This window comes from Magallana gigas, chromosome 1, assembly GCF_963853765.1.
Source record: "Magallana gigas chromosome 1, xbMagGiga1.1, whole genome shotgun sequence".
NCBI lineage: Eukaryota > Metazoa > Mollusca > Bivalvia > Ostreida > Ostreidae > Magallana > Magallana gigas.
Genome location: NC_088853.1, coordinates 2842431 through 2986609, shown reverse-complemented (window position 1 = coordinate 2986609; position 144179 = coordinate 2842431). Strand labels below are relative to the sequence as shown.

The following is a 144179-nucleotide window of genomic DNA, read 5'->3' as shown; positions in this document are numbered from 1 at the left end:
TTTGAAATTTCTCTTGGAAATTATATATTTCAAACCATTTTGGTTTTTTTTTTGCATTGTATTGAATGAAAACTTAATGCATTAGTTTAATATATGATTTCAAGGGACCTCCTAATAAAATGAAAATGGATTAGTTCAAATTTTCCAGTCAATTCAAATTTTCATTTCTGTCATACTAGTATTCTTGCGTAAATAATTGATATAATGATATTTTCTACCACATTTTACATGGAAATATAATAAATACACATGCAAAGTCATTTTATTTGACACGGCACATAGAAATTCAAATATATCATTTATATAAAATTGAATGACTTTCAGGTCTTTAGTATTTCATGTCTTTAGTATGTACCATATACCATTTTGAAAAGAATGAAGAACTCCGAAATTTTCCGAATAGATTATAGTCTCGATAAAAAGGCGCCAAATACGTCAATCTACTAAGTATGACCTACTTTTCTTTTACGAGTAAAACAAAAAATATGTGATATTTTCTAATAGGCATAAAACATATTTCTACATGCAAATTTACTTTTAATTCATAAAAATAAGCATAGTATTAATTCTACTAAAAAAGAACTATCCCGCAGAAACGCAGTAACAATATTTAAATGTGTATCAAATAACGGACCGCCTTCCGGCGGCCCGTAATGACCGAAATTGTCCGCCATATTAACGATGACCCAGTTACAAATACAGCTGATTGAAATGACAAAATATACAGAATGTTTACAAACTACACACAGCGTACATAATATTTAAAGAGTACTCAATCATTTATTACACAAAAAGAAGACATGGCAACAGAACTTCCTCCATGAGGGGACAAAACACGCCAACTGTAAAAATCACGTTGTGCAGATAGACTTGGTGGAAACAAACAAAAAAACAAAAATTAAAACCGGGGAGGGATATTTCCGAACACTACACCCTCCCCCCCCCCCCCCCCCTCTGATTTCTACTAGAAATCACTACTTTTTAAAACAAATTAACTGTTTGTAATAATGCACTCTTATCAAGAAAATAACTTACAGATATAAGTGTCCAGTAATGTCGCTACACTTCCAAAAGCGTGACAAGTTCTGAAATCGGTCTCACATATGTAATGCGTACACCGTCCTTCACAACGCATATCTCGACTTTCCGGACGCGACCATCATCACTTTGGAATGTTCTTTTCACAATGCCCATAGGCCAGTCATTACGCGCATTTCCACTGTTCTTCATTAGGATGAAATCCCCAGTTTTCAAGTTTGGACGGTCTTCCTACCTAGATGGTATGTAAATATTCGTTTCTCCATCTTTTCCAAAACTCCTCTGCTAGTATTTGTACTCGCTTCCAGTGTGCACGTATGTCCTTTGGTCCAAATTCTGGAAATGGTCCAATGTCAGCCGAGGTCTTCCACTGCTCTTCCAATAGGGGTGTTGTTAACTGATACTGCTATCTGCTTGTGACCAAAAAAATATTCTTTTTAACCAACATTATCATTATGAAGTCCATTAAACACTACCCCCCCCCCCCCCTTTCGAGATATTTCTACCACATCATGTAGATGTAATTACTGAGTACAACTGATAATTTCCTGGGTGATGTACAGTTTCCACTACCTTTTACTAATTAGTAATGTATACTGTCAATCTTGTTCAAGTTTTTTTTTACATGACTATATCACAGTGTTATTTTAATGAACTTGCTGTCTGTGAGGAAGATTTATGGAGTATCTTTCGTGGTAAAAAAAGCACTCTGTGAATCTTTGGGGACACCCTTTGTCTCTTAACAACCTTCTTACTGGAACCTGGAGTTGATATTTTCTGACTCGAACCTGGAGTTGAAATTTCTGACTTGGGTTCCTGGGACCCACACTTTCCGCAGTCTCTCCTCAACATCTGCATATGCTTGTTTCTTCTCGGGAAGTGATGACAACAAATTCGTGCATTGATAACATAGAAAAGTATTTCTTCCCGGGGTCACAGCTATGTTGAAGTGGTCTTGCAAGACACCAGCCACACTATTAAATTAAAATTTATTATTCATTCAACTGATTTTAACAAAAAATAATCCACATAATGAACAAAAGATGACTTGCTGAAAATTTACACGGTGAGGCCTAATATACATGATATAACCTTATTTGGTTTTAGTCCATGTAAATAACTAAAATATAGATGTATACATACACATGTATATACACTCCCATGCTAAAAGTATGTCAATTGTATCTTTTTGTCGGTATGTATTTCAAAGAAAACAAGACATTTTTTAAAAGGTTTTATGTTTATTTTTTGTCGCATTTTGAAGAAACTTATAGTGATAAAGTAGATTCAATTTGCACTTTCTGACATACATTTAAATAGCTTTTTTGCAACTCATTTGTTTAAGGAAAAGGTCAGGCAAAAGTAAATAAGAGTTGAAATATTTATATTTACCATAAAAATAATGTCAACCACAAAATTCTTCTTAACATGATCATAATTCAGCAACAATCACTGATTGAATATCAAAGTTTGACAAAGTCATGGGAGCTGCCATTTTGATGCTCTCCACTGTTGAGAGTTAAAAATGTTGTGGCTTATCATCGGGTTTTATCGCAGCATCCCGATAACTTCCAAATGTTCTGTGATGTCAGCATACCCCATTCACAGTTCTTATCAGTTCACATGTGTGGTCGGTGTCTAGGGAAGTTACACATCCTTGTTGTTTCTTAAACATCATAAATTGAATAATAGTAATGGAAAGAACATCTGGATTAAGAATTAGAAGATCAAATTGGTCATGGTCAGTTATACAACCTATCTCTCCCATATTTTCTATTGTATAATCGCAATGTTTACAACACATGCATTCCTCGGCAGTGGGCATGACCTCAAACTGTCTACAGGAACACCATTCCTCTAATGTTGGAATAATTGGACTTAATGATTTATTATTGGCAGGCAGATTTTCAACTTCTTCAGTATATTCAGATTTAAATGCATAAGGTACTCTCCCAAATGTATTTTCTTGCGCCATTCTTGCAGAGTTATGTTATACAATAAGTGGGTCAGTTTATCGAAGTGGTATGCTGACGTCACAGAGATGCTATCATGACAGCCTCCATGCGCTTGCAGGAAATTTAACACTGACCAGATAATTAAACCAAGTTTGATGGCTTAAGATGAGATCATGAGATAAAGTATATGGTGGATGTTTTAAACAAACTTTTGTTTATCTATTTCACTAGAGATGTGTTATACCTGACCTTTCCCTTTAAATTTGATATTTCATACACAATACGAAGATGTTTTGTAAGAACTCTTAAACAGCTGTTAAAAAATCTTCGTGTTGTGGTTGTCCTTTTTATGATATAGCACTTAAGAACTCTTCAAATTCTATATTAATTCTTTTGATTATAAACAATCAACATTATACAACGTCGAAGTTATCTGTTAGCCTTCATTTCAACAGCTTATACAAAATGACTGAGGATTTATCTTACGCTTTGACATAATGCTGAAAATATATTGAATATCTTCTATTTATCAAACCCTGTTACCGTACCTAACACTCTTTTTTGTTTTAGCGTGAATAGAAGTTCGTTGGAACCCTTTAGCCTTCCTCAAAAACTCCCCTCCACAACATCCACATGTCGCATCCATCGTTTATTGCGCCCTCATTTTTAACCGGGTTTTCCAACGGAAAAATCCGGTTATTAAAATGGTGAAAATGGCGGGCGGGAGGCTGCCAAAAGGGTACCCTCATTGTACGGATAACTCCTCCTACAGTTTTCAATATAGGAAGTTGTTCTTTTGCAGATCAATTGCCCTTATAAAAGAGGTGTGCATATTGCTAGGATTTTGATTTCTGATATTTTATCGAAAAAATACCAGCTTTTGAACTTAGTCATTTTTTGGCAAAATGTTGCATATAGGGTACTCCATTTCACTGGATACGGGTAGACATGGATTATGGATACAGTTCACTTAAAAGAAAACCCGGTTTGCTGTTACATTGACAGCTTTTCACTTGTTTTATTGTTTAGTTGTGAGTTAAATATTTGATACGATTCGCAAGTATTTAAAATCGAGCCGCGAATGCTGCCTCCAGTTGGATGCGGCGAGATTTCCAGTTTTCGTAATGGCGCCGGTTTTGACGGGTTCCTGACAGTTAAATATCAAAATCGTTAAAATAAGCCAGAAAAAGGTCATATATTTCGGAGAAGCTCGTGAGCTGCACTCCAACCTTTGTTTTTAGACAGCCGAGTAGCAGGGCCTCGCTGAGGTTCTAGTCTCCGGTCTGATGGATTCCTTTATTGGTTGCTACAGTTTTCACATCACTTGATCTGATCTTACAAGCAAGGGCCTGTTGTTCACAGTCCTTGCCGCTTAGAAACGGCCAAATTTATTTTAATGGCTACTACAGTGATGGTTTACTGCTGTCTCTTGCAGTAGCGTAGTCAGGGATGGTACATTTACAATAATGTTCTCTCCATTGGACTCATCCTTATTTGAACTTTGGACTGTTGTAGGCTTAATAGGACGAAGTCAGGATGGTAGAACCATTCCAGACTGATCTCATGAAGAGGTCATAGATGAGATGGTACTTCGGTACTCATCCATTTCTGTCAAAGCGGTAACTGTCATCAGCACCTCCCATGTTATCTTTATGGCAGTCGTCAACAGGTACTACTCTTGAAGAAAAAGATGACCCTTTTAGAAATACCATTTGCGCACTTCCATGGTTTATTCTTTAATTGCTTCTCTTGTAGCGTGGGGCATATTTCAATGCTGCCACTGTTCTACTATACGCTTGTTTATTAATACTCTCAAAGTGGAAACGCCCAGAAATTGTGCTTCTTTGTTGGGCCATGTAGCAAATATGACCTTAACAACTGAAATTTGTAACAATAAACATTCTTACTTCCTAATATAATTTCAAAAGAATTAGCAATAAACACCTAGACAGTCCTAAATTAAGTTACCAAGTGTCATATATCAGTGTGTCGTAGAAGTCAGACTTACTGGTTCTCAGCTGGTCAAAAAGCTGTATAAATGTTGGTCGTGACGTCTGCCCTCCAAATCATTTCGAAAGAAATTAAGGATAAGGCTTAAATGTTTTAGGTTACAATCCAATAAATATGTAGGCGCGTTTGCAGATTTCAATGTTATCAAATTTTGACAGTTTCGACGGTATTTTGGTTAAGGCCGCCTTAGTCGATTTGAATTTATGATCTCCTACATCTATTTTAACGGTTTCTTTTTGCAATCTTTCGAAGCTATTATTCTTCTTTCTTAAATCGATCGTCCCCTTCATCAATAGAAACTTCATCAAAGGAGATCTTGATTTGATTTTTAAAGATGACGGCATCGGTCTTGGACTACAAAGTCTGGTAACTTGCACCGGAATATTTCTTATACCGCTTCTTCATTTCTTCTCTTGCTAACTTTCCTGATGAACGATTGTTAACATTGACCACCAGGTTGGGAAATCCTTTTCGACATTTTTCGTGTTCTTGATCTTACCTCGCTAAAATTGTTCCACAGTCGTGAATTTAAACCTAAATCCACTTTGCTGGTCTTGCACATGTCTGTTTACTGCATACAGGCTTCCTCGCTTAAACTGTTCACAAATAGTTTGCCACCTACAAATACAACTTGCAATTTTTACACGTATTATTTTTAACAAACAAACACCCTATCATTAGTATAATATTGATTAGAAATGTTTATTCAAATGGTCCAATCCAATGATGTGGCAGTTCAGGAGACAATCCTTCCTTTCACGTTGGATTATGTATCAGCACAGCATCACCCATGTGATATTCATGAAAATTAATATTTTTGTCATATCTCCTTTTCATTGTTTCTGCAGTAATTTTCAGATTTGGTCTAGCGTATTCGTGCACATTTCTAATTTGCCTTGCCAATTGCGTTTGATTCTGATGTTGAACTTTCCCAAATATTAAATCTAGAGACAGATATTTGTTTTCAAAGCATGAAGGTGATACTTCTGTTGCCTCATGTACAGAAGATCTGTACATAAGACAACATCACAACCGATAAACAAGTGTCCCAATCTCGTTGCATGACAAAATGACAAAATCAAACCGAAAACTATCTCAAAAATCACTATAACGAAATATAAAAATATGATCTGATATGTTTTGAACTGTTTGATTGGCTCGATCTACCATCCGATTTAGGTTTTAATGGTGTTGTTCGGGTTTTTTCCATATTCAGCAATTCTAAAATGTCCATAAACAGTCCCGATTTGAAATTTGTTATTTGATCAGAATGAGTTTCTTTAGGGAAAGAAACACACTGATGAGTCGGACAAAAACCTTATGACGTCCCTTGTCCTGGTGTTGAGTTATTCTTGCCATCTATTGTTCCAAATATCCGTGAGAGAAAAATAACTCATTTTCGACAGAAAGAAATTGATTGACACAAAGGCTTTGCAGTACAATGGCTATAACGTAATTAAGAAAACAGGATTCCTTCGACAGATGAATCTTAATAACTTAGTTTGATAACTTAAAATGGCACTAATTAATTTAACAACATTTTACCAGAAATACTGGCAATTGGCTTAAGGCTTTTTTCTGCAAATATGCATAAAATAGATCCAATTATTGAAAAAAGGGATATGGTCATCTTTCCCTTCTTCTTGGTTGCAGATTTCTGAGAGTGTTTTTTGGTGTTTTTTTGGTTACAGCAGCAGTTACAAAAGTTAATATTGTTGGACAGAGCCTCTTACCTTATAATTATGTACCAGCTGAAGTTTAGAACAGATGACAAGTTTTTCTTTCATTGTCCATGAACTTTGAAAAAGATGAAATCTCATGTATTATAATGTCACACATCACATGTACTGATGATGATTTTGTAACTCTTCTAGCTTTAAACAGCTTCCGAAAACCACTTCGGTATTTGGACAGCCTAAATAATTGCACTCCTTTTCCGGCAGCAGTTTCATTGACATGCAATGTTATCTAAAATGTTAATTTGCTTATGATATAACAGCATTATATATATTGAAATAACAATTACAAATTGAAATTTATTATCAATATTATATCACATCTGATAATTTTATGTCATGTGATCCAATCATGCAGTTTTTTCCCTTAAATATACATATAAATTATCTTTTCCTTATAAAGTGCCTTTGGGCTGGTACGTTTTACATGAGTGGAGACAACTTTGTTTTTTTGGGCGTCCATTGGTGACTGGAGGAAGCCAAAACTTTTGTAGAAATATAACTAGCAGGCTGTTTCATTTTTTTTGTAAACTTAACCTCCACCTCTTCCAATTTATTTTTCTTTGTATCTAAAGACGTTACAGTTAGACTGCATTCATTACATATGTAAATTTGCTAGATGTTCATTTCTCTAAAGTTTCTGCAGCACTTTGCCCACCTTTAAACTTTGTAAAAAGGCCCACTCTTTTAAAGCCCCACTTTTTTTCAAAAGGTGCATTGCAGCAACAGCAGGCATCTATTTTTATCAATTTATTTCCAAAAATAGATTACAGTCCGCCAAAAAGAAAAGCAAAACAAGGAGTAGAAAAAAAATTATCTTTTAATAATGTCATATTTCTATTTAAATATAAATGAAAGTGTTGTAGAATGTCATAGAAAACAATAGGAAAGTTTTAATAGTTTTTATTTATAAAAAAGTGCAACAGTCGAAAATGGCTCCAATGCCCATACGGCAGCATCACCAGTTTCAGTCGTGAAATCTTCACATGTGTGTTGATCACGTGATCGTTTGACCCCTATTAGAATTTTGTGTATTTATATACTGACGTCATGCGAGATGCGACCTAGTTTGAACTGTGTCAGATGTCAGTGTTAGAGCCGTTTAATAGGCGAATGCATCGTATTACGAATGAATCATATATAGGAGAACCATTTCTTAACCGACCGCTTGCGTCTCAGAAGTTAGATCTGCGAAATAAAGTTGCAAAAGGTAGGCAAAGTCCCGACATCATCCGGTGTCGCTGAGTTCCCACTTTTTAATATGGCCTCCGCTCTGACTCTCCCCCGCACGTCACAATATAAAAGCTGGGGTTAGTCGGAGGAATCTCGGATTACACTTTGTTAGTTAATCAGCATTTCTTCTATATTCCAATAAAAATGTTGATAACTTTGTGATTGATTCAATATCCTCCATGTTTTTTTTTACTCCTTTCGATGTTTTCTGCAATAATTTCATTTTGGAGGGAACTTTATCGGGACCGAGGCAATTCAAAAGGAAACTCGTTATATAAACCACTATTGTACAACAGTCATAAAATTAAATAGTTATATCGTGTATTATTAAACAAACTATTAAAAAATTGGGTAAAGAAAATATTTCTATGCAAAAGTTAAAAAAATTCAGAGTAAATAATCATGACCGAGGTAAATAACATAAACTTCTATTGAACTTCTTTTACAAGTTCCCAGACTTGGTGTCTGATTTATTGATATTTGGCGGGAGGGACTCCGCACACACTATGTGCAGCTAAAACAAACATAAGGGTGATTGATAATAAAGTTGACCTCAATGAAGTAAAATTAGTTGAAGACATTCCCTGTGAACTAAATTTGATTTTGTAACACAACTGAAAATATTTTAATGTGAGAATGTTTTAAGCAATCAAAATTAAAACAATAAATTTACACTTCCTTCGGGCACATTAAAAAAACATTTATGGAGGCATATAAATAATCACTTTGAACTTGATTATTCTTCACTCCTAAAGGTGGCCCATCTAGGTCACATTTTCTGGATTTGGAAACCAACCTCTGACACATTTTAAAACACAATTTGGCATGATGTCTCTACGATGATATACGAAGTTTCTATATCTAGGGTCTCTCTGAAGTACACTCATTTTTTTCTGAATGTAATTAGGATGGTTCCAAACATTCCGATGGTACATCATAGTCCAAAATCTTTTGTACGACGTGCATGACCTGGATGGGGTTCATTTTCCCACCAAAGTTGTTTGTTTACTACATCAGTAATGCATGGTTTGCAAAAGCAGTGCGGACACTCATCAAAGTTCTCGTCTTGTTGAATTCTAAAAGGTTCATAATCTTCATGGTTTTCCTCAGTGTTATGATATCAGATACTTAATCAGGTTTAGATATTGCTGTTGTTTGTGTTTCAGCATCCACAGATGAACTGTTTTCATTAACAACCACACTATCAAAAACCCAACCAGAATGATTTGTAAAGTTATTTCTTTTGACTGTGTCATTTTCTTATTTCCACTGCATGCTTATGTCAATTTCAAGAGTTGTGATAGGACACTTGTTAAACCAGTGTGATTTAATGCCCATTAGCAGCTTCTGCTGGTGCAGATGCCTTACTCAGATTTAGGTTTATACTCATACACATTGTAATACCAACAAAAATCAAGAGAAAATACAATTACATTTATTTTATTTCACAATAGGTAAAGGCCCTGTCACATCAAGCTGTGTCCACACGGCGTGTTCACGTTGTAAAATTAATGGAATCGCCGTAGGATCGCAAGGAAAATTAAGAAAAAGTGTACAGTTTTATTTGAAAATTTTACAAGTGGCGTCCTGACGACGACCTAGGCGTTCTTACAGAGCTCCCACGGCGTGTAACTGCGTTTCCACAGAGTTCTACTTGGCGATTAACTGCGCTCTCGCCGAGTCTCCGCCGCGCGCTCACATGGCGTGCTAGGAGATTTTACCGCGCGTCCACGGCGTGCTCTGTGCACTAACTGCGTGCACAAGACGTTCTTTACTTCTTGGTAGGTTAATATTAATTGGTACAATTGTATGGGAAACAAACAAGAATTTACAACTAGTAAATAAATGATTAAAAATGTTTTGATTTTATGAAAAGGTGCTTTGTTATTGTCTTGGAATATTAGCAAATGCTACTTTTTACATAGTCATCTACATCTTGTTTAATAATTATTACATCGCTTGCTATTGTACAACAGCCATTTTTCGAGTTTTCATTGTCTTGATGACAACGCACTAGAAACGCCGTGGGAGCGCGGTATAAACGCAGAAGAAACGTCACGAGAGCGCGATGAACGCAGCAACAGCTCTTTGGGGTCGTTGTGTGAACGCAGCCAAATGAAAAACAACTTGTTCAAACGCTGTGGATGCGCAGTGAGAACGCAATAGAGACGCAGTGAGATCCCAAAGCACTCCGTGAGGTATCCGTGCAAGCGCTATTGACTTATCACTGCGATTAGCTGCGTTCCTTGAGCGCGCCGACGGAGCTCTTGTGGCGCTGTCGGCGATTTACGGCGCTGTCACGGCGATCTCACTACGCTCCTACGGCGTGTTTATCAGAACGCCGAGCCACGGCGCGTACTTTGTGCATGTTCAAAGTGAACGCCGTCGCATGGCGTTCTTCAATGTTCAAGGCGATTCCACAGCGACGGACGAAGATGCCGTTGCGTTCCTACGGCGTTGTATGAGACTCTACTGCGTTTACACTGGCGTTTTACATTATTTAAGGGCGCAGCGGGATCGCCGTGAGGACGCAGCTCCGATGTGACAGGGATTTTAATATTTTGATCTATATTTTTTTTCAAATGAAGATTTATCAATTTGATGCATAATTTTCAAAATGGTTCATTAAACCTTTATGTCCCTCAAATGTCAGAGGAGCGCAACAAGGTTTGTGACTTGGCACAGTTATCTCACTTTTCAAATAAATGGAATCAAAATCTACACTTTGACATTGATCAGAAATATTGAAAAATATTCTAAATATTAAGAGATACCTGCTGAGAAATAGACTTATCCGTTGAAATTTAAGTACCCCTGTCTGGACATCATCAGTTCCTGAGAGAGATTCCCCGCATTGATGTCAGTTTTGGGCTATTTCGTTATATGATCCAGGGACATTTACATGTATCAGTTTGAAAAACCAATGCTTATTTCTGTTTTCCTACTGAAAAAAATTGAAGGGAAATACTTATCTGATATTCAACGAATTAATTGTTTGCCTTGGACAACACTAAAAAGATTCCACAAAAAATATAAGTTTATAATCTGACCCCTAGTGCCGTTGAATTGGAACATTCAATAATGATCCCCAAAAACAACGTTACATGAATTATTTTCTCTCTGTAAAGTTCTGAGCATGGAAGCTACTACGAAAAAACGACCACCATCATTTTAAAAATATCCATTCCAGGAGATGAAGAAAGGAAAACTTTGACGCTTGGACTACTCAAAGATGTTCGAGAGGTATTAGTCAGGCAATTACATGTAGATCATTCTGTGAATAATGCGGATATTATTGAAAAATCATTGAAACTATTTTTGGAGAAGTTTGAAATAAGAAATGAAGCACACCACGAACCACTGGATTTTAACACCTACATCCAAGTTCCAGAAAAGGAGACTGAACAGAAAATATTTTTGACAGCTGGAACGTCACCTAAACGTTTAGTCAAAGTTGTGGAAAATCACGCCAAAGAATATAAGGAAAGCAGTGACCTGGCTCTGTGGGGAGAAGTTGGATGTCAAGGTGAGGACGAGGATGGAATCACCATAATGACCGATGCCTGACATGGATGGCGTAAAAACGCTAAAAATTCAAGTGTGGTTGCAAATGGTGAAAAGACACACAGAGTCATCAAGTGTGAAAATGTGACCAAACAAGATGACATCATCTCACAGAGACATGAACAAATTGGAACAGAGAGAATTTATAAATATCTAGAGGATGAAGGAATAGCCATTAACGTCCACATTCGTGACAGAAACCTATCCATTAACAAATTTGTCAAAGATTTGCGAGGCCCGGTTAATCAAAACGATTCTTGGAATGGAGTGAAGCCCATCAAAGAAAAAATGAAAAAAAATTCAAGTAGACCAGCGTATTTAAAAGGTAAAAATTGGAACCTGTTGCGACCCACTGCCACTGGGCACTAAGAAAATGTGAGCAAAATCCAGAAAAATTGAAAAAGCTCTTACTGAACATAGTTGAACACTACAAAAATAACCATTCTGAGTGTCATCATTCTTCGAGATGTAAGGACAAAAATTAGGAACCATCAAGACTGGTCATTGCAGACAAATTCTCAGAAAATTTACTGCTATGTGTCACAACAGGTTACAACCTCTACAAATATACAGAGGATTATGTTTTAGCTAAGGACACATACTATGTGGAAAGCATTAATATTACTATGAATAAAAAGATAGCATTCGGTGACCAAGCCTACAGAACAAGATCATTTCTGGCTGTTTGTCACTGGAATGAAAATGTGGACAGAGCCTTTACTTCCGTTTTCGAATCCAGTGAGACCAAATGTACCACGCAGTAAAAAGGGGAAAAGGTTTATAAGGCCCCAACATATCATTATAGAGAAGGGATATGGAAGAGACAAATGGCTGTTCTATGTTAAAATTTGTGTCTTGATCTCTGTGAATTGAATACTTAAAATACTATAAAAGTCTTTGGGTTTTTTTATTATGTATGATTGTAGAGTGTATTAAACAATCACTGCAGTGAAATCTTATCAGTTTCGTCTGCTACAAAGGAGCACTTGTAGGATACAAGCAATGCTGATAACAAGTTCTAAATTTAAACTGCTTCTGAGTAAGCCCTGCTCCTCTTGCCATATCGGCTTAATTGCTGTAGGGGTGTAAATTTTCTAGGTCACTCTCCGCCTTTAAAATCTACAGACATCATAAAGATACCGTGATAAAGTTGTAAAGATTTTCTAGAGAATCGAATACTGTGTTTTCTGTGATTTTGATGAAAAAGATGTTCAGTTGTGATGGGTTAAATATAGTTCTATCGCACTACGTCATAATATGGATGTTACAATATTGGTTCCACTTAAACATATCGTTTAAGACATCCAGCGTTGATTTGCTCTACATTCACGTTGTAAACTATGGTAATTATAAGCAATTAGAACGGTAATGTATTATTTACGAAAGATAAATATGTTTACTGTTGAGAAAATCGCTTTGTTTAAGTAAAATGAATAACGAAATTTCTAGGATATCGTGTATGCTTATATCTTCTTTGATTTGATGGGCCCCGCCCCGGCTTTTCCATTTACTAAAACCGAAAATATTTCGTATGATATTAATCATTCATTAATTAACGTTTTAATAATATCTAACATTGTTGACATACCCAAGTAGAACACTTTAGCAAAATGTAATTTTGACAGAATATTTCATCAGGGTCTACTTGGTTTGGAGCTTATAGCATGAAACGCTATCTGTCAACATAGGATTTATTTTATGAAATCTTTTTATAAGATGTCATTATATAATAAATCCTCTGAGTTTAGATTTGAATACATAAAGTAGTAATAAATAACCAAACACAATGCATGCATTGCATTCTTTTGTATTCTATTCTGATATACCAGGCTTGTAAAGCATACTTGCATGCAACAATTTGCGCAGATATATTGATGCGATATGGTTAAAATATATTTTTACACTCTTTTTTTGTATATCAAGCGCTATTTTCCACAAAATTGTGAATTAATTTTTGGAAATTTGACGTCTGGCAAATTTCATTATTATTAATAATTTTTGCTTGTGGGGTACATCTGTCTGAGAGGTGATAACAAAAAACTAGCATGTAAACATATTTTTTTAGGTATATATATTGCTAGAATGTATATCTATTATTTAAAGCTTTTTAGCTCACTTGAGCTGAAAGCTCAAGTGAGCTATTCTGATCACATTTTGTCTGTCGTCCGTCTGTCCGTAAACTTTTCACATTTTCACCATCTTCCCAAGAACTACTTGGCCAATTTCAACCAAACTTGGCACAAATCATCCTTAGGCAAAGGGGATTCAAAGTTGTGAAAATTATGGGCCACGCCCTTTTTCAAGGGGAGATAATTAGAAATTATTAAAAAATTTGAGAAATTTTCAAAAATCTTCTTCTCATGAACCATAAAGCCAGGAAAGCTGAAACTTGTGTGGAAGCATCCTCAGGTAGTGTAGATTCAAAGTTGTGTAATTCATGGCCCCCGGGGGTTGGATGGGGCCACAATGGGGGGGTCGAAGTTTTACATAGGAATATATAGAGTAAATCTTTAAAAATCTTCTTCTCAGAAACTAATCAGCCAGGAAAGCTGAATCTTGTGTGGAATTCACCTCAAGAAGTGTAGATTCAAAGTTGTGAAATTCATGATCCCTGGGGGTGGGTGGGGCCACAATGGGGGCTCGAGGTTTTACATAGTAATATATAGAGTAAATCTTTAAAAATCTTCTTCTCAGAAACTAATCAACCAGGAAAGCTGAAACTTGTGTGGAAGTATCCCCAGGTAGTGTAGATTCAAAGTTGGGAAATTTATGATCCCTGGGGGTGGGTGGGGCCACAATGGGGGTCGAAGTTTTACATAGGAATATATAGAGTAAATCTTTAAAAATCTTCTCAGAAACTAATCAGCCTGGAAAGCTAAAACTTGTGTGGAAGCATCCTCAGGTAGTGTAGATTCAAAGTTGTGTAATTCATGGCCCCCGGGGGTTGGGTGGGGCCACAATGGGGGGGGGGGTCGAAGTTTTACATAGGAATTTATAGAGTAAATCTTTAAAAATCTTCTTCTCAGAAACTAATCAGCCAGGAAAGCTGAAACTTGTGTGGAAGCATCCTCAGGTAGTGTAGATTCAAAATTGTGAAAATCATGATCCCTGGGGGTAAGGTGGGGCCACAATGGGGGACACAATTTTACATAGGAATATATAAGGTAAATATTTAAAAATCTTCTTCTCAGAGACACTAATCAGCCAGGAAAGCTGAAACTTGTGTGGAAGTATCCCCAGGTAGTGTAGATTCAAAGTTGTGAAAATCATGAACCCCAGGGTTAGGGTGGGGCCATAATGGGGGGTCGAAGTTTTACATAGGAATTCATAGAGTAAATCTTTAAAAATCTTCTTCTCAGAAACTAATCAGCCAGGAAAGCTGAAACTTGTGTGGAAGCATCCTCAGGTGGTGTAGATTCAAAGTTGTGAAAATCGTGATCCCTGGGGGTGGGTGGGCCACATGGGGGGGGGGGGGGGGGGGGTCGAACTTTAACATAAGAATATCTAGTTTAAATCTTTAAAAATCTTCGTCCCCAAAAACTAATCAGCTAGGAAAGCTGAAACTTGTGTGGAAGCATCCTGAGGTAGTGTAGATTCAAAGTTGTGAAAATCATGATCCCTGTGTGTAGGGTGGGGCACAATGGAGGGTCGAAATTTTACATAGGAATATATAGAGTAAATATTTAAAAATCTTCTTCTCAGAAACTAAGCAGCCAGGAAAGCTGAAACTTGTGTGGAAGTATCCTCAGGTAGTGTAGATTCAAAGTTGTTAAAATCATGATCCCTGGGGATAGGGTGGAGCCACATGGAAGGGGGGGGGTTAAAGTTTTACATAGGAATATATAGAGTAAAACTTTTAAAATCTTCGCGGGGGTGTTAAGGAAGCATATGGAATCTGAGTTACATGTAATTCCGTGAAATCACAAATCTTAATTATTATGTACATATTCGAATATGTAAGCAACTAAACGTAGATCAAAAACAAATAAAAAATACTGAAGACAATTTTTTTCCAGAAATTAGTTTGTATTACGTAGATTTACACATTGATGACGTCATGACTAAAAGTTTAATGTCGTGTGAATTTGATCGGAAAGCATTGTAAACATATTCAAAATATAACTAATCTAAGAACTCTAATAAAGTATTGTGGTGTGATTTATTGAGAATTGAACATAAGAATACTGGGGGAGATGTTAGTTTTATCAATCATTCGCTAAAAGGTATGTAAATTTGCTTTTATTTCTCGGCCAGGCTTTCCTCTGTCGTTGTTTACAATATAAAAATCCGACTAGAACAACACTACCCCGTATATATTGAACTTGAAATTGTATACGTATCGTTAGTTTGATCAATGCTTAAATTGAAAAGTGCTGCTAGAATCCCATGCTGTGTGTTGTTTTGATGCAATTTGCCGTTTTCCGTGCAAACTATATAAAAGTTAGGACGGTTTTACGAGAACCGGATAAATAACTTTTTAATAAGGAAAAACATAGGATTCTAGCAGCGGTTTTGATTAAACTGAGAAGTTTTGCTTTCACTTGATATGTTTATTTTATTTTTGAAACCGCGGGGTAGTGTTGTTCTACCTCATTTTATGTTAAGGAATATACGTAAGCTATTTATAGTTGTCACGTGATAATGCACCAATGTGGCAGTTATGTACTACCTGATTTTATTGCACTGGCATCTATTTTAAAGGATAATACTAAGTTTTTTATCTTATTCAAAATAATTATTTAATTTCACGATTTTGAATATAACAGTCAAAATAAGACGCTAAATTGCCCATATGCTTCCTTAACACCCCCGCGTTCTCAGAAACTAATCAGCCAGATGATTCTTTATAACTGTTAAGACTTTGGCTCCAGGACAATTCTTCGGCCTCACAAGAAGGTTCAAAGTTTGATGTAGCTTTTTATCCCATAGATAAACAATTATTAAGGATCTTTTTGAGAACTGCAATACTCATCATGTGATATGACTATAAAACAATCCTGTTAGAAAAGGGACTAATGATTATAAACATAAAAAATATCCAGGGGGGAAAATGGATTTTATTTATACAGGATCTACATGTATTGTACATTGTCCAGATTGTTTGTATTATGACTCCATTAAGCTGATTTTATCATACCTATTGTTCCTCAGGTGAGCGATGTGGCCCATGGGCCTCTTGTTTGAATGATTAAGCTTATTTAGTGCCGAGTAAAGGACTACCTTAAATAGGAAAACGAGAATAGGGCGAGTTATCTCGCTTGCAACCTGGTGTGCATTCTACTTCAATACTAGGATCTTGCATCAAATGATAAAAAAAACCAGCTATCAATATATATTTTGCTTCATCTTGTTGAAATGTATGTAGGCTTTAAGGCTTCGGTCAACAATTTAAATCAGATGATACGTTAAATAGCATTACGAGCAAATCATTTAACACCACCAGGACACCTGTTAAAATAGAAATGGGCTATACAATTGTTCTTTAAATACGTCGGATGTACAATAGAGACGCCATGACCTGAATGTAAAATACAGTCCACAGAACTGTTTAAGTAAATTGGGGGAACATGGCTCAATAAATGTTTATGCTACACAAATGCCAAGAAAAACCTTAAAATGAATGCATGTTTTTATGGTGAACAAATTAGAGTAACCTTAGTTTCCCTTTTATTTTGTAAGCACATTTCTATCTCTCGGGTGATATTTAGGTAATTTAAATACCAACCGGCATTTATTCCTTCCTCGACAACAATTACTCTAGCGTGAATTCTACAAAAAATGAACCCCTAACGCTGTTGTTACCCCTTCCCTTTATATAATCTATAGAAGAAATGGATATAGCCACGGGAACAGATTAAAAGATACGATTCATGATGAAACAGTCAAGCGTGTGTGCATTGTTGCTACATGTATTTGGTTGAAGCATTTTAATGAAATGCAGCGGAAATACATGGTTTATAAATTTGAGGTATTTTGTATGCATTTATATGTATGGGACACTTGATACGTGCCATCTCCCCGATAAAGTTTATTATTGCGTGTGATCAACAAAAAATATAAACTCCTAGTCCAGCTGAAATTCCTTCTTTACTTCATTTATTAACGAGAGAGAGAGAGAGAGATATTTAACATTTGAAACATTCTTTGCTAAGATATTTATTTTGTATCCTTTCTTTCTCTCAAATTTTATTTAAAACATTTGGAAATATGATTGTACTTGGTAATCATTTTACAAATTAGTTTGGCATATAAAGCAATTTCCGTGTTTACATATATGATTTCATCAGACCATGCAAGTGTTATCCCAGTTCTGTGTAAAAAAAAATATAATCTACTTTGTAGACACCTGACACGCATCAATTGTGTAAAGAAATGAATACCTGGTGACTTTAAGTGTTATCTTTTGATCTCGATACTTTTTTAAAAATTCCACGTGAATCATTACAACGTAATGCAAAATTTGTAAAACCATGCGTAGTCATTAGATCGTATCAAAGTTGAAACAATTCGGCAGTTATTCATTTGTGCAAACAATTATTTACTGTTCAGACTCACAGTTGTGTATAAAATTATGATTGCTTATTTTTTTAGGACTTCCAATATTAAGAGAATGTGAAAATAAGATTTCAAAAATTGACGATTCTTTCTTTTGTAATCAATGATTGCTTCTGTTGTTAACACAAAAATGGGTATTTAATAATGTCTCATAAAACCAGAGAGGGAAAGAGAGTGTGCTCCTCATTCTCAACCGCTTCACATATTTGTGATAAATTTATATCATCAATTTCGTTAGAGAATTCTAAAAAGTCAGGCACATTAATCTCCATTTCGGCCATTTCGTGTCGGCGGCAAAAACTTACTGCGCACTTTCACAAACCATGTGTTATACAAGGATGGACTTTATGACGTCATAGCGCGTGCGATTATGCAAATTAACCATGACACAAAACATTTACTGATACATTTGTTTCGTTTGTAAAGTATTTATGGATAAAGAGAGGCGGAAAATCCTCGTCGCTCAGCGACTCGGCTGTCCCGCCTCTCTGTACTATAAATACCTTACAAACGCAAAAATGTATTGTAAATATAACTTATGACATCAACTTTGCATACTTTTAGAGTAAATCAAGTTTTATTAAAGTACCTTTCGTCATCAGATTGTTGCTAATGTAAGGGTTTCGTGATAAAAGTTCGACATTTACAGAGTTTGGTTTCATGTCTAGAATTTTATAACACTTTGCTGTTAATTTTTCAGATGTGCGAAATAAATTAAGGAAAAATATTAAATACTATCCCGAGTGATATTGTGTTAAGTTGAACATTTGTAGTTGGTTTTTGATGCAACTGAACACGCACGATTTTTAATTTGATCTCCATGGTCACAGGACAATTCGGTGTGTCTAAGTTTAATATAACATGCCGATTTACAATGTTGTTATGGCTGTAACGGTTAAGGTAGAGTTAGGCTTGCATGAATAAATGTAGATTTAAATATTTTATAATGACTTACAATAAAATGTATTCCCTCACAACTTTCATGATATAACTCGCGGTGGACCAAATCTGTAAGTCTTTCGTTTAAACATTCACGAGATACACATACGCCATTCTTTTTGTTCACTGAAATGTAACTTAGTTATGATATAAAGCTGTCATGAATTTATAATAGTATTTGGTCGCCATAATAGTTTCAATCGCATCATCAATTGCCACTGGGCTATACATACCGGTCTAGAAAGTTACGGTCGTTTGCTTTTGAGGCATTCAAGTGACACGGACATCTAAACAGCCAATAAATAGCTAGATAAATTCTAGATGGTGGTACATTTTGCATTCTTAGGCAGAGGTTACTAATATATATTTTATAATGGGATAAATATATAACGTCAGGTACATGTCTTAACATGTATGTTATCTAAGGTTAACATTGTTTCATAATCGAGACTTAAACTTTTACCTGTGAAAAATCCAACCCATCATAATATTACTTTACAATTAACTAGAATATTGCCATCGACCGTATTAACATTTTAGCTCATACCCGCACGGACGCATTGCATATAACAGTCTATTTTGATTGGTTGTTTAACAATTCATTAAAATCAAAGTACTGAAAGTACTGACACGAGTTGATGCTACAGGAATCAGGCATTTATTGCCCCTTTTCTGCTCTCAACAACCAGAATTTGAAATAAATCATTAATAAAGTATACAGGAATCTTATTATCATAGGCCATAACATATCAAAGATGGAAAATAATGAATCGTGAAATATCATAGAGGGATGTTCGGCCATCTTGTACATTTGAGGGTCAAAAACTGACTAAAACAGTTTTCATGAAAAAAAGGCAATAAATATAAGTTCGCATTCAAAAACAGAACAACACCTTTTTAAAAGCTGCATGGTCCGATTTTATATCAAATGTGTACGCTTTTGAAAGGATGGTTATGCTAAGTATGTGTATAATAACAGACATTGCTGTAGTTTTCCTTGTCAATTAAGCCATATTTCAATGAAAAAGATGATGACTTTTTTTTAACAAAACAAACGTCATAAAAAAAGTATCGCGTTATTTCGCCTCATATTAAAATTCGCCCTGAAGTCGAGGAGGGGATGATTGTATTACGACTTTGACATCAAGTGTAAATGTGAGTAATGTTCTGGCAAAACAAAAATAAACCTGCGTACAGTTTGTTCACTATTATTTCTGAAGTTTGTTTTGTTTACAATCGATGCATTTTGTTTTGTTTTGTCAATTTGTTTTTTGATATTTTTTGAATGCTCATAAAAAATCATTTTTATTTACTTTGAATATTTCTAGCTTTGAAGGAGACCGATTTTGCTGGTGTAAATACTAAATAGGTGCGGGTTTATAACTCTCTAAGATATTTGGTTTGTATGGAAAATTATTTGATTCTGTAGTAGCCAAAATATTAGACCATGCAGCTTTGAACAGGTGCATGACAGTTTGTATTGTTATGACGATCGACACAACTAATGATAAGTTCATTCAATCGGCAACATTTAACTCACGTTATATATCTTTCTCATAATTAAAAATATATACCCTCTATACCGGTACCTTATTATTACGTAGAGGGTATACTATTTTTTATTATGAAAAAAAATGTATAACGTCTCTGCCCATGATGAATCTGTATCTACTTCACTAGGAGCAAATCGTCAATATGATGAAATGATGTTCTCTTCTTCTGTCATTTCTCAAGTTATTATACTTCCTTTCAGAACCTTGTTCCATTTAAATATTTTCATTAAATTTCAAATCGTTTTTACAAAACTATACAGGCACAATATTTTAAAGGGTTTTATAAATCACATGCACGTGACATTTTAAACTTTTCTCTTTAGAATTCTTGTACCATATATTATAGTACAAGGATTTTTTTTCATTTAAAGAGAAGTTTATAAAAACGTCAGGTTCCTGTGTTATATTTAAACAATAAAATGCATTCTTTGGTGATTCATGGGGGATATGAAGGTGGCGACATTGCAGAAAAAATACATAATCCGCGTTAGCGGGCTATATAATTTTTTTCTGCAATGATCGTTACTTTCATAACCCGCATGAATCATCAAAGAAGCATTTTATTGTTTATATAAAATATCTTAAATGATTAGGGTCAATTTGTAATATTTACATTTTAGTGTCTTTAATATGTCTGTGTAAATTTACATCTTTCTTTTAACAAATTAATAAATTGATTGTAAAAAGTAAGTAAAATTCACTAAATTACTGTTAATGTACATTAGTACGTTAGCTAAAAGAAACAGCCAAATCGTCTCCAATGGGAATTTGAGTCTGTCATCATCATGAAATCTTATATTCCGCGCAGTCCGTGATCTTTTTTTTTAAGTCGCTGTATAAAGTTTCGACCAATCGAGAAACGGGGCGTGTTGATTTCAGTTATGGCTGTTTTAAAGTTAGTCTACACTGACATATAAATATAATACTTAGTATAAAATTCAAATCATTGCATCAGGTATCAAAAAACAAAATGACAAGATTCAACTCATGTCCAAAATGCACACCATTAACAACAAGCTGCTATTCTATAGATAAAGTAAAATAGATTGCCTCTGTTTATCAAATCAATTTGTAAAAAAAAAAATAATGTTTTAGATACTATTTCTTAATCAACGCTGCTCAAAACTATAAATCGCCACACAATATAAACTACCACGCTAGTCTATTTTTAATCTATGACGTACATAAACAGGCGTGCAGTTTTCCCGATGTGCATGTTGCAGGGCCACACTGACCTTCAACTCAACGAAAGATCAAATCACATAGACACCACCACCCCCCCCCCCCCCCCCCTCCCCCGCTCTTGATTATTTTCAACTCTTTTGCTTCACCTCTTTGTTTTGTCACACTAAAATGATTTCACGTTTGATAAAGTGTAAGTAATGAAAAGCATTCATGTTCCTGAATTTCAACTCTTGTGTGGGAAAACGTTAAACATTCACCACTGAGCTGAGCTAATTTGCATAAAGGCGATTACAGCGCGGATATCACTGAAGTTTCATTTCCATGCATATACGTCAAATTTAGTTATAGCGATATTTTCATCAGTCAATAAAAATGTTATTGGTTATGAAGAAACATACTTGGTATCTTTTATACAATTTATTGATGGCAACAATAATGTATCCTTAGTATATGAAATGTGTCAGAAGATTTATTTTGAACCTACATTCTTGTGCGGATTGATATCAATTAACAAAAAGAAAATCATGATTTCCTGTTGATTAAAATACGTTGAAAACAAATTTTACTTCCGATAAACGAAGTCATTCTTTCATCATTCATATCATTACATTTTGATAATTGATGTATTAGTTTGGCCATCAATACGAAAATGTGATTTAACCCAGTGATGGGAAACCCCTTTGCAGTGACTATACTGAGTTGATATACATCAACTCATAAAAAGGGCGTATACAAACCACAGAGATAACCTTTTATTATTGACGCCGCGTACTCGGATAAAGTCATGCAGGTAAGTTCGGCATTCAAGAGTAAATGCCTAACTTGATGGAGAAAATAGTTGCACAGCAGAACTAACAGTTTGGAAAAGTAATATTCTTTTTTGTTTAAACACACATGTAATCGGAAATAATGTAAGTACTTGGTGATTGTTGCAACAGTTTTACGGTGATATTCAAAGCTTTATGTAGATACCGGTAATATCGTTTTTTGCATTTGTTAAACTAAAACCGTAACAAAAATGTGAACACTTTTGAATATAAAACGGTATTGTATATGTGTTTTGTTTGTCTGTTTTTATGCTGATTATTTTTTACATTGCTAGAGATGAATACGCGTTTGTTGTTATCTAAGTTCCTCTTGCACTGTCATGATCAATACACGTTATTTGTGAGTTTTCTAAAAACAAAGGTTGTCTCATATTGTGGGAACACAAATTGATGTAGTGGCACACCTTAAAGCTTCAAGTGTTAAAATCCAGAGTCCTATAAAGAACAACGGACGTTATTAGCCGTAATTGGCTGCAAAACTTATCATATTATCAGTTACCAATTTAAAGCTTGACGATTTATTACATGCAAAATAGAATACAGAGCGCTAAGTCAATTATAAGTAAATGAATGCAATGAACAGAGAACATAATATGTATGAAACGTAGTTAAACATCAAGTCTCAGATGTGTTTAATAGGATTAAATTACATGTAAATACGAACTGTCTTTACCATGGATCGTACCAAGTTAGCTGAAAAACTACAACTTTTGAAGAAAACGACCTTTTTTTAAAAACCTATTTAACTGTTTAAAAGTACTTTTTGTTATGTACACTGTTAAACAATAATATTGAAGCACCATGAATTGACATCATATTGAATATTGAATTGGTTCCTACTAGCGTTTATTGCCAAGCTCTCAAGACTCCCTCTAATTAAAATAAACTCCGTAATTTTGTTTTAGCATTTGTTGTCTGCCGTCCATAGGTCTGACTGCCCCACTGAGCTTAAAATTTATTAATATAAATAGTTTTCAAATAGAGATAAGTATTTAAAGTTTGTTTGTATTTTTCAAAAACTTTCTCGAAAACCATTTGGCCAGAAGTTTTAACTATGGGAGCATCATCAGGTGGTGTAGATTTAACTTTGTTCAACTGGTGATTCCCAAGGGTAAGGTGGGGTCACAATAAGCGGAAGGGTGCAATTTCTTCAAAGACATATTTAGTGAACGTATTAAAACATCTTCTCAAAGCAATTTAACCAGATAAGCTGAAATGTATTTTGAAGCATCCTCAGGTAGTGTAAATTCACATGTATTCAAATCATTGCGGGTAAGACGGGGCCACAATTTTTCATTGGAATATATAGAGAAAAATCTTTAATCATCTTGTTTTTACAAAAACCCATTTAACCAGAAAAGCTGAAATTTAGGCGAAAGAATCTTCATGTAGTATAAATTCAAGTTTGTTTGAATTCATGATCTCCGGGGTAGGGCTACAATGCAGGGAGGGGGGGGGATCATATATATACATAGTTATATAAAGGGGAAAATTAATTTATTTTTAATTGGCAAGATAATGTGTCACTTGTTTGGATGCACCCTCAAGGAAGTGAAGATTCAAGCTTGTTAAGTCGCCTGAGTAAACTCAGGTGACCTATTGCTATCCGTTTTCGTCTATCGTCGTGCATCGTGCAACATGCGTTAACAATTTACTTTTTTAACATCTTCTTAAAAACTACAAGTCTAATTGTTAATTATTGAATCTAAATTGTGATACCCATGGCTCTACCTCCCCCGGGGCTCCACATGTGGGGCCAAATATGCAAAAAAAAAAATCTTCTCAACTCCCATACATGTGAGGAAAGAACTGGTTGCATAATTATGATGTCCATGAAGCCTCTACCAAAATTGTGAAATTCATGGCCACTGGGTCAGGGGTTCTGGCTCTAGGGTGGGGCCTTTATGGCCATATAGTAAAAATTTATTAAATCTTAGAAAAGCTTCTCGTCTTCCATATATATTTGATAACCATGAGGTCGTCTACCAAAATTGTGAAATTCATGGCCCCTGGGTCAGGGGTTCAGACTCTAGGGTGGGGCCAATATGGCCATATAGTAAAAATGTATTAAATCATAGAGTATCTACTTTTCTACTACCATATATATTTGTAAAAAAACAACTAAATGCATGATTATGATGTCCATGAGGCCCTCTACTAATATTGTGAAATTCATGACCCCTGGGTCAGGGGTTCAGGCTCTAGGGGGGGGGGGGGAATATGCCTATATAGTAAAAATGTATTTAATCTTAGAAAATCTTCTTCTCGTCTCCAATATATATTTTGAATACATGGTTATTATGTCCACTAACTTCTCTACCTAAATTGTGAAATCCATGGCCCCTGGGTCAGGGGTTTAGGACATGGGGGGGGGGCAATATGACAATATAGTGTTTATGCATATGATGTTTAAAAATGTTCTTCTCTATTCTCACACATCTGATTAAAAAATTGACTTATATTTATGTTTACCAGGAAGTCCTCTACTGAAATTTGAATTTTCATGTACCTTGGATTATGAGTTTTGACTCTAGGGCAGAACCAAAATGGATGTATAGATGGTAATGCATATAATTATAAATAATTATCTTCTTTACCCCTACACACCTGAAAGGAAAACTGAATTCATGATTTTGTAGACCAGATCTTAAAGTTTTTCGCCAAAATTATAGGTTTCACAGTTCTTTTTGAAAGATTTCAGGCAGAGACGTGGTCGTAATTACAAATTTATAATTTTTCTACTCCAGAATAAAATCTAATTAATTAAATGCATATATGAGACTCCTCCACAAGTTTGTGTATGGGTAATTTACTACTCAGGTGTCCGTTAAGGCCAATTGGCCTCTTGTTTGATTTGTGATTCCCTGGGTTAAGGAGAAAGGGTAGGAGTAACAAAGAAATATTTATAAAAAAATCTTGTAATATCATCTTACAAAACAAGAAAGAAAAAGCTTAAACTTGTCTGGAAGCATTGTCAGGTAGTGTTTGAAAATGAACTGAAGTTAGTTTAAATAATTACCCGTTGTGGGGGGAGGCAAAATGTAGGGTTCAAACAATTTCCTAAGACAAGTATAGATAATACAAAATTTTCGGGACAACCAGTCCCTTCTTCAGGACCAAAAAATAAATTACATGAGTACAAAACAAAGAAAACAAAATCTAAAGCTACTACTAAAATACTTAAGAAACTATAAAAAAGAAAAGCTACATTATAAACATTTGTTCACATTCTTAAAGAAAGTGTTGCTACTGTCGCCGATCGCTCTAAAGTAATCAATCGACTGCCAACTTCACGCCTGATTAAGTTAATTAGCTAATTAAAATTGGCGTCCGAGTTATCTAATGAAAATTTGAACCCCCGTTGTTAACTCGTACGGCACTTATGCTATAGACTCGAATTTTGATTATGTAGTTTATAATGTAGCTTTTCTTTTTATTGTTTTCTTTGTTTTGTACTCATGTAATTTATTTTTTGGTCCTGAAGAAGGGACTGGTTGTCCCGAAAATTTGACAATTTCTATTGTTCGTGTCGTTAGCCATTTTTAGTGCTTTATATATATATATATATATATATATATATATATATATATATATATATATATATATATATATATATAAATTTGTTTTTAGAATTCCTTGGATTGTTCCTTATAAGGACGAAACATGTCTAATTCAAAGTTCAAACTAACCGGAGAGAACACTAATCTGGCTCGTTTGGCACAGATGATACTGGGTTCATGCACTAACGTACTACGTGATGTTCTTGGGAAGGAAATCTCCCCGCCCGATCTGGAGAAAAAAGTCAGATGTTATATTGTTAATACAAAGAAACCTGTGATCAACAAACACCAGAAGGCACTTGTATACGGTCACGATTACTCCAAATTTGATGTTACATTGCTGTACTTCCTATTACGGAATATGTGTTCGATTCAACCGCATTCAAACAAATGGGGAAACAACCCACATCCCGGAGATAGAGGTGTGTCAGCAAACATTGAACGGATTCGACTGATAAGAAATGAATATGGACATAATTCGGAAACATCTATCTCCGACACAGACTTTAAACAAAAATACCAAGATATTAAAGACATTGTTCAAGAGTTGGAAAAAAAAACTTGGGAAGTTCTAAATACCAGAAAGAAGTAAAGGACCTTGAAACTTGTCCAATGGATCCAACTCAAAGCGAGAAAAATATAATGGAGTTACTTGACCTCCATGAAAAAATCAAAGATATTGCAGGTATTTTTCTTTTCACTGGTAAAAAAGCAAAGATGTTTGTCGAGATATTAAACAACACTAATCCTCAATACATAATTTTATTTTTACAGCAGATGTCAAAGAAATGAAGAACACAGTTGTCCCTTGGAATATAAAGGGTAAGGCTGTCTCTATAATGAACATTATGAAATTGAATTTATTATTTATCTTGATATTGACCACGTCAACTTCCAGTGAACGTTTTTCACAATTTTACTCGTTGTGTCAATTAGTGGTATAACATGAGTTCTCTCGATCTTTTTTCATCTGTAACAATTGACATGAGTATATATATATATATATATATATATATATATATATATATATATATATATACACCCTTTCGGCTAGGACTGACAGTTTCGGTTAGTCATGACCACCTGTGCTGATCATGAGTGTAGATTTAGTAATTAAATTCGAAAGCAGTATATTAGTATCAAAGACAGTATCAAAACTGCCAAACTGTTCATCACAACGTTGAGGGATACGGCTTACAGTCCCCCGCATCACCACATAGCATGAGTAAAAACAAAAGCATAGGTTAAAGGTTGTCCGAAAACATGTAGTTTGTGACTAGCATGCAATTACAAAGCTACAGTACCCGCAACGTTATTTTTTACAATCCTATCTTATCGTATCGTGCGTGTATACTGTTCTATCGTGCGTTAATTCTATCCTATCGTGCGTGTATACTGTTCTATCGTTCGTTAATCCTATCCTATCGTGCGTTAATCCTATCAGGTTTATCGTTTAATTTTAACAATTCTTCCGTTTATCCTTTCGTGTTAATCGTTTCGTGCCTTTTCATATGCAAGTAAATTTATTACTAAGTTGCAACTCGTTCGGTGCGCCGTATACGCATATCTATTGAACAAGAATTGTAAATTTGTTGAAAATAGCTCGTTTGATGCGTAAAATTGATATTATATTGTGGAATAAACTTAAATGTCTCGAAGTATAAGCTATATTTGGGCTCAGGTCGAAAACAAACGTGAAGAGGGTTCAGCAAGTCTAGCCCTCCGGCACGTTTTCTTAACCCGCCTAAATATAGCGTTATTCATATATTTCAAGACAGTAAGCATATATTTTATATTAATGACCCTTTATATGTGATGTTATATATTTATTTATTACTTAAATATGTCTGAATGTTTTAATAATACTATAAAGATCACTATTTTCGCCTTTGTCAAATAAAAAATAGCCATAATCTGACAAATCTGGGAAATTGCGCATACAAAAAAAAACTTTGATAAGACCCCTGGAACAAACCAAGTGGTAAAAAGGTTTTTTTGTTTGACCATTTGATGCTTTTTAGCAATAACTTTAATATGTAGAACAGAACAAGAAATCCTTAGGGCAGAAGTATATAAAAAAATGTAAAAAATGTGCAAAATTGATACATTTCAAGCAAAATCCCATAGGGTCCTATGTTAAAAATTAGCAAACTTTGAGATGACCCTTTAAACAAACGGTGTGGTAAATGTCTTATTTGTTTTTATCTTAAAATAATAACTATATCAGTAGAAATTCATGTAAAAAATTTCATTCAAAAATCTAGGGCAGAACAAATTAGACCCGGCCGCGTTAAACCCGCTATTTTCCGAGTGATTAAATCTCGGGCTGAAATATTCGCGGCGATCGGCTAGGGTGTTCGGTAATGAAAACAATTTTAACAAAACAGAAAATTTATTGATCATTAAAGCTCATAATTTTAGTTTTAAAAAAATTAACTGGTCATTTTTTATACATTCTATAAATAATGCAGCGATGATTAACAACTCGGCAATTGTTACTAATTCCATGTAAATCTCTATTTGTATGTGTTTTCTCTCAAATTCTGCCATTATCAGTTTGTTCGTAAATATCGTTTAAAGCGATCATACGTTTATCATGAACATCGTATATCCTTTCCTATCGTGTATCAATCCTATCATATCGTGCGTGTATACTGTTCTATCGTGCGTTAATCCTATCCTTTCGTGCGTGTATACTGTTCTATCGTGCGTTAATTCTATCCTATCGTGCGTGAATCCTATCCTATCGTTTATCTTGTAAATATTTAAGTTGCGGGTACTGTATATAGAGTCTACAATTATGATAAGTATAGTTCTCTTGGTAGATCGTACTACTGCGCATTTGAATTAAAACTGTACTTTCCAAAAGAGTGATTAACATATTAATAATTGCGCAGCTTGTACACAATTGTTTACTTCTTCATTTAATAGTACCAATCAAAGTCTCTTGTACAGTATTTGTATATCGCAGATGCTTAAAATTTAAACACACTATTTGTGAAGGCGTGTCATATCGTGGGGTATATTTATGTACCAATTGGACGTCAACTTCTTTTTAAATGGCGACTATGTTTATTTTTTAACATATTGTGGGATATATATTTGTACCAATCAGACGTCAACTTCCTGTAAAATGACGACTTTGTTTATTTTTAGCCAAACTTTTCAAACAAAATTTCGTCAAAGATTTCTCGGCAACAATTTATTGCAGAGGCTTGATATTATAACTCACTATTTGTTTAGGCATGCCATGTTGTGGGATATATATTTGTATAAATCAGTTGCCAACTTTCTGTCCAATGTCCACTTTGCTTATTTTGCATATTCACATCAGAGCGGGGGTATCACTAGTGAGCATTGGCTCAGATATCTTGTTGTTTATCTTTTTCAGCTATGTATGAAATAGACATTTCTAAATGGAAAGTGGATGACACGTTCTTTGTGGAAACTCATAGCTTTTGGGCAATGCTAGATACAATTAGGAAACAGTCGTATGTAACGTTTGTTGGAGGAAAGACAATTACTGCCCGTCACATTGCCCTAACACTGCAGGAGGAGGAAGGGTATGAGATCTTGCCGATAAAAGACATAAAGGACATAGAGACGTTCTGTGATCCACACAATCCACAGCTGTTTATTGTTGATGATGCTGTAGGTGTGTTTGGGTTTGACATGGGCGAATTAGAAAAATTAGATAGGTATAAAGATAGACTCATTAAACCTACAATAGAAAAAACAAAGATTCTTATGACATGTCGGGAAACAGTTTTTAGAAATGATGCTTTGTCAGATATTTTTTTGTCGAAAAAGGAAAACGTAATAATGTTACATAGTGATGAATACGCTTTTAACGATGAAGACAAATACAAATTACTTTCTAAATACAGTTTGGATAAGGATTTGTTACCTCAGTATCATTTATCTCACACGTCTAGCATGTTTCCATACATATGTAAAATGGTTTCGAAAAAAGAAGAATGGAGACGTTATGGACTAAAGTTCTTCATAACACCTGTCCCGTGCATATTGGAGATACTAAACGATATGAGAGCAAGAAACAGAATTCAATACTCTGTTTTAGTTTTACTGATGATCAATGAAAATAAATTGTCAGAAAAAGATTTCGACAACGAAGACAGACATTTCAATGAAAAGAAGCGTGAAGTTCTTAAGATGTGTAAAGTAAGTACTACACCAAACTGTTTTGAATTTACTAGTGCTTTGAATGAAATGGAAGGCACCTTCACACAGAAATGCGCTGATAAGTTTACATTTGTTCACGACTCCATGTTTGAAATAGTTGCACATCATTTTGGGAGTCAATTTCCACAGCTTATTTTACAACACCTGAGTAGTGCTTACATTGCTAATTATATAAAACTGGATGACCGCAACAGGAAAAGGAGAAGAGAAAGTGAAAGCCAGGTTCAAGAGACAGATAATGACATTGCTAATAGCAATACAATTGTTGGAGAAGATGGTAATTTTGATTTATTTATAAGATTACAGGAGTGGCATTATCCATATTTTGCTGAAAGATTGTTTCAAGATGTAGAGAATGGAGATTTGCTCAGTGTGTTTATGAACGAAGATTTAAAACGCCCCCTCGTGCTTCAAAGTTTTTTAGCCGTGATGAAGAGCAAATCTTATGATGATTTGAAATCCGTATTTCTTTTAAAGAAAAAAAATAAAGAAAAAATTCCCTATGACTTTGATTTCAAGAATTGTTTTGGAATTTTTCTATTTGATGTTGGAGGTCTTTTAATTGAAAATATATGTCAAAAATGTAACCACTCTTTAGTAAGAGGTATTTCCTTTGTTATCTTGAATGGACACAGCGAAATCTTGCAGTTCGTAATAAAACAGATTATCGAAAATAAAGGAAATATCGATGATCTTTTTCATCCAGAAGTTCACGAGGACAAAGATAGCATAGATTATGCATTATTGAATGCTTATTGTGATAATGTTACAGAATTCTTTTTCGATGGTAAAAAGATGAAGAGACACAATGTGTTAAATAATGAAACGGACACCGAGTCAGTGATACTCGAACAACTTCGCTTAATTCTTCTTGGTTGCTGCTCTAATGATAGGTTAACTATCAAAACATTACTCGAGTACGTTGACAAAAATATTCTTGACACGTCAAATGAATTTAGAGAAAAACAACCTTATAATTTTAAAAAAACGCCAATAGTCCTTGCTTGTGAAAATGGACTTTTGGTGATCGCAGAAGAATTACTGAATGCAGGCTCTTCTGTAAACATGGACGATAAATTCGGCACTCCACTGACCGTTGCGTGCAATTATAAGTATTTAGATATTGTGAAGCTTTTAATAGAACGTGGAGCTGATGTGAACCAAATATGTGGTTCCGATTCACCATTGATGGCTGCATGCAGATATATGAACAGAAATAATAGTGAACGATTGGAATTAATTGAATATTTAATAAAACATGGAGCTGATGTTAATGAAAGAATTGGATGTAAATATCCCGACACGCCACTAGACACCACTGAATTTGATGTCGCCATGTTGCTGTTGTGCAACGGTGGAAGCATTGTGTTCGATATCGAAAAGGAATTGATAATTGCATGTCGGAATGGGTGGACTGATGATGTGGTGGAATTAATAAACGAAAACGCGGATGTGAATGCAAAGGAATTCGGTGATCGATACAGAAAAAAATTTGAATGCTTTAGACATGGATACATATTTTCAAGACCTGTAATTGAGGCATGTAAAGAGGGACATCTGAAAATAGTTAAATTGTTGCTTAGATATGGGGCTGATGTTAATCTTGAAGATATTACACCTGATTGTGGCTATAAATCACCACTGCATGCTGCATGTGAAGGTGGCCATTTAGATATCATTCGTGAGTTAATACAAACTATTGTCATTAAATATGAGGACTTGGAAGATTTCTTTACTATTGCGTGTAACAAAGGTCATGAAAGTGTTGTTTTTGCGCTGTTAGAAGAAATAAAAAAATATGTTGCAGTTAATGCTAATATTAATTACAGTCTGGACTTGTTAGAACATGCAATTCGTCGTTTGAATGTTGTGGAAGAATTGTTAAAATTGGACATAGTATTTCAAGAACCTAAAGCATTTGTTTATATTGAACATGCTTTCCGTTTTAATGAATTAAGCGTTGTGAAAAAGATCATTGAAAAGACAACACATTGCATATGCAACGTAAATAGCACACCACTTTTAACTGCATGTGAAAATGGAAATACGAGTGAAGTGTCACATTTACTGGAAGCGACTTCTAATGTCAATGAAAAAGGTGTCTTTGAAACTCCATTAACGGCGGCTTGTAGACATGGACACGCTGCAATAGTTGAGATGTTGTTAAAAATAAATGCTGATGTCAATCTCTCTGATTGCTTCGGTACACCTCTCACAGCTGCCTGTAGACATGGTCATTTAATTGTTGTTGAGTTGTTAATAAAAGCTGGTGCTGATGTAGATAAGTTTAACAAGTATGACAGCCCACTTACTGCAGCGTGTAGACAAAACCATTTAAGGATAGTGAAAACGCTGCTAAAGGCTGGAGCTAAAATAGATCAACGCGACTATTATTGTACACCGCTTGCAGCTGCAATTGAATGTGGAAATGGTAATGTCGTTGAAGAATTGATACTAATGGGTGCTGACATAAACTTAAAAATCAACAATAAAACTCCACTCACTGCTGCATGCGAATATGGATTTGCAGATGTAGTCAAAAATATCATAAAGGGCAGAGGTGGACTGACTGTAAGAGAACCAAATCAAGATTTGCTTTTTTATGATTATCAATTTAAAACTAGATGCAAAAACGGGCATTCAAATTTTCTTGGTGAGATGATGAATATGGTTAATTATAATATAGATTGTGCGGGATGCCAGTTTACAATAGCGTGTAGAAAAGGACATTTGAGTGTCGTCAAAACGTTGATACAGTCAGGAGCCGATGTCAATGCAGCAGATATAATGTTTCATTCTCCATTAGCAGCTGCTTGTCAAAATGGACACTTGCGTGTTGTCCAAGAGTTGATAAAAGCTGGCAATTATGTCGATAATCCAAAAGAGTTGTGTCTGCCATTGAATGTTGCATGTAAACATGGACATCTGGATGTTGTTGTGGAATTGATTAAGGCCAAACCTGAAATAAATATGCAATCTGAGAAATCTACACCACTTATCGAGGCATGTGCGAATGGTCATTTAAATGTAGTAGTAGAATTATTAAAGGTGGGTGCTGCTGTTAATCAAGACTGTGGAGCTAAAACACCACTTATTGCCGCATGTAAAAATGGATGCACCGATTTAGTTAGAGAATTGCTGAATGCAGGTGCTAAGGTTGATACGCAGATTGAAAATACAACACCATTTTTGACTGCATGTGCATTTGGATCGACGCGAGTTGTAAGGGAGTTGATAAACGCGGGAGCGAATGTTAAACAACGTATTGGAAACAGAACACCTTTAAAAAATGCATTTCGTGATAACAACAATAACCGCATATGTAAAGAGTTGTTAAACGCGATGCTGTGTCGGTCTAGAAGAACATAGGTGAAACAATAACAGTTCATGATGGCAATGCATCTATGATAAAACACTGGATGAATCATTAATGGTGTTTAATAAAACACTGGTAACAAAATGGCACATTGATCAAAGTTCTGTGTTTTTATTTTTTTTATAAATAATTTTAAAAGATAACTGATACCATTAAATCGAATATCATCTTGTTTAAAATTCCGAATTTTTTTAACGATTTGCTTAGACGAAATATAAAACCATACCAAAGTGTTCATGGCTCTAAGTATATGCACATCAAGTACCTACGTTTTATATTACATTAAATTTGAGATGTTTTTGCTCCTGGGGTATGGTTTAGACTGAAAAAATAAAGCTTACTTTGGTGTGCCTTTATGAGATCCCCGTACTTGCAGATCTAGGTATGGGCTGTGATAATTATGTAGTGAACAGTTCAGATATACATTATAATTTTGTGGGTTTTTTTATGATTCAAATATACAAAGAATCAATATATGTATAGTAGTATTGTTTTATTAATGCTTTTTGTATGTATTGTATTGTATTATGTAAGAGGAAAATATTTTAATTATGGTTTTTCACATGCAATAATTTTGAGAGTTTCATCGAAGATATATAATATTGTTCATTCGATTAGATTTTTCTGCTCGCATGAAATTCAAATTATTTTGCCTGGCTTGTTTATTATACATATACGACTTCATAATTGCAAACCGCAATTTTTATGTCGATGTCAACAATTTCGTCAAAATATGTTCCTCAAATATGCTGCTATTTTTAAAAAAAAATCTTCCTATGATTGCTTAAAAAATAATTACTGTTTCAATTGTTTTACTACTTGTTTTCATTGATCTTTTACGGATTTAAATCATACAAGACAATATTTTGGAATTCACCCATTTGAAGAAAACCCCTTTTTTATTAAATCATTTAATTTTAACTTTCTTTATTTCTAGTGTATTCTGGTGTTTCTGGATAGATTATTGAAAGAGCTAATAAAAAATAATAATTGGATAACTGTGTCCTGTTTGGATTGTTTATTTCCTTGGTTAATTACAAAACTGCCAATAATGATAACTGAACACAATTTTTATATGTAGCAGAGATTTTGGCGTTATATTTAAAATATTGACCACTGTTTCCTCAGAATGAAAATGCATACCATACCACTTTTGACATTAAAACATGTTTATTTCAGTTCCTTTCTTATTGATTTTCTCACATTTAATCCATTTTATTATAAGTACGAGTACTGGGAAAGTTTTACGTTGAAAAATGAATTTTGTTTTTTAAAACACATTATCTCAATTTATCTTATGATAAAAAATTCCTTATACGTTTCCATATTCGATCAATTTTTCCCCAGTGTCTAAAAAGTGAAAGTGTAATCAATTCAACAAGTGATCTAGTTGGAAAATTACACGTAAAAATATATTTGCTGGTCGATTGTAAAAGTAAAATTTACAAGTACATTGGTATTATAAAACGCATTTAAACTTACTTTTAGTATTGATCTTGTAAGAAAGGTTGCGCATCCAGTAAAAAGATTTCTCCGGTTATCCAGAATTCCATGTTCTGATTTTGCAACTTTTAAAGCTGCTGCCGGTATATGTTAGCGGTCCAGGATAGCATTTGTACCATGTTGACTATGTCCGGGAAATGAACATTGCTTTTAAAATGGCATAATTAAAAATACCGGTTTTACGGACACTTGTAGCACCAGCAAAACATTTTGTACGCTAGGCATTCTCAGTAGTGTCACTGAAGAAAATTTTAAAGCGCATTCTACATATACTAATGTAGTTCCAAACCGGGGATATCACGTGAAAAACGTAAGCACTGCTTCGGTTTAAAAAGAATATAACTCAAATTTGAACATTGACAATGAGGTATTCAAAAGTTTGATATAAGGACTACTTACCAATATTTTATTTTCAAATGTGAGCATAGAAATGAAATATCAGACATAATTTTAACATTTATTTCATAAATTCTGAAAAATAATCGAAAATGAGTTTCCAGAGGACAATTCAAAATGTTATATATTTTCAAAACGTATACAATAAAACTCGTACTAGCCCACGATGCCATGCAACTCATTCATCTGATTGGTCTGCCGATAAAAGTAAACAGATATGCAAATGTATGCCGACGTCACAAAATCTAGTGCTCTCGACCTGTTTACGACTACTCGGTCTATTACTCAGTCAAAACAATTTTCTGATTAACAAATTGCAGAAAGGATCTTGCTATCCATCAAATTTTTATTTCATTATGGCACGCACAAGCTTTAAAAAGATTCGCGGGGGTTGTTGAAAGACAGAATTGTATATAACATAAAATGTATATGTTTTTCATTCAAAACAAATACGGTATTTCATATTCAAAAATGAAATCAATATGTGCACATTATTATTTTTTTCTTTATAAAGAAAAATAGTGCTGTGGCGTTGTCCAAGAAAAGCAATATTAAGAGTTTGGATCACATTTTAGTTGTAACAAGACGTCATTGAAATGGTGACTATCCAAACAAGTTCCGCTAAAATTATGGAAAATAGGAGAAAAACATTTCGGAGGATATTGCTTTGACATTGACCTATGCTTCAATTTTTTTTTCTTGATGGCATAGAACTTTAAGTCAAGCTCATTACCCCTTTTCAACAGGCTTTTTCGATTTAATACGAACAAGATAAATCCAATGGGAAATAATGTGTGGGCTAAGACTGCTTCGATCTTCTTAATTAACTTGGTACATGTGTAAGGTAGCTGCCCATCCTTTACTTCAAACCTTCGTTTATGTTAAGTATGACAAAGTTTGGCAAAAGAGGGAAGGGTAAATTTTATCGAGAAAAAAAACTGCATTGTTTGATTTGACCTAGACCTACAAACATCATTCAAGTAAGTATTAGCCAGTTTAAATCAAGGGGAGATAATATAGGATCCGGGCAAGGATTTATCTGATAAATCTGCTATGACCTTAATCTAAGTCTTAGAAACGTGTTTAAAAAGCAATGCATACCTGAAGTTTATCGGATGGACAGTTGGACGGACGGACAGACTGATCACAATATGATGCTTCCTAAAATTTGTGATGACATATGTTGAAGTTCTACAAAAGATAACTCTTCCTTCCCAGACCCCAATTTTATGTGAATTTAGTTTACATTTTCTTACAGTTTGTTTATTTCCCGACTTGGCTGAAATACATGAATAGTGTAAAAACACCCTTCCTGGGCCAGATACCTTAATACACCGAGACATGTCTCTACCTGTGATATTTAAACATGTTTTTACCTGTAGTATTTCGGTCGAGTAAATCCCCATTTAAATGCTTTTTCAATGACACTTTTTTCCCCTTTGTTGTATACACCTTTTATCGATTAAACGAAAGGGTTTTACTGTTTACGTCATGGAACACTCCCATTAGGGGCTGCAAGAACCCCCGTTATGTTCAATTCTATTTATTTACACTCAATGGCGTGGCATTTAGACATATTTAAGTAATAATTGTTTAAATAAACAAAAGACTGGGGGAGGGGGTGGCACCGAAAGAACAAAAAGTTAAGAAGGCAGGGTTAAAAAATAGAACAAACTTGATTGGAAGCAATAAACACGGGTCAAGGGATGAAAATATACATGCTTTAGAATTCCCCTTTCTTTAAAATCTACGCAAGAATACCACACGTAATGTTTGGTTCTAAATACATTCCTCTTCCTCAGGAGGTAAACTGTTTTTACCTAAAAATTAAATACCACCTAAATAAAATGTGCAATATATTTCAATGCTGCCATTAACAGTAGTTTTTTTAGCTTATGGCCATACGGATGGATTGTGTATAAGCGACTGATTTGATCTGACGTTTTAAAATCCTTTCTGAATAAAGGCATGTTACAAGCTGTACAGATGGGTTTTAAATATAGTTATGATGAGTTCGGCATTTAAAAGAAAATGCCTAACTGGAGGGATCATAGTTAAAAATAGAACCAACCAAACAGAAAATAGCGAAACATTAGATTTAACCTATCGGACCATAGTTACAAGAAGAGACAGACATATTTTGATTTCTTTCAACGTCTGTGAAAGTAAAGTAAGTACTTACTGAGAAACAGAGCTATATGTTGTTACATGTAACATGGTCTTTGCTTTTAAAACAAAGATTGTGGTGACAAATTATAAAACTCATATGTTAATGTTCCTCACAAACTTACGACGAACTGATCAGAGTTTAAATTGCTTGTGTAAACGCCACAGTTAAAACGTTCAGAAAAACACAGCAAACAACGTAGAAGTGTCAATGGTTTTCAGCTTATTACATTGTATGTTTCAATGTATCAATTGCATACAACCACAGGCACATGACGTTATAAATTAATCTCATAGTAAAAATGAATACCCTTTATCTAATGATAATATTAGCTGCAAATTTAAATTGAAACTCATCGGTTAAATTATTTTGCGATCCTCCCCACCTCCCGTTCGGTCATTCAACATCTAAAGTGAGTTTTAAGCAAAACTTCCACCTTGTGTGAGAGTTTGAAATAACTCCAAGACAATGGCAATGATTACGATACAGGGTATTTATTATTATTATGAGAAAAATATCTAACGTCAGGTGCCTGTGCACAAAAGATGAATAACAAATTCATTAATTTTCATTAATTAAACGTCCATTGATGCGTGTTCTCTAAATACAAATTATTTTAAATTTCACAGGATGAAGCTCTGCCATTCAGTCAACTGAATGTTAACTGAATGGTCTGGAAAGATGACTGAATGGCAAAGCTATGCCATTCAGCCACTTTGCAGTTACCTTTCAGTCACTTTTCTGTTGACTGAATGGCAGAGTTTCATCCTGTGTTTTATATTACGCTGGTTTGATATCAGGACACTCCGTGGCTGTAGCTAGTTATAGTTTTGCCAACTGGTTTTTACCATTTCCAGCAAGTTTTTCATCCTAGAATTTATTGTAAAAGCAAATTTGAGTTTATGAATGAAAAAATAACAATGACAAAAAAATAGCAACCATCTCAAAAATCTATAAAACGAAATACAAATTCAAATCAGAGCAACAAGGACCTCCATTACATTGAAGGTAGGATCGGGTGCCAAGGAGGAGTGAGCATACCTCTGCTGATTGGTCATAAGTTATATATCCTGAAAATAATGATTTATGGTATTTATGGAATTAACAATGTACTCATGAATATTAAAGATTATAAAAGCTGTCATGTCATGTATGTGAAAAGATTTTGTTGTTTGTCTTATGCGTTTAGTTGTTTTGTTAATTTGAATATATTTCATTGACTCTCCAGCACTTTGGTCGTTTAGTTCTATACGTTAATAGAATTTTTTTTAAATGTGACACTAGGGTGAAGTGTTATGTCAACAAAGTTGCAGATAAAATATGCAACTCAAAGTCTTAATATGAAGGATGTTTTTGATCGGAAATTCACTTGAATAACAAGTTGCTTGCAATATTAGTTTATTTCAGATCAATGTTTACTACTCAAAACTGATAGTTTCCTCACATTTAATAATATATAATTATCGATTGAATTTAAAGTAGTTTTGTGTTATTTCTTGTGAAATGAATGATAGAACGCGTTTTGTTTTATGATTTAGAATGAAAGGACTGTGCTACGGAAGAAATTAAAATAAAGATGGCATCATCATTGTCAAACGAACAGCTGAATTTCGCTCGCTTAGCCATTGCGTGTTTGGATGTTATTAAACTGCCACTAATAGACATATTACATTTAAATGTCAAGGCCGACGAATTGTTAGCCAAAATTGAAGCTAATCAAACTCTAAAGAAGGGGAGATTTAGACTTAATTCAAAAGAAAAAAAGAAATGCTGCATTCAGCCACCCGATAAACCTGATTATAGTCAGTTTGACGTAACCTTACTGTGCAAACTGATTAGTCATCTTTGCCCTTCCATACAACCACGACAGGGGTGGGGTGTAGAGCCAAGCGCTGGGGACACAGGACTTGGCGATGACATTGTGCGAATTAGAGTGCTCAGAAACGAAGTTTTCGCACACGCTGCCTCAGCCGAAATCGATAACGTAACGTTTAAGGACATCTGGGATGATATAGAGCGTGTGCTTACAAGAATTCAAACATCTACACCTGGCTGCAAATCAGTTGATTATGTGGTGAAATTGCAAACAGTCAAAGGAATGCCAAAAGACAGTGAAGAATGCGCAACTGTTAAACCAAGATTGAGAGGTAAATTGATGTATATGAAAATAAATGATAAATTATTAAAAATTTCACACAACAAAATTAAATTTTGACCATCGTTTAAAAGTTAAACAAACAATTAGCTGTGTTCAATTTGTTTCACTTCACTTTCACGTTATTTTAACTTTGATCAATAACGATTTAAAACGGGGTTCATATTCCAAAAACTACCTAACGACAACGGGAGAACATATCAAAATTTAATCATAGAAATATTGGTTGATCTTTCTTTTCTTTACAGAGGAATTACAAAGGATAGCAGAGGATATTACTATTGAGGTCAAAGGTAAATACAAACCCGATATGTTTCAATTTTTTAAACAAAAAACTTTATCAAAGAATTTAAGTTGAAGATCAATATGGCCAAATATGAAATGGGGTTCATACTCAAATACTTATCTTACAGCAGAAAAATATATCAAATTTTATTTATTATTCAAAGAGCGGTGTATACAAATTCTTTGTTTTGTACAGGAAAATTAAGAAGGATGAAAAGGGAACTTGCCAAGGCTGTCAGAGGTAAAGTCAACCCTATCAAAAAATTACAGTTAAATATTAACGTAACGAACAAATACTTAGTTGTAGCAAATATGTTTATTACTGTAAAAAATACTTTATATGAGCCCATATCTTGTTATGCATGTATCACTTGACTTTCAAACACGTTGACCTAAAAATAATAGGATTTTTTTTCAATAATATATTCTTTATAATTTTATTGCTTTGTGATATATTATTATTTAATCATATACCAAATACTAATTTTTTTTTTCTGATATAAGTTTTAAAATTACGTCGTTTAATTAAATTTATTTTATTTGCCTTCATGCCAGACCTTTAAAATCATTATAGTTAATGGTTTCAAGATAAACATTTGACATGACAGAAGATAAGTAGTTATGAAATTTTCACCAAAAAATCTGTTTGTCGAAAATTAAACATTAAAACTTTTAGATTATGTTTTTGTTTTTTTAATGAAGTATATGTAAACAATCTAATTATATTTTTTACTAGACGGATCACGGTAGATAAGAGATAAACGGGATTATCTGGATTATCTGGAAAATTAAGGTAGTATAACACGGCTTTTATCTCATCAACAACAAAGTTTCTTTAGAGGTCACTTTAGTGACCTATTGTCGTTGGTCTTCCTCCGTCGTTGTGCGTCGTCCCTCAACAATTTTAAATTTTTTCTTAAAAATTGTTACTATTGTTTGTTTTAAAACATCTTTATAATAAAAACAAAACTTAATTTTTAAAGGTATTACCAGGCACGTAGCATCAGGGGGGGCCAGGGGGGGCCAGGCCCCCCCACTTTTTCTCGCAGCAACAAATTTTTTAAAATTTACATATAAAAAAATGAATGATAATGGAGTTGGCCCCCCCACTTTTTTGGAAGTTAGTAAAAAATTGATATGAAAATAAGGAAATGAGTAGTCAAATTGAAGGTCCTCCCCCCCCACGGATTAGGAATTTCAAGATTTGGAGGAAAAAAATTTTTGGTAGGGAAGAATTTTTTTGGAAGTATAGTTGAGTCCCCCCCCCCCCCCCCCCCCCCACGGTTTAGGATTTTGACGATTTTTGGAAAACTTTAAATTTCCTTTTTTTTTTTTTTTTTTTTTTTTTTTTTTTTGCTTGTCAAGATTTTTTGGATGGGTCTGGCCCCCCCACTTTCAAAAACGATGCTACGTGCCTGAAAGGTATTACATTATCATCCTGGGGCATCAAAGGCAGAATATGAGAAAAAAGTCAAATTCTGAAAAATCTTAGCAGAGCCAAATGACCATTAAGTGGAAATGTACCAATTTTGTTTTTCCTCTCTACATGTATTTCTACAGTAGTGGGGATAACTAAATGCATAATTTAGAGGCTCAAGAAGCATTATATCAATACCTATTTTCTAAGTCGTAATAGTGTGATCTAATATATAATTTCTTTTGTTTTCCTACTTATCAACAGACTTTGCATTTAATATACTCAAGCATGTTTGTTTTAATTTAGAAAACTTTTATTTTACTCACTGACAAGTGACCATTAAAGACGTGCATGTCTTTTTGAGGAAACAGTTTATATTGTTTTACCCATTGTTCTAGTGTATGAATATTCCGATATTTCTCCCACTCTTGTGTCCTACTTTATAAATTGGAGTTTGAAAACTTCAAATGATAAAAGTGGGGGTAACAGACAACGGAGTTTGGGTTTTAACTTCAAAATGAAGCTTAAAATACAAACATTACACTCCCTATAAGTACCATCTACAAACTGTAGTACTCAGGTGATCGGCAAGGCCTGTGGGCCCCTTGTTTATGTCCCCGCCATTAAATGATCCGGGCACATAGAGTTGCATTGTTCCTCCATTCCTTCATTCTAATCGTTCACGTTACTATCATTATCTTAATAACCGTTGCACACTTCAAATGTGATACTAGTATATAGATGTGTTATATGAATACATAGGTTAAGGTTGAACTTGGTTCTGTTTCACTGATTTTTTTTTTTTACAAAGTTCTGCCTCCTGAACCTATAAAAAATGATTAATTCACTTTCCGATCACTTTCTCAACAAACGTTGCACACATTTAATTCAAATTTGATATATAGTTGTATCATATATAGGTTGAGTTTGAATTTGATTCCCCGCTCCAATGGGTAAATCTTTGTTTCCGCTTTCTAAACTTTGAAAAAATGAATGTATATTGTAAAACCGACTTACAATTCATAGGAGAATGATAACATATTTTCATTGCGATTTTTCTTAATTCAAGTTCTTCAGACATATGAGAGGACTCCAGAAGAATCTAAACTAGAGGAAGTTAGCAAGTATATTGGGCCAAGCTTCCCTTGGAGCAGGTTTGGGGTTGCAAAATATCCAGTGTTTTGTGATGTCATGCTTTTTTGTAAGACTTTGAATTCTTTCAAATTTGTACAAGATAGTTTAATATATTTCATGTGAATAGAATCACGTAGAAGTGAGTAGAATTACTGTTTAGTTCAAGATATTTTCGCAGCTTGATTTTATTCTTAATTTCCAATTTTTTATACATTATATCTATGCTAAAGGGAAATAACACTTTTCTGACTTTTCTCTCAGTTCTCTCTCTAAATGATATAGTGTTTCTTATCCCAACAATTAATTTTAAAATATGTTTGTAGATTAAGTTTTCTGATAAAGTTGACAATAAAATAAAACAAGATAAACAAATTTCTGCCTACAAAAGTTTTACTTTTAACAAAAAATACGGTTTTCTGATGTTTGAATATGCTTTAGTTTACGTTTATCTGACTTCTAAAAAAGTGTGATGACATGTATATTTTTTCTTACAATTGATGAAATTTAAGTCTATTAAGTTGAAATCAGTACAGTTTTCCGACTTTCATCAGAGAATTTTACGAGTATGGAGTTACCTTATTTTCACTAACATTTCACGTTATCACAAATTAAAATGTTCATATTTCTGTACATTTATGAACACATTTCTAAAATTAGGAAAAAATACATTAAACTCAAGATTTATTAAAAGCGTTGCTATAAAACACCTAACAGTTAAGCGACAAGAAACGCGTATTCAATAAATAAAATTAATCATTGGAAAGGTAGTATAATCACAATGGCATACTATAGAGCATGTTACAGAAAAAAAATTAATCGCACAAAAGATATTTTCTATCAAAACAAAAAAGACAATGTTTAAACACAATTTATAAACGTATATATCTGTATATGTTGGAAATGTTCTTTGGTCAGTTTTACCTCATTGTGAAAAATATACTTGTTGAGCAAATGCACATGATGCTATTAAATATTTTGAGAAATGACAATAAAATAAAATTTGCCCAGAACTCCAAAATATAAAAAACAGTATCTTTTTCAAATAAATCTCGTCGTTGATGGCAAAGCTTAGATCCTATTTATCAACGAAAATGAGCACACTCCAATTTATTTTAGTAAACCATATGCCAAAAGTAAAAGAAACAAAAGAAGGCTATTGTCGAGCGACCAATTTTAACATAAGGAAAAGTGGCTCTGTATGTATACAGTGTATATTAGAAAAGAATAATATTACAAGTTTTTCATTTTACTAATAGCATTTTGAACACCCAATTTAAAGTTACATGAAAAAAATTATCCACTGACAACAATGTTGATGTATTCATGTTGTGATGTCTGTCGTCATTAATATTAGGGGAAAAGAATGTATGTATATGTACCTGTGTATGAGGGAAGTACTCATGTGTATAAAGTGTTTAATAACTTTATTTATTAACCAAAAGACACCAATGAATTAAAGAAAAAAAAGATCAGGGAGAAATCTTCCCGCAAAGGGTGATACCAAGGTATAATATAATCGGATTGTTAAAATGTATTTTTTTTTTCAAAAATGTTTATGATATGACTAACACAGATTTTTATTTTTCAAAATAAGCATCAAAAGCAATTTCAAGACAAAATGTACATTTATGCTGTCATATTTTATTCAAGGCTACATATTGTGATTCTTACTGTACTATCTCCATCGAGTGCCATGGAAATGGACATGAAATATATTGTAGTATCTGGAAATGGATATGAAATTATTGTAATTGTAATCATATGTTTTTATATTATGCTTGAATTTAGAATAAAAACCTCAAGAATTTGATATGTTGTGTTTATAATATTTTCAAATTATTAAAGTGATGATATACACTGATGTAATGTATCAAAATGGCCAATGACTTAATCTTTAAATTAAGTTCCGATTTGATCTGCATTTTGAGTAAATCCTATTATTCCCTACCCAATAATTAAACTAATTATGATTTATACAAAATGCTCCGTTACAATATTGTGGATTAATTGTGTAACATAACATCAAAATACAATGCGAAATTCTAATAACAATACATTATGAACGTTTCAACATTGATTTGAAGTACAATCAAAGTACTGAAGTACTGACAGGAGTTTATTTTATAGATTATCATTAATTTTAAAATCTACTTATCTTGCAAGGCAATTAGTTTCTATTCTGTATTTGAATTAAGCACTTTTTTATTATATGAATTTTTAGACTTTTCCGACAAGAATTTCGAGAAACCCCATATGAATCATGTTGTGTAATATTTATAGATAGATTTCAAACTTGGCATTAGGAATGGAAACAATTCTAAAAATCGTATGGATCAAAGCACTATTGATATCGAACTCTAGTCTCGTTCAACCAGACGCTCGACTGTCTCCGTTAATCTCCCGACAAGCAAGACTCTCTGTTTGTCGGAGATTTACGGAGACAGCCAAGCGTCTGGTTGAACGAGACTTTATTAAACTCTGTCGTAGGAACACACGAGACTACAAAAACATCTAAATTGTTCGTATTATATTAAATCTGACTTTTTTCAAAGTGTGTATAGATAAGTTTCATTGAAAAACAATGCTTCAGCATACATTACATCGAATTTTTCTATTATTTTCAAGAACTAAGTCTTGTCAGCGGTGATGATTTGTGCTTAGGTCCAAACACTGTTTCACTTTCGGTTTGCCAGAGTAGCTGCATAGGAGAGTTGATTAAAATCAACTCCCAAAAAGTCGATGGAATTAATGAAAATGCCTCAAAAAGCAATATAAAGACAATATTTATGTTTATGCCATCATATTGTTTGAAGGTTATATAGTTTGATTCTTATTGTAGTATTCCTGTTGAATGCCTTAATAATGGTCATGATGTTATTATAATTAAATTTTGAATAAAAACACTTTTCAAAATTTGACATGTTGTTTTTAAATAATATTTTTAAGTTTATAAAGAGATGAGATACGTGTATTGTAAACTGCAATTTACTTTCCGACTGTGAAGCTGGATTTAAACAGTTATATGTCCGAAATGTTGGTACACCTTGAGAATTGTTGAGTCATTCGGTTTCAAAATTAGAACGTAACTTTTCCTCTGCTTAAATTACATGGTGCAAAGTTAGTGTAAGTTCTTTCCATGTTTAAAAATTCAGAATACTTTGAAATTGAGATCTAGAGTTCCAGGGAGAAACTGTTGTTTTGTTCACGGTCCCAAAGAAACACACGGTCGGTAATGTGTTCATTTTCCATCGATATTAATCGGGTTTTTTGGGCAGCATTTAAAACTAAGCCATCCGCTTTCCCCTTAAACATTTACGAGTTAGCAGCGGGGTAAACTGATGAACACCGAGAAAATATTGTAAGGCTAGATTTTGTTTCATTTTAATACAGTGATGCTTATTAAGTCCCCATTACCTTGCTGTAATGAAGGACTGGGCCGAAACAACTATAACAAAAATGTCGAAGGATCGGAATCCAACCGATTTAATTGTATTGGCGATTAAGATGACCAGGTCACATTTGAATATACATTAAATAATTCTTCAAAAATCATTTAACCGATGTACATTGTATAGGCGTTGATCGAAATTAGGTACATTTTCACCAAAACATTTTTTTAACAATTTTGCTACAAATAGACATATATATATACATCCTGCTTTGTAAAGTGAAGCATAAATATGTTTGTCACGTCATTGGAATCATATTGAAGTTTTTATGTTTAGTTTTTTTTTCTTTTTACAGCAGTATGCATTCGTCCTCATGTGTCTTCACATGTACATGTTGAAAGTACACAAAACAAATAACGACTACATTTTTACTTATTGGAATATTGTACAACTATCTTTTCGACTAGGAACCACCTTTAAATTAAATATTGACATGGCAAAACCCATAAAAATGAGAAACTATTATAAATACATAATAATATTTAAACAAAAATGCAACGCACCTACGTTTAATTCTTTCTAACTTTAGGCCCACAAATTAAGCAGTTGATGTAACTTGTAAGTGGGGCGAATTGTTAGGGTTTCCATTATCTTTAAAAAGAGGGATATGCTAATAAAGGACCTTATTTGCCTCGGTAAGTAGTTGACTTACTGACCGCGGCTTTTCTCTGTGTTCTCCCTCTTGGTTTTCAGTTGTTTGTTAGTTTATAATCCCATGCTTTGTTTCTTTCCATATTAATGAACCACAGGGATAAGCTCGTAAAACCATATCACCCTACATAAAGGTATGCAAAGTATCTCGACTGAGGAGTACTTAATACGAAGCGCACAACGCAAACAAAAACACGCCCGCTATGCTGATGAACTTCATCACACGGTGAAAATACCCACAATTATTTTGCATGTAAATGTACAGCGTTTAATTTGATAACAGAAATTATTAAAAAAAAATATTCAAAACGAGCCAAAATGCGTTTCCTATACCATTACTGTGTTAGACAAGTATTCCTTTTAAAGGAATGATCGGCAATAATGATATATAGTTAGCTAGAAGCAACCAACATGATCAGTTTGATGTAAAATAATTTTTAAATACTGTATTTTTACAAAATATAGAATATTTTGAATCTGTACACCATAATTTCATCATTTTAAACTTTTAAACATTTGATTTTGAAATAGATTTGGAAAAAGCCGTTCGTAAACCCCTTGTCTAGTTTTAATACTTTTAACGTAATTATTAAAGGTTAATGTATCTTCTTCAGAATACTAGGTAGCTAGGGCTCTTCAAAGAGCATTAACACGTATACAAAGAAAGAGTTGTAATAAAATGATTTAATGCGACTTAAAAAACAATGAATGCCATCATAACTTGCAATTGAGGTCGCATTATAACGTAACCTTGTTATAAATCAAGACGTCTCCCTAGCTACTATTATTCAACATCAATAGATCGAGGTCAGTTCAAGGAGCATCTTCTTATGATCGAGGTCAGTTCATCGAGGTCAACTGCATTACTGAATAAATCTTACGCGTAAGACAAAAAGTACATAATTGAATTAACATGTCGAACTGTACTTAATGTATGTTTGCATCTCTTAAGGTAAATGAATTGAAAAAAAAAACTGAGTAAAATATTATATTCATACTAAACAAAGCTTCAAGTTTTTATAAGAACTATTTGTGCAAGCGGAATGTGTGCGCACGTGGAAGCATTTGCCGGATGCCTCATATGGACACAACAGTGATCGGCCGAAGCCGATCACAATAATCAAGAACGTTAATCACACGATAAGAATTAAATAGTGCTAAGAAAGAAAGTAGGTGGCCTTATGTTTTATACAGCCTTGCTAGATTTTAGTAATGCTTAAGTACTTTTTAATCGATTGAAATCTGAAGGGGAACAGAAAGGAATTGTGGGTTTTAAAATAATAAACTTTCTTTCAAGGTACTCAAAGACTTTTTCTACATATATACCTGCCTTAAATCTACAAAAAAAGACCGTTCGTAATGCTACCTGTTTTTGGTTATAAATTCACTTCTCTTCCCTACAGGAGGTAAACATAGTTTCACTTGATTAAAATTAAAACCCACCTTAATAATACCTGTAGCCTATGTACAAAATATTTAAATGCTGCCATTGATTGTATTTATTTTAGCTTATACATGTTTCAATACGGATCAATAATGAATTACCAGCTATTTGGTTGGTCGTTTTAAAATGCTTTTAAATATAGTAATGATGAGTTCGGCATTTAAAAGAAAATGCCTAACTGGAAGGATCATAATTAAAAATAGAACTAACCGAATTCAAATAGAAAATGGTGAGACAGCAGAATTAACCTAACGGACGATAGGCAAAAGAAAAAGTTGATTTAACATCATTAAAAATAAAGTAAGTACTTATTGATTTATGCAACAGTTTTAAAGTAATAATTAAAGCTATATTTAGATACTTCTAACATGTTCCTTGCTTAACCCCCCCCCCCCCCCCCTAAAGATAAAGGCTAATTATGAATTGCATACTGTAAATCAATTTTATTCGCGATGACTTTCTTTCGCGATTTAAATTTACTTCCGATAAACTTGTTAGTGACCACTAATGTTCGCGACCAAGACTCATCCATACGACAACAACTGGTCCGCGGCGAGAAATATTCTCGACTACGAGGCTCTCGCGAAATTTGCCAAAAAGTCGAACTTAAAAGAGTTTATATTGCTTGTTTAAACGTCACAGTTAAAGCTTTCAGAAAAACCATAAAAACAACATATATTAAGAAGTGTGAATGATTTTGAACTAATGGTATTCTAATTTACTCTGCTTAATATATATACAATATTTATCTTACTCCATTTTGGGAGTTGGTTTTAATCAACTCTCCTATGCAGTTACTCTGGAAAACCGGAAGTGAAACATTGTTTAGACCTAATCAACACCGCTTACTAGACAGTACTTGAAAATAACCGATAAATTAGATGTATTAAGAAGCATAATTTGTTTCTCAAGGAAACTTTTTCAAAAATACAGTGAAAATAGTCAGGTTTTAAATGGCACAGAGAAAATAGATATCTTTTGTAGTCGTATGTATCTCACGCTAATATTGCTTGAGTAAAATTTTCAGAATTATTTTGATTACTGATATATTTTGCACAGTAGGGTTTAAGGGCATCAAGGAAACGTATTTATAAATACCTTGAAAATTTTAAGATTTTAAATGGTACAATTTTAATATTTTTTTTTTAGTCGTATGTATTCCTACGCCAGAGATCAATATAGTCTCGTTCAACTCGACGCTCGGCTGTCTCCGTAAATCCTTGTCGGAGATTTACGGTTTTAGCCGAGCGTTTGGTTGAGCGAGACTAGAGTTTAATATTGCTAGGACCCATACAATTTTTGAAAAATATATCTATCACTGATAGTTGATTGACATTATTTTATCTTTAAATATCATTTAACATTATTTATATAGGGGTTTCTCATATTCATATTATAAAAATGTGCATAATTCAAATTAGAAACTACATGTACTTGTCATGCAAAATAACATATCATTGATTTTGAAATAAATAAACATCGAAAAAATCAACTCCCGTCAGTTCTTCAGTACTTTGATTTTGAAATATGGGACCCAAACAGAAATGATAATTTTTCTGAAATTATTGCTTAAATTTGGCATTGTAATTGATTATTGGAAGAAACCTAACAATTATTTATAGTCTAAAATATCATTCAGTTATGATTTCAATACAGTATGAAGTTGAACACATGCAGTGACTATAAAAGTCAAATCCAAGTCAAAGTTTAAAAAACCTTGCTTTACTAATGGCTTCAAATGCCAGTACATAATGAATACAACAGAAAATGAAATGATTTTCGAGTAATCAAATAATAACGCAAAATAAAAAAGACATAATATTAACGCCAACTTTCCAAAACTTTGATACAAATAGACATACATTTATTGTCTCATATAAAAGTAAAAGAGTAGGGGTCACATCTCAAAAAATTGAGATATGACATGAAATAAACTTATTTTAGGAAAAAATGGAGGTAAACTTTCCTTGAAATTTTAATGAAATGTACGCTAAATATGCCAAATATGTCGATAGACAAATTCTTGTTCAAAAATGTTTTTAAGAACAACATGAATATATCGTATTACACAAACTATAAGGAAATTTAGTTTGCGCTGAAAATTAGGAGGCCAAAGTAACAGTAATCTTTAACTATTGAGTTATGAAAATTGTTCATTTTCTTCTTAAAAGCCTTCCGCTATAAAATATAGTCCCTTACGAAACTCTGTAAATATATGATTTTCTTTTAACAATTTTATTCAATATGTTTTTTTAGCATTGTAAAAGAAAGATATACAAATAGAATCGATATATGATGCACACTTTTAGATAAGAGGTGACATAAAGTAGTTTCCGAAAAAGAGAGGAGCGAACCTCTTTAAATACTAGTTTTAAACAATATGATTCTGATGGGGTTTTCCGTCTATAGCCTGGAATATTAGTAAAAAAATGTACGCAATTATTTAAATACAGTTAAAAAATTCATTGCCATAGGAAATCATATATCGTTGTTTTTAAGATTAGTAAACAATAAAATCAGAGCCCATCAGTACTTCGTTACTTTGGTTCGATTTGCTGTAAAATGTTGTAAATAAAGTTGTGTTTCAAACTCTCCACAGCTGACTTCCTGTGTTTAAATATAGTTAGTCACAAGTAAAAGCTTGAAAGTGGAAGATTAAACAAATTTAAATTGTCTTTGCTATATTGAGATGCAATATCAAAGGCATTTCTGTCCTTTCAAACAATAGGAAAGTAAAAAGAAAGATTATTCAGGCATAAAACATCATTTTGTAAGGTGGATGGGGCATCTTTATCCAAAATAATCTTTACAAGCAATAAAAATAAAAGGTTCTCAAAATCATAAAAATCTAGATCCGGGCAAGAAAAAAGATATTTATTGAGAACTTATGATAATTTTACATATCTTTAAACTTTAATCTTAATTAAATAATGTAAAAAATGATCATAGAAACATAAATACCCATTTGTGAAATGAAAACCCACAGCCGGTGATCAGAATAAATTTCAATGAAAGGTGTACATGGACACTCGCTGCGGTGAACACTATACCACATAATGGCGCAAAATACAATAAACTGGTTTGACCAGGTGTAATTTCTGGGTAAATACGTAATACTATTGTTTAAATCACGTGATCAGAAAACTCCTTATATTTTTAGATATCGATCCACAGGTATTCAATAATCAAAGAGAGATAACTCTTTTGGGAAAACAGTAAAAATTGAAATGGAAGTAATTACGTTCTAGGTATTTGACAAATAAATATATATGAAAATATGACCCCTATTACATTAACACAACCACCAAGGATCTAGATTTTTATGATCCTTGGTGGTTGTGGTAAGGGGGTAGGGGGAGTGTGAGTAATTTTCATTAGATATCTTTTTTCTTGTCCGGTGTGAGACAGCAGTGGGAGATTTTTCTCACACCCGTAATAATGAATGATTCTATTAATTTCCAGTTCCATTTTTTACATGCTCCGACAAAAGGGAGGAGGGAACTTCACAGAATTTATGTTTCCTATAAGTATATATTTAAGAAAAGTGTATGTTGCGAAGAAAACACCTCTCCACTCCGATGCTACGTACTGTGATACAGCTCCAAGTGTATTCTGAAGTATTCTCATGACCCTAATTTGGACTCGTCCACTAATCGGCGTGCCAAAAAATATGACTGAGACATTATGGCGCTGTCAGTTTTCGGATAGCAAAGTGTTTTCGGTCCATTCCGCTCCCCACAAAAAGGTTTGTGAGGAAGGGTGCGGATCAGAAACCCTTGACTTGGTAAGATGCTCGAAGTCCTGCTTTATCATTCACGCGCAGATTTCCGATGCTTTGAATGAACTCATCTATAAATCCATGGGGAGGGGCAAAATGAATATTTTTACATTTGTTTTGTAACAACTACAATATTATACTAATACTTTGGATTGAATATAATAGAAAAAATCTACAGAATCAACTTACACACTTTACTACTAAACGTTTAATGTAAAATTTGTAAAACGCGTGTTATACCATTTTCAAAACAAATGAAATCGCCCAATTGATCAATAATCAGGTCACACCACGCCTCGGCAATTTAGATCCGCCGGAGCCAGTTACCTTTCCAGCTAAATATAATATATATTAGTTTTCATTCGAACTAATAATTATTTGTTGATGATGATATTCCAACCCAAATTATTACTTACATTGTACCGTAATAGACAATAATATGTAAGAACGTGTTGCCGTGACACCTCCCTTTTCACTGTTCAAATATGACTAATCTATTTTTTAATCCGAATTACACACGTGCATGATAAAAGTTTTTTTTACTTGAAAACTCTTGCTCACTGTAGCTTATATCATCCCATATAACATTTTCATGAATTGCAAATGTAAATGTTGACACAATTTATCTTTATTATGAAAAATCATGATGTCGCTTGCTCCCATTAAATGCACTGTTTCGTCATGACGTCAGGCATTTATGGTGATAAGTTCGGCGAATAATAAAAACCAAAGTACTGAAGAACTGACGGGAGTGGATTTTGTTGATGTTTATTTATTTTAAAATCAATGATATGTTATTTTGCATGACAAGTACATATATAGTTACGCACATTTTTAAAATATGAATTTTTGGACTTTTTCGACAAGAATGTCGAGGAACCCCCATATGAATCATGTTCAATAATATTTAAAGATAACATTAATTCAATCAAACTATGTATCAGTAATAAAAATATTTCTCGAACATTGTATGAATCCAAGCAATATTGAACTCTAGGAAAACGCTCGACTGACACCGTAAATCTCCGACAAGGATTTACGGAGACAGCCGAGCGTCGAGTTGAACGAAACTATATTGAACTCTGGCGTAGGAATACATACGACTAAAAAAAATATTTAAATTGTTCGTACCATTTAAAATCTGACTATTTACAAGGTATTTATAAATAAGTTTCCTTGAAAAACAATGCTTTAGCAAACATTACATCAAATTTATCAATTATTTTCAAGAACTAAGTCTTGTCAGCAGCAATGATTTGTGGTGAGGTCCAAACACTGTTTCACTTTCGGGTTGTCTGATTAACTGCATAGGAGAGTTGATTAAAATCAACTCCCAAAAATCCTAACAGGATAGATAATAGTTAAACAGTAGAAGTATGTATCGTCACACGAAGTGTTTAATGGGATTAATCAAATATTTCATTTCCATGCAGCGTACTAGATCGAACGAGGAAAATACTAGTTTTCACAAAAATGAACTTAAGAAAAACAATTCTATTTATTCATTACACAACAAATTGTGATTGAAAGTATTTGTTACGTGAATGTTAAATAGTAACGTTCAAGCAGCATTGATTGCAATCATTTTAACAATTGAATGCGTTATATGGTTTATTATGCGGGATATGAAGGTAGCAACGTTGCAAACAAAATACCTAATCTATGTCCTTTATTCTGCAGTGATCGCTACCTTAATAGCACGCATAAATCATCAAAAAATCATTTTATTGCGAAGACCCTGATGTCCACGCAGAAAATATATAAACGAGCTAGTCTGATTCCTGCGCGTTATTATGGGTAGCTAAGGAACAAGGCTAGCACACAGAATCTGAATCAAGATCGGGATTCTATAACATATGGACATGATCAAAGGCGCTATAATTTTAAAACTGCAAGTGAACAGTACAAAATCAAAGCACTGGCCGATTTAACCCTAACACAAAAACTGATTTTACATTTTTTCTATAGGTCATATATATACATTTATTTGTAAAATTTTGATCACAAAAAGGGGTTGTTATCTATTGATCTTTTACAGTGTAATACATCAAGTCTCGCTGGAATAGGTCATAAAAGTGTCATAAAAGACCATAAAAACCTGGGGAGCCTCCGAGGGGGGGGGGGGGAGCACCAGGGCTTTTTCCTGGACCCGCCAGGAACCTCATAGCGTCTCACATCTCCAGCCGCTTCGGCTTTCCGTTTCAAAAAATCCCGAATCCGCCAGTGCAAAGTATCCCTTTAAAAACAAATGATCGACATCTGACATGAACTGTCAGCATTTGTGGAATACGTTAAATATTATGCCAAAACTACAATATGCATCAAATAGCATAAATCGCCATGTTTTGTTGTATTCCAAAATAACTTACCTATACATTCAGTAGAAGAGGCTTGTGTACTTTCCGATTAAAATTCTAATACATTTAAGCATGATTAAAGGGGCATGGTCACGATTTTGGTCAAATTTTCTTTTTTTCTTTTTATTATTTGCAATGCTTTAGGAATGCATTTTAATGGTCAAATGAAATCTGGGTCCCAGTCGTTGAGTTTTAAGTAAGATACAGGGCTTACAATTCTTCGTCATGTAAACAAGGCTCTTGCCCTGTTTTTGTTTACATAGGTTCAATATACCAGTAAAAATCTTTTTAAAGCTGATTTGTCTATCTTATTATTCATGTTAAGGATAAATAAACAGTTCCTAACTATAAACACATTCATTTTAGGTCTAAAACTGGCATTTTCACTTCAACATTCAAAATGTTGTTATCTATTGATCTTTTACAGTGTAATACATCAAGTCTAGCTGGAATGGGTCATAAAAGTGTCATAAAAGACCAAAAACCTGGGAGCTTCCGGGGGGGGGGGGGCGGGGGGCACCAGGGCTTTTTCCTGGACCCGCTAGGAACCTCATAGCGTCTCACATCTCCAGCCGCTTCGGCTTTCCGTTTCAAAAAATCCCGAATCCGCCACTGCAAAGTATTCCTTTTAAAACAAATGATCGACATCTGACATGAACTGTCAGCATTTGTGGAATACGTTAAATATTATGCCAAAACTACAATATGCATAAAATAGCATAAATCGCCATGTTTTGTTGTATTCCAAGTTAGATTACCTATACATTCAGTAGAAGAGGCTTGTGTACTTTCCGATTAAAATTCTAATGCATTTAAGCATGATTTAAGGGGCATGGTCACGATTTTGGTCAAATTTTCTTTTTTTCTTTTTATTATTTGCAATACTTTAGGAATGCATTTTAATGGTCAAATGAAATCTGGGTCCCAGTCGTTGAGTTTTAAGTAAGATACAGGGTTTACAATTCTTCGTCGTGTAAACAAGGCTCTTGCCCTATTTTTGTTTACATAGGTTCAATATAACAGTAAAAATCTTTTTAAAGCTGATTTGTCTATCTTATTATTCATGTTAAGGATAAATAAACAGTTCCTAACTATAAACACATTCATTTTAGGTCTTAAACTGGCATTTTCACTTCAACATTCAAAATGTTGTTATCTATTGATCTTTTACAGTGTAATACATCAAGTCTAGCTGGAATGGGTCATAAAAGTGTCATAAAAGACCAAAAACCTGGGGAGCTTCCGGGGGGGGGGGGGGCACCAGGGCTTTTTCCTGGACCCGCTAGGAACCTCATAGCGTCTCACATCTCCAGCCGCTTCGGCTTTCCGTTTCAAAAAATCCCGAATCCGCCACTGCAAAGTATTCCTTTTAAAACAAATGATCGACATCTGACATGAACTGTCAGCATTTGTGGAATACGTTAAATATTATGCCAAAACTACAGTATGCATCAAATAGCATAAATCGCCATGTTTTGTTGTATTCCAAAATAGCTTACCTATACATTCAGTAGAAGAGGCTTGGGTACTTTCCGATTAAAATTCTAATGCATTTAAGCATGATTTAAGGGGCATGGTCACGATTTTGGTCAAATTTTCTTTTTTTCTTTTTATTATTTGCAATGCTTTAGGAATGCATTTTAATGATCAAATGAAATCTGGGTCCCAGTCGTTGAGTTTTAAGCAAGATACAGGGTTTACAATTCTTCGTCATGTAAACAAGGCTCTTGCCCTGTTTTGTTTACATAGGTTCAATATACCAGTAAAAAGCTTTTTAAAGCTGATTTGTCTATCTTATTATTCATGTTAAGGATAAATAAACATTTCTTAACTATAAACACATTCATTTTAGGTCTAAAACTGGCATTTTCACTTCAACATTCATAATGGAAACAAAAGCTTTGTTTACATAGTGAAGAATTGTAAGCTATGTAACTCGCTTATTAATCATCAAATGACACTCAAATCTTGGCTGACTATTAAAATGCCCCACTGAAGCATTGTAATCATTAAAATCGAAAACATAATTTTTGCCCTTTTAAATCTAGTGGTTAAATGCAGTAAATCCACTATAATATGCATCATAACACTTTTGCAATTAGAAATCTCCTCTGCAGATGTCTTCATATCAAAGCAAGGGGCTAGAGTCGGTGGAATCTATGAAAATTTTAAGGCTTTCACGTCTTCATTAGAAACTCATGCAAATGGTCCACGTATTGCAGTCCTTTTATAAAGGACAGCAACTTGTTGCTTAAATTTACATTTCTCTTGTATGAGAGGATAAGGCGTGTAAAATGCCTATACATGGATGGGTAATATACTGACAAAATAAGATATCAATAAATCTGGGTTTTTTTTTAAATTATTCAAAACAAGATATTTTTAACATATCAGCGATTTTTAACCATTAATTGTGTTCAATATACTTGTAACATGTGACTCAAACAGGCGTATACATATCAAAATCACCTCCAAATAGTGTCATTGTTTAGAACTTAAAGGCCCTTTATTTCATTGAGTGCGTCTGTGCTCCATGTTTCACTCATAGGTTAAATAAGGTATCATAGAAAACAAACCGATTTCAATCAACAAAACGTGGAGAGATGACCCACTATACATTAAAAATATCATTTTGTCATCCCATAATTGTGCAATACGTGATTTTGCTTAGATTGACGAATGTTTCAGCCAATCGATAAATGGGGTGTGTAGATTTCAGTCTTATCAGTTTCTATCGAGCTATGAATAGCAATCGATTTTCGTAGGAAATAGAGGGAATCATACGCGTTCTATTGTGTTGTTATTCGCGTTCTTTGTCAAGCTTTCAAGACTCCTTCTATCTCTCTGATAAAATTAAACTCGGCTGTTTGTTTTCTTAGTCCCCTTTCGGTTTTCACCGGAGGGGACTATAGCTTTCCTCTGTGTTCGTCAGTTTGTCTGTCTGTCCGTCCATCCGTCCGTCCGTCCGTCCGTCTGTCTGTCTGTCCGTCCGTCTGTCTGTCCCACTTCAGTTTTCCACACTTGTTTTCTTTATGCGTTTGAGGAAAAATGTGAAATTTTTTGAACAGCTTCAAAATGTCAAACTACAGATCAAGTTTACACTTTTGTAGCGTCTGGTTGACGTATTTCCTAGAAAATTAATTTTTTATATTTCAATTTTCTAAAGTTTGGGTTCGTTATCAGGTGCGATGTGTATTGAATAAACGAGGAAAGAATGTAGTCAGTAATTATATCGTGCATTACTTGAACCATTCCTTTTTTGTTTCTAACAAACAAATAAGTTCTGTAAAATAGTGTCAAGCATTATGTTGTAAATTTAATCGACGGTTTTTTTAATTAATATGTTTTACGGTGCTACCGTTCTGGCGAGCACAGCAAGAATTACACATATCTTGCATCATTGTCAACCTAGTGTTATTTAGGTATCAACGAACGTCAAAGAATTTTTGAGAGATTATTTCTCTACAATAAGTATGCTGGGGCAAATGTATTAATTTTAATGGTAATGATACATACAGCGCAACCCCCTACCCCTCTTCAGAGAGAGAGAGAGAGAGAGAGAGAGAGAGAGAGAGAGAGAGAGAGAGAGAGAGAGTTTCCGGTTCCTGTTTGTAGGTGTGTAATTTTCCACTTTTAAGTTTAATGGTTTGACTATATGCAATATCTACATAAATTCTTTAATTTTTTCTCTTTATTACTTTTTATTTAGTTCAAAATATCCTATTGTTTATTTCCTCCCTACTGATATACTTATATACTTACCTGCCCACTGTACATGCATGCACAATTAGCTTAAAAATGAATCGATATGACAGTAAAGTATGGCTCTTGCTAGTATATATTTAAATAATCTCTATATTAAAAACAAAAATCATATGTCAATGAGACAGGTATCGCAGTCTATACTGAAATAGCTAGTACACGCATATAACGGATGTTTGATCCACCTCTAAATTTATCGCGGGAAATATAGCGCGAGAGCACTGTGACGTCATCCATAACTTTGTTCGTCTTTGTTTTCGTATATCGACTCAATACGAAGGAATGGAAGCAACTAACAAATCCCTTGAGTCTCGCCAAAGCATATGCAGTACTCTAAACGTGTCTTCAAACCTTAAGAAACCGTAAATTACGAGTTAAAAGTCGGCCATTTTTAGCATAGCACCACGGGTGAAAACATTAGAGAGCATTATGAGACGTAGACAAAAAAAAATTTGTTTGATGAATCGAAGGTTTAGCTTGTTCTTTTTCCCGCGCACACTGGTTCTTAGAGCTCGCTTCGCTCGCCGGCGCTGCGATTACAATCGGGTTCGTTATCGGGTTGGTCTGTTGAAATGATATTCTGCATAACAGTGCATTGTTTTCACTTTTCACAAATTTCTACAAATTTGGTAGGGGGCGTGTATTGCTTATGCAATACTCTCAGAATGCTTGTTTAAATAGACACTACTTATTTGACTAGTTATTTCTGATTTACCGATAAGTAGGACTAGAATGGTATGCTTTTCCCAATTTTAATTATATATTATTGTATTCTGTAGCATTCAATATGTCGAACCTATTTTCACATGCAACAAGACTTTAAATATCTTCCCGAGTAAACATATTGCAAAATCAATTTTATCCACAATAAACTTTTGTATTAAGTTAATTTTGTAATAAATTAGGGGAAATTGTGTGCTTTTAAATTAATGAGGATTTTTTGGCATGTCATACATAGGTTCACACGGAAATAAAATCTTTCCTGCTTTATAGACTTTGTTGAAAGAACAATTAAAAAGCTATGGTAATTGTTGGCTCACTACGCTTTTAAATAAAGTCATTTGTGATATAGAAGGTCATGACAAATGATTTATTCTTTTTAACATAAAAATTGAGCTTTGCTAGAGAGGTACTGAAATGTGAAATTGCATTGGTTGTTTTTCGGGTTTTATATAAAAAAAAAAAGAAGGTGCAATCTTGGTGTCCAATACAACAAAACCTGTTGCTGTATCATTTCAACTGTACACGACCAGGATGCTATACAACTAAAACAGATACAGTACAAATAGGCAAAATAACTAGATCTCGATTGCATATTTTTTTTAAAGAAACCTTCTCTTGGGTCTAATCAAGCGCATCTTAGGAATAAAAACAAGATCAGAAAAAAAATATTATGAACGTAGATGCTAGTAAACGAAGGCTTTAACTGCTAGTAAGAGGATCAATTTCTTGCTTGACCAATGGTTGAATTTATATGTTACTGTGATGTTACCTTGACCAATGGTTGAGTATATGTGTTACCGTGATGTTACCTTGACCAATGGTTGAGTAAATATGTTACCTGATGTTACCTTGACCAATGGTTGAATATATATTTTACTGTGATATTACCTTGACCAATGGTTGAGTATATATGTTACCATGATGTTACTTTGACCAATGGTTGAGTAAATGTGTTACCGTGATGTTACCTTGACCAATGGTTGAGTAAATATGTTACCTGATGTTACCTTGACCAATGGTTGAGTATATATGTTACCGTGATGTTACCTTGACCAATGGTTGAGTATATATGTTACCGTGATGTAAACTTGACCAATGGTTGAATATATATGTTACCGTGATGTTACCTTGACTAATGGTTGAATATATATGTTACTGTGATATTCCCTTGACCAATGGTTGAGTATATATGTTACCATGATGTTACCTTGACCAATGGCTGAATATATATGTTACCGTGATGTTACCTTAACCAATGGTTGAGTATATATGTTACTATGATGTAAACTTGACCAATGGTTGAATATATATGTTACCGTGATGTTACCTTGACCAATGGTTGAATATATATGTTACTGTGATATTACCTTGAGCTGAGTATATATGATACTGTGATGTTACCTTGTCCAATGGTTAAGTATATATGTTACCGTGATGTTACCTTGTCCAATGGTTAAGTATATATGTTACCGTGATGTTACCTTGACCAATGGTTGAGTATATATGTTACCGTGATGTAAACTTGACCAATGGTTGAATATATATGTTACCATGATGCTACCTTGACCAATGGTTGAGTATATATGTTACCATGATGTTACTTTGACCAATGGTTGAGTAAATGTGTTACCGTGATGTTACCTTGACCAATGGTTGAGTAAATATGTTACCTGATGTTACCTTGACCAATGGTTGAGTATATATGTTACCGTGATGTTACCTTGACCAATGGTTGAGTATATATGTTACCGTGTTGTAAACTTGACCAATGGTTGAATATATATGTTACCGTGATGTTACCTTGACCAATGGTTGAATATATATGTTACTGTGATATTCCCTTGACCAATGGTTGAGTATATATGTTACCATGATGTTACCTTGACCAATGGCTGAATATATATGTTACCGTGATGTTACCTTAACCAATGGTTGAGTATATATGTTACTATGATGTAAACTTGACCAATGGTTGAATATATATGTTACCGTGATGTTACCTTGACCAATGGTTGAATATATATGTTACTGTGATATTACCTTGAGCTGAGTATATATGATACTGTGATGTTACCTTGTCCAATGGTTAGGTATATATGTTACTGTGATGTTACCTTGTCCAATGGTTAAGTATATATGTTACCGTGATGTTACCTTGTCCAATGGTTAAGTATATATGTTACCGTGATGTTACCTTGACCAATGGTTGAGTATATATGTTACCGTGATGTAAACTTGACCAATGGTTGAATATATATGTTACCATGATGCTACCTTGACCAATGGTTGAGTATATATGTTACCATGATGTTACTTTGACCAATGGTTGAGTAAATGTGTTACCGTGATGTTACCTTGACCAATGGTTGAGTAAATATGTTACCTGATGTTACCTTGACCAATGGTTGAGTATATATGTTACCGTGATGTTACCTTGACCAATGGTTGAGTATATATGTTACCGTGTTGTAAACTTGACCAATGGTTGAATATATATGTTACCGTGATGTTACCTTGACCAATGGTTGAATATATATGTTACTGTGATATTCCCTTGACCAATGGTTGAGTATATATGTTACCATGATGTTACCTTGACCAATGGCTGAATATATATGTTACCGTGATGTTACCTTAACCAATGGTTGAGTATATATGTTACTATGATGTAAACTTGACCAATGGTTGAATATATATGTTACCGTGATGTTACCTTGACCAATGGTTGAATATATATGTTACTGTGATATTACCTTGAGCTGAGTATATATGATACTGTGATGTTACCTTGTCCAATGGTTAGGTATATATGTTACCGTGATGTTACCTTGTCCAATGGTTAAGTATATATGTTACCGTGATGTTACCTTGACCAATGGTTGAGTATATATGTTACCGTGATGTAAACTTGACCAATGGTTGAATATATATGTTACCATGATGCTACCTTGACCAATTGTTGAGTATAAATGTTACCATGATGTTACCTTGACCAATGGTTGAATATATATGTTACCGTGATGTTACCTTGTATTTATATTTTTGTTTTAGAAAAATAATAGTACGTCAAGTGATTCAAGCAAAAGGATATATTTGTTTTGCTAATACTTTACTCATTAACATGATAATGTAATTGTTAGTATTTTAGGTATGTAAATATATAAACAATTCAAGGTATGCTTATTTAAATACATGTATTCTACATTTAAAGTAGTATAAAAAAAAGGAATGTATTTTTGACATTTTAAATCATTCATAATTTGTTATTTTCATTTGGTTTTCAGAATTCTTTGGACTGTACCATTTTATGACGAAGCATGTCTAATTCAAAGTTCCAACTAACTGGAGAGAACACTAATCTGGCCCGTGTGGCCCAGATGATATTGGGTCCATGCACTAACGTACTACGTGATGTTCTAAGGAAGGAGATCTCCCCGTCCGATTTGGAGAAAAAAGTCAGAGCTTATATTTCTATGAAAAAGAAATCTCTCATCAACAAACACCAGGAGGCACTTGTATACGGTCACGATTACTCAAAATTTGATGTTACATTGCTGTACTTCCTATTACGGAATATGTGCTCAATTCAACCGCATTCAAACAAATGGGGAAAGAACCCAAGAGCGGGAGATGGAAGTGTGTCAGCAAACATTGAACGAATTCGACTGTTAAGAAATGAATATGGACACAATTCGGAAACATCTATCTCCGACACAGTCTTTATAAAAAACTACCAATATATTAAGGACACTGTTCAGGAGTTGGAGATGTACTTAGGTACCTCCACTAAATACCAGGACGAGGTGAAGGAACTGGAAACTTGTCCCATGGATCCTACACAAAGCGAGAAAAATATAAAAGAACTACTTGACCTCCATGAAAAATTCAAAGATATTTCAGGTATTTTTCTTTGCAATGTTAAAAAAGCAAGAGGGATTCCTGTCGAGATATAAAACAGCACTAATAATAAATACATAATTGTATTTTACAGAAGATGTCAAAGAAATGAAGAACACAGTTCTTCCTTGGAATATAAAAGGTAAAGAGTGTCTCCAAAGTAAACGATACTAAATTTATTTGAATTAAATTGAAATTGAAATTGAAAATAGTAAAAAAAAAAGATGTTAGATTATATATAACCAACCTAATGGGAAAAAAATTGAAAAAAGCATTCCACTAGAAAAGATATGTTATTAGGAGAAATTACCTTGCTGTGTAAAATACAAGACAACCTAAACAATGTACTTTCTTTAGAGATGATAAAAAATAAACATCCTCATTGTTTACAAAAATTATTGTAAACATATAATGTGTTGCAATCTGCATGTCTGCTAAAAATATGTAGAAAAACAAAACAAATGTGTTCATTTTAATGCAATGTTTCAATTCAGTTTAAAGTCATGTAGCAGCACCCCTTCTCCCAACCCCACATATATTTGGAAGTATGCTAAAAACAGAAAATAGCTACAAAAAACCCACATCAACAACAACAGAACAACTTTATGGTACCATGCATTCCCCACGGATAAAATTTTGAAGATGAGAAGGTGGCATTTCATGAATATTATGACTGTTACTAACACTTTTTTTTTCGATTAATAGAAATATGATGCATAGTGGGTTTTTTTTTTACATTCTTAGGTAGCTGAGTCACTTTTTCTATATGATTTTCTCTGTCGATGTACTTCGTGCTCTTGTTTATGTGGAGATAGTATGGTTGTATATTGGAAATGTATTTAATGAAAAGAAATCTTCTGTATTAGTTGGGGATAAACTGAACCAATGATCATAATGTCCATTACAGTAATTTGTAAATGCATGGTCTTAAAGCTTCAGTGTCATCAATACTTTCAAATCCCTCAACTCATTCCTCAACTCAAACTCTTAGAAATTTAAAGATAATACTCAGACTTGAGGCTGAGGGTTGACTTTAGGAAAGTAGTTCTTAGATTGGGCAATGCTCCTAAGGAAACCAATATACAATGTACGGCATTTGACGACAGTCTACAGAAAGGATATGCCATAAATGTAAAAGCTGGTAGAGTGGTGCAAGGGCATACAATTAGAACTTTAAATTACAGACAATTATAAAATGTAAGAGTAAGATAAATACTGTTATCGTTTCACAAGTCCTTAACAAAGGTTAATTTATTCAGAGAATCGACAGAAATATACTGACCCATGTATTATTTCTTTACTATCAAGATTTACGAATTAATCTTACAAACTCCCCACATCTTTGCACTCACATGATCGATGTTAGGAATAGATACGTTATATTTATCAATATTTGAAAAATCTCATTCTCACAATTTGTAAGACAATCTGCAAATTGTGTTGTAGCATCTTAGGTATTGTAGATTAAACTTTGTTCAAATCAGGATTTTTGGGTAAGGATGGGATTTTACAAGTACTCAATCAGAATACCCAGGTATTTTTAGATTGTGCATAATTGAGTTTGCTTAAATCAAGATTCAAGGGGCAGATTTGAAAAAAAATGGTGGTGGGGAAGGGAATGATTTATACAGAAAATCAGTTTAATTATTTTTAAAAAAAATATTCTAATCATGTAAGCAACTTTACATTTGTTTATCCGCAATTGTTAAGGTCTTCCGTTTCCAACGGAAGACCTTATAGTGATTGTAATGTTTTTTATTAAGGTCTTCCGTTTCCAACGGAAGACCTTATAGTGATTGTAAGGTTTTTTATTATTATTTTTTTTTTCCTTTTTTTGTCCACAAGATTTCTCGGAGATGGCTGGATAGATATTTTTGAAATTTTCTGGAATGAAAGACAATGATAATATCTCTAGGCGTTTTTTTCATTTTTTTAAAATTCATTTCCGGTCGTCCGTTTCCTGTCCCGCGTTGAAAAAGCTTGTCACCTCGAGATCTCAAAAACGGTAAAGTTTTGAACACCCAAACTTTGTGGGATGATAGACCTATAGCTGTAGATGTGTTTAAACTATTTTTTTTTGTTCGTCGTAACTTCCGGTCGTCACCGGAAGCACTTCAAAAATTATTATTTCTACGCATTAAATTTCTTTTCCATAGAATAAACATAAAACTATAATTCTATACATAAGTTACCTATGCGGTGTTATATCAACAAAAAAATTCTACTTCCGGTGAGATATCTCAATTATCTCAGGTAGCTTTTTAAAAACACAATTTGTACCCGCGAGATCTCGAAAACTATAAGCGATCAAGACACGAAACTTTCATGGATGATAGACATTTGATTGAAGATGTGTTTAACCGGTTTCATTTTGTCTTCCGTCACTTCCGGTCCATACCGGAAAAGTTAAAAAAATCGAGCTGTTTATCAGTTTAACTGTTTTCTTTTGATATTTTTTAGTTAGATAAATGAAAAATAATGTACAAATGGCAAGTATACAAGAAATATTGAATACAATTCAGATTGAACACTTCCGTTTGCCCGTTTCCTGTCCAGAAACCATAAACCTTATTTCGACGAGATCTCAAAAACAGTAACGACTTGAACAACAAAACTTTATGGGATGATAGACCTATGTATGTACATGTGTTAACACTATTTTGTTTTATCCGGCGTAACTTCCGGTCGTCACAGGAAGTACACCCAATTTTGATTTTTAAAAAATATTTTGGTTATTTAGCATTGAAGTAACATTTAGCTATAGAAATACAAAAAGTCATCTACACATGGTAAAAAAAAAGTTCTACTTCCGGTGAGACATCTCATATATCTCAGATAGCCTTCTTTTTTAAAAACAAAGTATAAATAAGATCTCAGAAACTGTGATAGATCAAGACACAAAGCTTATATATATTATATCCATTTTCTGTTTACAAGATAACTGGATTTTTTGTGCAGGTTAATACATGAGGAACGGAAGACCTTTTTGTTGCTATAGCAACAAGAGTCTAGTTAAGGTCTTCCGTTTCCAACGGAAGACCTTATAGAGATTGTAAGGTTTTTTATTATTATTTTTTTCCCAGTTTTTGTTCACAAGATTTCTCAGAGATGGCTGGATAGATTTACTTGAAGTTTTCAGGATTGATAGAAAATGATCATATCTCGAGGCGATTTTTTCATTTTTTGAAAATTCATTTCCTGTCGTCCGTTTCCTGTCCCGTGACGAAAAGCTTGTCACCTCGAGATCTCAAAAATGGTAAAGACTTGAACATCCAAACTTTTTTGGGATGATAGAACTATAGTTGTAGATGTGTTTAAACATTTTTGTTTTGTTCGTCGTAACTTCCGGTCGTCACCGGAAGCTCTTCAAAATTTTTTGTTTTTACGTATTTAATTTATTTTCCATAGAATAAAAATATTAGTATAGATCCTTAATATGTCATCTATACAATGTATAATAAGCAAAAAAATTCTACTTCCGGTGAGATATCTCGATTATCTCAGGAAGCTTTTTTAAAACAAATTTTGTACCCGCAAGTTCTCAGGTACTGTACGTTACCAAGACACGAAACTTTCACGAATCATAGACATTTGATTGAAGATGTGTTGAAACAGTTTCATTTTGTCTTCCGTCACTTCCGGTCCACAGCGGAAGAGTTCAAACAAATCAAACTGTTCATCCGTTAAACTGTTTGTATTTGATAGTTTTAGCTACTTCGATGAATAATAATGTAAAACAGGAAAGTAAACAAGATATAAAAATTTTAATTTCATTAAGCACCTCCGTTTGTCCGTTTCCTGTCCCGAGACAAAAATTTCTATCGGAGAGATCTCAAAAACGGTAACGACTTCAACAATCAAACTTTGTAGGATTATAGACCTGTGTATGGATACGTGTTAACACTATTTTGTTTCATCCGGCGTAACTTCCGGTCGTCACAGGAAGTACACCAAATTCTGATTTTTTAAAAATGTGTTGGTTATTTAACATGGAAGTAACATTTTAGTTATAAAAATACAAGAGGTCTTCCACACATGGTAAAAAACCAAAAAAAGTTCTACTTCAGGTGAGACATCTCAAATATCTCAGGTAGCCTTCTTTAAAAAAAAAAACTACCCCCAAGATTTCAGAAACTGTGAGAGATCAAGACACAAAACCTGTATGGATAATGGACATTTGAATGAACATGTGTTTAACGGGTTCCATTTGGTCGTACGTCACTTCCGGTTTTCACTCGAAGTGTTCAAGCAATAAAAGGTTGGTTTTTTTAACATTATAATTTTTTCAACATTTTACTTAATGTGATGAACAATAACGTATCATAGGTAAATGTATTAAAATACGTATTTTCAATTTCTTAATCACTTCCGTTCGTTCGTTTCTGGTCCCGACACAAAAACTTTTTCTCAACGAGATATTATAACTAACAAAAACTTGAACATCCAAACTTTAAGGAAAGACAAGGCAATGTATGAATGTATGTTTACTATGTTTTGTATGATCCGGCGTAACTTCCGGTCGTCACAGAAAGTACTCAAAAATTGACATATTGTCTTTGTGTATTTGTATTTTTGGGGAATTCCTTTACAGTATAAATTATGTCCATTTTCTGTTTACAAGAGAAATGGATCTTTTGTACAGATTTATACATGAAGAACGGAAGACCTTTTTGTTGCTATAGCAACAACAGTCTAGTTAAGGTCTTCCGTTTCCAACGGAAGACCTTATAGTGATTGTAATGTTTCTTTTTATTATTATTATTATTATTATTATTTTTTTCCCCGATTTTCTCAGAGATGACTGGATAGATTTTCTTGAAATTTTCAGGAATAATAGAGAATGATAGAGTGTAGGAATGATTTTTTCATTTTTTAAAAAATTCATTTCCGGTCGTCCGTTTCCTGTCCCGCAATGAAAAACCTTGTCACCTCGAGATCTCAAAAATGGTAAAGACTTGAACAACCAATTTTTGTAGGATGATAGACCTGTGTATGTAGATGTGTTTAAACACTTTTGTTTTGTTCGTCGTAACTTCCGGTCGTCACCGGAAGCACTTCAAAAATAGTTATTTTACGCATTAAATTCATTTTCCGTAAATTAAATAAATAAGTATAATTCTATGCATAACTTATCTATGCAATGTTAAATCAACAAAAAAATTCTACTTCCGGTGAGATATCTCAATCATCTCAGGAAGCCTTTTTAAAACACATTTTGTACCCGCGAGATCTCAGAAACTATAAGTGATCAAGACACGGAACTTTCGTGGATGATAGACATTTGATTGAAGATGTGTTTAACTGGTTTCATTTTGTCTTCCGTCACTTCCGGTCCACACCGGAAGAGTTTAAACAAATCGAGCTGTTTATCAGTTTAACTGTTTTTCTTTGACATTTTTAGCTAGATAAATGAAATATAACGTACAAAAGGCAAGTATACAAGAAATGTTTAATACAATTTACATTGAGCACTTCCGCATGTCCGTTTCCTGTCCCGAGACAAAAAAACTTATTTCGACGAGATCTCAAAAACGATGACGACTTGAACAACCAAACTTTGTGGGATGATAGACCTATGTATGAACATGTGTTAACACTGTTTTGTTTTGTTCGGCGTAACTTCCGGTCGTCACCGGAAGCACTTCAAAAATGTTGTTTTCTTCATATTTTATTCATTTTACATAAAATGAAAATATCAGTATATAATCTTACATATGTCATCTATATAATGTTTGATTAGCAAATAAATTTAACTTCCGGTGAGATATCTCAATTGTCTCTGTGTAGTTTTCCATTTTACAAATTTGATGTCCGTGAGATTTTTGTCACTGTAAGTGATTGAGATTATTCACAATATTTATCATATCCACTTTTTTTTCTATGTGAGAGAAGCAATGTCTTACAGTTAAATTGATACATGTATATCAAAACGGAAGACCTTTTTGTTGCTTTTGCAACAAGTGTCTAGTTAAGGTCTTCCGTTTCCAACGGAAGACCTTATAGTGATTGTAATGTTTCTTATTATTAAGGTCTTCCGTTTCCAACGGAAGACCTTATAGTGATTGTAAGGTTTTTAAGGTCTTCCGTTACAACGGAAGACCTTCTAGTGATTGTAATGTTTTTAAGGTCTTCCGTTACAACGGAAGACCTTCTAGTGATTGTAATGTTTTTTATTATTATTATTATTATTATTTTTTTTTTCCCAGTTTTTGTCCACAAGATATCTCAGAGATGGCTGGATAGATTTACTTGAAATTTTCAGGATTGATAGAAAATGATCATATCTCTAGGCGATTTTTTCATTTTTTGAAAATTTATTTCCTGTCGTCCGTTTCCTGTCCCGCGACAAAAAGCTTGTCACATCGAGATCTCAGAAACGATAAAGATTTGAACATCCAAAAATTGAGGGATGATAGACCTATAGTTGTAGATGTGTTTAAACATTTTTGTTTTGTTCGGCGTAACTTCCGGTCGTCACCGGAAGCTCTTCAAATTTTTTTGTTTTTACGTATTTAATTGATTTTCCATAGAATAAAGATATTAGTAGAGATCCTTACATATGTCATCTATACAATGTTGAATAAACAAAAAAATTCTACTTCCGGTGAGATTTCTCGATTATCTCAGGAAGCTTTTTTAAAACATATTTTGTACCCGCAAGTTCTCAGGTACTGTACGTGATCAAGACACGAAACTTTGACTAAACATAGACATTTGATTGAAGATGTGTTTAAACAGTTTCATTTTGTTTTCCGTCACTTCCGGTCCACAGCGGAAGAGTTCAAACAAATCAAACTGTTTATCCGTTAAACTGTTTTAATTTGATAGTTTTAGCATCTTCGATGAATAATAATGTAAAATAGGAAAGTAACAAGATATAAAAAATTTAAATTTCATTAAGCACTTCCGTTTGTCCGTTTCCTGTCCCGAAACAAAAAACCTTATATCAACGAGATCTCAAAAACGGTAACGGCTTCAACAACCAAACTTTGTAGGATTATAGACCTATGTATGGACACGTGTTAACACTATTTTAGTTCATCCGGCGTAACTTCCGGTCTTCACAGGAAGTACACCCAATTTTGATATTTTTAAAAATATTTTGGTTATTTAGCATTGAAGTAACATTTTAGCTATAGAAATACAAAAAGTCATCTACACATGGTAAAAAAAAGTTCTACTTCCGGTGAGACATCTCATATATCTCAGATAGCCTTCTTTTTTAAAAACAAAGAATAAATAAGATCTCAGAACTATGATAGATCAAGACACAAAACTTATATATATTATATTCATTTTCTGTTTACAAGATAACTGGATTTCTTGTGCAGATTAATACATGACGAACGGAAGACCTTTTTGTTGCTATAGTTATTATTATTTTTTTTTTTTTTTCCTTTTTTTGTCCACAAGATTTCTCAGAGATGGCTGGATGGATTTTCTTGAAATTTTCAGGACTAACAGAAAATGATAATATCTCCAGGCGTTTTTTTCATTTTGTCAAAATCTACTTCCTGTCGTCCGTTTCCTGTCCCGCGACAAAAAGCTATGGACAATGAGATCTCAGAAACGATAAAGACTTGAACATCCAAACTTTGAGGGATGATAGACCTATAGTTGTAGATGTGTTTAAACTATTTTGTTTTGTCCGTCGTAACTTCCGGTCGTCACCGGAAGCTCTTCAAAAATTATGCTCTTACGCATTTAATATATTTTACGGAGAATTGAAATATAAGTATAAATGCTTCCATACGTCATCTTTCCGATGTTAACTAAACATAAAAAATTTACTTCCGGTGAGATATCTCAAATATCTCATGTAGCCTTTTTACAAACAAATGTTTGAACCGCGAGATCTCAGAAACTGTAAGTGATCAAGACACGAAACTTACATGGATGATAGACATTTGATAGAAGATGTGTTTAATTGTTTTTATTTTGTCAACCGTCACTTCCGGTCCACACTGGAAGAGTTAAAAAAAATTAAGTTTTTTAAAAGTTTAACCAGATTTCTCAGAGATGGCTGGATAGATTTTCTAAAAAATTTTAGGACTGGTAGAGAACGATTATTTCTCTGTGCGTTTTTTTTCATTTTTTGAAAATTCACTTCCTGTCGTCCGTTTCCTGTCCCGCGACAAAGAGCTATGGACAATGAGATCTCAGAAACGATAAAGACCTGAACCTCCAAACTTTGAGGGATGATAGACCTATAGTTGTAAATGTGTTTAAACTATTTTGTTTTGTTCGTCGTAACTTCCGGTTGTCACTGGAAGTACTTCAAAAATTAATTTTTTACGCATTTTATTTGTTTAACACAGAATTGAAATAAAAATATACAAGCTTTCATATGTCATCTATCCGAATAAACAAAAAAAATTACTTCCGGTGAGATATCTCACACATCTCATGTAGTCTTTTTAATACAAATATTATCACAGCGAGATCTCATAAACTGTAAGTGATCAAGACACGAAACTTACACGGATGATATGACATTTGATAGAAGATGTGTTTAACTGCTCTCATTTTGTCAACCGTTACTTCCGGTCTACACCGGAAGAGTTCAAACAATTCAAATTGTTTTAGAGTTTAACTGTTTTTGTTTGACAATATAAGATAAGTTGATGGCCAATAAAGTCCTGTTGTGTAGTGGTTAAGAAATACTAACTTTCATTTTCATTGAACACTTCCGTTTCTCCGTTTCCTGTCCCGAGACAAAAAACCTTGATTCCTTGAGATCTCAAATACGGTGACGACTTGAACAATCAAACTTTGTGGGATGATAGACCTATGTATGTTTATGTGTTTACACTATTTTGTTTTGTTCGGCGTAACTTCCGGTCGTCACCGGAAGCACTTCAAAAATGTTTTTTTTTCATATTTTATTCATTTTACCTAAAATGAAAATATCAGTATACAATCTTACATATGTCATCTATATAATGTTAAAATAGCAAATAAATTTTACTTCCAGTGAGATATCTCAAATATCTCTATGTAGCTTTCCTTTTTACAAATTTGATGTCCGCGAGATTTTTGTCACTGTAGGTGATTGAGACACGAAGCTGTCATGATTGATAGAGATTTGATTGAAGATGTGTTTAACCGGTTTCATTTTGTCTTCCGTCACTTCCGGTCCATACCGGAAGAGTTAAAAAAAAAGAGCTGTCTATCAGTTTAACTGTTTTCCATTGATATATTTTAGTTAGATAAATGAAAAATAATGTACAAAAGGCAAGTATACAAGAAATATTGAATACAATTTAAATTAAACACTTCCGTTTGCCCGTTTCCTGTCCAGAGACCAAAAACCTGATTTCGACGAGATCTCAAAAACAGTAACGACTTGAACAACCAAACTTTATGGGATGATAGACCTATGTATGTACATGTGTTAACACTATTTTGTTTTATCCGGCGTAACTTCCGGTCGTCACAGGAAGTACACCCAATTTTGATATTTTTATCATTCACAATAATTTTCGTATCCATTTTTTATTTATGTTAGAGAAGCAATGTCTTACAGTTAAATTGATACTTCTATATCAAAACGGAAGACCTTTTTGTTGCTTTTGCAACAAGAGTCTAGTTAAGGTCTTCCGTTTCCAACGGAAGACCTTATAGTGATTGTAATGTTTCTTATTATTATTATTTTTTTTTTTTTTCCTTTTTTTGTCCACAAGATTTCTCAGAGATGGGTGAATAGATTTTTATGAAATTTTCTAGAATGAAAGAGAATGACAATATCTCGAGGCGTTTTTTTCATTTTGTCAAAAATCAATTCCGGTCGTCCGTTTCCTGTTCCGCATTGAAAAAGCTTGTATCAACGAGATCTCAGAAACGATAAAAACTTCAACATCAAAACTTTGTGGGATGATAGACCTATAGCTGTAGATGTGTTTAAACTATTTTGTTTTGTTCGTCGTAACTTCCGGTCGTCACCGGAAGCACTTTAAAAATATCTACTTTTTCGCATAAAATTCCTTTTCCATAAAATAAATATATAAGGAAAAATCTATGCATAGGTTATCTATGCGATGTTAAATCAACAACAAAAATCTACTTCCGGTGAGATATCTCAAATATCTCAGGTACCTTTTTTGAAACACATTTTGTACAAACGAGATCTCAGAAACTATAAGTGATCAAAGCACAAAACTTTCATGGATGATAGACATTTGATTGAAGATGTGTTTAACCGGTTTCGTTTTCTCTTCCGTCACTTCCGGTCCACACAGAAAGAGTTCAAACAAATAGAGCCGTTTATCCATAAAACTGTTTTTCTTTTATATTTGTAGTGAAGTCGATGAACAATTAAGTAGAAAACGCAAGTACAAATGAAATTTTTAATACAATTCACATTGAGCACTTCCGGTCGTCCGTTTCCTGTCCCGAGACAAAAAACCTTGTTTCGACGGGATCTCAAAAACGGTAACGACTTAAACAATCAAACTTAGTGGGATGATAGACCAATGTATGTAGATGTGTTCCCACTATTTTGTTTTGCTCGGCGTAACTTCCGGTCGTCACCGGAAGCACATAAAAATAACTACTTTTACGCATTTAATTCCTTTATCATAAAATAAATATATAAGTATAAATTTTAAGCATAAGTTGTCTATGCGATGTTATATCAACAACAAAATTCTACTTCCGGTGAGATATCTTAAATATCTCAGGTAGCTTTTTTTAAACACATTTTGTATAAACGAGATCTCAGAAACTGTAAGTGATCAAAGCACAAAACTTTAATGGATGATAGACATTTGATTGAAGATGTGTTTAACCGGTTTTGTTTTATCTTCCGTCACTTCCGGTCCACACAGAAAGAGTTCAAACAAATAGAGCCGTTTATACGTTAAACTGTTTTTCTTTTATATTTGTAGTGAAGTCGATGAACAATTAAGTAGAAAAGGCAAGTACAACAAAAATATTAAATACAATTTACATTGAGCACTTCCGGTCGTCCGTTTCCTGTCCCGAGACAAAAAACCTTTTTTCGACGGGATCTCAAAAACGGTAACGACTTAAACGATCAAGCTAAGTGGGATGATAGACCAATGTATGTAGATGTGTTCCCACTATTTTGTTTTGCTCGGCGTAACTTCCGGTCGTCACCGGAGGCACATAAAAAAATAACTTCTTTTACGCATCTAATTCCTTTTTCATAAAATAAATATATAAGTATAAATTTTAAGCATAAGTTATCTATGCAATGTTATATCAACAGCAAAAATCTACTTCCGGTGAGAGATCTCAAATATTTCAGGTAGCTTTTTTAAAACACATTTTGTACAAACGAGATCTCAGAAACTAAATGTGATCAAAGCACAAAACTTTCATGGATGATAGACATTTGATTGAAAATGTATTTAACTGGTTTCATTTTTTTCCGTCGCTTCCGGTCCACACAGAAAGACTTCAAACAAATCGAGCTGTTAATCAAATTAACATAATTCTTCTGACATTTGTAGTGTGCTCGATGAACAATAAAGTACAAAGGACAAGTATACAAATAATATTTAATACAATTTACTTTGAGTCGTTACCGGAAGCACTTGAAAAATAACTACTTTTTCGCATAAAATTCCTTTTCCATAAAATAAATATATAAGTATAAATCTATGCATAAGTTATCTATGCGATTTTAACTCAACAAAATAAATCTACTTCCGGTGAGATATCTCAAATATCTCAGGTAGCTTCTTTGAAACACATTTTGTACAAACGAGATCTCAGAAAATATAAGTGATCAAAGCACAAAACTTTCATGGATGATAGACATTTGATTGAAGATGTGTTTAACCGGTTTCGTTTTGTCTTCCGTCACTTCCGGTCCACACAGGAAGAGTTCAAACAAATAAAGTTATTTATCAGTTTAACTGTTTTCCTTTGATATTTGTAGTGAAGTCGATGAAAAATTAAGTTGAAAAGGCAAGTTCAAAAAAATAATAATTACAATTTACATTGAGCACTTCCGTTTGTCCGTTTCCTGTCCCGCGTTGAAAAAGCTTGTATCAACGAGATCTCAGAAACGGTAAAGACTTGAATATCAAAACTTTGTGGGATGATAGACCTATAGCTGTAGATGTTTTTACACTATTTTGTTTTGTTCGTCGTAACTTCCGGTCGTCACCGGAAACACTTCAAAAATAACTACTTTTTCCCATAAAATTCCTTTTCCATAAAATAAATATCTAAGTATAAATCTATGCATAGGTTGTTTATGCGATGTTTACTCATTAAAAAAATTCTACTTCCGGTGAGATATCTCAAATATCTCAGGTAGCTTTTTTGAAACACATTTTGTACAAACGAGATCTCAGAAACTATAAGTGATCAAAGCACAAAACTTTCATGGATGTTAGACATTCGATTGAAGATGTGTTTAACCGGTTTCGTTTTGTCTTCTGTCACTTCCGGTCCACACAGGAAGAGTTCAAACAAATAAAGTTGTTTATCAGTTTAACTGTTTTCCTTTGATATTTGTAGTGATGTCGATGAAAAATTAAGTTGAAAAGGCAAGTACAAAAAAAATGTTAATTACAATTTACATTGAGCACTTCCGTTTGTCCGTTTCCTGTCCCGAGACAAAAAACCTTGATTTCTGGAGATCTCAAAAACGGTAACGACTTGAACAATCAAACTTTGTGGGATGATAGACCTATGTATGTACATGTTTTTACACTATTTTGTTTTGTTCGGCGTAACTTCCGGTCGTCACCGGAAGCACTTCAAAAATTTGTTTTATTCATTTTACATAAAATGAAAATATCAGTAAACAATCTTACATATGTCATCTATATAATGTTAAATTGGCAAATAAATTTTACTTCCGGTGAGATATCTCAAATATCTTTATGTTTCCTTTTTACAAATTTGATGTCCGCGAGATTTTCGTCATTGTAAGTGATTGAGACACGAATCTTTCATAATTGATAGAATTTTGATTGGGGATGTGTTTAACGGGTTTAATTTTGTCAACTGTCACTTCCGGTTCTTACCGGAAGGGTTCAAACAAATCCTGTTTTTAACAAGTTTAACTGACTTTCTTGGAATTTTATCTAGCCTGATAAAGAGTGATGTACATTAAGCAAATCTACGAGACATTCCAGCTTTAGTTTTTATTAATCACTTTCGTTCGTCCGTTTCGGTCCCGAGACAAAAATATAGTTTCAAAGAGATCTTAGATTTGGCAGAGACGTATACAACAAAACTTTGAGGAAAGATTGACATATGATTATACAAATGGTGAACATTTTTGTTTAGTTCGGCGTTACTTCCGGTCGTCACAGAAAGTACTTCAAAAATTGATTTCTTTTTCATTCTCGTTGTTTAACATGTAAGTAACGTCTGGATATATCATTCACAATAATTATCATATCCACTTTTTTTTCTATGTGAGAGAAGCAATGTCTTACAGTTAAATTGATACATGTATATCAAAACGGAAGACCTTTTTGTTGCTTTTGCAACAAGAGTCTAGTTATTATTTTTTTTTCCCTTTTTTTGTCCACAAGATTTCTCGGAGATGGCTGGATAGATTTTCTTGAAATTTTTTGAATTGAAAGAAAATGATAATATCTCTAGGCGTTTTTTTCATTTTTTCAAAATTCATTTCCGGTCTTCCGTTTCCTGTCACGCGTTGAAAAAGCTTGTCACCACGAGATCTCAAAAACGGTTAAGTTTTGAACACACAAACTTTGTGGGATGATAGACCTATAGTTGTAGATGTGTTTAAACTATTTATTTTTGTTCGTCGTAACTTCCGGTCGTCAACGGAAGTACTTCAAAAATAATTATTTTTACGAATTTAATTTCTTTTCCATAGAATAAACATAAAACTATAATTCTTTACATAAGTTATATATGCGATGCTATATCAACAACAAAATTCTTCTTCCGGTGAGATATCTCAATTATCTCAGGGAGCTTTTTTAAAACACATTTTGTACCCGCGAGATCTCACAAACTATTAATGATCAAATCATGAAATTTTCATGAATGATAGACATTTGATTGAAGATATGTTTAACCGGTTTCATTTTGTCTTCCGTCACTTCCGGTCCACACAGGAAGGGTTAAAAAAAATCAAGCTGTTTATCAGTTTAACTGTTTTCCTGTGATATTTTAATTTTTGTAATTAACAATTATGTACAAAAGTCAAGTATACAAGAAATGTTTAATACAATTTACACTGCGCACTTCCGTTTGTCCGTTTCCTGTCCCGAGACAAAAAATCTTATTTCGAAGAGATCTTAAAAGCAGTAACAATTTGAACAACCAAACATTGTGGGATGATAGATATATGTATGTACATGGGTTCACATTAGTTTGTTTTTTCCGGCGTAACTTCCGGTTGTCACAGGAAGTACACCAAATTTTGATTTTTTTTAAATAGTTGGTTAATTAGCCTGGAAGTAACATTTAAGCTATAGAAATACAAAAAGTCATATCCACATTATAAGTAAACAACAAAAAGTTCTACTTCCGGTGAGACATCTCAAATATCTCAGGTAGCCTTCTTTTAAAAAAAACAAAGTACCCACAAGATCTCAGAAACTGTGAGAGATCAAGAAATAAAATTTATATGTATAATTAACATTTGATAAAATATGTGTTTAACGGGTTTCATTTGGTCGTACGTCATTTCCGGTTCTCACTTGAAGCGTTGAAGGAATAGAAGTTCTTTTTTTAACTTTAGATTTGTTTTAATATTTTACTTAATTTGATGAACAGAAACGTACCGTAGGTAAATGTACTAAAATATCTACTTTTAATTTCTTAAATCACTTCCGTTTGTTCGTTTTCGGTACCGAGACTAAAAACCTTTTTTCAAAGAGATATTATTACTAACAAAAACTTGAACATCCAAACTTTGAGGAAAGACAAAATGTACATGTATCCATTTTCTGTTTACAAGATAACTGGATTTTTTGTGCAGATTAATACATGAGGAACGGAAGACCTTTTTGTTGCTATAGCAACAAGAGTCTAGTTATTATTATTTTTTTTTTTCCAAGTTTTTTTCCAGAAGATTTCTCAGAGATGACTGGATAGATTTATCTGAAATTTTCTAAAATGAAAGAGAATGACAATATCTCGAGACGATTTTTTCATTTTGTCAAAAATCATTTCCGGTCGTCCGTTTCCTGTCCCGCGTTGAAAAAGCTTGTATCAACGAGATCTCCAAAACGGCATAGACTTGAACATCAAAACTTTGTGGGATGATAGACCTATAGCTGTAGATGTGTTTAAACTATTTTATTTTGTTCGTCATAACTTCCGGTCGTCACCGGAAGCACTTCAAAAATAACTACTTTTTCGCATAAAATTCCTTTTCCATAAAATAAATATATAAGTATAAATCTATGCATAGGTTATCTATGCAATGTTAACTCAACATAAATTCTACTTCCGGTGAGATATCTCAAATATCTCAGGTAGCTTTTTTGAAACACATTTTATACAAACGAGATCTCAGAAACTATAAGTCATCAAAGCACAACACTTTCATGGATGATAGACAGTTGATTGAAGATGTGTTTAACCGGTTTCGTTTTGTCTTCCGTCACTTCCGGTCCACACAGGAGGGGTTCAAACAAATCGAACTGTTTATCAGTTTAACTTTTTTCCATTGATATTTGTAGTGTGCTGGATGAGAAATGAAGTACAAAGGGCAAGTATACAAGAAATATTAAATACAATTTAGATTGAGCACTTCCGTTTGTCCATTTCCTGTCCCACGTTGAAAAAGCTTGTATCAACGAGATCTCAAAAACGGTAAAGACTTGAACATCAAAACTTTGTGGGATGATAGACCCATAGCGGTAGATGTGTTCACACTTTTTTGTTTTGTTCGTCGTAACTTCCGGTCGTCACCGGTAGCACTTCAAAAATAACTTCTTTTACGCATAAAATTCCTTTTCCATAAATAAATATATAAGTATAAATCTATGCATAGGTTATCTATGCGATTTTAACTCAACAAAAAAAATCTACTTCCGGTGAGATATCTGAAATATCTCAGGTAGCTTTTTTGAAACACATTTTGTACAAACGAGATCTCAGAGACTATAAGTGATCAAAGCACAAAACTTTCATGGATGATAGACATTTGATTGAAGATGTGTTAACTTGGTTTCGTTTTGTCTTCTGTCACTTCCGGTCCACACAGGAAGAGTTCAAACAAATAAAGCTGTTTATCAGGTTAACTGTTTTCCTTTGATATTTGTAGTGAAGTCGATGAAAAATTAAGTAGAAAGGGCAATACAAAAAAATATTAATTACAATTTACATTGAGCACTTCGTTTGTCCGTTTCCTGTCCCGAGACAAAAAACCTTGATTGCTGGAGATCTCAAAAACGGTAACGACTTGAACGATCACACTTTGTGAGATGATAGACCTATGTATGTACATGTATATACACTATTTTGTTTTGTTTGGCGTAACTTCCGGTCGTCACCGGAAGCTCTTAAAAAATTTGTTTTATTCATTTTACATAAAATGAAAATATCAGTATACAATCTTACATATGTCATCTATATAATGTTAAATTGGCAAATAAATTTTACTTCCGGTGAGATATCTCAAATATCCCTATGTAGCTTTCCTTTTAACAAATTTTATGTCCGCGAGATTTTCGTCATTGTAAGTGATTGAGACACGAATCTTTCAGGATTGATAGAATTTTGATTGGGGATGTGTTTAACGGGTTTAATTTTGTCAACTGTCACTTCCGGTTCTTACCGGAAGGGTTCAAACAAATCCTGTTTTTAACAAGTTTAACTGACTTTCTTGGAATTTCATCTAGCCTGATAAACAGTGATGTACATTAAGCAAATGCACGAGAAATACCAGCTTTAGTTTTTATTAATCACTTTCGTTCGGCCGTTTCGGTCCCGAGACAAAAAATGATGTTTCAAAGAGATCTTAGATTTGGCAGAGACCTAAACAACCAAACTTTGAGGAAAGATTGACAAATGATTGTACAATTGCTCAACATTTTTGTTTAGTTCGGCGTTTCTTCCGGTCGTCACAGAAAGTACTTCAAAAATTGATTTCTTTTTCATTCTTGTTGTTTTACATGGAAGTAACGTCTTGATATATCATTCACAATAATTATCATATCCACTTTTTTTCTATGTGAGAGCAGCAATGTCTTACAGTTAAATTGATACATGTATATCAAAACGGAAGACCTTTTTGTTGCTTTTGCAACAAGAGTCTAGTTAAGGTCTTCCGTTTCCAACGGAAGACCTTATAGTGATTGTAATGTTTTTTTAAGGTCTTCCGTTTCCAACGGAAGACCTTATAGTGATTGTAATGTTTCTTATTATTATTATTATTATTATTATTATTTTTTTTTGTCCGTTTTTTGTCCACAAGATTTCTCAGAGATGGCTGGATGAATTTTCTTGAAATTTTCAGGACTGACAGATAATTATAATATCTCCAGGCGTTTTTTTCATTTTTTCAAAATTCACTTCCTGTCGTCCGTTTCCTGTCCCGCGACAAAAAGCTATGGACAATGAGATCTCAGAAACGATAAAGACTTGAACATCCAAACTTTGAGGGATGATAGACCTATAGTTGTAGATGTGTTTAAACTATTTTGTTTTGTTCGTCGTAACTTCCGGTCGTCACCGGAAGCTCTTCAAAAATTATGCTTTTACGCATTTAATATATTTCTCGGAGAATTGAAATATAAGTATAAATGCTTACATATGTCATCTATCCGATGATTAATGAACATAAAAATTCTACTTCCGGTGAGATATCTCAAATATCTCATGAAGCCTTTTTTAAAGTAAATGTTTGAACCCCGAGATCTCAGAAACTGTAAGTGATCAAAACACGAAACTTACAGGGATGATAGACATTTGATAGAAGATGTGTTTAACCGTTTTTATTTGGTCGACCGTCACTTCCGGTCCACACAGGAAGAGTTCAAACAAATCAAGTTTTTTAAAAGTTTAACTCGATTTTTCAGAGATGCATGGATGGATTTTCTTGAAATTTATAGGACTGATAGAGAACGAAAATATCTTTAGGCGTTTTTTTCATTTTTTCAAAATTCCCTTCCTGTCGTCCGTTTCCTGTCCCGCGACAAAAAGCTATGGACAATGAGATCTCAGAAACGATAAAGACTTGAACATCCAAACTTTGAGGGATGATAGACCTATAGTTGTGGATGTGTTTAAACTATTTTGTTTTGTTCGTCGTAACTTCCGGTCGTCACCGGAAGCTCTTCAAAAATTATGCTTTTACGCATTTAAGATATTTCTCGGAGAATTGAAATATAAGTATAAATGCTTACATATGTCATCTATCCGATGATTAATAAACATAAAAATTCTACTTCCGGTGAGATATCTCAAATATCTCATGAAGCCTTTTTTAAAGTAAATGTTTGAACCCCGAGATCTCAAAAACTGTAAGTGATCAAAACACGAAACTTACAGGGATGATAGACATTTGATAGAAGATGTGTTTAACCGTTTTTATTTGGTCGACCGTCACTTCCGGTCCACACAGGAAGAGTTCAAACAAATCAAGTTTTTTAAAAGTTTAACTCGATTTTTCAGAGATGCATGGATGGATTTTCTTGAAATTTATAGGACTGATGAAGAACGAAAATATCTCTAGGCGTTTTTTTCATTTTTTCAAAATTCCCTTTCTGTCGTCCGTTTCCTGTCCCGCGATTAAAAGCTATGGACAATGAGATCTCAGAAACGATAAAGACTTGAACATCCAAACTTTGAGGGATGATAGACCTATAGCTGTAGATGTGTTTAAACTATTTTGTTTTGTTCGTCGTAACTTCCGGTCGTCACCGGAAGCACTTCAAAAATTATGTTTTTACGCATTTTGTTTGTTTAACACTGAAATGATATAAAGGTATAAATGCTTTCATATGTCATCTATCTGATGATTAATAAACAAAAAAATTACTTCCGGTGAGATATCTCAAATATCTCAGGTAGTCTTTTTCAAACAAATATTATGACAGCAAAGTCTCATAAACTGTAAGTGACCAAGACACAAAACTTACACGGATGATAGACATTTGATAGAAGATGTGTTTAACCGTTTTTATTTTGTCAACCGTCACTTCCGGTCCACACCGGAAGAGTTCAAACAATTCATGTTGTTTAAGAGATTTACTGCTTCTGTTTGACAAAGTAAGACAAATTGATAGTCAATTAAGTCCTGTTGTCTAATGGTTATGAAATACTGAGAGAAGCAATGTCTTACAGTTAAATTGATACATGTATATCAAAACGGAAGACCTTTTTGTTGCTTTTGCAACAAGAGTCTAGTTATTATTATTATTTTGTTCCCCTTTTTTGTCCACAAGATTTCTCAGAGATGGCTAAATATATTTTCTTGAAATTTTCGGGACTGATAGAGAATGATCATATCTCTAGGCGTTTTTTTTATTTTTTCAAAATTCACTTCCTGTTGTCCGTTTCCTGTCCCGCGACAAAAAGCTATGGACAATGAGATCTCAGAAACGATAAAGACTTGAACATCCAAACTTTGAGGGATGATAGACCTATAGTTGTAGATGTGTTTAAACTATTTTGTTTTGTTCGTCGTAACTTCCGGTCGTCACCGGAAGCTCTTCAAAAATTATGCTTTTACGCATTTAATATATTTCTGGGAGAATTGAAATAAAAGTATAAATGCATATATATTGCATCTTTCCGATGTTAACTAAACATAAAAATTCTACTTCCGGTGAGATATCTCAAATATCTCATGTAGCCTTTTTTAAAACAAATGTTTGAACCCCGAGATCTCAGAAACTGTAAGTGATCAAGACACGAAACTTACTTGGGTGATAGTCATTTGATAGAAGATGTGTTTAACCGTTTTTATTTTGTTGACCGTCACTTCCGGTCCACACAGGAAGAGTTCAAATAATTCAAGTTTTTCAAAAGTTTAACCAGATTTCTCAGAGATGGCTGGATGGATTTTCTTGAAATTTTTAGGACTGATAAAGAACGAAAATATCTCTAGGTATTTTTTGATTTTTTCAAAATTCACTTCCTGTCGTCCGTTTCCTGTCCCGCGACAAAAAGCTATGGACAATCAGATCTCAGAAACGATAAAGACTTGAACCTCCAAATTTTGAGGGATGATAGATCTATAGTTGTAGATGTGTTTAAACTATTTTGTTTTGTTCGTTGTTACTTCCGGTTGTCACCGGAAGCACTTCAAAAAATATGTTTTTACGCATTTTATTTCTTTAACACAAAATTGAAATATAAGTATAAGCGCTTTCATATGTCATCTATCCGATGATTAATAAACACAAAAAAATTCTACTTCCGGTGAGATATCTCAAATATCTCAGGTACTCTTTTTAAAACAAATATTATTACAGCGAGATCTCAGAAACTGTAAGTGACAAAGACACAAAACTTACATGGGTGATAGACAATTAATAGAAGATGTGTTTAACCGCTCTCATTTTGTCAACCGTCACTTCCGGTCTACACCGGAAGAGTTCAAACAATTCAAGTTGTTTAAGAGTTTAACTGTTTTTGTTTGACAATATAAGATATGTTGATAGCCAATAAAGTCCTGTTGTGTAATGGTTAAAAAATACTAACTTTCATTTTCATTGAACACTTCCGTTTGTCCGTTTCCTGTCCCGAGACAAAAAACCTTGTTTCCTAGAGATTTAAAAAACGGTGACGACTTGAACAATCAAACTTTGTGGGATGATAGACCTAGGTATGTACATGTGTATATACTATTTTGTTTCGATCGGCGTAATTTCCGGTCGTCACCCGAAGCACTTCAAAAATTTGTTTGTTTTTTTCATATTTTATATATTTAACATAAAATGAAAATATCAGTATACAATCTTACATATGTCATCTATATAATGTTAAATTAGCAAATAAAGTTTACTTCCGGTAAGATATCTCAAATGTCTCTATGTAGCTTTCCTTTTTATAAATTTGATGTCCGCGAGATTTTTGTCACTGTAAGCGAATTAGACACGGAACTTTCATGATTGATAGAAATTTGATTGGGGATGTGTTTAACGGGTTTAATTTTGTCAACTGTCACTTCCGGTTCTTACCGAAAAGGTTCAAACAAATCATGTTTTTAACAAGTTTAACTGACTTTCTTGGGTGTTTCATCTAGCCTGACAAACAGTGATGTACGCTGAGCAAATGTATGAGAAATACCAGCTTTTGTTTTTATTAATCACTTCCGTTTGTCCGTTTCCAGTCCCGAGACAAAAAATATTGTTTCTAAAAGATCTTAGATTTGGCAGAGACGTGAACAACCAAACTTTGAGGAAAGATTAACTTATCATTGTACAAATGGTTAACATTTTTGTTTAGTTCGGCATTACTTCCGGTCGTCACAGAAAGTACTTCAGAAATTGATTTCTTTTTCATTCTCGTTGTTTTACATGTAAGTAACGTCCGTATATATCATTCACAATAATTATCATATCCACTTTTTTCTCTGTCAGAGAAGCAATGTCTTACAGTTAAATTGATACATGTATATCAAAACGGAAGACCTTTTTGTTGCTTTTGCAACAAGAGTCTAGTTTTGACTATGATCTCTCGACAATACTTTTGCTCATATGTGTAGCAAAATTTGATGTAAGTTTTTATCTATGCGAAAAGTTGTTTAAGATCATCTTGAGAATTAAACTGTTCAATATGAAACACAAAAAAGGACTCAATGTTTAACAAAAAGAACATCTGGATAATATTTTGAAAATATTGTTATACAAGATATATACTTTACCACATTTTCACAATACTTTGTATATGATTCCTTAAAACTAGTTTTATGATGTTGCTCAAGTTAAAGATGTGACACATTCAACAAACCTAGATAAAACCCACAGTTTAAATCAAATTTACAAATAAAAATCATTAGATAATTAAAAAAGTAGAAATGTAGAATGTAATCACAAAACAATTACAATCTCACCGCGATTTTTGCTTTTTCTGGTTATTGACAAAAAAATGTTTTAATAAATTTTTGTCAATTTTGATATGTTATTATTACAAAACATTAAGTCTAGATACTGCGGTTATCTACTGAAATCAGCAAATATTGTACGTTTTAACAGTTATCACTTGATTGTTTATTTTTTCAGTTATATATGGAAACGACGTCCTTAAATGGAAAGAGGACGACAGGTCCTTTGTGGAAACTCACAACTTTCATGCAATGATAAACAAAGTTAGACAACAGTCGTTCGTGATGTTTGTTGGTGTCCCTGGCTCAGGAAAAACGGCTTCAGTCCGCCATACCGCCCTTCTACTGCAAGAGAAAGATGGGTATGAAATATTACCAACCAAAGATATAAAGGACATTGAAACGTATTGTGACCCTCGCAATCCACAGGTGTTTGTTATTGATGATGTCCTAGGTGTGTTTGGGTTTGACATGAAGGAACTTGAGAAGCTCACCATGTATAAAGATAGATTAAATAAACCTACAATGCCAGAGACCAAGGTTCTTATGACATGCCGGGAGGTAGTTTTCAAACATGAAGCTTTATCAGGATCCTTTCTGTCAAATGAAAAACATGTAGTTCAGTTACACAGTAAAGAAAATGCTTTAAATGAACAAGATAAATATGATTTATTTGCAAAATACTACTTAGATACAGATTTGTTATCAACAGACACTATGTCAAAAATATCGAAAAGTTTTCCTTATCTATGCAAATTGTTTTCAAGAAAGGAAGAGTTAAGACATTATGGACCACAGTTTTTTATTTCACCTGTTCCATGTTACATGGAGCTTCTGGACAACATGAAAATAAGAAACAAGGTTCATTATGCTTCATTAGTTTTATTAATGACCAATCAAAATTCATTGTCAGAAAAAGATTTTAACAACGAAAGCTCAAAGCATTTTGATGAAATGAAGTTCAAGGTTTTAAAGAGATGCAAAGTTGACCCTGTGACCTGTAGGTTTTTGTTTACTGATGCATTGACTGAAATGGTAGGGACTTACACTGAGCAACGTCAAAGTAAGTTTAAATTTATTCACGATTCCATGCTTGAAATAGTTGCCTATCATTTTGGTCGCCACTCTCCAGAGCTAATTTTGCAATATATGGATAGTGATTACATTGCTAATTATATCAAACCAGACAAATACAAATGTAGGAAACGTAAAGGCGAAGAAGAAGAAGATAATTTAGAACAAACAGTCAATGCGAAGGAAGACAGTAATACCGTTGCCGAAAATAAAAATGTGCATGATTTGTGTATAAAACTGCAAGAGTCCCAGTACCATTTACTTGCTGATCGTTTGTTTAAAGATATACATAAAGGCGAGTTGTTTAATGTTTTTGAAAACGAAGCATTAAAACATCCGTTGGTACTTCAGAACTTTTTAGATGTGATGAAATGTAAGCTTTATTCGGAGTTGTTCACAGTATTTCTGTCAGAGTTAAAGGAAGAACAAATTAAACAAGCAAAAACATCTAAAAAACATTTTTTCTCCAGCAAAAGCTATAATCTGCTCATGAATTCAAGATGGATTGGCGAAGATGATTTTCCTTATACGTGTGCTCGTGCGATTGACTGGGTTATATTTTATGGACACAATCAAATTTTACAGTTCATCATAGATCAGATCATTAAACACACAGAAACGGTCAATGACCTATTTCAAACTCCCTTTAACATTCGATCGGATGATTGTTGTACTTCTGTAGATAACACAGATTGTATCAAAAGAAATGAGTCAGATATCAATGAAAATAGTGCAAGAAGATGTGATGTGTCAGATGATGATTCTTGGTCCGATTTATGCTCCGAAACAGATGTCATGGACAAATATTTTGGGACCGAAGACGTCATTGTTGAGCAACGCCGCCTACTAAATCTTAGTTGTTATAGTGGTGACCTTCTTACTTTCCAAACTTTACTTCCATATTATGATAAAAATGTTCTTTTTTCTGAATCATGGCGGGTACCCGAACTGTTACACGATGATGATAATGATGATTGGAATATTTTTGACCCTCCAATGGTTGTTGCAAGTAAAACAGGACATTTGAATATACTTCTGGAACTGTTAAACCTTGGTGCATATGCCAATGACAACAGTTATTGTGATAAATCACTGGTTGTTGCATGTTCAAAAGGATATTTAGATTTAGTAATTGAATTGTTAAAACATAAAGCAAATGTCAATATTACAAATTCTAATATGACACCACTCATTGTGGCGTGTTTATACGGGTATTCTGATATAGTACTTGAATTGATAAAACACGGAGCAGATGTCAACATTACAGTTTTTGGTAATTCACCCCTTATTGCTGCTTGTTCAGGCGGAAATATAGTTGTTGTACTTGAATTGATAAAACAAGGAGCAGATGTCAATACCACAGTTTCTGATTGTTCACCACTTATAATTGCATGTTCAGAAGGACATTTTGATATTGTTCTTGAATTGTTAAAACATGGAGCAGATGCCAATATCACAGTTTCTGATAATTCACCCCTTGTTGCTGCGTGTTCGATACATTTTTTTTTCAAGGGGAAGAATTTGTTACGACAAGGTACAGGTGTCGATACCGGATGTTTCTTGGATGAATCCAAATATGATGCATGCTCTAAAGTTCAGTCAGATATGATACACGAACTCTTAAAAAATGGAGCAGATGTCAATATCAATATCTTTCAAACTTCAGCTCTAATTGCTGCTTGTTTAAATAGATATATAAATATAGCTACTGTTCAGGAATTGTTAAAACATGGAGCAGATGTCAATTTCACAGTTACTGATAGGTCCCCACTCATCGCTGCATGCACAGGAGGACGTTATGATGTAGTACTTGAATTGTTAAAACATAAAGCTGATGTCAAGCTCACAGTATTTCCTTATTCCCCACTTATTGCTGCATGTGCAAATAAGTCTAAGAGTATAGATATCATTTCCGAACTGTTACAACATGGAGCAGATGTCAATTCCATAGTTTCTGACAGATTACCACTTATTGTTGCATGTGCAGAAGGACATTTAGATAAAGTACTTGAATTGTTAAAATATGGAGCACATGTCAATATAACAGTTTCTAATAACTCTCCACTTCTTGAAGCATGTTCAAAAGGACATTTAAATATAGTCCATGAACTGTTAAAACATGGCGCGGATGCAAATATTACAGTTTTTGATGATTCCCCACTCATTGCTGCGTGTTCAAATGGGTATTTTGATGTAATAAATGAACTCTTAAACTATGGAGCAGATGTCAATATCACAGCTTTGGGTAAGTCACCACTTACTGCCTCATGTTTCGTTCAATACGATGAAATAAGACGTCTGTATTTTCAAGGAAAATATGCCAAAATCGTTAATTTAAGGAAAACACTGGATTTATGTTCAAAAGTACATTTAGATACAATACGCGTTCTGATTAAACACGGAGCAGATGTTAATGGCAAAAATTGTACCGACTCGCCTCTTACAGCTTCTTGCATAGAGGGTCATTTGAAAATAGTTGATGAATTATTGAAACATGGAGCAGATATTAACATCACAGTTTCTGACAATTCACCTCTTATCGCTGCTTGTTCAAAAGGTCATTTGAATATTGTAAATGAATTGTTAAAATTTGGAGCAGATGTTAATATCACAGTTGCTGATAGTTCACCTCTTATTGTTGCTTGTTCAAAAGGACATTGGAATATTGCAAATGAATTGTTAAAACATAAAGCAGATATTAACCTCACAGCTTTGGACAATTCACCACTTATCGCTGCTTGTTCACAAGGTCATTTGAGTGTTGTAAATGAATTGTTAAAACATGGAGCAGATATCAACATCACAGTTCCTGGCAATTCACCCCTTATTGCTGCATGTTCATCAGGTTATTCAGATATAATAAGTAGACTATTAAAACATGGAGCAGAAGTCAACGTAGTTTCGGGTAGATCACCACTTCTTGCTGCATGTCTAATACAATATTTTGCTATGCAATATAATTTGTCAAACAAATCGGCATATGCAAATACAATTTCTGATGAAACATTATTTCGTTTGTCATGTTCAAAAGTTCATTTAGCTATAATACGTCAACTATTAAAACATGGAGCAGATGTCAATGTCAGACACTGCAAAGACTCACCTTTGAATGCGTCTTGTTCACAAGGACATTTAAAGATAGTTCGTGAACTCCTTAAACACGGAGCAGATGTCAATACCATAGTTAATGATAAGTCACCACTTATCACAGCTTGTCAAGAAGGACACTTAGATATAGTGGATGAATTGATCAAACATGGAGCGAACGTCAATATCAAAGTTTCAAATAATTCACCCCTTATTGCTGCATGTTCAGAAGGACATTTGGAAATAGTATATGAATTATTGATACATGGAGCAGATGTCCATATGAGAGTTTCTGATAACTCGCCGCTTATTGCAGCGCGTTCTAAGAAACATTTAGATATAGTAAGTGAACTGTTAAAACATGGGCCAGATGATGTCAATAGCATTGATTGCGATAACTCGCAAGTATTGGAGTCAGCATCAGGTTTAACATCATGAAGTGTAAATGAATTGTTAGAACGTAAGGTAGATGTAAAAAAAACAGGTTATTCACAACCTATAAAACTGATGTCAACCAGAGACATACATTAATGTATAACTGGAGACGACGCCAATTAATTGTGTTGATGGAAATGTAGAGCATATAAACGTTAAACATTCATAATACAATGTGATCATTTAAACTTGAGAGGTGATATCAAGTTACATTAAAGAAAACTAGACTTGGCATTTAAATAATATGAAATGATACTAGAACTCAGAAACAAAAAATAAACCGACAAAAAAAACTCCGGAAGGAAGTATATCAGAACAATTAGCTAATTATAATTTAGATGAAAATTACAATGAAAAATATAAAGGAAAAAACTCCACATCTGAGAAATAATACAAAGAACATTAGTGAGCAAGTCGCTGGATGAGCCGATGGGTGATGCCAATGTTATAAAAAAGCTGTCTAAATCAATGCCTCACGCAGCTGTATGTTACATTTGGCATTAAAAATATTGCTTAGAAAAAGGAAAAAAATGTTGATTTTTACTCAAGAAGAAAAGTTCTGTAAGTTATCTCAAAGCTGTCATTATTATGATGTGGGGAAAAAATATTGAAGTTCTGTAAGTGATCTAAAAGCTGTCATTATTAAAAAAGCTAAGCCTTTTTAACGCGATTAACTACCAACACATTTTTTTAAAGAAAAATATTTAACTTTGACAACTTTTGTTAATAATAAGGAAATTAAAATAGAATTCAGAGAGAGAGAGAGAGAGAGAGAGAGAGAGAGAGAGAGAGAGAGAGAGACAGAGAGAGACAGAGAGAGAGAGAGAGACAGAGATATTTGTTAATAATTTTTCGTTTGTAGACTTTGAAATACTAATGTAAGGTTTTTTTTATTTGATGAACACTTGATCAGCATGTTGACAATAATGTAGTCATACAATTGAGGTAAAAAGGTGTAATACTATTAGATAAGTTACTGATGAATGTAGTTGATTAAATGTTTGTTGATATTTTCAATTGTGTGTTTTTATTCATTCTTATCATATTACACATACAAATTAAAAATACGACAATGGTCAAGGTACCAAAATTAGTTTATTTATAATCATAAATATTCACATGAAATAATTTATTTCTTTAGATTTTTATTTTAAATGATTTTTTTATATCATCAAAATCGGTGCCATGAATCTACCGACAATGCATTGTTTAAACTTACAATAAAAAATTGTATAGAATATCGTATTATAGATACATAAAAAGATAAAATGAAATTAGCTAAATCTGATTGATTTTTTAAAACAAAGAATGTTTGAACCATGCGTTAAAATAACCTATTGTATTAAAAATCAAAAACAATGGTTGATTGTAATTTTATGCTTCGATAAAACAGATGAAACGAAACGAAATTTAAAAAAAAAAACAACGGTACGAAATTGATCAAAGTTTAAATATGTCACTAGATATTACATGTGTATGTTTATCTCTTATTGTTGTCAGTATTATCACTACCTAACATTCTGTAGCTTTCAGTCTGAAAAAAAATCAAAAGCTTGCGATAGAAAACGTGTATTGAACAATGTATTATAGACACATAAAGAAATAAGATGAAGTTACCTAAATCTGATTGATTTATCAATAAAAATCAGAAGGACGACCTCCATACCAGTCCGATTTCTTTTTGTAGACCGGGAGCTCAAGACCTGCAGCTTTAACAATATTATAATTGTTATTTTTATCATTTGTAATTCTAGTATATCATTTGTAGTTTATAAATGTTTTTCTTGATATCTTGAGTAGATATCTATCTAATTGATGCATTTATTTTATATCAATTGTTCTTTTTGTTATAAAAGTATTTTTCTTGGTGATGTTTTTTACATTGCATGATTTTTTAGTATGTTTTGAATATTGTTGTTAAGCAAAAAACAATCACCACAAATATGTGTTATCTAAATACAATCTGATGCATTAAATATCTACATTGTTTGCTTTTATGGGTTTTTTTTGATAAATTATTATTGTTTTTTTAACAATATGAGCAGGAAATATTACCCCTGTCAAAATAATGATTGTGAATAACAGGCAAATAGATAAAAAAAAACCAAAAAATAAATACAGACAAAAAACATTATTTCAAACTACATGTAGAAAATTACGGCTCTTCATTAAAAGTTCAATTAAAAATACTATCTATTGAAAGGTAGTTGTTTTGCGTTCAAAATTTAATGCAATATATCTTTCTTTTCACTGTAGCGCCATCGTTTAGATAAGTGAGGTAGTGGGTTAAAATTAGTGATGTATTGTTTAGATCTTTGAATTTGGTCGGTAGATATACGTACCTTATGTTATCTTTCCGTTGTTCTCCGAATAAAAAAAAGTAAAACGAAAGTTCGTTTGAAAGATATATTTCTATATTTGATGTCTAAAAAATAGTTGGTTATCAGTTTTTGTCCCCTAAATTGTAACACCATTTATTTCTGTGTAAGAGGTATGTGAGGAGAAATAACTAAAATACCAGTCATCCATTAGCTCTAAAATAGACAAAAGTAGAATGTTTTCCAAAAATAAGAATCCTTATGCCTTTCATTTGTGATGCTTACTGTTTGATAAAACAAATGTCTAACACATGTTATTGATTGTAATAAAACGATGCATACCTGCTATAAGATGAAGATAACTCTTTAAAGGGGCATGATCACCATTTTGGTAAACAATTATTTCCCCAATCTTAATGTTTACAATGCTTTACTAAGGCATTTTGATAGTCATTTCAAATTTGAGTGCATATTCGTTGAGTTATAAGCGAGTTACAGAGCTCACAATTCTTTGCTATGTAAACAAAGCTTTTGTTTACGTTTTGAATGTTGAAGTAAAAATTTCAGTTGTAGACCTAAAATGAATGTGTTAAACCTTAGGAACTGTTTATTCATGCTTAAAATGAATAAGCAGACAGACAATTCAACTTGAAAACAAATTTTGACTGGTATATTGAACCTATGTAAATAAAAACAGGGCACGAGCCTTGTTTACATGATAAGAAATTGTGAGGCCTATATCTTCCTCATAACTCTACAACTGGCTCTCAAATTTTACTTGATCACTAGAAATGCATTCCTAAAGCATTAAAAATAATAAAAACAGAAAAATAGAATTTCACCAAATTCGTGACCATGCCTCTTTAAGTAACGGTAACTTTAATTCATGGTAAGACAGAATAGTGCCTATCGTTAGCTGATGGAACGTAAACTCAACGATTTAAGAGTGTCTGGAGCTAATATTTGGTTTTGACAATATTCACAGTGTATTAAATTGGTCACTTCAAAGCAGCTGGACAGCAATTCTATTTTTGATTGGGTATCGATTCAACTGAAAGACAAAGGCTTCACATACCGGAGCTGAAGGGATATTGATACAAAAGCAAGGAAAGTTGACTATAGAAAAATTGAAATCATCACGTTTGTCATAAACTTTTGTTGTAAGGTTACCATTAATGTCTTTTTCGAGTAAAATATCAGAAATGAATATAAAACAGATGAATCGAATCCCATGGTATTTTTTATTTCAAGAAGTTTACTTGGGTAGATTGAGTTGACGTAATAATGGGAGTAACGATTTGACGTAATAATGGGAGTGACAATTTTTAATTGACAATACTTCGTCGATATATCTAAATGTCAAGCTGAATGCCACAGCGAGTGATTTTCTTTCTTTTTCTTTGAATAAATTCTGCTTCATAAGAATGTAGAAATGTGTCTGCTAACAATGGTGAATTCCAACAGTACATACGACTTGATCCAGTTATCAAGCTACTGATGATTTGTATTATATACTTACAGAATTTAACTTTTTGAAAACAATCACGTTCTTTAGATTACAGATCAAACAAATAACTTTAGTTTGCCAATAATGATATACACGTACTTATTTGGGATTTGTTTTGGGGGGGGGGGGGGGTTTGGAAGGGGGGGGGGTGCCATCCCTTAAAGATGAAACAAATACCGGGAATAATATCCGTTATTGTTAATAAACGAGCATTTTTAAATCGCAAAAACATGACTGACTCAAGGTTTACACATGTTGGATGGGAAATAACTCGAATTCTCTTTTGGTTCAATATATGAAAGAAATCTGTCAGATTCGTGTCCATTGATGTTCAAAGGCCATGGTCATGTATTGTAAAGTTTAACACTGTAGTGTCCCCTGTACAGCGGTCTCGTCTCTCAGTCGATTCGATACGCAAAGGGCATATACTATATAGATACATTTGTACGCATGAACAATTTCTAAAACGAGACAAGCTACTGACAAAATAAGTTGATCAAACAAGATTATCAAAGTTAGTATCGATTGAAGTCATCATTTCTAGTTCTGTGCAACGACCTTGTCAGCAAATACAAAATTAACCATTGGATCTATACCTTTAAAAAATGATTTGTTAATTTTTAACTATAAACTATTATTGGATAGAGAAAACAATCTATAAATTTTAACTTTAAATTAAGAATTGATTCTTTCGTTATATCTTTATACAGAACTCTTCTACTTAAGGAGGTAAATATTGTCTGAAAATGGCCCCGAACAGTCAGCCCTCTTAAGGTGTAATAACACACCTGGACAGAGTCACTCAAATTAACAGGACATTGTTTGATTGTGAAAGATATAATGATAAGTAAACTGTACAAATGCCAAATAAGCGAACATTTTGCAGTTTGGTGATAAAAAAATAAATATCTCATAAATAATTATTTCAGAAAGTAACAACTGTGGTAGATCGGGATTTTGTTTCTATTTATTATTATTAGTATTCCGATCCAGGTGTGATTTATTTTATTACTTTGGTAACGCCCACTTTATACGATAGCCAATAACTTTAATAATATTTGTCTATCGTTCTGTCCCATATTTATGTAATAGTATGAGATTTATTAATTATTGTATTGATAAATCTAATTACAGTTTTGATATTAATTAGTTAAGATATAATATATTTTAGCAATACATGTAGTTCTATATTAAATCATCCAGGTAGAACACCTAGGTTTACCTGCTAAAGTTAATTAAGGCCCTTAGGATATATGGTCCTTATATGGTCAATCAAAAGGTGTGTTTTTACAGAGAGAATCTATTGGGTTTTAAGTTTGTATAGTTGGGTTTCATTGGTCTGTGGATTTCCCTCCAGAAGTTCTTTGTGTTTTAAGACATTCTTCATATTAAAGCTAAGGAGACAAGTTCAGTTCATAAAATCCTTTTAATAAAACGAAATGTCGTTTCGATCAGCGGTCAGTCATTTTGTGTTGATGTGTTATTCAACCTCAGGTGCGATTTTTTTCGCTCGTGTTTTGCACGAGACATATCATATTAGCAGGAGCTTTATAAAATGTCGTGTTTGTTGTGTTTTAAATATCAAATACAACAACACCCCCCACAAAAAAAAAACAAAAAACGCCAAAACAAAAACAAACAAAAACAGGTAAAATAAAAAAAACGATATCAAAAACATTTCAATGTTGTCAAAAAGTGCTATTTGAATCTGCTAAAAAATAATCAACATTAATTTTCTTTAAAGATCTCTCATGAACAAAGTCCTGTTTTCAACGAAATACACGTACATGTATAAGAGGGGGAATCATAAAATGACATGCTTTTGACACGGATTAAACATACATAAGCTAATTCTTATACATTAGGGGCGAAATCCAAATGTTCGATGGCTAAAAAATCAGAAATACATGTAGTTTTCCTCAACAACCCCTCCATCCCCCAAAAATCATTTAATCGATCATACGCGTTTTTCAAAATTCAATGCATTATCGCATTATGACTCTAATATTGTCAGTTGATTTCTTTTTTCTTTTTTTTACTTTAAAAATATTGACTTTTTAATAAAGGGGTAAAGGGACAGTGTTTTATCTCTCTTTATCATGTTTATAGGGACGCGATTTTATTGTCAAGATATATATGCATTAAAACGTACTAAAAAAGAAAAAGAAAACGTTGATCCACGCCTTGGTTGAATCACCAGTTATAAATAGACCGGAAATATAATGTCGTCACGATTTATTGTATACAAGCCAACGCGCATGATCCAAATAGTCAACTTCCTTGTTTTTGATAGATAGAAAGAAGAGATGCGATTCTGAGAGATAAAAGCTAACCAAGATAGAAGAATCCACGGGATTAAGTTGTTTTCTCAGGGAGAGGTTGTAAACATGTGGATTTTATCGGGACTACTGCTCGTCTGTTTTATGGCGCCGTGTTTCACGGGTAAGTTGGCGGGGTAGGGTGTGTATTGAGAAATTACACCGGGCTGGACGGTCCGTCACAGCTGGCTGACTTACAGGTGTACACGGAACTCAACAGAGATACACAGACAGACGGATGTAAATAAACATCATTGAGAGGGGAGGGGGTCTGTGTGTGTCTGGTGTGGGGATTTGTACATGTAATGATTCATTGACAATTTGTGTGTGTGTGTGTGTGTGTGTGTGTGTGTGAGAGAGAGAGAGAGAGAGAGAGAGAGAGAGAGAGAGAGAGAGAGAAACAAATGAAGAGAAAGCATTTTTGATTCATAGAGAAAGTGAAAAAGAGAGAGAGAGAGAGTTTCCACCAATAATACATGATGTTGTATTATTCTTTCCACGTTTATGAAATTTAAGGACATAAACTTAGTCAAGTGTATCATTTCATACCTCACAAACCATATTAATTACAGATAACTATGATGTGAGACACCTCAGGCATTCACTGGTGAATGATGTAAATGTTACTCAAGTCTGTTCTGTTCTGAGTCAGTCCTTTATGAAACAACTTCATAATTGTAAAAGTTTTATATGGTTAATCATACATGAAGCTACAGATTCATCACTTATCATTACATAAACATTTTGTGCTGATTTTATTTTCAATGTTCAGAGAGATTCGGCCATAAAAGGAAAATAAAACTGATTTTTTTGGATGCCCATAAAGCATGAGTAGTGTTATGATTAATGAATACATGTAGATATTTGATGCTGTAGTCCGAGATTCCTCTGACTCTTACCCCGGCTTTTATATTGTGATGTGCGTGGTAGAGGGTAAGGGTTAAGCTAACCTTCTCCCCCACACGTCACAATATAAAAGCGGAGATTAGAGTCAAATGAATTTCGGATTATGATGCTGATGCTCTATTTAATATTTACAGAGATGCGGCCATTGGACGACTACATCAAACATTATGAGAAGCTGAGTTACGACACTCGCAGCCTTCACAACAGACACATGAGGACAAAGAGGTCATCAGGAACTACGCCACTGGAGCTCAAGTTTAAGGCACACAACAGGTAAAACCACCTTAAAGTAACAGGTAGAACCACCTTAAAGTACCAGGTATAACCACCTTAAAGCAACAGATATAACAACCTTAAAGTACCAGGTAGAACAACCTTAAAGTAACAGGTAGAACCACCTTAAAGTACCAGGTATAACAACCTTAAAGCAACAGGCAGAACCACCTTAAAGTAACAGGCAGAACCACCTTAAAGTAACAGGTAAAACAACCTTAAAGTAACAGGTAGAACCACCTTAAAGTAACAGGCCACAATGTCTCCAACTTTCCTCAATTTTGTCGGAACTGAGTCTCAACTCTGAGTTTTGATCTCAAATGTCTGCACATTTCTTTTAATAAAGGAGGCTCAGTCAGTTCAACAAACTTACACCTCATATTTTTTCAAATGATTTGTTTTGTTAAAAACTTCTATCGAGGAGAGAAAAATTGCTTTTATTTTCACTTTGAATAACCGGTAGAATGTTTTCCTATTTCATGTATTCATCTTCATATAGAACTCTGTTTTCGAATGAGATTTATCGTGTGTTTTTATAGACAATCAAGTCCTTTTTATCGTCTTTATAATTGTGTTTAGTGATTTCCAAATTTTGATGATAGTGGGGCCCGGTAAAACCACCTTAAAGATGATTATCAAATATTACAAACAAACAAAAACTACGAGTTTTTCATAAATAGGATTTAAGAAATGTCAATTTAAACCCAAGAATGTGAAATATTTACAGTTTAATCTCTGGGATAACTTTCTCACAAAACAAATACTTTGTAATAATTTTTACTTCATCCCCCAAGTGACTCACTCAATTGATTTGCCGCCACAGCCATTGAAGCTCAATGGAGGATCTACTTTCTTTGTTTTGTTCATGCTCTGCTATTCTTAATGGTGTCTTACATTAATGATTTTCTGTTTCCTATAGATTTCCACCTGTGTTATCTGATAATGTTTCAATGTTTTTCTGTTTCCCAGAGATTTCCACTTGCGTTATCTGATAATGTTTCAATGTTTTTCTGTTTCTTAGAGATTTCCACCTGCGTTATCTGATAATGTTTAATGTTTTTCGGTTTCCCAGAGATTTCCACCTGCGTTTGACCCCGTCGACCTCATTGTTCACCAAAAGTTTCACATCGACCCACAATAATGGTACCTTGGACCCTGTCGACATTTCATTCATCTACGACGGAACCGTAGTGGGTGAGTATTCATGTCACAATAGGATTTTTTTTCAAACGGTGTTTAATTTGTGACGGTCTTTGATTTGTGATGGTCTTTGATTTTTATCCTGTGAGTTTTGAGTTTTGTATCCGCAATCCTTGGTGCATTTTCCCCCTTATTCTATTTTTATATGGTTTGAAAACGAATTGCATTTAATTGAATTTATCCTGAAGCATATTTTATGACGGCTAAACAATGATCAGTTTTACTTTACAAATACCCAACCTTCCTTTGCATTAGGCCTAACAAAAAAATATGTTTGTTTACGGTTTCCCGACCGACCCTATATTTAATCGCCGACCCTAATTGTTTTTATCCATCGTTAGAAATCCGGAAGTCGCACGTGGGTACGTTTAAATTTTATATTCATCTTAATCGGTCAAGCGTTTGAAATCGAAATCGAAAGTGAAAAAAAAAACATGGTGATTATATCTACGTCCACATGTTCTCTGCAGTTTTAAGAATGCGCACACATAAAGCAAATGCAGTTAATAACGGCATTGCCAAATTACATGACATTTATCCAGGTGTTCGATCGATAACATGGGGGAAATGAAAAGGTTCCCGATTTTGAAGTACCAGGCAAACAACATGGAGGCAGGATAGTTTTGACCACAGGAGTCGGCGATTTTATCAATTTCTTGAAAATAAATGAGAAACTGGCAACATCCTACCAGTGAGCTTCGTGAGCGTAGCGACAGGATGTCAACGAGTTTTCTAGATTTTCATTATTTCGCTATCCAACCGATATTAAACACCAGACATCTGTGGTGTTATCTTTCAATTTCTTGAATTTATTTCCCTAAAATTATCCTCAAAAATCATTTTAAATCCATTTTTGCACATCTCTATCATGGTCATGTTTGATGCTTGTGATGTGCAATATCATGTTTTTTAAAAAAATAATGGGTGTCTGTTTTATTATAATGTATAAATACTTAGCATATCGAGCCATTTTCAAGGAACATTCTGCATAAAAATATATAGTCTGTTGCTCTATTGATACTATTACTAGGTCAGGCGCAAATCGAAAATTTATCCCCAGGGGAGTTCTCTACTAAGCATGTTAATTGTTGCAACAGCAGACATAAACTATTTTTTTTGTATTGTCTAATTTATTTCTAGAACACATTTTATCCACCAATTAATGAAGATAAAGTTTAAAATCAATAAACCTCTAGATTTTATATTTGATAACAAGTACCTAGATTCTATAAAATAGACTATAAATACGAGGCACGATTTTTACTACGAAACTGAAAGGGTCAAATAAAACCAAGTGGTCTAAAATTTAAATGACAATAACATTCACAGGGGTGCATGTGGCAAACAAAAGTAAGCATGACACAATGGCAAAACAGTTTAGTATTATCAGTTTACGAGGGTTGTTCGGAAATTATTGAGACATTTCTCTTATTCTTTTAGGAAAAGAAATAAACCTTTGAAATTTCACCAAAATGTAAATCATAATAGAGTTTATCAATGTAAAACTTTTCTTTTCCATGGCATGAATAGATCATTTTTGGTAAGTGGATCAACGTGCCTGCGTCCAGTGACCCAGCGCAACCGCAAACTTTTCGCAACGTCATTTTAACGCTTCTCATTGCTCCTGTGTTTAAACACCTTACAAACGACTGGAAATAAGAATTATTTTTTATTTCTCATCTTTTGTTTTGATTTCAAGATGTCATCCTTTACATTTTCTCTCATTCTTGATTTTTATTTTGAGTTCTGTTTACCCTAAAATCAAATTACTGTGAATGTCTCCTGCTTGTTTTTATTTTAGAACTGTTAACAACAGTTAGTGTGTAAACAGTACTGGATGTTTAGTCTATTTGTCTTAATTCTAGTTAAACAATCAGTGAAAAAATATGATAAACTGAAGCTCTGTATCCCTGGTTATCGTATAGTTTTGGTTTAAGGAATTGTGTGGCCTTAAAGGTCTTCTTCTGAGATTTCCACAAGTTTGATGTATATTCGATGTGCCGTCTTGAGGTCAAAATTCAATGTAATGTCGTTGTCATATTTTCTATTGCTTGGTAAATATGTTTGTACCATATCCGTATTTCATCTCGAAAATTAGTGAAACGTAATCAAAAGTTAGTCGCAAAATATAGCAAAACATATTTAACATGAACATATTTAATTTGATTTCTTTTATCATTAACTGTAATTCTACGGACACTTTGAAATGGGATGTTCAAGTTTTTTAGTCTTCGAGATTATGCCTGCGCCAGGTACCCTGTTTTTCTACCGTCGTAAACAAAATATTTAATTAACTTTCAATATTACTTTGTTTAATTATTTGTTTGGGATTCCTCAATGTTTATGCCAATTTTCGTAAAAAATTGTCACTTAGAAAGTGATATATTCGAGCTGTCACAATAATTTCATGTATGTGACGTTTCTGAAGTTGAGTAAAAAAAAAAAAATAAATAAATAAAATAAAAAAAAAATCCTACCTACCGACCCTATTTTTTTTCAGCATGTAACAGTAAACAAACATATTTTTTTGTTTGGCCTTATATACAAAGATATAAGAGGAACATTTTGTATCAATCCTTTTTCAGTACAAAAGAAGCTTGTATTAAAATATAACAGTGAATGCACCCTTAAAATACTTGTAGCTCTGTAATAACTGTTGATGAATATGTGCTTAGTGCAATAAAGGACCATCCTACATACTGTTATTAAATTAAATGATGGCTAATGTTCTAACTGGCGATAATGATACGTTATTTAAATTAAATTTTTTATCATTTTGTAATGGGTGGCCGGCATGGCTCTTTATTCTTTGACAGTTAATCCACTGATATAAATGGATTAGATATAAAGTAAAGTAAAATAATCTAACTTTAAAAATTAAAAATAGTGGGTTAATCTGAATCTTGAACATCTGAGCCTTAGGCAAGAATATTATGATTCATAAATAATGTTATTATCTCTCAGTCATCTGTTGAAGGTCTCTCTTTGTTTTTCTAATTTGCATATATTTGGTGAATATACAAGGTATCAGTAGGATTCAAATTATGATATATTGGATAATCCAGAATTTATATGGACTGTCAATTTCTTGTTTGTATCAGGCTATCTTCAAAAAGGTGAATACAGGTTCCTGTAATTTTGGTAATTGATGAGAAATGATTGAGAACTATTTTCCTTTGGAGGTCAAACTGAGCAATATTCTCTTATATATAGCAACTAATTTTAAATGAATTTGTCAGAAATATACTGTGAAAAAATCTCAACAACATACTAGTATTTAGCTAATTAAAGATTGAAGGAAGCTTTTTATGTAACAAGTGTTTATTTATCAGAAAAACAATATCCATTCTGCATCAAACTGCTCAGTAAGACAAGTTGAAATTGAGTAATGAAGGAATATTGTCTCACCCACAACATGGCTGCCAAGGGGAAGTAACTACTAATATTGTGTCATTCAAAAGCTATTTTTAAGTGAAAATCCACAAGTACCTGCCATTAGAGATATTTCTTCTTATAGAAGGGGAATTTCCTGTACTATAATAATAAATTTTATCATTGTGGTTCAGAGAACTATCTTATGATATAAAGAAATACTGTGGAATTATTTAATTTCGTGGGGTCTGTTTTCGTGGATTAAGGAATTTTTTGCTTATTTGTGGGGATGTAATTTCGTGGATGCGTCAGTTTTCTGTTTCAGTACGAAAACTAAATCTTTCATTATTAGTGTTTGTGGAGGATGTACATGTAAATTCTTTGGTGAGGGCTACCCACAAAAACTACTAAAAATAATCCTGTGACCACTTGAATTCTAATGATTCCACAGTATAATCTCTGGTGACAGGGGCCTGTTTGTGAAATCTGATTGGCCAACAGTGACCACACCCTTCTGTTTACAGGGGAGCCTGGAAGTCACGTCCATGGAGCGGTGATTCTGGGAATTTTCCGCGGAACGGTTCGAATCCCGGACGACACCGTGTACCACATTGAGCCAGCGTACAGGTTTTACGGTCTGAAGGAAGCGGAGAAATTACCTTACCACTCAGTTATTTATAGAGACGAGCATGTAGATATTGACCCATTTAGGTGAGTTACTGTAAACCCAAACACTCTGTCATGTAGACATAGACCTAACATCACCTTATTCCATGTGTCTTATCGTTCTTGGTTTGCTGTGTTGGTTTCTTTCACAGTTAAAATTTAAATATTTTTTCATTTGATAATGCATCATAGAACATCCATTCAATCGGCCTTGAACTTTATGTTTTGCAATTCCAGCTGTCTAGAAATGTAAATGGCAATAATTATTGTTAAATTGGTTGTAATGTTGGTTGGTCTGACTGCAGACACCGCTAAACCTGACTTTGAGGCATCAGGCTTCACAAGACTTTAAAATTATGTGATCAACCAAGTTCATATCTCTATGAAAATTTTGACATTACTACATGCATAAACATGATAAAATTAATATTTATTAGTGAACAGATGTTAACATTTATTGTAGACACAAACGCGAGGCAGACTTTGATGCGGGGTGGTGTGCGCTGGATAAATACCGCGACTGGATGGTTCACCAAACGGAGGCAGAGGTCAACATTCGCAACAAAAGGGTCGGTAATCTTGCTGATTTTTTCAAAGATTTCTCATCATAGTAGTCAGCCCTTGTTTCATATGACCGACATAGACTAGTAATTTAATTTGATTACTGTATACAGTCTATTTTTACCCTTCTACACTTACAAAGGTTTTGCTTGTCTTAAATTCGCCCAGATACACTTCAATCTGTATTAAAGAGATGATTTGGCCAGGGACATTGGAATTCGCCCAGTCCTAAATTCGCACCCCGACAACAAGGGCGAAAGGGGGCGAAAATAAATGGGGGCAAATATTTCCCTGTATACAGTACATGTATTACATTTTTACATCCCTATCACACGAAAACAAGGAGATGGTATCTACAGGCACAAATTAAGAGAAGCAGGTTTATTACTGAGATATTTATCAATTATTTCAGTCTTTCTAAATTTAAGACAAGACAAATTAATGTAAATACACTGATTTGTAAGAGGAGTCAAATTATCTTCTTAACTGTCTTAATTATCTGCTAAACTATCTGTTTTGACTATAACTATTTGCATAACTATCTGTTTTGACTATTGCAGTCCTACTATAGTTACAAAGAGGCAATGCAGCACAACAAATACTCGGCCGAGAATAACATGTTTGAGTCACGAGATAAGCGAGAGGTCGGCTCGTGCAGCATGGGGGTCAAGAATACCTGTATCCTGTATATGAGATCCGACCCCACACTGTTCAACAAGTTCAAGGCTGATCTCAATGTAAGTACAATCATAGTACAAATAGGCTGATCTCAACGTAAGTACAATCATAGTACAATTAGGCTGATCTCAACGTAAGTACAATCATAGTACAAATAGGCTGATCTCAACGTAAGTACAATCAAAGTACAATTAGGCTGATCTCAATGTAAGTACAATCATAGTACAAATAGGCTGATCTCAACGTAAGTACAATCATAGAACAAATAGGCTGATCTCAACGTAAGTACAATCAAAGTACAAATAGGCTGATCTCAATGTAAGTACAATCATAGTACAAATAGGCTGATCTCAACGTAAGTACAATCATAGTACAAATAGGCTGATCTCAACGTAAGTACAATCATAGTACAAATAGGCTGATCTCAACGTAAGTACAATCATAGTACAAATAGGCTGATCTCAACGTAAGTACAATCATAGTACAAATAGGCTGATCTCAACGTAAGTACAATCAAAGTACAAATAGGCTGATCTCAATGTAAGTACAATCATAGTACAAATAGGCTGATCTCAATGTAAGTACAATCATAGTACAAATAGGCTGATCTCAACGTAAGTACAATCATAGTACAAATAGGCTGATCTCAACGTAAGTACAATCATAGTACAAATAGGCTGATCTCAACGTAAGTACAATCATAGTACAAATAGGCTGATCTCAACGTAAGTACAATCATAGTACAAATAGGCTGATCTCAACGTAAGTACAATCATAGTACAAATAGGCTGATCTCAACGTAAGTACAATCATAGTACAAATAGGCTGATCTCAACGTAAGTACAATCAAAGTACAAATAGGCTGATCTCAATGTAAGTACAATCATAGTACAAATAGGCTGATCTCAACGTAAGTACAATCATAGTACAAATAGGCTGATCTCAACGTAAGTACAATCATAGTACAAATAGGCTGATCTCAACGTAAGTACAATCAAAGTACAAATAGGCTGATCTCAACGTAAGTACAATCATAGTACAAATAGGCTGATCTCAACGTAAGTACAATCATAGTACAAATAGGCTGATCTCAACGTAAGTACAATCATAGTACAAATAGGCTGATCTCAACGTAAGTACAATCATAGTACAAATAGGCTGATCTCAACGTAAGTACAATCATAGTACAAATAGGCTGATCTCAACGTAAGTACAATCATAGTACAAATAGGCTGATCTCAACGTAAGTACAATCATAGTACAAATAGGCTGATCTCAACGTAAGTACAATCATAGTACAAATAGGCTGATCTCAACGTAAGTACAATCATAGTACAAATAGGCTGATCTCAACGTAAGTACAATCATAGAACAAATAGGCTGATCTCAACGTAAGTACAATCATAGTACAAATAGGCTGATCTCAACGTAAGTACAATCATAGTACAAATAGGCTGATCTCAACGTAAGTACAATCATAGTACAAATAGGCTGATCTCAACGTAAGTACAATCATAGAACAAATAGGCTGATCTCAACGTAAGTACAATCATAGTACAAATAGGCTGATCTCAACGTAAGTACAATCATAGTACAAATAGGCTGATCTCAACGTAAGTACAATCATAGTACAAATAGGCTGATCTCAACGTAAGTACAATCATAGTACAAATAGGCTGATCTCAACGTAAGTACAATCATAGTACAAATAGGCTGATCTCAACGTAAGTACAATCATAGTACAAATAGGCTGATCTCAACGTAAGTACAATCATAGTACAAATAGGCTGATCTCAACGTAAGTACAATCATAGTACAAATAGGCTGATCTCAACGTAAGTACAATCATAGTACAAATAGGCTGATCTCAACGTAAGTACAATCATAGTACAAATAGGCTGATCTCAACGTAAGTACAATCATAGTACAAATTCTGTAGCTACTGTAATACCACTAGTAATGTAGACCCCAAGCTTCTGATGGCAGATCTCAATGTACAATGCTACAATTATAACAAATACACTGTAGAACAGGTAGCACAAAAATATTGTAGCACAGAAATATTGTAGCACTGGTATTGTAGCACAAAAATATTGTAGCACTGGTATTGTAGCACAAAAATATTGTAGCACAGGTATTGTAGCACAAAAATATTGTAGCACAGGTATTGCAGGACAAAAATATTGTAGAACAGACTACAGATATTTTCAATATTGTACAACTCACACTTTTTAACAAGTTAAGACGCATCATATTGTACAGTCAATGGGAGCTGATGTATTGTAGCAGAAATATTGACACATACATTTTTGTATAAATAATGTAGCTCAAATATTGAAACTTGTAGATTGGTACGATTGTAGCTGATATATTTTACAGTTGTACAGATTTATATTTTTCCCTTGGGGAGAGTTTTAAGGTACAATTGTATCTGATGTATTTATTTATTAACCTCATTGTCTTCTCTGATTACAGAATGAGGTGGCCGCCCGGGATGAGATTCTGTCCTTCTTTGCAAGTCATGTGAGTGCACTCAATGAGATCTACGTCCGCACCAAGTTCCAGCCGCTACGGGGTACGGCCCCATGCTTCCAGGGAATTCAGTTCCAGATTCAGAGAACTACAGTAAGACTTGGTCAATTTGACAGTCAGTATTTTATACTCTGATACAGATGATTCACCAATAGAGACTAATGTACACCCGTTTATTACAGATAATGACAGATGAAACAGAGAAATGTTCTAACGAGCTTCAGAGGACGGCCTTCTGTCAGCCCAACATCGACGTCAGTAACTTCCTGAACCTGAACTCACTGACCAATCATGACGCGTTCTGTCTTGCCTACATCTTCACGTACCGCGACTTCTCCCACGGCACCCTTGGGCTGGCCTGGGTCGGCTCTCCCACAGGTAACACATTCATTTTTCATGGCGTCACGTCTAGTTAGACCTTTTGTGGTTGGATTGATGTTAAAAATTAAAATTAAAATTTAAAATTACAAAAATTTAAAAAATTATCGACATTTGTGTAAGTTGATGATATTTACAAATAAGTTAATAGGTCCTGAATGCTTGTTTAGATAATTGTAAGAGTTGTATGGATCAGCATTATAATTGTTTTGTAGCATCAGCAGGGGGGATATGTGAGAAATACAAGTCGTACACGGAGGGAAACCAACAAATCAGAAAGAGCCTCAACACGGGGATAGTAACCATCATCAACTACAACAAACGAGTCGCCCCGCGCGTCTCTCAGCTTACGTTCGCCCACGAGGTTGGCCACAACTTCGGAAGTCCGGTAAGTGAAGGAAATAAATCATAATTAATCTTATGTAAGGAATCAATTCAGTAGCTACCAAATCTATAGAATTATAAACTTTGTTTGTGAAGATAAAGCTGAACACAGCTCGTAAATAGGGAATGTCCACCATATTTCTCTTTTATCACCAGACTCCACAAACTTTGTTTGTGGATATAAGGCTGAACACAGCTAGTGAATAGGGAATGTCCACCATATTTCTCTTTTATCACCAGACTCCACAAACTTTGTTTGTGGATATAAGGCTGAACACAGCTCGTGAATAGGGAATGTCCACCATATTTCTCTTTTATCACCAGACTCCACAAACTTTGTTTGTGGATATAAGGCTGAACACAGCTCGTGAATAGGGAATGTCCACCATATTTCTCTTTTATCACCAGACTCCACAAACTTTGTTTGTGGATATAAGGCTGAACACAGCTCGTGAATAGGGAATGTCCACCATATTTCTCTTTTATCACCAGACTCCACAAACTTTGTTTGTGGATATAAGGCTGAACACAGCTCGTGAATAGGGAATGTCCGCCATATTTCTCTTTTATCACCAGACTCCACAAACTTTGTTGGTGGATATAAGGCTGAACACAGCTCGTGAATAGGGAATGTCCGCCATATTTCTCTTTTATCACCAGACTCCACAAACTTTGTTGGTGGAGATAAAGCTGAACACAGCTCGTAAATAGGGAATGTCCACCATATTTCTCTTTTATCACCAGACTCCACAAACTTTGTTGGTGGAGATAAAGCTGAACACAGCTAGTAAATAGGGAATGTCCACCATATTTCTCTTTTATCACCAGACTCCACAAACTTTGTTGGTGGATATAAGGCTGAACACAGCTCATGAATAGGGAATGTCCGCCATATTTCTCTTTTATCACCAGACTCCACAAACTTTGTTGGTGGAGATAAAGCTGAACACAGCTCGTAAATAGGGAATGTCCACCATATTTCTCTTTTATCACCAGACTCCACAAACTTTGTTGGTGGAGATAAAGCTGAACACAGCTAGTAAATAGGGAATGTCCACCATATTTCTCTTTTATCACCAGACTCCACAAACTTTGTTGGTGGAGATAAGGCTGAACACAGCTCGTAAATAGGGAATGTCCACCATATTTCTCTTTTATCACCAGACTCCACAAACTTTGTTTGTGGATATAAGGCTGAACACAGCTAGTAAATAGGGAATGTCCACCATATTTCTCTTTTATCACCAGACTCCACAAACTTTGTTTGTGGATATAAGGCTGAACACAGCTAGTAAATAGGGAATGTCCGCCATATTTCTCTTTTATCACCGCTATATATACAACCTCTATATAAGCTGCTGACCTCAAAGAAGTTGGAAGTATTTCACTGTAGATGTCTCACCTGTATGGACGACTTACCTCGCCTTGTTACTTGGTCGCAATGAAATAATAAAATTCTACGAACTTTTGTCAAGCGGGAAGAATAAACAAAACAAGTCAATGCATTATTTACAAACAGAATATGCACATTAAATAAACAGGTCAATGCATTATTTACAAACAGGATATGCACATTAAATAAACAAGTCAATGCGTTATTTACAAACAGAATACTCACATGAAATAAACAAGTCAATGCGTTATTTACAAACAGAATACTCACATGAAATAAACAAGTCAATGCATTATTTACAAACAGAATATGCACATTAAATAAGAAATAAATGCATAAAATCCAGAGACAATGAAAGAAATACTACACGTCAGCCACGATTTTCAGGTGTGCAATTCGTTGTAATGAAATCAAAGGGTTCATATACCAGTACCTGGTGTGGGTGACAGTGCCGAATGTCGAACAGTGTTCAGTTGTAACTAAGAAATAAACAGCGTGTTAATAAGGTAACTGGGAATTTAGTTGGTCACATGATCAAATTGTTTAAAACTTGAAGGGTATCTTTGGAGATTTGGTCCTGTACCTTTTATATCCTGGTGAACTTTTGACATGGCTTTTTATTAAATTTGCATTTGAGAAAGTCAAATAGGTTTAGATTTTTAGCATAACTTGTTTTATGTTTGCTATTAAAGCAACCAGTGGACAGTAAAAAAGCCCTGTATGGAACAGTGTGCTACCTATATGGGACCTCTGGTCTTTTAGTTTGGTTAATGATTGATTTTAATAAGTCTTCAGTTGGCTCTATCGATAAGACAGTTTTTGATTGGTTAATTTTGTCACATAGCATGACGATGGGCAGCAGTGTGCCCCCTATGGAACCTCTGATCCACAGTCTAGCGGTGGTAACTATATCATGTTTGCCAGCGCCACACAGGGAAACCTCCAGAACAACGACGATTTCTCACCCTGCAGCGCTGACAACATCACCCACGTCATCGACGCTGTCGTCAACCAAAGGAGTGGAAAGGTCAACTGTTTCACAGGTATTGATTTGTAGGTCACAGGTATTGATTTATTGGTCACAGGTAACCTAAACCTCACAAGTATAAACATAGTTCAGAGGAGTAGGTCAACTGTTTTACAGGTATTGATTTGTAGGTCACAGGTATTGATTTGTAGGTCACAGGTATTGATTTGTAGGTCACAGGTATTGATTTGTAGGTCACATGTATTGATTTATAGGTCACAGGTAACCTAAACCTCACAGGTATAAACATAGTTCAGAGGAGTAGGTCAACTGTTTCACAAGTACCAGATAACATAGGTCACAGGTATAACTGCCATAATGAAATGGCTATTTGAACAGATTTTGGCCAATAAAGTAGGCAATACAAAGAGGTATTGGATTTTAGATTATTTATACAATGAATATTGCAGACTCTGGTATGGCGTTCTGTGGTAACGGAATCGTTGAGGAGGGCGAGGAGTGTGACTGTGGGTACGAGGAGGACTGTACAGACTCGTGCTGTAATCCTCGGAGGACCGGGACCGGGGACACCAGTAGCTCCTGTACCCGGAGGATCAACCCAAGCACCGGGAGCAAATACGACTGCAGGTAATGATAGAGACAGTTTGTACCACTATTAGTCCGTACAAATACGACTGCAAGTAATGATAGAGACAGTTTGTACCACTATTAGTCCGTACAAATACGACTGCACGTATTGATAGAGACAGTTTGTACCACTATTTGTCCATACAAATACGACTGCAGGTAATGATAGAGACAGTTTGTACCACTATTAGTCCGTACAAATACGACTGCAGGTAATGTTAGAGACAGTTTGTACCACTATAAGTCTGTACAAATACGACTGCACGTAATGATAGAGACAGTTTGTACCACTAATAGTCTGCAGGTAACGATAGAGACAGTTTGTACCCCTATTAGTCCGTACAAATACGACTGCAGGTAATGATAGAGACAGTTTGTACCACTATTAGTCTGTACAAATACAACTGCAAGTAATGATAGAGACAGTTTGTACCACTATTTGTCCGTACAAATACGACTGCAGGTAATGATAGAGACAGTTTGTACCACTATTAGTCCGTACAAATACGACTGCACGTATTGATAGAGACAGTTTGTACCACTATTTGTCCGTACAAATACGACTGCAGGTAATGATAGAGTCAGTTTGTACCACTATTAGTCCGTACAAATACGACTGCAAGTAATGATAGAGACAGTTTGTACCACTATTAGTCCATACAAATACGACTGCAGGTAATGATAGAGTCAGTTTGTACCACTATTAGTCTGTACAAATACGACTGCAGGTAATGATAGAGTCAGTTTGTACCACTATTAGTCCATACAAATACGACTGCAGGTAATGTTAGAGACAGTTTGTACCACTATTAGTCCGTACAAATACGACTGCAGGTAATGATAGAGTCAGTTTGTACCACTATTAGTCCATACAAATACGACTGCACGTAATGATAGAGACAGTTTGTACCACTATTAGTCTGTACAAATACGACTGCAGGTAATGTTAGAGACAGTTTGTACCACTATTAGTCTGTACAAATACGACTGCACGTAATGATAGAGTCAGTTTGTACCACTATTAGTCCGTACAAATACAACTGCAAGTAAGGATAGAGACAGTTTGTACCACTATTAGTCTGTACAAATACGACTGCAGGTAATGTTAGAGACAGTTTGTACCACTATTAGTCTGTACAAATACGACTGCAGGTAATGATAGAGACAGTTTGTACCACTATTAGTCTGTACAAATACGACTGCAGGTAATGTTAGAGACAGTTTGTACCACTATTAGTCTGTACAAATACGACTGCACGTAATGATAGAGACAGTTTGTACCACTATTAGTCTGCAGGTAATGATAGAGACAGTTTGTACCCCTATTAGTCCGTACAAATACGACTGCAGGTAATGATAGAGTCAGTTTGTACCACTATTAGTCTGTACAAATACGACTGCACGTATTGATAGAGACAGTTTGTACCACTATTTGTCCGTACAAATACGACTGCAGGTAATGATAGAGACAGTTTGTACCACTATTAGTCCGTACAAATACGACTGCACGTATTGATAGAGACAGTTTGTACCACTATTTGTCCGTACAAATACGACTGCAGGTAATGATAGAGACAGTTTGTACCACTATTAGTCCGTACAAATACGACTGCAGGTAATGTTAGAGACAGTTTGTACCACTATTAGTCCGTACAAATACGACTGCAGGTAACGATAGAGACAGTTTGTACCCCTATTAGTCCGTACAAATACGACTGCAGGTAATGATAGAGACAGTTTGTACCACTATTAGTCTGTACAAATACGACTGCACGTATTGATAGAGACAGTTTGTACCACTATTTGTCCTTACAAATACGACTGCAGGTAATGATAGAGACAGTTTGTACCACTATTAGTCCGTACAAATACGACTGCACGTATTGATAGAGACAGTTTGTACCACTATTTGTCCGTACAAATACGACTGCAGGTAATGATAGAGACAGTTTGTACCACTATTAGTCCGTACAAATACGACTGCAGGTAATGTTAGAGACAGTTTGTACCACTATTAGTCTGTACAAATACGACTGCACGTAATGATAGAGACAGTTTGTACCACTATTAGTCTGCAGGTAACGATAGAGACAGTTTGTACCCCTATTAGTCCGTACAAATACGACTGCAGGTAATGATAGAGACAGTTTGTACCACTATTAGTCTGTACAAATACGACTGCACGTAATGATAGAGACAGTTTGTACCCCTATTAGTCCGTACAAATACGACTGCAGGTAATGATAGAGACAGTTTGTACCACTGTTAGTCTGTACAAATACGACTGCACGTAATCATAGAGACAGCTTGTACCACTATAAGTCCGTACAAATACGACTGCAGGTAATGATAGAGTCAGTTTCTGCCAGTATTAGTCTGTACAAATTCGACTGCAGGTAATGGTAGAGACAGTTTGTACCACTATTAGTCTGCAGGTAATGATAGAGACAGTTTGTACCACTATTAGTCGGGGAAAAAAATAGTTACAAACTACACGTACAGTGCTGCTATCTTAAAAGTTGACAAAACAATCCTATCTTATCGACTATCCTTCAAATAATACTTATTCTGTATTATCTTTTAAATTATACCATACCATTTATGTTTAGCAATAAGATTTAAATAAAACCAAATTTAATACCATATTACTAATTTTATCAACAAATAATTGAGTAATGTAATAATAAAAATGTCAGACTCTAATTAATACATAAAACCAAAAATCTTTAGAGCGAGGTAATACCTCTGCATTCGAAATATTGAATAGTTCGCGTAATTACGTAATTAAACAAATAAGCCATTGCAATTTTGTTTTCTTTAGATATATGTATTATATTAATAAAGCAGATAAAGATCTTTTTTTGTTGTTGAAACAAACATTTATGATCCTTGTTAAGATTGCTTTTTGTTCATAGTTCTGTTAACATTGATCTTGTTTCTTTAATAGTCTGGTTAAAGTTTATTTTGTATTTATTGATATCCCTGTTAACATTGATTTTGTTTCTATTATAAGCCCTTTTAACATTGATTTTTTTCTTTTAATAGCTTGGTTAACATTGATTTTGTTTCTATTAATAGCCCTATCAACATTGATTTTGTTTCTTTTAATAGTTCTGTTAGCATTGATTTTGTTTATATAAATACGGTAATTCTGTTAACATTTATCCTGTTTTCTATTTATAGTCCGACCCAGGGGCCATGCTGTACCACTGGCTGTAGCTTTGTTTCTATTTCTGTTAACATTGATTTTGTTTCTATTTCTGTTAACATTGATTTTGTTTCTATTTATAGCCCTGTCAACATTTATCCTGTTTTCTATTTATAGTCCGACCTAGGGGCCATGCTGTAGTTTTGTTGCTATTTATTGCCCTGTTAACATTTATTTTGTTTCTATTTATAGCCCGACCCAGGGGCCATGCTGCACCACTGGCTGCAGCTTTGTTTCTATTTATAGCCTATTTAACATTTATTTTGTTTCTATTTATAGCCCAACCCAGGGGCCATGCTGTACCACTAGCTGTAGCTTTGTACCATCCTCAAACAACATGATCTGTCGGACAAAAACCGACTGTATGAAGCAACAGACCTGCAGATATCCTTTGTAGTCTAAGGAGGACAGGTGGTCGACACCATCAGATCTACCTAGAATTTTATATACGTATTGTTAAGCTATATTTTAATAAAGAAAACAGTTAATTATCAGATCTACTTTAAGGATGGTAAACAAATCCACCCTTAGATCTACCTCAAATATTCAGATACAAATTGTTAAGCTATAAACTATAATTTGGTAAAGAAAACATCCATATACTTTACCTTTGGATGAGTTTCTATATTTTTATATGAAGCTCTTTTTTTTAAAGGAGATCAATATAGTCTTAAAATGGCCCCAACTATTGAGCCCTCTTAATACTGGTTGTGACACCTTGTTGGATTCACTGTAGAAATAGTGTTACAGCGTTGGGGGTTAATAATTGATATCATGCTAGGGTAATTATTCAATGGGGGATCTAAAGATAAATGTAGATAGGGGAGTGTGAACAAACAATACAAAGTTTTGTATGTCATTTGTGTTGTTTATTTGTTAAAGATGGGTACTCTCTATAACCATGAACATCTAATGTTACAATAACATCATAACAGTTAATACGTATCTGTTTCAAAGCAATGTTAGTGAATTGTTATTGCATTTAACTCTGATTCACTGGGAATAATGCTTCATGTCACAAGATTGTAAATGATTATTATTGACCTTAACTTCTTTTCACTGGGAATAATGCTTCATGTCCAGATTCAGTGAAAGAGCCAGATCTCAAATACTGCAATGAATACTCCCAGGTCTGCAAACAAGGGGTAAGTTGTTATTACAAAGACATTCTCTGGTCTGCAAACAAGGGGTAAGTTGTTATTACAATGCATTTTCTAGTGCCAGCAAGGGGTAAGTTTGTTATTAAAATGATTTCTGCAAGAGCAAGTTTCAAATACAATTCTACAGAATTTGAGTGTAAAATCACAAGAAGCAATCATCAAGGCTTTTATTTTTCAGAAGTCATTAGCTGTATGCTTTTGCAACCAAATAAGAGGAAGCTACTGACATTAATAATAATATTATTATAATATTAATGGTTTCTTTTCAGTTTTGCACAGGCTCCTTGTGTCTAAAGGTTGGAACACCAGAAAATGGGACATTTCCAGGTGTTTGGGAGGAATGCTTTGTTACACTGCCTGGTGACCTGACAGTACAACAAAAGGAGCAGCTGTGTTACTTAGCCTGTAGTAAGTATTATAGACAAGTTGTCTAATCTGTAAAATTTTAGACAAGTTGTCTAATGTGTAGTATTATAGACAAATTGTCTGACAGTACATCAGAAGGAACAGCTGTGTTACTTAGCCTGTAGTAAGTATTGTAGACAAGTTGTCTAATCTGTAGTAAGAATTGTAGACAAGTTGTCTAATCTGTAGTGTTATAGACACGTTGTCTAATGTGTAGTAAGTATTATAGACAAGTTGTCCGACAGTACAACAAAAGGAGCAGCTGTGTTACTTAGCCTGTAGTAAGTATTGTAGTCAAGTTGTCTAATCTGTAGTATTATAGACAGTGTAGTATTATAGACAAATTGTCTGACAGTACATCAGAAGGAACAGCTGTGTTACTTAGCCTGTAGTAAGTATTGTTGTCTAATCTATAGTAGTATAGACAAATTGTCTAATCTGTAGTATTATAGACAAGTGGTCTAATCTGTAGTAAGTATTATAGACAAGTTGTCTAATCTGTAGTATTATAGACAAGTTGTCTAATGTGTAGTAAGTGTTATTGTCTAATCTATAGTATTATAGACAAATTGTCTGACAGTACATCAGAAGGAACAGCTGTGTTAGTTAGCCTGTAGTTAGTATTATTGTCTAATATATAGTATTATAGACAAATTGTCTGACAGAACATCAAAAGGAACAGCTGTGTTACTTAGCCTGTAGTAAGTATTATTGTCTAATATATAGTATTATAGAAAAATTGTCTGACAGAACATCAAAAGGAACAGCTGGGTTACTTAGCCTGTAGTAAGTATTGTTGTCTAATCTAAAGTATTATAGACAAGTTGTCTAATCTGTAGTATTATAGACAAGTTGTCAAGTCTGTAGTATATACATTGTCTAATGTGTAGTTAGTATTATAGACAAATTGTCTTATCTGTAGTAAGTATTGTAGACAAGTTGTCTAATCTGTAGTAAGTATTATAGACAAGTTGTCTAATGTGTAGTTAGTATTATAGACACATTGTCTGACAGTACAACAGAAGGAACAGCTGTGTTACTTAGCCTGTAGTAAGTATTATAGACATGTCTAATCTATAGTATTATAGACAAGTTGTCTGACAGTACATCAGAAGGAACAGTTGTGTTACTTAGCCTGTAGTAAGTATTGTTGTCTAATCTAAAGTATTATAGACAAATTGTCTAATCTGTAGTATTATAGACAAGTTGTCTAATCTGTAGTAAGTATTATAGACAAGTTGTCTTATATGTAGTAAGTATTATAGACAAGTTGTCTACTCTGTAGTAAGTATTATAGACAAGTTGTCTAAATTGTAGTAAGTATTATAGACAAATTGTCTATCAGTACAACAGAAGGAACAGCTGTGTTACTTAGTATGTAGAAGGTATTATAGACAAATTGTCTAATATGTAGTATAATAGACAAGTTGTCAAGTCTGTATATACATTATCTAATCTGTAGTAAGAATTGTGGACAAGTTGTCTAATGTGTAGTAAGTATTATAGACAAGTTGTCTAATGTGTAGTAACTTTTATAGACAAGTTGTCTAATGTGTAGTAAGTATTATAGACAAGTTGTCTAATGTGAAGTAAGTATTTAAGACAAGTTGTCTAATGTGTAGTAAGTATTGTAGACAAGTTGTCTTATATGTAGTAAGTATTGTAGACAAGTTGTCTAATCTGTAGTATTATAGACAAGTTGTCTAATGTGTAGTTAGTATAATTGTCTAATCTAAAGTATTATAGACAAATTGTCTGACAGTACAACAAAAGGAACAGATGTGTTACTTAGCCTGTAGTAAGTATTGTTGTCTAATCTATAGTATTATAGACAAATTATCTGACAGTACAACAGAAGGAGCAGATGTGTTACATAGCCTGTAGTAAGTATTGTTATCTAATCTAAAGTAAACCCTATAGACAGCTGTTAGCTCATGGTTAATATTATAAACAAGTTGTCTAATGTGTAGTATTGTAGACAAGTTGTCAAGTCTGTAGGAAATACCGGTAAGTTGTCTTATTTGTAGAAAGTATTATAGACAAGTTGTCTAAGCTGTAGTATTGTAGACAAGTTGTCTTATATGTAGTAAGCATTATAAACAAATTGTTTAATTTGTAGTAAGCATTATAAACAAGTTGTCTAATTTGTAGTTAGCATTATAAACAAGTTGTCTAATTTGTAGTGAGCATTATAAACAAGTTGTCTAATTTTAGTTAGCATTTTAGACAAGTTGTCTCAAATTTGTAGTGGGCAGTATCGACAAGTTATAGTTCATGCTGTAGATATAAAATCAATCTTTCTAAGACCTAACAAAAAAATAGTTTGTTTCTGCTTTCATGCTAAAAAAAAGTAGGGTCGGTCGGAAATTTTTTTTATTTTTTCAAATATTTGTTTTCCTTTTATATTGCAGTATCCATACATGCCGATTAGATACTGACACTGCTGAATGGTATAATATGAGAAATACTTTTAATATCATTCCTGACTATTAAGCTGGTCTTAAGAAAACACAAAAATGATATTATATATCAGATACTTCATCTGCCAACGATGAGAGCATTATTAAAATCTACAACACATAGAAACATACAGCCATTTTGAAACAAAACGTTTGAGTTACACTGATTTGAGAAGAGTTACTGCTTCAAGCATTTTTGTGACCAAAATTTTGAGTAATTTTTTTTCCAAATCGGATAAAAACGAAAATAAACGATTTTCCATCAAAAATCCTTAAAAAAAGTTTTGAGTTGGGGGGTAAAATCTAGGGTCGGTCGGGAAAGCGGAAACAAACAATTTTTTTTCTTATGCCTAATTTTTGTCTGTTTTGCCAAAGTGTGATTTATATGTTTGAATCTTTCAACAGAGAAGAATGACTCTGATGCTGTATGCTATGCCACAAACGAGAACCTGGACAGTTCTAATGCCCTGTATGTTCTCCTACAAGATGTCAACCAGCGGAAACAGTCCAGCGGCGGAATCAAACTAACAGCCGGTAAGAAATTTGTCTGAAACCCCAGGTGAAATATATATTGTCTCCCTGTAAGAAATACTGTGGAATCATTAGACTTCCGTGTGGTTCAGTTTTTGTGTTATTCGTTAATAGCTGTCACCCACAAATCAGAATTTACATCCTCGACGAAAACTTATTATAAAAGATTTAGTTTTCCTACTGAAACTAAAAACTGACGCATCCACAATACTACATCCCCACAAATAAAACAAACCCACAGTCCCTGAAAATTGACCCTCACACATTTAAATGATTCAATAGTATGACACATGTATGCAGAAATAAGTTTCCTGTCTGGTTGTTACTTTTAACACAAGTCAAAACATTACCAAAACATCTCTTTAGAAGGAGAGAATCAAGTAAATGATTAGACCTGTCAACACTTTTATATTGTGCTGTCCTCGGGAAAGTAAACAAACCATACCTACATGTACCCAATCAAAATCCTAGCCTTAATCTTCGGTCCTGCATTAAAAAAACTCCTGTAGGATTCATCCATAGTTGGAAAATCTTTGATAGACAAATTAAGATTTGAAAATGAAATTAAATACTATTCAATTTATGATACAGGTTCACCCTGTTATAATTTTAAGCTCACCTAAATCGTGGGTTCGGGTGAGCTCTTCTTATCACAGCCATCCATCTGTATGTCAGTCTGTCCGTTTGTCTCATTTTTGACTTCTTCTTAAGAACCATTAGGCCAAATTATACCAAACTTAGTACAAAGCATCCTTATGGAAAGAGAATTTCAAATTGTTTAAAGAAAGAGCAAATAAGTTTTTTTCAAAAAGGAGATGGATGTAATTGCTTTAAAAAGCTTCTGCTTAAGAACCAGTGCAACAGAAATGCCAATATTTACAAAGAAACTTGTACATATAGTGAAGACTCTACATTGTAAAATCCTGACCCCCGAACAAATAATGGGGCCTAAGAGGGGTTCAAAGTTTGACATAGAAATATAAAAGGAAATTGTTTTAAAATCTTCTTCTCAAGAACTATGATGCTACAATTTAAGAGATTACTATGCAAGCATCCTGATATGATAAAGGTTCTAAATTGTTCAAATCGTGGGGTCCCAATAAAAATTTAAGGTGTAACTTAGAAATATATAGGGAAATTGTTGAAAAACTGATATAGAATGATACATCCTCAAATAATGTAGATTCTTAATTGTTCAAATCGAGACCCTAAATCAATACTGGAGTCCCAATAAGGGTTTAAAATTTAACTTAGAAATGTATAGGCTTAGGGAAGATGTCGAAGAACAGATATAGAACTATACAAAAACTGTTGGTCTGTTGAGATATGTAGCCCATGGGCCTCTTTATCCCACAGTTTTACAACTTATATGTTGATTTTCTATGATCTAGGTTCCCCCTGTAACAATTACCAAGGTTACTGTGATGTGTTTTCTCGTTGCCGTGGCGTTGATAATGAAGGACCACTACAGCGACTGAAGAACTTGATATTTAACGAAAAAACGCTGGCCAATATAAAGAACTGGATTATTGTAAGTCATGCTGGATTATTGTAAGTCATGCTGAATTATTGTAAGTCATGCTGAATTATTGTAAGTCATGCTGAATTATTGTAAGTCATGCTGGGTTATTGTAAGTCATGCAGTATTATTGTAAGTCATGCTGGATTACTGTAAATCATGCTGGATTATTGTAAGTAATGCTGGATTATTGTAAAGCATACTGGGTTATTGTAAGTCATACTTGATTATTGTAAGTCATGCTGGATAAATGTAAGTCATGATTGATTATTGTAAGTTATGCTGGGTTATTGTAAGTCATACTGGGTTATTGTAAGTCATACTGGGTTATTGTAAGTCATAATTGATTATTGTAATTCATGCTGGATAAATGTAAGTCATGCTGGATAAATGTAAGTCATGCTGGATAAATGTAAGTCATGATGGATTATTGTAAGTCATGCTGGGTTATTGTAAGTCATACCGAGTTAATGTAGGGTAACAATAAATATAATTGCTTTTTCTTTGGTCTGAAATATCACACTTTCATTGGTTTAAACATAGCACTCGATTGCCTCATATATCTCTATGTTTGTTCAGTGAAAAGTAATATTCGGCAATATGGCTGTCATTGGCTGACACTTCGCCTTGTTATTTGGTTGATCTATTGATGGCATGATGTATAAATATATAGATGTACTGTTGTAGGAATATTGGTGGGCCGTCTTATTGATGGCTATAGGACTTATCCTGTTTATGGGATTCTGTGCTGTATCTAACATGTTATACTGTAAATAACTTGTGTTATATATATAATGTAATGTTGTAGGAATATTGGTGGGCCGTCTTACTGATGGCTATAGGCCTTATCCTGTTTATGGGATTGTTAATCAAGTTATGTGCTGTATCTAACATGTTATACTGTAAATAACTTGTGTTATATATATAATGTAATGTTGTAGGAATATTTGTGGGCCGTCTTACTGATGGGTATAGGCCTTATCCTGTTTATGGGATTGTTAATCAAGTTATGTGCTGTATCTAACATGTTATACTGTAAATAACTTGTGTTATATATATAATGTAATGTTGTAGGAATATTGGTGGGCCGTCTTATTGATGGGTATAGGCCTTATCCTGTTTATGGGATTGTTCATCAAGTTCTGTACTGTATCTAACATGTTATACTGTAAATGACTTGTGTTATATATATAATGTAATGTTGTAGGAATATTGGTGGGCCGTCTTATTGATGGCTATAGGACTTATCCTGTTTATGGGATTGTTCATCAAGTTCTGTGCCGTGCACACACCCAGCTCAAACCCTAACGCCAAACCAGCCTTGAAATTGACGGACACATTGAGGCGACGACGCCGTCACCCAGAGCAACAGTATCGAGCCCAGGTAGGATGGTCAATGACCTTGACATAGTTATTTGAGGACAGATAATGTCAAGGTCGTACTTAAATTACAGATAAAGAAATTATTACATCATAAAATATAGATCACCTGGGCTAAAGAAACTTTGTGATGTAATACAAATGGTTACACAATAGTTGAATGTCATACAAAATGCGATCAACCACTGATTAGATTGACAGAGTAATGATGATAGACTGATAATGTCGGACTTTATAGGGTTAATGGAGTGAGTGACTACATCATTGGTAGAGTCACAACTACACACAACAAGTTTATCCGCTGGTGTCTTCAATGTCTTGTCTAGAAGTAGTCTGGATTTCCTGGATACATGGAAATAGTCTGGATTTCCTAAACCAATAATGGTTTTGATATAAAAAAAATCATAGTTCTAGTGCAGGATGCTTAAGACCATAGTCCTAGTGTAGGATGTTAAGGACCATAGTCCTATTGTAGGATGTTTAGTACAATAGTCCTAGTGTAAGGTGTTAAGAACTTTAGTCCTTGTGTAGGATGTTTAGGACTATAGTCCTAGTGTAGGATATTAAGGACCTTATTCCTACTATAGGATGATCTGTAGAAAATAGGGGTGATATGTGATATATTAACAGATGTATGAATAAGATTGGACATATTTATATATTGGATTATTTATTTATCAACACTTAATTGTCACTAATGGTCAATGTGGTTACTTTGCCTTCAAGTCTTACGTTTAGAGATTTCTATTTAATCATATGCTTTACTAACTGTGATATGCACTAGAACAAACAATGATATTCTTCACTTACACACTGTTATGGATCATACTGCTACTCAACAACTGACATTTAATAGGACTGGACGGTAATGGCCATTTTTAGACTGTATTGATCTCCGTTCAAAGAAGAGCTGTAGATAAAGTAAAGGAAAATATTCAAATTTTATAACGAAAGTATAAAATTTTGTAATTTGTCTTTACCAATTAAAGTTTATAGCCTTTTAGAACTTATCTGAAAATTTAAGATAACTGCATTAACTTCAAACTATAACCTTTCTCTTCAATCAGACATTTGTTTAATTATTTCATTGAAACTCAAGTTATTGTTCTAGAGAGATTTTTAAAAATTCTTAAATAATTGATGAAGATAAATGAAAGTTATGTAAACACTAAGTGCTCTAAGAATTACTTGTATCTGTAACTGATGCACTAATAGCATAATAATCTAAAGAACGAGTGTACTTATGGGCCCCGGTAAAAAGTGAAAAAATGAGGATTCTAATTATGTTTTAACTTTTTCGTTTCACATCATCTCTTGATATAAAATTTAGTTTTGGTTGTAACACGCTTTCTGATTGACTAAAAATTAGTTTATATTGTAAAAAGAACGTTGCTTACGTCATAGTAAGGCTAACGTCAAAAACGTATTAATCCGCCTGACGTTACATTTGAATGTTTTACAATTTAATGTAATTTTAAAGGTCAAATGACCGTTTTTATCTACGATTTATAACAAACAATTAAATCATGAACAATGAATTCAAATATTAACTAATTTCATACGATATAAATTGGTAAGGGTCAACCGACATTCCTGAATGTATATACTAAATCAAGGACGGGCATTCATTTCAAAGCCTTTGTTTACTGTCAGCCTAACCGAGTACAAATGTGTGTAAAAGACAAATAACGCATTTTACATTTAAAACATTCCTGTGAAAATGTTTGTACAACATCAGGTCAGTCTTTAAAAAATGAAAAAAAGTATAAAAAAAATTAAAGGTATTTCCTTTGAAATATAATCAGCGTGGCCCATGTTAAACCAACGCATGGATTAAATTCTTCCAAATAGACACTTGGGTCCTAACCTGGTAGACGTTTGTCAAATGTGCTCATTGTAAAATACTGTTACGTTTAAATCTTTTTGTTCTGGCTTTGTAGGATTAGGAATGTTTGTTTGATCACTATGGCATTTAAAAATCAACAATTGTCTAAAATGTATATTAATTTCCGTGAAGTTAAGGTGGTATGGGACATCTGTCGTCGATATTAATGTGGAGTAAAATATTTGGGAAGGTAAAAGTTATTAAAAGCCCAGCGGGATTCGAACCTATGGCCTATAGATTTGTAGTAAACCATCTAATCCACTGCACTACGCTGTTGGATGACAACATTGGGAAAGAAACTACTAACATAATACAGTTTATTTAATTGTTTATTCTGATAAACAATGCACCACAATATGAAAGTGTCCCATGCCAACTTAGCGTGCATTTGAAACAGAAGTTTCCATCAGTGCTTAAATATTACGGAAAAAAGAAACTTGTTTATATTTTCTACATGTAAACGGCACTGAAAAGGGCCAATTCTCTATAATTTAAGTTCACTCGTTCTTTTCAAAATAATTATGCATGCAAATATACTTTGCCTGTTTAAGTTTCTAATGAGAGGTTACAGCTTAAGCTTTCCATAGTTTAATGAGCTTTTATAAGCTTCTTAACCTTTTTTTTTATTAAAGCTATACACGCTATAATTTACGTCAATTTTGAATGACAGTGAAAACGCATGTGGTTGTCTACTTATAAAAGTTATTCTTAATCTGTAAATTACAATGGTGAATTCCATCTCGTTACAAAGATATAGATTTTTAATTGTTTATTTTCCTGCCAGGAAAATAGACCTTTTCATGAATATTGATGAAGGAAGAGCGAAACCGACCTCATTGCGCATGTCCGCGGATGACTAGGTGGTCGTTATTGTTTGCCTAATTAAATATCCAACTTGATTTTTAATATGCTTAACAGTTGTTAATTTGAAATACATACATGTATAATGAGTAAAATACGTGTGTCATTCACGATACCCTTACTTCTGCATTAACACTTATAGGATCTATAAATAGCACATTGGGGAAAACACAGGTCTACGTCATTTTTTTAAAGGAAGTATTCATATCTACTCACAGGCTTGTATTTTTACTTTTATTTGTACTCGTATATCGGACAAATTTATGCTTTACTTAAAATATCCTTTCCTTTGTGAAACTATCGCAATTATGAAGATGGTGACCCTTCACCAGTTGTGGTATGATAGACTAAATTTAGCTGTCGATATCACGTGATAGATTGATATTCACGAGGAGGCATTACTTTCCTGGCAGGAAAATAAATATTTTTTATTGTTTAATATTTGATATATTTGTTACGTGATCGAATTGAGCATTATAATTAACAGCATGAAGGTAACTTTTATTAGTAATCAAACACATACATTTTCCCCTTTATTCAAAATTGACGCAAGTTATAGCGTGTATAGCTTTAACTATTGCTACTTTCGTTGGCAGCACTATTTTTTAACATTTAACTCCTTAACATTAAGAAATTTGAAACAGAATATTTATTCAGAGATTAAATGTTTGAGGGGTCTGGGTGGCAATCCACCATTAAATATAATTTTTTTTTTGAAATTATAGACCAATCCACACTTTACAAAAGTTATGTCCCTTGGCCGCCATCTTTGGGGAAAAACCCATAGGTTTCTCACTGTAACTTTTGTAGTTTAAAGGTTTGTAACTTTGTCATTTGGCAATAAAATTCCGTTTCCGTTGTGTAGTTTGATTGCCCAAGAATGGGGCAACCCACACATCGAAGGAATAAACTAAATTCAAATAGATTTAATCACAGGACGCCCAAAATTTTGTTTGGTAGCATAACGAAGAAAAATGTTTGGTCTTTCCCTTTTGACCTTGGATTGACCCTGCAAAGGGAAACAATCTTTGCAAAGTGTGGATTTGACAAGAATACTGACTGACCTTTTCACACTTATTATATCAATTGCCGATTTGTCTACGAAATTGTGCCATTTATGCAATTACGACAAAGAGCTCACGGCAGGTGTGACCGGTCAGCAGAGGATGCTCGCTCCTCCATGGCACCTGATCCTACCTCTAATTATTATAGAGGTCCATGTTTGATCTGCTCCAGAATAGTAATTTTCAATTGGACTTCTGATTGTGTACACTGTTCGTTATCACCACATGTCATCCATATAATTGAAGCTTATTATTAACATACATTCGTTTATACCCCCAATAAATGTTTTACATGACATGTAGTTTGACACAATATAGTAAATTATCACACAATATTGTATTGTTTATTACATACCTTTTAATATACCTTCATCACCTGAACACTGTTGTTAATACCACATGTCAATTTTAATAAATCTATAAACGATTATGCAATAAGAAACAATTATAAATTTTAGCCTTGACATTATGATTTGTTTGTGTGTCTAAACCTTAAAACAGTGTACTTGCTCTAATATAGATTTAATAGATATAAACTTTTGTCAAAAGTAGCCACTGCCATCCGACCGTCTCCAAGTATTGACCAAGTGCTGTATATTTTATTATATCCCTGCAAACGAAGTTTTTTCTGCGAAAACATTACAAAAGCAAAACTCTTCATTTAAACCGTATGTAATTTACTATAGTTTTAAACTATTTGCGAATTTAAAAAAACAAAAAACTTACCAATTGCTTCTTTTAAAGGGATCACCTCAGAATAAAAGTTTATTTTCTCTGAAAATTGCCAGCAGATTAAGAAAATACTATAATGGTGTAAATTTTAACATGTTGTTAGTAATATCATCATTTTCTACCATACTGTAAAAAAATACTAAATCATTCCATCTGCTTATAGTTTTGGGCATCTCAAAATATCGAAATGCATCAAGTTTTGCTGTACCTATAGATTTGAAATATTACAACTGTAGATTAAATGACCCCCCCCCCCCCACCCTTCCAGAAAAAAAATGACAATGGACAATCAGCCAAACCATGATTCATACAGTATAATGGTTCCCCTCATAGTGTAACATACTGTATACAGGGTTATATTCGCCCATGATTTTACTTTGGGTTTTTTGCTCCATGTTTCACACCTTAATAAATCGTCCAATCACATTAATGTGATAGATAATGCTTATTTAACACAGTTATTGAATTTGTCCAGTCTTAAATTCACCTACTGACAAAGAGGGACGAAAAAACTAGGCTGATAATTCCCATGTATATTAATCCTTGAGTTAATAGCAATAAAACACTAAATATGACACTGTCTGGGTTTTGTAGAATCACGACACTCAATACCCTTTGATAGTTGTAAGTATATATATCCTGTCTAAGGCAAATCTACATGTGTGAATTAACCTGCAGATATCCTAGCACTGCACATCAGCGAAATCTCACAGCCAGTCTCAAAACAACACCCCTGACAGGAACCAACTTCCTCTTCTTTCTTTTACACGCACTAATATAGTGAGAAAATATCTGCAAGAAAAAATGTCCAAATTCCTTCTGTTCTCACATTCATATAGCATTATACGTAAGCAGTGTGTTATAAAGTGAAATTAGGCGACTAGCCGTGAGATTTGGTTGATGTCGGCCATTATCTATACAGAAACCTTACCAAATTTGTGTGCTTAAAACTGCTGTCGTAGTTTGCACTAGTTAGATAACTTTTTAATGTCTAGTCTAATTGTACTTACTTTTTATCCTTTGTTACGAAGAAGTCAGACCTGGTATTAATAGAAAAACAACTGATTAGGTACACAACAAGAATACACGTGCAAGAAACAAAATAAAAACAGATATTTATGATAAATGTATTGTTGAAAAGTTATATTATTAACACAAATTTGATAGAAGAGGAACATATTCTTTACGATGAATACAGCATGAGTTGCACCTCTGAGATATTCTAAGGTATACACCAAGAATAAACAAGGGGGGGTGGGGGTAATAAAATCAATTGAAGGCAAAACGAGTCCACCGTACTGCTATATCGTTGTGAATGATCAATTTAACATACAGATACGTGTTAATCAGGAATCGTTTATTCATGTTACATATATGTCCTTTCCAAGCAATACGTGCTAGCAGCTGGCTAACAGCTCCATCTGTTTGAACAGACTTGCCTGCTTGATTCATTGTAGCACATTCTGATACTTTCATAAAGAATCACACATCAAAGTCATGTTTTCTTTAACTTTGTTTTCATCGATCATTTGATATAGATGATAAAGTTGATGCCTCTGAAGATGTTGTGAAAGTGAATGATAGATGCCATCATTCCGTGATAAAGTATCACTCGGTTCTCTTTACATTAGTGGATCTCTAACTTCATTGGTAGTATCGCCTGATCACTCGGTTCTCTTTACATTAGATGGATCTCTAACTTCATTGGTAGTACCGCCTGATCAGTCGGTTCTCTTTACATTAGTGGATCTCTAACTTCATTGGTAGTATCGCCTGATCAGTCGGTTCTCTTTACATTAGTGGATCTCTAACTTCATTGGTAGTATCGCCTGATCAGTCGGTTCTCTTTACATTAGTGGATCTCTAACTTCATTGGTAGTATCGCCTGATCAGTCGGTTCTCTTTACATTAGTGGATCTCTAACTTCATTGGTAGTATCGCCTGATCAGTCGGTTCTCTTTACATTAGTGGATCTCTAACTTCATTGGTAGTATCGCCTGATGGGTTTGTGGCAAATTGTACGTGTTCAGATTTCGATATGGTTATTCCAGATGAGATGGGTTTATATTCAAAGTTTGTAGAGTTCTTTCGGGTTTTGACCAATCAATAAGTGATAGAAAGAAAATCAGCGGAGAGAAACTGTATTCCACATGCTACCATGGAATTAAATAGACATGTCATTGAATAGAATGTTGTTATCAGTTGGGAAATGTCTTCAAAGGGAACATTCACTGGCAGTGTGTAAGTTCCTGTCATTTGGTTGCATGTTAGAGATGAGTTGTTTACATAATACACTTATTTCAGTAAACCCGATAACCAAGTAACATAAAGTTGTATATATTGAAAAAAAAAACTCGTTACCCTAATATTATAACCAGTGTTTGTACTTAAAGGCATTACTTGATTATAAGATTTGTACACGTCTTCTGTAATTTTGTAATGAACTTATGTATCAGACGAATTTTACGCTTAGAATTAGACGTAAACTTCAAAACTAAAGCTTCTACAGTTACGTATAGTAAAAACACTTATTGTTAAAAACTGAATCAGATGCAGAGCCTTTTTTTATAAGGTGAATTTTGCGACATAGTAATGTGTATGTCCTTTATTTACAAGCAACCAAGAGCAACATCAAAGATTTAGGGTAAACGTTTAGCTAATTTAGCCACACGCACGCTGCCGCTTCCATACTTTCTCCTTTACCCTTTTCGCCTCTTACACTACGGCATTTATAGTAATGGTGGTGGGTGCCAGATGCATTATGGGTATAACTAGATAACATCACGTGTTGTACTGGGTTTTGTTTTCCACCAAGTATTTAAGAATAAAGAATATAGGGGACTATTGAATTAAATATGAACAATCTGGGGTTTTTTTTAAAAAAAATTTTTGAAAAGTATGTGCGAAAATATGTTCGATTAATTTTTAATTTATAATTAAAAAGATAAATGTCAGTGATTATTTGAATCTTATATTTTGAATAAATATTAAAGAATTTGTTCGTAATGTAATTTATATTCTGATAAGTGTGTGCGAGAGGGAAATTAAAAGTTGTAATTTATAGCATAACTAATCTACTCTTTCCTTGAAAAAAAAAACGAACATTGAGATGCAGTTAGTTTAGTGTATTATACCATTTCTAAAGATACGATTCTAAGTTCTGTTTTATTGTATAAAGGTAAGATTTTAAATTGTGTTTTATTCTATAGTATGGTCAATAAATCTGCTATAAAGCTGATAGATAATTAATAATAATCTTTTTTTGGTTAAACAATGTTATAAATTAATGTTGGTCAACAAATGGTACATGTAAACGGGCACAGTTTGTCTTTTTAACAGATGTTTAACATCTTGTGGTAATTAGAATTCAAAATGAGAACTTGCGTTGCACAAAAAGATCAATGTCATATGCCGAAAAATATTTCTAGAAGTGACGCTTTTGAAATTCGAATGATAATATTATGTGTTTGTACAATTGAAACAGTAGATTATTTGGAGATGTGTAATCATAACTAAGCAATTTAATTGCATGCACTTACTAATATTTTTTCTTCATTTTATAAAGACTAGTACAATTTGTTACGTTATATGTTTTGACGAATGGTATCTATACTGAGCCTTGTTTTTATTTCTTATTGAAGGGCCCATCGGGACCCCCGCCGCCATACTCAGCACACGGAGGCCCACCACAGGGGCACAGGAAGGGAGCAGGGGCTAAAGGCGGGAGATACAATAATTTAGAAATGCGCAAAGTTTGAACCATATATCATCTAAATTGAATTCATCGTATTTAATGATTTTTTTAACGAATGTACACTAGAAGAACAACATTTCCATATGTGTTTTGAATGATGTAGTCCTTTGGTATTTTTGATAATATTACATTTGTGTTAAAGATACAGATCTGTGTTCATTTCTTTGTAAATCATTATGCAAACATAATTCCTATTATGAAAAACAATATGACGGGGTATTGGGGTTTCAATTGTTCATTATTTTTTAATAAATTATTTCCTTCTGTATTTTGGTAGAATGATATTACATTGAGGCATTTTTGATTGTTAAGGTCAGGCGACACGTTCCTCAATTTTATATAACTTTTTCCAGGAATTTGTTGATGGTTTACAACTATTCTGACAAGCTTTCTTGCAAAAAATTAGGGTTCCTTACAAGGCATTTCTACAAAATACTAGAGTATGCAATTTCCTATATAATCTTCTTGGAAATACACTCGAATTGCTGATGTAAAAATAAATACATATACAGCACAGCAAAATTCACTATAGAGGAACTCTATCTCGGCCGGAGCAGGGATTTGAACTCACGACCTCCAGAACATGTACGCTTCTGGCAGTGAGCGGCCACGGTTCTAACCACTCGGCCATCTAGACACATAACCACATGTAATTAAATTTTAATCATTTTTAAAATAATTATAAAATTAATAATTTTATTGGAACTCTCTATAACGAGGAGATACAAAAAAGATTCTCGAAGAACGTGTCGTCTGACCTTAATTTTTTGGAGTTTTTGTGCTCATGCATACAGTGTTAGTTATTGTTTACTTCAGTTTGAATCATGTTATAAAATAAAAGGCTATACTAATCATTGTAATGTAAGCAAATGTACGTTAAAAATGTGATCCATTGTTTCAATCAAGGCAAATATCTTCGTTATTAATTGCACTAATAGTATAACTATGTTTAGATGATGGCCTATCGAGTTAATGTAAATCATTTATGCCCTTTCTTATGGATTAAAAATATCAGGTTTTTCCATTGTGTGCTATTGAACTGACTGGAGCAGAATGACCGCACCTTGGAATGTGACGTAACAATGGTATATGTATTCTATTGGTCGTTCTATTTCCTAGCATAATTTGTGTTAAAAGGTTCCAGCTTTTCGTGGACTCTATCTAACCATCATTTTCCTTTATTTATACATATCTTTGAAAGTGGGTTTTTGCCACTTAATTGTTTTAATTATTTTAACTCTGTCTATAAACCATTTTAAGTTGTTAACAGTTCTTTAAATATTTCTTACGTCTGTTTGTGTCTTTACTGAGTACAGTATACGTACATTTAAGGTACGTGACAAGTCCCTTACAGAATGCTAGTCACGTTATCATATCCTTGTCAACTTTCAGTAGCAGCACTGTAGGAGCACAAAGAACTGACACAAGTAGAAACTGCAATATATCCTCTATTTTAATTGTATGCTATTCAGAAATACATTTAACCAATGTTGATGATGTACAGGCGATATGTAACTACATTTTTTAACAATTGTTTTCACTTTATTTCTCCCTTTCTATTTATTTTATTTCATCGCAACTGTAGCCTAAAGAAAAGGACTGGAATGTTTTGTTGGTTTTTTTTGCCTGGGTCGTCAAATGATTCTTCAATCGCCGTAAAAATAATACATGTTTGACCTCCTCTCCCAGAGTTTTAACTGTTTCATATATCCCTATGATGAAAGTCCCAGGACATCTACTTAGTGACTTAATGGTTTAACACATGTTGTCATCTAGCCACCTACAAAACCAAGCACCTGCTAATGATGCTAGTTATTTATTTTGCTTAGTGCCATTCACAGGACGAATTACCAATCTATAAATATGTATTGTTATATGGGAAGTTGTCTATGTTAAAACAAGAAATTATCTGTGTGTTTTAAAAGTCAATGAGATCAGTTATTTTGGATATAAATATGGGTCGGCTTCATTATTCAACAGAATGGAGACAAAAGGAGAGATTGTAACTTTATGTTCCTTAGAAATTTAGTTTAGATCCAAGATCGGGAGTCAATAGATCGCTTTAATATAATTAGCTATTTTCATCAGTTTAGGTTCCCCTCCTGTTAATTTTTTTTGCATTGTTAGAATCTCGTGCATTGTTTAAATCGCTTTATTCAATCTTCTATAGATTTTGATTGATCATGGAATGTTACGATTCTTCTCTTTTGCTTAAGGTGGTATGAGACACCTCCATATTGTGACGTACTATAGAAAGAAATGTAAAGGTTCATACTTTTATCAACAGTAATATCGACAGGTCTTCCATACCACCTTAACATGTTTGTACTTTTATTTTCTCTTTGGTTGGTGCTGATGATGTTTTGTTCATGTACAATGTAATTAACGTAACAAATGTGTATCACCTCCTCCATTTATTAAATCCTGTGAATTAACCCAGTGTTTTGTAAAGAAAAGGTTGAGATGCATTCTGTTTTAAATGTAACGCATACTTGTAAACATTGTTATGAAACTTTCCTTGAGAGCTGTTGAACATAGAAAAAAACATTACTAAAATGACACTAATTTGCTGTAAAACATTGTGTTATTTATTTAACTTAAAGTTTGTTTCGTCATGTTTATTCTTCGCTGTCAGACATTTATTTTACTGGAAACAATAAAACAAAATCATATGAAAAGGGTTTCTTTTTATTGATTGTCTAAAAAAAGGGTATTGAAATATTACCAAAAAATAGTTATATTGTAAAGTAATATAGGTAACACAAAATAAAGAATTAATAAACGAGGGAAAATTCGAACGGAATAAATGCAAATGGCAAATATTTAAATTGAAAACATTCTTGATTTTTATGATTCATAACTGGTGTTTATATTTGCACATCAATGAAATATTTGATATATCTATTGGTATATTTTTTTATTTTTTACAATATTACGTAAATAGTTAAGGACGATATGGTTTATATATGTATTAATGTTTTTTCTTAATACTGTATTACGTACATAGTTTGGATTTACGTCAGACCGTGGAAGATGGTCATCTACAAAAGTCGTTCACTTACTTTTACTTTTACAATTACTTTTAATGTAGGGTTATAATTATGGTTTGTTATTTTTCATTTATGAATTGTGTATTTGTTAGAAATCGATTGATTCAAAAAAATTTAAATAAACAATAAAGATACATTCCTGGGATTCTTTGGTTAATATATTACTTGATTCGTTTAATAACTTGAGTTCTGGTTTTTGTTTGAGAATGACGAGTTATAATCTAAGTATAACATTGTGGGTCTTTTCAAATCAGAAATTAACTCTTTTAATAATTACGTATTACAAATTATTAAGGTCTTCCGTTTCCAACGGAAGACCTTATTGTTTTTCTTCGGGGTTTTTTTCTCATTCTTCTCCTTTTTTTTTCTTACCGATTTTGTGTCAGCGATTACTCGAAAACTGTTTGATCGATTTTAATAAAATTTGCAGATCTTATTGACATTAGTTTAAACTTGATCGGAAATTTTTTTGGTTGATGACGTCATTTCCGTTTTTGAAATAACGACGTTTTCTTGATTTTCAGAGTGTCGGCTTGTCCAAGAGAGTTATCAAAAACTATAAAAGATATCAAGTTCAAAATTTCAGGAATGATAGACAAAAGATTGTAGATATGTAATAAGGCATTAATAAATTTCAGGCACAAAAGGCGCTAAAGCTCGGTAGGGCTCGAAAAATGAGATGAAAAAAGCGTTGTGATTTTGCTTGGTTTTCTTAGATTATCTTTTTCTCACAAATATTTTGTTAAGACATGTAGAAGAACAAAAATTTATATTTACAAGATCTTTTGTTTGACTCCTAGAAAAAGGGGCTGGCCCCTCAAATTAAAAACCTAGAACCCTTCAAAGTTTTCACTTTATAACTCAAAAGCGGTTAAGATTTCGATATGGCTGTCGCGGCAAAAGTTGTTCATTATGATGTAATTAATGTCGTCACAATAATATTTTGTTCGGGTATTGCGTAATATGAGTGTAAAAAGCCAGACTTGTTACCATGTATTTGTGTTTTATTTGGCAAATAAACGGGGTATTTGTGCGTATAACTGACATAAAGGGTACCGGTTTACAAACGGAAAGTGTTTAAACATTTTAGTTATTTTCTAGTGAAACACATTATGGATAAAAGAACTGTTTCTATGCAATGCATTTGAGTCGCATTTAAAATCTAGCTGTATACCGAACTGTGTATGTTAACAATTACGTATCCGATCCCTTGCCACAGCCGAGGAAATAGGTCACGAATGGACTAGCGAGCGGTCTGCCGTTATCTAATACACAAGATTTGCGTCTTGCTGTAATGCACACATGGGTTTTTTTTATGTAGCTGCAAACACAAAACTTCCGATTTTAATGATTTTAATAGTAAATAAAAAAGATTATACCATTACCTAATACCATAGACAGTGTACTAGCTTGCATTCGGAAAGTGTTTAAACAGTTTAATTCTTTTCTAGGGAAATATATTATGTGTATAAGAATTGCTTCTATGCAATGTATTTGAGTCGCATTTAAAATCTTGCTAGCTGTATTCCGAGCTTCATGTATGTAAACAATTATACGTATCCGATCCTGGCCCGTGGCCGAGAAAATAGGTCGCGGCTGGACTAGCGAGCGGTCTGCCGTTATCCAATACACAAGATATACGCATTGTTGTAATGCACACACGGGTTTATTTATGTAGCTGCAAACACAATGAATTCAGATTTAAACGATATTAAAGAGTAAATAAAAAAAAGACTATATTATTACCTACGAAGTATTGCTGTTTTGCTCTCGTAATTAAAAAAAAAAATAGATAGTATGGCTGTCATTGAAAAAAAGGCGTTCTTTGTGTTCTTGTCTATGTCATGAAACAGTTTTATTGTTGGAAAATAAAATTCAGTTATCAAACTGCAAACGTTAACAGTTCAAACCCACCACGTTGATGTACATTTTCATAACACGGGCGGAGGAGATGCCGCGCTAGTGGACAGCCGATTCACTGTAGGACACATGCTTCTCGTGTTTATACGTTATCACACATTCCAATGCCCATTGATTCGTTGTTATTTTCATTTCCAACTATATTGGTTAACGATGCATCAAACCATCGATTTAAATCATAGTTCGTATAATAAAGGGAAAAAAAAGCTGCCATCAATGAATATAATACAATTGTACGTTTTACAGTCGTACGATTTGAAATGTAAATAAATTCACTTGTGTCCGTTTGTGACATTTTGCTGCTGAGAATTAAATGCATTACACTACCAATTTCAACAAAATATAGGCGATATTCACATATCTATGATAATGTGATACTTCATTTGGCTAACAAAATATTAGAATTTTTATGAGTCATGAGAGAGAGAGAGAGAGAGAGAGAGAGAGAGAGAGAGAGAGAGAGAGAGAGAGAGAGAGAGTTTAGCAGGATGTAGTAAGTAAAAGTTGAAATATATTTAAAAAGCGTTCGAGATAAGGCAGCTTAAGAAGTCCAATGTTACATGCTTGCGGTAGGTACGGGCACGATAAAACAAACCATTTTTAAACAAGTTGAGGTTTTATTTACATTCAGGCCGTAAAATAATAAGGGTCACAATATTGGTATTACCTCTTCTCAGTGGTAGTCAGATTCATTAAAAAGCAAACTCATTGCTGATTTTATTCATTTATAAATTAATTTTTTTTGATTCTGAAAGAATATGTGTTTTAAAAATGTAATGTACATGTACATTCATTGTAAAAGTTTTGACTGTATTCGGACAGTTGAAGATCGAGTAGCGAACACTAGACTTAGTAGATTAATTGTCTAATACAAATCGAATTGGCTTTAAAATTTGCATATTCAAGCACACTTAAATAGTTTATTCATAAATTATATATAATTATATTAATAAAAACGTTTGTATGCTGTATTATGTATTTGCTGTCTGATTAGGACTGTTCTTCCCCAAAAAGAAGCGCTCGGCGATCGCGTAAAAAACGTTCTGTAAAGTACAACACCTTTGGAGTACATGCTTATACATAGGCGTCGGAACCGGGGGGGGGGGGGGGGGGACTTTTTTTGCAAAGTTATACCTAACCATTACAAACATAGCCTGATAGAGGGTTCAGCCCCTCCCCCCCCCCCCCACACACACACACTTTTTCTCGCAGGAAAGATTATTGTTCCTAAATATACATTGAAAGACAGAAGTTGGATTCAGATGCAGTCCAGCCCCCCCCCCCCCCCCCCCCCCCCCCCCCCTACGGATAAGGATTTCCATGATTTTGGGAATTACTTTTTATCTCAATATTTCTGAGGATTAGTCTAGCCCCCCCCCCCACTTTCAATTTGCTTCCGACGCCAGTGTTATATACAATTTTTTTTCAAAATGTGTACGTTTAACTAAGCGAAATTGTAGATGTCATGGAGTCAATAGGCAAATCAAATTCGCCAATCAGGCAATATCAGTTATCTAATGCCTATGACTGATAATTTTACAAGGTAAATTAATACATGTAAATATGAGTTTTAAAGCACTCCCTGCTCCCGTGTTAAAAGCTCCCGTTACCTGCATTCTTTTATTAACGATTTTGTGCACACATTTATTCGGAAATGGCTCAAATTTGTTACACGGGCCCGATAAGAAGATGAAAGGATGACCCCTAAAATTTCTTTCCCAAATATTTCAAGAACGGTCTCAAATTTCAAACACTGGTTGAATAACTTATAACTTAATTTGTACAAATTTTATGTGCATGAATGACAATGTTCCTGTAACTTAACAAAAAATGACACTTTTTGGAATGTAAAAGTTTCTGAATTCATCATTGAAATTAATAATGTTAGACGGCCCATGCAGCAAGTTTTTCTAGTCTAGTCTTTCGTTCATCAGCGCATCGATTGTGAACATTTCAGCGGGGTTTGGGGTTGCAACAAGAGGGTGAAACGACCACGAATTTTGACAGATTTGTCTATAAAGAGTTTAAAAGAGATGGATACAAAACACAGGTGCGATTATATCTTTAAGAGATAAAAAATGATTAATCTGTTTGCCATAAATACCAATTTTTATCATAAGAATATTTTAACATTTGGATCCGCCGAATATTTCCATTTCCCTTCATTGTTTGGTGCCTGATTTGAAATAACGTTTCGAGGTATAATAAGTTGAGAAATTTCTTCAAGCTGCATGTTCCGATTTGTCGGCCATTACAGTATCAAATAATTTTCCTTGCAAACCTAGTGAATAATCTTACAAATTTATAGACGTATTTAAACGGAAGTGCTCTCCTTTCAACGTTAGAAATATTCAAAGTAAATAAAAATAAATTTGGGGCATACAAAAACCCCCCAAAATACATCAGTGGAATGTTTAAAAAAGGAAACCGTTGGGTTTCATCCTCCGAATGATTGAGTTTATTCATCCTGCATGTTTTGCAATGATTATAAACAACGTAAACATCAAAACTATTAATGAACAAATGTACACTGCTTTATTTTTGTTTAAATAGTCATGCTGTATATTTTATATGTTATAATAGATTATATAAAAAAAACAGATGTCAGAGTCGTAATACAATCATACTAGCTTCGATGTAAGGGGCCAGTTTAAACACGCGGCGAAATAACGCAAAACCCTTTTATGTCGATTATTTTGCGAATACACAACAAAACTTGTCTAATCCGGCGGAGGGTGGTTCTGAAGAAAAAAATGGCCGGATTAGGCAACATCCGGTTTGGAGGATATTGTTGCAAATTAATTTTAGTATTTAATGCAGTAGGTCCTGATCGTGTATTCTTGCAAAATGTTCAATTGTTCTGAATTATATTAGATTTCATCGATCTTATTTACGGTACAAATTTTCATTTTAAATATTTTTTTTCAAACAATAAATCCATAACGGAATACATACGATGGAAATCCTTGAATTAAATCGTCGTTATTGATAATCTTTCAAACATCCGATTTACCTGAAAAGTGCATGCTTAACCGTAAATTGTTAAACAAAACATTAACAAGTCAACAGGTGGCTGAAATACCTGATGGCGAGAACTGTTTTGATGCAGGGAAACAATAGATAAATATTAATATAAATGAGAATTTTATATAAAAAAAAAATTGAGCATTTTGACAGAATAATATGCAACTCTGTACGTGTAGCCATGCAACGGAGATAACAAACGATATCGGCAGTCTTACTCCCGCAGTATCCTGAATCACGGCCTGAAAAAAATTGGGTGAACTATAATCTAATTATCCAATTGCAATTCATAACAAGACTTTACGGTGTTAACTGAAAAAAGTTGCTTCTTTGGATCTATATTAACAGTTGTTTAAATCAATAGCAACGACAGAAAAATTGGTCAATAATTGAGCATTAATATCTCGCAGAAGGTCGATCGATCGATAAGTGGACGGACTACGGGAGATAACTCTCACTAATAATATGCAGTAGGCTTTTTCATTGCGCCGGTTAACAGAATAGATAGGATCCGGATTGCACAAATTTTTTTTAAACAAAAATTATGGGAAAATGTCAAGGGGCTGAATAATGTCGCCGGATTGGGCAGCATGCCGTAATAAACAACATCCGGATTGAACGAGTTTCAACATGTACATAATTTTTTCATTGAAATATGGCTTAATTGACAGGGAAAACTACGTGTACTGCAACGTATATTATTGCACACATACTTAGCATAACCATCGTATCCAAGAAATATATTGATTTTAACATGTGTTACGTAATTAGGTAATAACGTTTTTAGGGGTCAAACTTCATTTACAAATTACCATTTTTCCTTCGTAAACATTCACAGGATCGAAAACAGATTTCCTACGGATATTTATAATGGGGAATCTTTCCTCAATTCGGAAGTCTTTCGGAATATCTAGCACAATTTTTTAAAGTTATCATCCGGGCTTTATAATGGCTGATGCAATGCAAAATCCCCGTAGACGTTCTTTTTTTAGCCGTGTATTAAAACCTGACAAGCTAGAAGGGGCGTTTCAAAAGGGAAATCTTGGGATTTTTTCATACTATCGAATGAACATCGTCTGAATCAAGAGATATTTACAAATATCAAATAATTTAAGAGAATGTGTAATATAATGATTTTCTCATGCGTTACCTAACTAGGGATATTAGGGGCCATAGGTAAAAAAGTTTAATCTTGTCTATTTCAATTGAAAGAAATGCAAGTATTTAAAAAGCAACGTAAGAGAACTTATAAAAAACAATACAGGTAAGCATTAGTACTTCACTCCTATTTCCATATCATGTTTTGTTGTCAAAAGGTAAAGTCGATGACGTGATTTACCTTTTAAAAATCGGACGGAAGACCTCCTCGTTGCTCGCAACGAGATCGTGTCTAGTTAATGTTCTTATTGCTAGACAATAATTTTTTTTAGACAAACTAAATCATAGCTCAATAAACAAAGAAAACAATGCAATTAAGACAAGTGCATGCTCGAGGCATGGATTTTAAATGGGTAGAGCCTATTCCAATCTGATCTTGAAGTATTAAAATAATAAAGACAAGTTGAGAGTTAGCTAGATAAGTTTGAATGAAATTACCACCATTTATTAACATTTCACCCAGTGACGAAAATCGGGGTTACATGGGACACCCGCACTCAACATATAACTATCACCGGGGAAAATAAGGTGTTTCTATGATGTTTATATTTCCAAGATATTATAAAAATGTATTCTCCTGGAAATATTGTAAAAATTTTAAAATTCAAAGGGATGAATAAATGTACCACCCATATATCAATACTTCCAGGTGTCTATATTAAAGCATTGAATGATTTATTTGTGACGTCGTCGTGTCAATAACTGCCGTCAGGTGAGCAGTCAAATTGAATAACCCACGACGACCTCAAAAATAAATCATTTAATGCTTATATTTACATTCCCTTACTGACGAAATCAATTGTTTGCTTAAATAAATCGATATAAAGTGCAGATCACGGAGGGAGTGAATAAGTAACAGCAAGAACAGCTGTTATATAAAACCGGTTTAAACTGGTTATTACATAGACTGTTGAGTTGAGATCGACGAGCATGAAAATATAATCCATGAAAAATAACTCTTGAAATTTTGCTTTCAACTATAAAGTCAACTTTTTTGTTGAATAATTATAAAAAAAACATGATGTTTTGACAACATTCATGAAATACATTTTTAACCGATAACATAAAAATCACTGTTTGAGAACTACTTATGTAAATTACTCGTAAATTCATACGCAGTGAATAGGTGTTGCATTTAATGGAAAGAAACACAGTAGAATGTAAATATAATGTTATGTGCGAACAAACATTCCCACACCTTCCTGCAGTAATGATGGTAGACTTCTTATAGTCTGCATTATTTTTTCACCTCACCTCATCAGTTTAAGCGCTTCAAGTCCTGCAAACAAGTTCATTTAAATTTCATATTAGCCTTGACACAGAAAGGAAGTCCAGTGTCAAACGCATTTAATGTACAGATGGTATACAAAATTTATGCTGATTTATATTCAGTTTGTTCTAATGCTAATTTTATCAGCTTTAACCATAATTTATGAAATTAGTGAAGAAAAATCCGAGTTGTTTAAAAATTGCTGGAGATGTTGGAGGTGCACCATGTAAATAAATAAATACATGTACCCGCATTTCATATCTTTTTCGTACAGAGTATTCTCATCCTGAGACAATGTGCGACAAACAACTTGAAAAACGCCATCTGATATTAAATTGAAGAAAAAATGATACAGAGCTTCTAAGCAGATTTGCTCAAGGCATATTAATTAGTCATGAAAAGGTCTACATAGAGCGAGTGCTTTCCAATTCCAGTTTTAATATTGCCTCATGTATGGCCGGGTTTAACATAATCTAACATTACATTTTGAAGAAACTTTCTTTTTGATTTTTAAATATGAAAATTTTAAAACATGATATAATGTATTAACTTCCAGGGGGTTCTGTCTAAATCGGTACAAAAAAGAAACAAAAAACAAAACAAAAACAAACAACCCCCCCCCCCCCCCAAAAAAAAAAACCATAAACAAAAACAAAAAACTAAATCGACCAAAAAATCAAATCAATTCAATATGTATATCCTTCATGCAAAAACACAACCGAGTAGGCTTCCTCCATTTTATATATTTACTTTAATTTAATTTACTAACGACAGACTTATGGATTTTTCAGAATCTGATATTACTCATGTTCAATTTAATATAATGTACCAGCTTCCAGGATGTTCTGTCTATATCAGCACACGTACGTTTTATTTGTGTACAGACATTGTACCTGTACAGGTATAACCATGTTATCTGTAAGACAAATTTGTATGAAATATGGCAAAAATGTACACTATTCATGCTAACACAATCCAACAAAATACCGGATATATAAATCCAAAGCAAGGCAAACGCGGAAATCTAAAACATCAGATGGAGGATCAAGTACAAATGGTCAGTAAGCATTCACTGATAACCGGTCGCACTTGTTGTTTAACTTGCTCATTGTCATGATCGGCATAATGGTAAAATACGTATACAATTCGTTGTTTGTCATTAATGAGTGACTTGCGTGTGAAAAGCTAAAGCGCGGGTGATTCAAAAGTAGTTAGAAAATTAAAACAAATTAGTGTGCCATGGTTTTTTCACTGTGGCACTTAAAGGAATATATTCCGTTTTTTATGAAAATTTTTAAAGAAAGAAATGTTTTCATTTTTCCATTAAGGTACATTAGTTATTAACTTTCTGCAAATTATACAGTTTTAGTGAAACGCAGTTAAAAGTATTTAATATAAATTCGAATTTATTTATTTTTTGACCGGCCCGATCAAAAAACGCCCATCTTTGAAATAGTAATTAGCACGTGATGTGACAAGGTAATTTTAGAACGCATAGGCGTCGGAACTGGGGGGGGGGGGGGCTAACTATTTTTTGCAAAGTTAGACCTAACCATTAGGGACATAGCATCATATAGGATTTAGCCCCCCCCCCCCTTTTTTTTTTCTTGCAGCAAATTTGCGTTTAAACGTTTAGGAACAATTATCTTTAAAGATAATTCTTCCTAAATTTACCTTGAAAGATTGAGAAGTTGGAGTCATAAGCATACTACCCCTCCCCCCCCCCCCCACACACACACACAGATTAGGAATTTTCATGATTTGGGGGAGGGGGGGAAATTTGGTAGGTAAGATTTTTGGTATACCCCCCCCCCCCCCCCCCCCACGGATTAGGATTTCCCTGATTTTGGGAATTAGTTTTTTTTCCTGAATATTCTGAGGATTAGTTTAGCCCCCCCCCCCACCCCTCCCCACCACACTTTCAATTTGCTTCCAACGCCAGTGGAACGTACACATAGGTCGACGCAGAAACGTGGTCGGTCCGTTGGTAGTGGAATAACGCGTTCGAAGAGAAAAGAAAGAAAGAAACAGTTTGACAGAAAACGTTGTAAAATGAGATTCTATATTAAAGACCACTTTGAGCGGTGGACAAGTGTTAGAAACGTCATGCTTAACTATGGGCTCATTGTCTGAATATGATAAAACTTGTAAAGCTATCACTCGAATACTTTAAATTTATAAACTGTATATGTTTTGAGTCGAGGGGCACAAGACGGGATAGTTTTGACGTTCTATTATGTCATACATGTTGTCAGTGTATGAAAATAATGCACCCCTGCGAAAGTGTTCGGAATGTGTTTTATTTTATCCAGAGGTGTTCGAATGAAAATTCACGAGACTTTCTTGAGATTTGTTCAGTTCCTCTGAAATTTCGAGCGAAAGTATAAGTGTCCTGGTCGTTTTTTATATCATATCCTACTTTGATTTATGTTAAATCATGAAAATCTATGAAGATATTTGTCTTATTGCATCGTCTAGCAGTTATTTAAACTAAACGATGATATTAAGAAAAGAGCTATCGTTCGTGTTCAACCACTCTACACGTAGTTGAAAATGTAAACATTGGGTTGCTTTAAAAATTCATAGCCATGTTTTATGCTTTTGGTGTGCAAAACTATGCTTTTTAGATAAAGAATGAGTGTCAGCTTTGTATAAACACTTAGTCTATCGAGTCATTTTCAAGTAACATTCTGCATAAAATAGTATAGTCTGTTTCAATATTGATGCTATGTCTATGTCAGGCGCTGATCGAAAATTAATCCTTAGAAGAGGGGGGAATTGCTCCTTAGCATGTTAATGAATTCAAACAAATGTAAACACACCTGTCGTATTACCTAGTTCTGCTTTCTGCTTTTCTAAATTACTATTTCCGCGCACATGCGCAAATCCACCTCAAAAGTACACAAAGCAGTGTAGTCAGTTACGTGTAAATTTTAAGGTGTAGTCAATTGACAGTGTTCACAAACCTTTGTTTGTGATGTGTGTTATGGTATATGTGTTAAAACGCGTGATTTTGCGTAATGGTATATGTGATAAAGTGTGTGGTTGTGTGTAATGGTATATGTGTTAAAGTGCAGGAGTGTGTGTAATAATATATGTGTTAGAATGTGTGATTGTGTGTAACGGTATATGCGTTAAAGTGTCTGACTGCATGTGGCGATATATATGCGCTAAACTGTGTGATTGTGTGTTACGGTATATGCGTCAACGTGTGTGATTGTGTGTAACCACAGGCACCTGAATTTTTATTAATCAGTCGCTTAATAAGTCATATATCGAAAAATTCTACCCCTACTATATAGAAGTATTTATATATAGTAGGGGTAGAATTTTTCGATATATGACTAAGCGACTGATTAATAAAATTTCAGGTACTTGTGGTGTAACGGTATGTATGTGTTAAAGTGTTTGATTTTGTGTAACGGTATATGTGTTAAAGTGTTTGATTTTGTGTAACGGTATATGTGTTAACGTGTTTGATTTTGTGAAACGGTATATGTGTTAAAGTGCTTGATTTTGTGTAACGGTATATGTGTTAAAGTGTTTGATTTTGTGTGACAGTATATGTGTTAAAGTGTGTGATTATGTGTACGGGTATAATTATGCGTTAAAGTGTTTGATTTTGTGAAACGGTATATGTGTTAAAGTGTTTGATTTTGTGTAACGGTATATGTGTTAAAGTGTTTGATATTGTGTAACGGTATATGTGTTAAAGTGTTTGATTTTGTGAAACGGTACATGTGTTAAAGTGTTCGATTTTGTGAAACGGTACATGTGTTCAAGTGTTTGATTTGTGTAACGGTATATGTGTTAAAGTGTTTGATTTTGTGTAACAGTATATGTGTTAAAGTGGGTGATTGTGTGTAAGGGTATATTTATGCCTTAAAGTGTGTGATTATGTGTAGCGTTTTATGCGGTTAAATTGCGCAATTGCAGGGTAACAGTATAAACGTTAAAGTTCCTCATTCCGTATAACATTATATGTGTGAATGAGCATGACTGTGAGGCAACATTATTCACGTGTAGGAAATAAAATTGCGGTAACAGTTCATCTATCAAAGTGTGTGATTGCCGGAAGGTTTGTATTTTTTATAGTGAGGTTTATATAACAGAATTTATTGCACGCTCATGTTACACCTATCAACCAAAGAATTTCAGAGAATTTTGCTTTGACCTTGACCTATAACTTAACACATTTCCACCTGGCATTGAACTTCTGTGTGTGTGCTCTTAAAAAGAGAGTTTTGTGTGATCCGATATGACTTTGACACTTGACCTACAAACATCATTCAAGGTCGCTCCATATTCTTTTATCAAAGGCACTATGTAGCAGATGTATTAGCCAGATTGGAGCAAAGGGAGAGAAGATATGCTCTGGACAAGGATTTTACAAATAATCCGGCTATGACCATCACATTTGACCTTGAAAATTGGTTCAAGGTTACAACACACCCTTTACTCAAAGCTCTGTTTATGAAAAGTATCAGCCAAATAGGGCTAAGTGGAAAATATATCTGCTCTGAAAAAAGAAATTTTTGATGGTCTTATATGACCTTGACCCTTAACCTACAAACTTCATTCAAGGTCACTGCACACCCTTTGACCATATACACTCTGTAAGTGAAGTATGATCCAGATTGGACCAAGGGGAGAGAAGATATGCCCGGACAAGAATTTTATATATAATTCTGCTATGACCTTAACCTTAGACCTAGAAACATGGTTCAAGGTCAATACACACTCTTTACCCAAAGGCATTCCGTGTGTGAAGTATGACCCACATTGGACCAACGGGAGAGAAGATATGCTCCGTACCAGAGATCTTGGATAGAACAGATGGACAGAGAGACTGATCACTATAGGGCGCTCGCAGAGCGGGGCCCTAATAAGTGTTTCTAATAATACTCAGATTTAAACCTATCAGTCATAATGAAATTCTTGACACAACTTTAAGTACTTGGATGGGAAATTCATTTTGTAATTCATTGTTGACTATTCTCTATTAACATCTAACTATAGTGAATACAAATGGAGATTGGTTTGTCAGTTAGATTTTGTTCACCCCAATAAATAATTGCCTTGTTCTTGTATATAAAGTAACAGCATCATATTCTACTTTTTTGTACCAAGTATTACAGTAATGTCCTACTAAGAAGAAATTCAAAACTATAAAGAAATATCACATTTATTGAGTTCTCAGCTTGCTACAACTCACAAAAAATCATTTGTATATAAGTAGTATGTATTTCATGGTAAGCATAAATACAAAAAAAAAAATCAGTA

At 33.8% G+C, this 144179-nt stretch overlaps 4 protein-coding genes and 1 long non-coding RNA gene across 11 annotated transcripts in view; 4 read left to right on the top strand and 1 right to left on the bottom strand.

The window, feature by feature from the left end:
- Nucleotides 1–908, bottom strand: part of LOC117687117 (uncharacterized) — a 3961-nt gene extending 3053 nt beyond the window's left edge. Inside the window, exon 1 of the long non-coding RNA XR_010712538.1 lies at nt 1–908. This exon is cut by the window's left edge and continues 962 nt beyond it. This is a non-coding gene — a long non-coding RNA (uncharacterized lncRNA).
- A 21604-nt stretch (nt 909–22512) lies between these two features.
- LOC105329991 (serine/threonine-protein phosphatase 6 regulatory ankyrin repeat subunit B) lies at nt 22513–34874 on the top strand. 2 transcript variants are annotated; one of them, XM_066080711.1, is made up of 4 exons: nt 22513–22558; nt 26226–26840; nt 26930–26977; nt 29547–34874. In XM_066080711.1, exons 2-4 carry the CDS (start codon nt 26768–26770, stop codon nt 33725–33727), a joined length of 4302 nt encoding a protein of 1433 aa, XP_065936783.1. In that variant the 5' UTR covers nt 22513–22558; nt 26226–26767; the 3' UTR covers nt 33728–34874. The 2 variants fall into 2 exon arrangements, with proteins under 2 accessions (XP_065936783.1, XP_065936781.1); XM_066080709.1 differs by having other exon boundaries at nt 22553–22679.
- A 2790-nt stretch (nt 34875–37664) lies between these two features.
- On the top strand, nt 37665–43031 carry LOC105329892 (uncharacterized). The gene is made up of 6 exons (XM_011431378.4): nt 37665–37803; nt 39339–39947; nt 40204–40248; nt 40437–40481; nt 40977–41033; nt 42727–43031. The coding sequence occupies exons 2-5, from the start codon at nt 39377–39379 to the stop codon at nt 40988–40990; spliced, it is 675 nt and encodes a 224-aa protein (XP_011429680.3). The 5' UTR covers nt 37665–37803; nt 39339–39376; the 3' UTR covers nt 40991–41033; nt 42727–43031.
- A 5464-nt stretch (nt 43032–48495) lies between these two features.
- On the top strand, nt 48496–91402 carry LOC105346777 (uncharacterized). Its single transcript, XM_066080708.1, has 4 exons — nt 48496–48635; nt 62240–62855; nt 62947–62994; nt 84998–91402. The coding sequence occupies exons 2-4, from the start codon at nt 62273–62275 to the stop codon at nt 89416–89418; spliced, it is 5052 nt and encodes a 1683-aa protein (XP_065936780.1). The 5' UTR covers nt 48496–48635; nt 62240–62272; the 3' UTR covers nt 89419–91402.
- Nucleotides 91403–95491: 4089 nt separating this feature from the next.
- LOC105346795 (disintegrin and metalloproteinase domain-containing protein 10) lies at nt 95492–131152 on the top strand. 6 transcript variants are annotated; one of them, XM_066076212.1, is made up of 20 exons: nt 95493–95682; nt 96599–96737; nt 97759–97931; nt 101834–102020; nt 102439–102544; nt 103097–103273; nt 105690–105839; nt 105929–106124; nt 106340–106512; nt 108746–108944; nt 109339–109516; nt 113004–113108; nt 113785–113869; nt 114154–114292; nt 117154–117282; nt 118671–118810; nt 120006–120182; nt 125315–125344; nt 127337–127364; nt 128362–131152. In XM_066076212.1, exons 1-19 carry the CDS (start codon nt 95628–95630, stop codon nt 127361–127363), a joined length of 2565 nt encoding a protein of 854 aa, XP_065932284.1. In that variant the 5' UTR covers nt 95493–95627; the 3' UTR covers nt 127364; nt 128362–131152. The 6 variants fall into 6 exon arrangements, with proteins under 6 accessions (XP_065932272.1, XP_065932284.1, XP_065932282.1 ...); XM_066076200.1 differs by lacking the exon at nt 127337–127364 and having other exon boundaries at nt 95492–95682; XM_066076210.1 differs by lacking the exon at nt 127337–127364 and having other exon boundaries at nt 97810–97931.
- The last annotated feature ends 13027 nt before the right edge of the window (nt 131153–144179 follow it).

Excerpts from the sequence above, each read along its gene's own strand:
- LOC105329991 (XM_066080711.1), top strand. The coding sequence starts at position 26,768 with ATGGATCCAACTCAAAGCGAGAAAAATATAATGGAGTTACTTGACCTC. Across the intron at positions 26,841-26,929 it reads AAAAATCAAAGATATTGCAG|CAGATGTCAAAGAAATGAAG; the intron begins GTATTTTTCTTT and ends TTATTTTTACAG. Across the intron at positions 26,978-29,546 it reads TGTCCCTTGGAATATAAAGG|CTATGTATGAAATAGACATT; the intron begins GTAAGGCTGTCT and ends TATCTTTTTCAG.
- LOC105329892 (XM_011431378.4), top strand. The coding sequence starts at position 39,377 with ATGGCATCATCATTGTCAAACGAACAGCTGAATTTCGCTCGCTTAGCC. Across the intron at positions 39,948-40,203 it reads TGTTAAACCAAGATTGAGAG|AGGAATTACAAAGGATAGCA; the intron begins GTAAATTGATGT and ends TTTTCTTTACAG. Across the intron at positions 40,249-40,436 it reads TATTACTATTGAGGTCAAAG|GAAAATTAAGAAGGATGAAA; the intron begins GTAAATACAAAC and ends TGTTTTGTACAG.
- LOC105346777 (XM_066080708.1), top strand. The coding sequence starts at position 62,273 with ATGTCTAATTCAAAGTTCCAACTAACTGGAGAGAACACTAATCTGGCC. Across the intron at positions 62,856-62,946 it reads AAAATTCAAAGATATTTCAG|AAGATGTCAAAGAAATGAAG; the intron begins GTATTTTTCTTT and ends TGTATTTTACAG. Across the intron at positions 62,995-84,997 it reads TCTTCCTTGGAATATAAAAG|TTATATATGGAAACGACGTC; the intron begins GTAAAGAGTGTC and ends TTATTTTTTCAG.
- LOC105346795 (XM_066076200.1), top strand. The coding sequence starts at position 95,628 with ATGTGGATTTTATCGGGACTACTGCTCGTCTGTTTTATGGCGCCGTGT. Across the intron at positions 96,738-97,758 it reads AAGTTTAAGGCACACAACAG|AGATTTCCACCTGCGTTATC; the intron begins GTAAAACCACCT and ends TCTGTTTCTTAG. Across the intron at positions 102,545-103,096 it reads TCAACATTCGCAACAAAAGG|TCCTACTATAGTTACAAAGA; the intron begins GTCGGTAATCTT and ends TGACTATTGCAG.